At 41.4% G+C, this 121,896-nt stretch overlaps 1 protein-coding gene across 1 annotated transcript; it reads left to right on the top strand.

Annotated features, from left to right (window-relative positions):
• The first annotated feature begins 5,527 nt into the window (after positions 1–5,527).
• On the top strand, positions 5,528–65,630 carry IRS1 (insulin receptor substrate 1). The gene is made up of 2 exons (XM_019736639.3): positions 5,528–10,622; positions 59,317–65,630. Exon 1 carries the CDS (start codon positions 6,852–6,854, stop codon positions 10,599–10,601), a length of 3,750 nt encoding a protein of 1,249 aa, XP_019592198.2. The 5' UTR covers positions 5,528–6,851; the 3' UTR covers positions 10,602–10,622; positions 59,317–65,630.
• Positions 65,631–121,896: the final 56,266 nt, after the last annotated feature.

Here is a 121,896-nt window from a genome sequence, read left to right as displayed (position 1 = left end):
CTGCCCACCGGTAGAGCCACACCAGACACCACCATAGGGAGTGATGTAATTATGAATGTCTTGAGTTCAAATTAACTCCTATCTTCCTAATCCACACACAGCAAATATTCCTAAGCTTCAAACAGTGGTATTATTATTTTTTTTTTTTTTCCCAAATGAAGGACCTTGAAGTCATGAGTGCCAGTTTGAGGAATTATTTTAAAAAAGAAATGTGGTTAAGGAAGGGGTGAGAGAAAAGAGGGGCTGTGGGCGACACAGTGATTCTTCATTGGTGAAACCAACTAGTTTTACCTCCAGACCCTGACCACTGAATAGAGGACATTGAAATTTCATCATTACTGAGATTATTATTTAAAAACAAACAAGTAAAGAATTATTTAGAAGACATTTTTTGGTTATCAAATTTCAGACTGAGTGCACTACACCAAAAAGATAATTTTAAGATGCGAAATCAACAAGAGGTGTGGTAATGTCTACAAATCCTTCTGGCATGTGCTTTTCTAGATAAAACACACATCTCTTTAAATATAGGAAACTGCTGGAGGTTCTTTCTTTAGATTAAATGCCCCAAAGAGTTGGTGGCATTATCTAAGATGACTAATTAACTGACAAACCCCCGATCCTCAACAAAGAATATAGAAGAAAATAAAAAATACAATAATAAGGATACCAAGAACATTTTAGAAAAGAAAAAGCAAATCTTTTAGACCAGTATCGGTTGTTAGAAACTAACCTAAAAAGATCACCAATCAGTAAAATTTCTGAAATGGAAAAACTAAATAGTGGCATAGAGTTTTCACCTACTCCCTCTCCCCAGCCTCATCCATCAATTTATTTCATGCTTTATTTATACCAAAAACAGCAAATGTTTGAAATCGTCTGTTGAGGGTATTAGTCTTTGTGAAATCCTGTTAGATCTCACTGCCTTTATCTTCCCTGAGTTCTCCAAGATTGATGGAGGATGAAATCAAGACAAGAATGGCACTGCATTCTTACTGTATGATTGCTGGTAATTGATTTTTCTCAAAGGCTCTGAGACTCACCAGGCCTGGGTCATTGCCTGCTCCACCCAGGTGTAGCCCACACGTAGCAACTTTTGTTTACTAGTTCAGGCTGTGCATTCACCTGTTCCCAAGGTATTTAATTAAATATTTTCCTTTGTGCCTAAGCCAATGATGCTTACATTTTAGTGTAAATAAGGATCACTTGGAATGCTGCTTAAAATGCAGATGGTGGGGGTTTCAGCGGTCTCTAAAAGATTGTGGTTCAGGAGGACGTGGATCTAGCCAGAACTCTACACTTCAAATCACACCCTGGAAAACACTAACATAAATGTTTAAGAAAAAAATAACTCTTCACACTCGTCAGAAAGATTTGATACCTGTGATTGAAAAGAGAGAAGCCCCAAGTCAACAATGCCTCTGTTAAGTAGTTTTATTGCTGCTTTTCTCTTGGTATGTATATAATACTAAAATGTACATGCCCTGCTTGCAATTCATAGCAGCATGGCATGGTGCCTTCCAACGAATCATCAGTCATTTAGAACTGCACTACTGAAAAGGGGGTGCTCACACCCGCCCAGCAGAATCAGAATGGAGTGTGTTAAAAATGCAGACTCGCAGCCTGCCCTAGACCTTCGGAATCAGAACCTGACTATTAACAAGATCTTCAGGTTGAAGCAGCATTGATCTAGCTGGTTCGCAAGCCAAATGTGACTCTCCAGCTCACTTTTTTCATTTCACTGGTATTTCACGTATTTTAATCTGAAAAGAAGAAACATTTTAATTACAGGAGAAAACAAGGTTGTTAAGGGGAAAGACATATCTAGGCTCCCAAATTGTACTGTGTGTGGTTGATGACTTTTAAATCAGAATGCCATTGGTTGGTATGGGATCTCATTTGCTCTGTGCCTACTTTTTCACAAGTCTTCTATCTTCATTGTAAGCTTTCTGTGGGTAGGATCATGTCTTAGATATCTAAATCTTCAGTGCCTAACACTGAAGGTGGCTTCCAAACACCAGAATGGCAACACATACATACATACACACATACATTGTAAATTAAAAATAAATAAATAAATAAATAAATAAATAAATAAATAAATATTGCCAATTATCTGATTTATATTCACCCTTCAAGTTCAAGACTCCTCTCCTTCATAAAGATTTCTTCAGTCATTTCAACCACCATGATTTCTACCTGTTCTAAGTAAATACCACTCGTTTGACACATAACATACACATACACAACTTTAATGACCGTTTATCTTTATTTTGTATCTCTTATTACCCCATCAGAGCTGTAAGAAGCTGTCTCTCTTTATATATTTCATACTGCCTTGCACAGTAGGCATTCAAATATTTGTTACTATTGAGCTAAAATAAAAATAGACATCAACATGAGAAAATCTGCAAGTTTTGATTTTCCTTCCAGCATCATTCTAAATTGCCAAAATTAATTCTAGAGATGACAATGGTTAAACAGCTCCTCCAGCTGTAACCTATTTATCTTAAGTAAAACATCTGTTTTGATGTTGGAAATACTTTCTTATTTTCAAATGGTTATTTGCACCTTTAGCCAACTCAATTCTAATTTCTATTATTTATGACAGTAACATATACTTTGCTATGTTGACTATATATAAAATGTTTAATTTATAACAGATTAATTCATAGACAAAATAAGTTTACAGCTAAAGACCACTTTAGGGGTATATGTAATAGTTTACGGTTTGTATGAAGTCCTTGATAGCATCACACATAGACCAATATTTCCATTTTGAAAGCTAATTGTAGGCATATTGCCCAATAGTGCACTCATGGTATGTAAAATTTTAACTTCTGGAATTATACCTGCATTTGTGAATATCAACATAGCTGTTCCAGTGTTTGGATGAATCCTTATTTAGGTCTCATAATTTAAAAATACACTTTAGTCTATTACACAAATCATCTGTAACTGTCCTATAGATGGCAGCATTGAGCAACATATTTGGTAATAGGTGGTTTTTTGGTTTCTGTGACTTTTCAGCTAGGCGTAGGTTTGCAGTGTGTTATCATTTCAGTACACCACAAGACTAATTTAGCGTAAGGTGACAGGATAATACTTGTACCTGCTCAAAATCACTTCACTTAGATTCCATAAAAGCATCTCTTTCTATTCTGTATGTTATATGAACCAAATACACATTTCCAGAGTTATGGCAACCCATTAATAAAAAATATGTAGAGAGCAAACGAGCTTACTACGGTATAGTTATAATAAATATTAACCACCTTTGAGGTTGGAATAAAACGTCAACAAGTATGAAGAAATGACAATATCTAATGTTCTATGATCAGCGATTATCTTCCACATGAAACCAACTGTTTTGAACAGAATTTATCACAGAAATCTGGCTTATTTCATGATTTCTAGCCAATACATTAGCCACTGAAGTTGAGTTTTTAAAGCAGAAATCCTTTCCCACTGAGACATATTTTTAAAAAAGCTTTTATAATAATTGGTTTTATATGATCAAAATCCTAACCTTTCTGTGAATGTTACTGTAGAATTTTTGCAAATTAAATTGATCTTCCTGCCCTCTCCTCCTTTTAGGGAAGAGTTCAATATTTTGTTTTCCGCAGAGGTATGTTTCCTTTATTCAGCTTTTCTTTTTTTTGGTGGGGGAGGGGAGAGGGTATCATTAGAAAAGTAAATGTCTATGGATTTGTATTGTTTTCCTACAAACTGTGAAATAACCTCCACCCCGCGCTCAACATCAAATCTGTAAAAAGCTCTTTGGTCTTAGATTACATTGTTACTAGTTAATAACCTTTTATCTTTTTTTTTTTTTTTCTTGCCAAGGTAATACCCCACACAGTTACACTTGACTACTAACTTCAGGCTTCCTACTCCGCACGCCCGCCTCCCCTGCTCTGCATAAAGCACACTGGCTATACCGTCAGAATCTCGGTTACTGTTATTGACGCCTCGTTACCAGTTTCAAATACACTCGTATGCTATTTATAGCTTTGCTGTAGTGGGCACGTGTGCACACATCACCAAGCTGTCAGAAGGAGAGAGGGCGGGCTTTCAATTCAACAGTGTGTACACAAATTATAGATTAACCAGGTTTAGATGAGACTGCATGACGGCAGGGAACAAAAAGGTGAGAGGAGAAATGAGAAGCTTCCAGGCTTCGGTTGGGTAGCAGCCCCTTTGCAGATGCCGAGGCCCCCAAATTCTCTTATCACACGGTGCTGAATGGCGCCTGCGGATCTTTTTAATTTTTTTCCCCCTACGCTTTGCAACCTACCTTGGTACCCCTACCATCACTCCTCACCTCCCCTCCTACAATGCAAGGTTTTTGAGAGACAGGGAGCCCCACCAATCAGCAGGCTTCCCCAAGAAACTCCCCCTGTCCCTCATCCTCGCTTTAGGCCCAGGCGAGCTCCTCCATGGTTCAGCCCGGCCGGCCATTGAGCATGCCCAGCGCCTCGACTGCAGCGCTGCGTTCCCCTGCCAGCATCGCGCAGTGCCTGAGAGCTGGCAGCAGACGAGGGACTCCCGGGTACAGACGGGGAGGAAACTCCATACAGGCCAGGAAAGGGGTGGAAAAATAAAATAGCATTAAGCCAAGTGACAAACGTCATCTCTGTAGGGCCCTTAATGCCAGCTGGGCAAGTAGGGGACAAACTGCTTGTTTATAGGTCAGCTTTAAAAAAAACCCAACCCAACAAACAAACAAAAACTTTGGGGAGCGTTTGCTTGTGGGGGCTGATACGACCTAGCCTGCTGACCTGTTCTCGTGAAGTACCGATTTTCTTGTACAGTTGAGCTGGCACCATCCTTGTTTTCTCCCATTATCCTTGTAGTCAAGGGTAAACACTTTATGGGGTGGTTCAATGGGTGTGGAAGCTGTGTGTGAAACAAACACTTCAGCCACTGTTTACACAGTAGGGTTTTGGCTTTAGGAACCCACTGTAGGTCCCTAACATCTGTTTAAAATAAAAAACAGATTTCGAAATACGATAAGGGACATCTCATTTTCTCTCTGTGCCTTTATTCCTAGGTGTGAATCCCCGCCCCTCGTTATGATGGGGGAGAAGAAGCTGTAATTTTTACATTTGGTCCCTAAATGATCAGCAGCTAACGGCACAGCACCGGACGTAGGACGCTTCCCAGGGATCCCTCTTCTCGTTATGGAGTGACCAGAACCCCTAACAGCTGCCCTTGGGCGTACCTCTGTTCCTTCGAGGTACCTCCCTGCAGCAAATGCGGGGCTTCCAAGGTCCAGGCTGGTCCCGAAGTCCCTCAGGAAACCTTATAAAACTCCAGATCGCCTCACTCTGGCCTATCACCCCGAAACTGAAATGCAGCTTTTATTATTTCCTGGGAGAAAAAGCCTTGACTAGAAACCTCCCTCCCGAGGGGTCGATCTTACCTGTGAGGTAAGATGCAGCCCAGCTCCCGCGCCCTCTCCTACCCGGGCCCTCCCACTCCGCCCTGTAGCCGCAGTGGCCCCCCCTCGCCGCCCCCCACCCTCACTCCTGCGTCTTCCCGAGCTTGCCCCCACCTCCCGCGGTTTTCCCAGACTCCCTTCGTGCTTTCGGGTAGCCACCCAAACACCCCCGCCCGTGCCCGCGGCGGGGATTCCTGCGGGCCGGGGGCGCCCTGGGTGGCGCACCGGGAGAAAAGCTCTGCGCCGGGGCGGGCGGCCGCGCAGGGGCGCTGGCCGAGCGCTGCGCCGAGGTCGGGCGCGGGCGCCGCTGCGGCACGGCCGGAGGGGCGGAGAGGGGCGGGCGCGGGGCGGGCTCCGCCGGGAATGTAGAGACCCGGGCGGGAGCCTCCCGGCGGCGGCGGCAGCCGGGCTGCGGAGCGCGGAGGCTCCGTCACGTGTTTTTCTCCGAGTGAGACGGCGGCGCGGTCGGAGGGGGCCGGCGCGTGGAGCCAGACGCCGCCGCTTGTTTTGGTTGGGGCTCTCGGCAACTCTCCGAGGAGGAGGGAGGAGCGGAGAAGTAACTGCAGCGGCAGCGCCTCCCGGGGAAGAGGCGTCTTCCCCGAATCCTTCCCAAATCTAGCCCCTCGCCTCCCGCCCTCGTCCTCTCCCCTCCTCCCCAGCCGACTGGAACGAGGGACAGGGATGAGCCTGTCCCTCCAGCCCGTCCCGAGCTCCTCCGGTTGCCTAGTAGCGTTTCGCGTGGAAAAACCACTTTCTCCGCCCGCCGAAATGGGCCCGAATGGGGGCTGCAGAGGACGCTTCTGCGGGCGGCGGCAGCACCAGCAACATCCGCAGCGCCGCGGTCTCCGCGATTGAGCTGGTATTTGGGCGGCTGGTGGCGGCGGGGACGTTTGGGGGTGGGAGGAGGCGGAGGAGGAGGAGGGAGAACCCCGTGCAACGCTGGGACTTGGCAGCTCGCCTCCCCCTGCCCAAGGATATTTAATTTGCTTCGGGAATCGCTACTTCCAGAGGGGAACTCAGGAGGGAAGGCGCGCGCGCCTGGAGGGGCAACGCAGGGACCTCCGGCCGCCGCCGCCAACGTGCGCGGGACTCCAGCCCGGGCGGCGAGAGATGCATCTACGCCCCTTCCCTGCCGTGGTGGATGAGAGGAGACTTGGCTTTCGGATCTGTGCTGCACTCCCGCCGGACGCACTGCCTCCCCCCACGGGCATGAAACGCCTGTAAACTCCGGTCCCGGGCTATCTCCTTGGCGCAGCCGCTGCGTCCTGCTGCGGCCGCCCCTCCCCCGCGCGGGGGGGCGGCGTGGATTTCGTAGTCGGGGTTTCTGCTGCCTCCAGCCCTGTTTGCATGCGCGGGGCCGCGGCGAGGAGCCTCCGCCCCCCACCCGGTGATTTTTCTGCGCTTCCCTATGCTCGCCGGCGGTGGCGGCGGCAGCATGGCGAGTCCTCCGGAAACCGACGGCTTCTCGGACGTGCGCAAGGTGGGCTACCTGCGCAAACCCAAGAGCATGCACAAGCGCTTCTTCGTGCTGCGGGCGGCCAGCGAGGCGGGGGGCCCGGCGCGCCTCGAGTATTACGAGAACGAGAAGAAGTGGCGGCACAAGTCGAGCGCCCCCAAACGTTCGATCCCCCTGGAGAGCTGCTTCAACATCAACAAGCGGGCGGACTCCAAGAACAAGCACCTGGTGGCCCTCTACACTCGGGACGAGCACTTTGCCATCGCGGCAGACAGCGAAGCAGAGCAGGACAGCTGGTACCAGGCCCTCCTGCAGCTGCACAACCGTGCCAAGGGCCACCACGACGGGGCCTCGGCCCTCGGCGTGGGAGGCGGCGGGGGCAGCTGCAGCGGCAGTTCTGGCCTTGGCGAGGCTGGGGAGGACTTGAGCTACGGAGATGTGCCCCCCGGACCCGCGTTCAAGGAGGTCTGGCAGGTGATCCTGAAACCCAAGGGCCTGGGTCAGACAAAGAATCTGATTGGCATCTACCGCCTCTGCCTGACCAGCAAGACCATCAGCTTTGTGAAGCTGAACTCAGACGCAGCGGCTGTGGTACTGCAGCTGATGAACATCCGGCGCTGTGGCCACTCAGAGAACTTCTTCTTCATCGAAGTGGGCCGTTCCGCAGTGACGGGACCTGGAGAGTTCTGGATGCAGGTGGATGACTCAGTGGTGGCCCAGAACATGCACGAGACAATCCTGGAGGCCATGCGGGCCATGAGCGATGAGTTCCGCCCTCGTAGCAAGAGCCAGTCGTCCTCCAACTGTTCCAACCCCATCAGTGTCCCCCTGCGCAGGCACCATCTTAACAACCCCCCACCCAGCCAGGTGGGGCTGACCCGCCGCTCACGCACCGAGAGCATCACTGCCACTTCTCCAGCTAGCATGGTGGGCGGGAAGCAGGGCTCCTTCCGTGTCCGTGCCTCCAGCGACGGTGAAGGCACCATGTCCCGCCCGGCTTCGGTGGACGGCAGTCCTGTGAGTCCTAGTACCAACAGGACCCACGCCCATCGCCATCGGGGCAGCTCCCGGCTGCACCCCCCACTCAACCACAGCCGCTCCATTCCTATGCCTTCTTCGCGCTGCTCACCTTCGGCCACTAGCCCTGTCAGTCTGTCATCTAGCAGCACCAGTGGCCACGGCTCCACCTCTGACTGTCTTTTCCCTCGGAGATCTAGTGCTTCTGTGTCTGGTTCCCCCAGCGATGGCGGTTTCATCTCTTCCGATGAGTATGGCTCCAGTCCCTGCGATTTCCGAAGTTCCTTCCGCAGTGTCACCCCGGATTCCCTGGGCCACACCCCACCGGCCCGCGGAGAGGAGGAGCTGAGCAACTACATCTGCATGGGAGGCAAGGGGACCTCCACCCTCACCGCTCCCAATGGTCACTACATTTTGCCTCGGGGTGGCAATGGTCACCGCTACATCACAGGAGCTGGCTTGGGTACCAGCCCAGCCCTGGCTGGGGATGAAACAGCCAGTGCTGCAGATCTGGATAATCGGTTCCGAAAGCGGACTCACTCTGCTGGCACATCCCCCACCATTTCCCACCAGAAGACCCCATCCCAGTCCTCCGTGGCTTCCATTGAGGAATATACAGAGATGATGCCTGCCTACCCACCAGGAGGTGGCAGTGGAGGCCGACTGCCCGGCTACCGGCACTCTGCCTTCGTGCCCACCCAGTCCTACCCTGAGGAGGGTCTGGAAATGCACCCCTTGGAGCGTCGTGGAGGCCACAATCGCCCAGATACCTCCACCCTCCACACCGATGATGGGTACATGCCCATGTCCCCAGGGGTGGCTCCAGTGCCCGGCAGCCGAAAAGGCAGTGGGGACTACATGCCCATGAGCCCCAAGAGTGTGTCTGCCCCACAGCAGATCATCAACCCCATCAGACGCCATCCCCAGAGAGTGGACCCCAATGGCTACATGATGATGTCCCCAAGCGGCAGCTGCTCCCCTGACATTGGAGGTGGGCCCAGCAGCAGCAGCAGCAGCAGTGCTGCCCCTTCTGGGAGTACTTATGGGAAGCTGTGGACAAATGGGGTCGGGGGCCACCACTCTCACATCCTGCCGCACCCCAAACTACCCGTGGAGAGTGGTGGTAGCAAGCTCTTGTCTTGTACAGGTGACTACATGAACATGTCGCCAGTGGGGGACTCCAATACCAGCAGCCCCTCCGACTGCTACTACGGCCCTGAGGACCCCCAGCACAAGCCAGTTCTCTCCTACTACTCATTGCCAAGGTCCTTTAAGCACACCCAGCGCCCCGGGGAGCTGGAGGAGACTGCCCGGCACCAGCACCTCCGCCTTTCCTCCAGCTCTGGTCGCCTTCTCTATGCTGCAGCAGCAGAAGATTCCTCTTCTTCCACCAGCAGCGACAGCCTGGGCGGGGGATACTGTGGGGCGAGGCCCGAGCCCAGCCTCCCGCATCATCTCCACCATCAGGTCCTGCAGCCCCATCTGCCTCGAAAGGTGGACACAGCTGCACAGACCAACAGCCGCCTGGCTCGGCCCACAAGGTTGTCCCTGGGGGACCCTAAGGCCAGCACCTTACCTCGGGCCCGAGAGCAGCAACAGCAGCCAGCCCTGCTGCACCCTCCGGAGCCCAAGAGCCCAGGGGAATATGTGAATATCGAATTTGGGAGTGATCAGCCAGGCTACTTGTCTGGCCCAATGGCATCCCACAGCTCACCTTCTGTCAGGTGTCCATCCCAGCTCCAGCCAGCTCCCAGAGAGGAAGAGACTGGCACGGAAGAGTATATGAACATGGACCTGGGGCCAGGCCGGAGGGCCACCTGGCAAGAGAGCCCTGGGGTCCAGGCTGGCAGGGGGGGCCCTGCACCTCCGGGGACTGCTGGCGTGTGCAGGCCTACCCGGGCAGTGCCTAGCAGCCGTGGTGACTACATGACCATGCAGATGGGTTGTCCCCGTCAGAGCTATGTGGACACCTCTCCAGTTGCCCCTGTCAGCTATGCTGACATTCGGACGGGCGTTGTGGAGGAGGCGAGCCTTCCTGGGGCCACAGCGGCTGCTCCGTCCTCATCCTCAGCAGCCTCTGCTTCCCCCACCACACCTCAAGGAGCAGGGGAGCTGGTGGCCCGCTCTTCCCTGCTGGGGGGCGCACAGGGACCCGGGGGCATGAGCGCCTTCACCAGGGTGAACCTCAGCCCCAGCTGCAACCAGAGTGCCAAAGTGATCCGTGCAGACCCGCAAGGGTGCCGGAGGAGGCATAGCTCCGAGACTTTCTCCTCCACACCGAGTGCCACCCGGGCGGGCAACACAGTGCCCTTCGGAGTGGGGGCTGCAATGGGGGGCAGCAGTGGTGGCAGCAGCAGCACTGAGGATGTGAAACGCCACAGCTCTGCTTCCTTTGAGAACGTGTGGCTGAGACCTGGGGAACTCGGGGGAGCCCCCAAGGAGCCGGGGCAAGTGTGTGGCGCTGCTGGGGGCTTGGAGAATGGTCTCAACTACATAGATCTGGATTTGGTCAAGGACTTCAAACAGCGCCCTCAGGAGCGCCCCCCTCAACTGCAGCCGCCCCCACCCCCACCCCCTCATCAGCCTCTGGGCAGCAGTGAGAGCAGCTCCACCAGCCATTCCAATGAGGATTTAAGCGCCTATGCCAGCATCAGTTTCCAGAAGCAGCCAGAGGACCTCCAGTAGCTCAACTGGACATCACAGCAGGTGCGTTTCATGGTGACAAAGTCAGAGGACAAACTGCTTTTAACCTTGGGCTTGAATCCTCTTCCTCTTTGCCTCTGCCCCGTCCCTCTCTTTCCTACTGCTGCTTTAGGGAGTGCCTTCAGAGGATGTGGGGAGGTCAGGGCACACAGATGCTCACCCCAGTGACACCTGGCTGATAGTCAAATCAACCTGTAGCAGCAGCCACACTGAGGACTGCTGCAGGTTTCCAAGTGAAGTACACACTGTAGTCCTTTCAAAACATCTATAATCCCAGTCCCGATGTTTGTGAAGTTCTTACATAAGAACCTTGACCTCTTTATTGAAGTTTACTTTTGACTATATACTTAGGTCACTCCCTGGAAGGGACAATTCTTCTACAAAAAATATTTGCTAAAACAGCAGCTACAATCTTCATTTAAGATAATTTCTCGGAGCTCTTAGGTTGCTCTCGGTAAATCGTTTCTGTGATTTCACAGTACCAAGGCTACATAAATAGCAGTAGGAAACATCAATTTTTATTCACATTCCCCTAAAATGATTCAAGAGTAAGCTTTTCTAGGCTTACATATTTAGAGAGAAACACCTGTCTAACCTATGACTCTCTCAAAAGTAATTATGGGGGATGGTTTCTTTTTGTTCCTGAACCAGGACTTAGGAAATACTCAGGCACCGACCTACCACCTCACAGGCATGGCCGCTTTTGTACGGGATATGCAGTGAAGTCTGCATGCATCTGGGACCCATTATTAGTTAGGAGTCATGGAAATTCACCCCCGTGTGTCTGCCTCCCAGTTGTCTATTCTTGCAAGGGCCAGCACGGAGACATCTCTGCAGATCATTTAGGGGCTACTGTGCATCCTCTGTAAAATTACTTAACATTTTTATGTTGAAAGAAGCACTGTTAAGTTAGGGAAATGAAGGGGTTTTGTTTTGTTTTGCATTGAACGTGAAGGGCTAAACCTTGTACTCTTTATTTTTAGGATATTTATTGTTTGCCGTTAAGTTCAAGAGTAGACGTCTCAGTAAATGTTGAAAATTGGCGTTAGGTCTTCTGTGGTTAAGGCTGTATTGAAAATGAAAAATATTTGTAACAGGAAATTAGCCCGCCCATCATTCTGTTGAGCCTATTTTCTGGTGGTCGTAATTGTGGGAAGAAAAGAAGAGTATAGTTTGCAAATAATGTGATGAGTTGGCAATGCAGAACTTTCTAGCGTTTGGAAACACTTTATTTTGACAAACTGTCTTGTGATAGTCTCTTTATATATGCTTCACAGAATGAGCTTTTAAAAGCATTCTTCTTAATATATATCCATTCATCAGAAATTAATTTGTGCATTGGGCTCCTATTGATAGGTATTTGTTTATTATGTGGTCACAGCCTCCTTGATTTTAACAGTTTCCAATATTTGATCCATATCATTCTCTATTTTGTAGAACAGAATATAGGTGTATGAACAAACTAGGATTTTAGGTGATAGGATGTATTCTAAGAAGCATTTATTTGATTGGTATTCAGCATTTATTTTCGTGTTTACCTAGAAGAGATTTAATTGTGTTTATCAACATGAACAGTAAAAATTTTGGTTATTTCAATGATGTTTGGGGAATGTGAAGCCCTTGAACACTTTAGTCATTTGTAATTCGTCTTTCATGTGTAAAGTAATGAGAATTTGAAGGAAAAACTCCAGCAGAACTTAAATTTTGGTTTTAAAGGAGATGAAGGAAGAAACAATAAGTTTTCCTCACCTGTTTTCTTAATTTGAACACATTTCTTTTTATAGAGTAGAATAAATAATATTTGCTCTGAAGGAAATAGATGACCAAATTGAGTTTTTGTTTTTAAAAAGGGCTTAAAATCCTCCTTATGTGGAGGATACATTAAAAACAAACCAACCAAAACAAAACAATCTTCTATTCTTAGCTTTCTTAGAGAAAATATAATATTCTGGAATAATTATATCCCTAATAATCATGGAGTAGCAGACTATGCTTTAACAGCACCATGCCAGAAAATTCTACAATGTTTATTTATAAGATGTAAATAGAGAGAGAGGAGGGGGGCTGTGTGTGTTTTAAATGAGGCACTAAATACTACTCAACTCACATTTACACCCTGCATTCTGCTTGCTTTCCTTTGCCCGGTTTAGCTTAAAGATGTGATTTCATAGTTATCATCTGAAACAAAAAGAAATCAAACCTGTCCGGGGCACAAAACTATCCTAGCAATGAGTATGTTGGTTTGTGAAAACATTGTTTTCCTAACTTCCTTAGCAGTTGCTTTCTTTGCCTTGCGAAATTTCCCATGTCTCAGGTGAAACCTGAAACATGAAAGGCAGTGAGGGACTATATGAGCGATGGGGTGTGGGCTTTCTCCTAGTCCCTCATTGTAAACATCTCCGTTTGCCTAATATTTTTCTGCTGTGTCTCAAAGGAGAACATTTGTGAGGCATTTAGGTCAGCTGCCCTTTGCTTCACCTCCTGTCCATCCACGTTTTCTGTTTCTGGGGTCACTGTGTGTCTCTTCTAACTTGGTTCTGACCTGCTACACTGCTTCTCCAGTATTCCCCCTCTCTCATTCCCTTTGTTTCCCATCTCTTATTCTGTTCCTGGCATTGCCCATTTTTTTGCTCCATTTCAGAATTTCGCAGTACTTGTGGCCTACCTACTCTCTGCAGAGTAAATTGAGAGCCCAAGGAGAGCGAAAAGGACACAGCAACCCAGCTACCTTTAATCAGCCTTTACCTCGTATTTTTTTGTTCAGAAACTGCAGCTGGGGAGATAGAGCCGACTTTGGCAAAGACACAGACCCAAGTCATCCTTTTTAGGTGTTTTTTTTTTTTTTTTTTTCCTTTGCTCGTCATTTTGTTAAGTCCCCTAAAAAGGGTGGTGGTAGTGGTGGTGTGCATTTCTTTTCCTTTCCCTCTATTTCCTTGTTGTTCAAGGATTCCATACCTCCAGGACTACCTCCCATCGCTCCCTCCCTCTCCCTCCTTTTCCCCTCACTGTGTGGCCTTTTTGTCTGGCGCAAACCCTCTCGGCTCTGGCACTTCCCCGTTTCCCGGGTCACCTCCGCTTCCTGCATTCCTCCCTATTTATTTGGCACTTGGTTTCCCCCTCCCTCCCAGCCCCCTTTTGCTGGGGGTTGGGGATTCTGCATCAAGTCTGAGGCTGCCCTCTGAAGTCTCCCACCCCGCCCTTCCCAGGTGGCCTGAGGACATGGAGGTGGCCGGGCCCCATCCCCTGCACCGGTGGTGGGTGAGCCCCAGCCCCTGGGTCAGCACCGTGCGGAGACTGGCTCTGGGCAGGCGGGGCGGACGGGCGCTGATTGGCCCCCGCCAGGACCAATCAGCGCGAGTATCAGCCTAGCTGGGGGGGCGGGAGGGGGTGGCGGGGCCTGGGGTGGGGGTGGTTGGGATGGGGGCATTGGCATACTCTGGCTCTGGTCTGGGGTCCGGCAGTGGCCGTGGGCCTGGCGTTCCGGGCCGCCTTCTCCCACCCCTCTCCCTCCACCCTTTCCCTCTGGGGCGGTCAGGACTGAGCCAAACTCGAGCCCCTCCCACCCCCTCCCAGAGGATGTTCCGCACTCAGCCTTATTCGTGCATGGACCAGAATCTTAAGAATGAGAAAGTCCAACCAGCCCGCTGACAGAGGCCGGAAACCCACACTTCCTCTTATTTTTAATTGAGAAAAATCCAGGCCGAGACCATGTGACGTGCCCCATTTTGTTTCCCTCCTCTCCTTACTACGGTTTACTACGTGCTCTGTTTCTTCATCTTCCTGTCTTAAAAATCCCAGAGCATGAGGAAGCTACAGCACGTGGTTGTAGGATTGATTGGGTTAACTTAAGATGCTCACATTTACACCCCTTGCTAATGGGAGGCAGGAAGGGGGGAAAAAATCCCGACATGGAAATACATGTGCTGTGGCTGGCACTGTTTGGGGATCATCGGAAAAAACCTCATTTGGCTTTGAAATTGCATTAGGGTCAACGCTATATTGAGTGCCTACAGTTTGTAAAGCAGGGATCTAGATAAGTTCAACAAAAACTGACCCTTCTAGGCCCAAGGGAGCTCACTGAAATGAAAACGTGGCATAATGCTTGCAAATCGTGAGAATAGAGAGATTCATTGCAAGGGCTTGGGTAGGGTTCCTTTCTGAGGTTGGAGGAAAGGCCTTTTTTAAGCTCTCAAAAATAGATTTGTTTTTTGACCAGTGACAGCTCAAGTGAAAGCCCATCAGGGAGGGCTGGGCAAACTGATTTTGAAAGACTGCTAGATTTGTGTCCTGCTTGCTCATATAACCAAAATTATGTGAGATGCATTATTGTATGTGATGGAAATTTTGTTCAGATTTGTCCTTTCTAAAATAAATATGGAAAATAAGAAAGAGAAATACTTTTCTCCACCCCCCCATCCCTCTCAAATAAGCATTTCTCGCTGGCCAGTATCCTTGACTCATAAGCCCCAAAGGCAGCATTTTTCCTTAGGTGTGGATAGAAACATCATTAGTAAAAACGTAAGGAAGAAGGAATGCCCTGGTGTAAATGCTAGCCCTAATACTGCTTCTGAGATGTGGAAGAGTTTCTGTTGTTCCCAGAAAATGTTGAGCATATAACAGTCTTATTTCTGCCATTGTTTAGGTGGCTTTTTATATTAAAAAATAAAGCCATAAAAACTTCTATATTTGTAGTCATTTATCTGATTGCCCTAAATAAATACTGCCTCCAGTATTGCTGTACTGTTGGGACTTGGAATTCAAAAGTTCATGCCCCCCCCCCTTTTTTTTGGTTTATCAAAATTACTGGAAAATAGCTTTATGCTATCTTGACTGATGCAATGGAAAAAGCAGGTTCTGGGAGCCAGAGATCTTGCATTGTAACAGTGCCCTTCACTCGCGGAGTGACCTTGGGCAAGTCACTTAAGTTCTCTGGACCTGTTTCCTCATCAGTAACTTGAGAGTTTTGTTCTAAATTACAATGACCTCCTTTGCAGCTCTAAACATAGGAATATTTTGGAGAAAATGACTGGTTTTCTTTAATGGGTCAGTTGTACTGAGGATTCTTTCTGAGGAAGCTGCTGATGGGTTCATAGTGTGAAGTACATTAGAAAATTCTGTTTTGTCCTCTTCTAGCTTTTGGATCAGACACTCTTTATGGGTTGATTAAATACTGCATTTAACCTTTCTTGTTTGGAGGGGACATTTTTCAGGTTTTAACAGACCTTAAGACAAACCCTCCTGACTGCACCAGTCTAAATTTTTGGAACCTTCTCTAGACTGGATTAGGCTCTCCTCTCCTTTTATTAAAATTAAGTGTGTGTGGTCATGGGTCATGCAAGTCACCTGCTAGTTCTGCGTCCTAAGGGCAACTGTTGGAAGCATCGCACCCACCCTACAATACAGGTCAAGCTTTAACCAGTTCGTTTCTCTGACATTATTCTGTTCATTCTGTTGGAAATCACCCCTTCTTGAACTGGTAGTCTGCTTATGGATAATGTTTCTCATTTGTATCATCACAAAATCCTTCAGTGAGGTAGCCATTTGAGTGAATGGAAAGGAAATCTGAGAGGCCAATTGGACTGTAGGAAGTCTTCCACAATTTTTTGTTTAGTTTTCATTTTCTCTGTTAGCTCAGTGTTTCTCTTGCTGGCAAAATGAGGGTTGTCCAGCTTTTTTGTGCTTTAGGATTTTTGATTAGGCAGTTGAGCTTACACTGATTTGTTGACCCAGTGTTCTAGTGGCTGTCGAGTTGCTGATGTATTCAGAAGTTCCAACCCTTTGGATATCTTCATGTGGATTTCATAAATCACTAGAATAGTCTATTGACTCTTTCATTCAGAAGTTCATTGACTTATCTTTTCCAGTCCTCCTGCTATAATCAGATATATTTCTTAGTTGTGTAGGATATGAATGCTTCTTTTTAGTTTGGTGGGTTGGTAATTTTAGGATAATGGAACACTTCACAATGTTAAGGTTTTGTTTTGCTTTGTTTTAAAGAAAGCCATTTCCGCAATTATTTTCTCATGTTACAGAGTTACTAAAAATTGTATTCAAGGCAAACTGCTTCTTGGGAATTTAGTTTGAAGTCAGTTTCATACTAAAGATTCTATCACTTTTTTCCTACTAATACTTTTTTGTGTTTAATATACTATATCTTTTCTACCACATTTATTAGGTAATTGATTTATTTCATTACCTTATGAGTCCATAGCTGTGTGGCAGACTTTAAAAGCTCTTTTTAAAATGTTACTGAAACATGTTCAGAAGTTGTCATCACACTGAATTTTAACCAAATTACATTTTAATATTAGTATAGTATAATAGTATACTAATTTCATATTAATTTCAAACTAATATGAAATAGTTGCAAAAAAGTTAATGTAAATCTTTTTTTAAATGATAGACTAGTAAATATCATCTATTTACTTCTAATCTTGTCTTACATTATGGACATGAATCTCTCCCATTCTTAATTCACAGAAAAAGGGGGAAGATAAATTAGATAAGTATAATGTACGGTCATCTATGGACAAAGGAATACGTTCCATTTTAATAATATTCTTACTGCAGGCTCTGCTATAACCTACTTGTTAAACTAAATTTGGTTTGAATAAATGTTATTTGTGCTTCTTCAGTGAGTCACTGATCTTTGAATAATAGAGCTTTTAAAAATGATGTGTTTATGTTGAAAAGGCTGCTTTTCTTTTTCAATTCCTTTTTGCATTTTCATTAATGATGGCAGTAGAATTGAATATGTGGGTCAGATTATAATTTTAATCATACCTATATTCAGGTGGAAAAGAGATTTTTGTGGTGGGATTATCCCTACCCTGAATGTTTTATCAAGTAAGCTGAGTTACTTGCATTGTTTTTCTCTTGTTGTTTCATGTCCCCTCCCCTAACCCCCCCCCACCCCACCCCCACCCCCAACTCTGGGTCACACTTTCCACCATCCCCTCTACTTCTGATCTGGCCCAGTTAGAGCCAAACCCATATACACTGGGTGCTAATTGGTTGGCTTGAAGAAGATACCAGAGAAACCCCAGTCATAGTAAGGGAAAAAGACTGATGACTTTCCCCTCCTTTTATAACGTTGATGAAAATATACTTTGCTGTGAGTTCCCTGGTCCTCCTTCACATATGTAAGTCATGTTGCTGAACAGAATCATTTAATCTTGAGAAGTTGATAGTTGTGTTAGGTTTGTTGAAAGGATCTAGGAGGCATCCTTTTTTTTCCTTCAAATATGGGTCTATATTTGAAGAGAAAACTCCACTTGACACTATATTTGAAAACTATGTTTTGTAGAGAAAGTCATGATTCTTACTTTTAAGAAGGTTATGATCAAAGTGAGACAGGCAAAATAAAAAAATAAAAAGACGTTTACAAAAGTATAGCCATTAGTGGAAGGTCTCTGAAATATTCCATAATTACTGTGTCTTCAAACTATTATTCACTTGCTATTTTCCAATGCTCATTTCCCTGTTCATTTAAAATTATTTGAAGGGCTCTATAGGAGCCCCTGAATTTTAGGGACTGTGGGAATAATCAGAGTTAGCACCTCCAATGCAATATTAGAGGCCACCTACTTCCTGGCTCCTACATAGATGACCCGACCTTGGCCAAACCGGTCCTAAACCACTATTTCTTGTTGTTCCCCTCTCCCCCCTTTTCTCAATAAACACCATCGAACACCTACTGTGTTTCCCCGAAAATAAGACCTAGGCAGACAATCAGCTCTAATATGTCTTTTGAAGCAAAAATTAATATAAGACCCGGTATTATATTATATTAATTATTGTAGTATAGAAGACCCGGTCTTATAGTAAAAGAAGACCGGGACTTATATTAATTTTTGCTCCAAAAAGACGCATTAGAGCTGATTGTCTGGCTAGGTCTTATTTTCGGGGAAACACAGAATTGTGTTCCAAATAGCATATATTTTTTTGAGAGACGATGGGGGTGGATACTTGTAGAAAAAAAACAGGAGTGAGGGGAGTTCATCCAAGTACTTACCAAATTTCTTATGGCATAATTGATCTGGATTCAGCTAAATCAAGATTCAGAACATGGAATCCATGGGAGTCAACATTTGTCATGTCCGTACAGGGTGAATGTGCCATCTACTTAAACGTTTTGTGCTTTGCTCCATCATTCCAACTGGGGTTTCCTGCCTCACAATCAAACTGGCAAACTAAAGCAGTTTGTAAGGCTGTTGAGACTCATTTGGGAGAGTGGTCCATTTCCAGATATTCAGCTAGCAAACATAGTATTGGCAAAAAGCAAGAAAAAGATATCTTTGGATCTTCCGTTCAAGTGAAGCAGCCAGGAGAGGGGTCCAGGTGTTCGATGAACAGGAGTTTAGCAATTACTTGTTATGGGTCGGTCAGAGTTGGGAAACATGGGGTGAAGGTGGGGGCTGCAAAAGAAATTGTAAAGTCTTTTCTTTTGGTCTTAGAAGCTCTATTATTCAAGGACTTTTGTATCCCCCCTTTCGGTGGGTGGTTTTTATTTTCAGTAGTGAAAGGCTCTAACCCTCTGACCTCTGGTTCCTGTGCTTGCTTCTGGCTGGAAGTATAATCTCCTTTGAGATTTTGTCACTGCTCTCTCTTAAGTGTACACGCACATTTGCTCTCTCTCTCTGGTTTTGATGATGTGTAGTCATATCTATTTTTAAGCTTGTAGTAGTTTCTTATAGAAACATGAAAAAGCATTTAAGACCACCAAGTTTTGTAATAGCTTGCTGAGTCTATTCACACAATTTTGGTTGTTTGTTTGTTGTTTAGTTTTTTTGGTATGGGCCAGACATGGACATGCTATAAGTTTCAAGTAGTTAAACATTTTTTTTTTTTAAAGTACAGAGTGAAAAATAAGGCTGTCTCCCACTGTTGTTGCCTACCTTCTCTTCTCCTAGGCCACCTGTTTTTTTTTTGTTTGTTTGTCTTTCCAGAAATGAACTTCTCGTAAATTCTGAAGCTTAATAATAAAAAGTTGGTTAAATGCCCGCTGCTCAAAGTCTTCCTTGGCGGAGCATGCGCAGATCCCACGTTTCTTCACTGACAGAACACAGCACACAACATACCTCTTACAACAGACTCACTGCTTTTTTGTTAAAAGGAAAAGTACTCTTTCCTTTCCATGCCCCTTTTGAGTATTGTGTTTGTACAAACTGATCATGAAAAAAAAGGTGTCTACATTTTAAATACTACCATTTAAACTCTTTAATCCTTTATTTTCTTCCCCTGCTTACTTTATGGTAGTAGGCAGACTCCCCCCTCCCCGCCTCGCTCTCCCCCACCCCCAATGAAAAACTAGTTCTTAATATAGTGTAGTAGGATTAAGTATAAAGGTTAAGGATCCTTTTGAAGTCTTTCTGGACACTGATGTTTCATAGTTTTGAGAGTTCAAAAGAATTAGTGCTTTTCATTGGAATAGTTTTTCACCATTTCCAATTCTGGAAGCAGTTTGTTTTAGACCTAATATTGCATATAATAATAAAGTAAATTACTTTACCCTAGTGATTTCCTCTCATTCATTTTCTTCAAAGTTATTAATACTTTGGAGAAAATGAGTGGAACATAAAGAATCTATCACGTCTTCTAAGGTAAATATGTGTATTACTGAGATCACTTCTACTTTGAACCAAAGAGGAACTTTCTACTGTATAAAAACATTTATGACTGATGCCCTGTTGTGTTTGTTAATTGTGGTCCAGGTAGAGTACGAATAAAGGGGCAGCTCTTGTGACAAAACAGAAGCTTTCAAGAATATGATAACAGGTAACATTTAAATTAGAATTCTCAATATTTTATTGTTTTTGGTGACCTATCAATAAGAATGTGCTAAAAGCAATAATATTAATTTTCTTCCAAATCATCTAGAGTAAGGAGGGATGAAATTCATTAATATGAAGGACCTTTTCAAAAAGCTGTCAAAGAATTTAGTATATGAAACTATTTAGCTTTTTAGATGTATGTATCATTTAGCTTTGATGTGTAACAAATCATCCCCAAACGGATCACTTGTTAGGTCACAGTTGTGGGGGTTGTTGATTTGGGCTGGGTTCAGCTGGGCAGTTAGTTCTCCTCTCTCACCTGGGTGGGTAAGCTTCTGTGGGCGCAGTCACTGGAGGGAGGGTTGGCTGAGGGCTGGTCTAAGATGGCTTCACTCACTTGTCTGGTGAATTCTGCTGGTTGTCTGTTGGTGCTTGCTGTTGACTGAGCCACACGTCCCCGATAGGCCAACCTGAACTTCACGTGGTATTGGACGAGCTCCCAGCAGCAAGAGAAGGCAAACATGCAAAAGTACTTTTCAAGTCTCTGCTTATAGCACATTTGCTACTATCCCATTGCCCAGAGCAAGTCACAAAGCCATGCCCAATTTCATGGGGTAGAAAAATCGATACTACTTGATGGGAGAAGCCATTTTTTCCCTGACTTATACAATATATATGTGTATTTATAAACGTTCATTAACAGTCACTTATCAGTTGCATACTGAACATTTAGAATAAAATTATTCTTAGATGTTTATAATGAATATTCTAAGCTTGGAGTGAAATATCAGTGATTTCACTCCTATTAGGGTGGTATCACTTTTTTCCTCTTAGTTTTTCTTTGGAAAACATGAACACCTATGTTCCCCCCAATAAATCTTCATTGAGTTCATTCTTGGAGCCAAGCACTGGAGACGGAAATGGGCGTGTCTCTGTTCTCCAGGTGCTTATAGGAGGCAGAGAAGGCGAAATAAACAAAGAGTTGTGCTACTGTGAAATGTGGTATGAAGAACAGGCTGTTAAGAAGTAGAATAACGAGGAGCCACTGAAAATGTGGGGGCAGGACATGATTTGAGAAAATAGTAAATAATGAGTTCTGTCATTCAGGTTTGTGAAGGGGAAACAAATATTTTAATATTGCACATGCCTTGGGTCAGGTGAGATTTGGGCCTTGGGATGGCATCTTTTTGAAGAGTTAGATGTCTCTCTTGAGAATGCCTCTTGGATGAGGGAGGGCTGGTAGGCCACCTCTAAGAAAAACAAAACAATGAGAGTGAGGTTTCTACCGAGGCTGTTGTTTGTATTTGTAATGGTGACAGCATTTATGCTATTTGTCCTAGACTAGAGGGTGACACTTTCTAACATCCTCAGGTGGCTCACACAGGCTTGGAGATAAGTGTAGCACCAGAGGGAACCCAGACCAAGAGGCATGGTGTGCTGTCCTCTTCCCCTTCACAAAGACTGCCCTTTTCCCACTTATACAACAAGCTGGACTGGCGGAGAACTTGACCTTTTGTAGGGTGAGATTGGGAGCAGTGGCCAAAATGGAGTCAAAGACTTTTCAGTGGTTTGAAAGTGGTTTTCCCCGCCTGAGCACAAATCCAGATCTTGGTAATACAGAGTTGCTAATTATTGGAAAGCAAATGGAAATGGTTGGAAACATCCCAATCAAAGCCAAGGCAGTACTTTGGTTAACTCTTTGCCCCAGATCTCCTACCAGGCAGTATTTACATTTTCTTTTACCAGAATCTTGAATGCCTTAAATGTTCCTGAGGTTACAGAACAAAACAACATGGGCACCGTATAAAAATGTCATAGTGGGTGGGGAGGGAGGGAGATCCCTACTGTGTTTAGAGGGGCTGGCCGAGTGGTGTATTTTTATTCTGATCTTGGCAATCCCATCCACCCCCAACTCCTCCCTCGCTTTCTCCGACTGCCCCCTCTTCCCAATTCCAGGGCACTCTTTGAACCACAGCTAAACAATAACTTCCTTTCAAAAGCTGATCCCATCCCCTCTGGTTAGATTAAGGAATATAAATATTGCATTTGTTTAAAGAATGGGTAATGACTTAATTTCTGAAAATATTTTACTTCCACTAGTAAGCCTGGAAGTCGTTGGGATTATAATTAAAACTTTCTCTTTTGCCTAAACTTTACTCGTGTGTGTGTGTGTGTGTGTGTGTGTGTGTGTGTGTGTGTGTGTGTGTGTAGCTGGAACAGAGGATTCGGGGATAGAAACTACAGCCCAATAAAAAGGGTTATATTCCTAAAACTAGGTCTTTTAAGAATATTTTGCAGCCCAAGCGTTTGGTCCCTCACAAGTCCCTACAAGGGGCGGACTTCAGAAAGTGTGAGGCGTGTTGTTTCTCAGGCCTTTGAACTGGGTGAGGAATGTGGCTCAAGACGGAACAGTGAATGGCTGGTGCTTTTTGCCTCCCTCCTGAAACTCACTGGAGGAAAGTTATTGTGTCTTCAAAGCCTGCGTCCCACCAGGCTGTGTTAGATGGGCTCTTGAAAAGCGTCTTTGCATTATCAAGTACACAACAAAACCCATGCCACCCAGTTCGATCTAATTCACTGACTACTTTTAGGTGGATTTTAAATGAACATCTCTTCTCTAAGAATAAAGCCCAATTCCACAATTCCACCGCTCCCTCCCTGCTCCTACTGAGATGATTTATTGTTTTTTACTAGATAAGGAAAGTTCAGGCTTTTATGGGGGGCAGGGGGACCTTGGGGAATATTGTTTTTAAAAATAGTGGCAGGAGGTATTTAGGAAGATAGCTAAAGAGTTCTTAGCTTTGAAGTGTTCAGAATGGATTTCCACTGTAAGTTAGTAAAATTGCATTTGCAGTGTAAAATCAATACGTTTAGATTATTCTGTTTGCAGGGCTCACGTGTACTGGAGCACCCTGCCTCATTCCTTTCTTTCAGAAAGCTTACCCCTTTCTGAAAGATGATGGAAACCCCAGTCCTTGCTCTGGTTACTGGTTTCATGGCACTCTTTCCTACTAAAAATTGTGAGCTATTTGAGAGTAGGCTCACTATTCATTTCATGATTCCAAGTATCTGAGGGGGTGCTCATAAAACGCTTGCTGGATTGAAAACTTGTTTATTAATAGTTCAGGAGAGGGTTGTTGGACCGGGGAGAGGATGGCTTTAGAAAAATCTCAAGCAACAACAATACTGTGGATATATTTTTCAGTACCTCAAATCTTTTCATTCGCCAGCTCTTTCAAAAATCAAATTCAGATTTAACAACATATTAAAAATAATCAAACAAAATTACAGGAGTCCTAGCAATCTGATACGACTGGATGTGAAAACTTGGGTAAAATTAATTACAATCACATCATCCCTGTGTCTGAAATTCTTGTATACTTCCTCTGTTCCCCCAAAGTGTTCTTTTAAAGATTGACAGAAACTTTGCTTTGTTTTGACAAGATTTATTTCTCTGCTTTCAGCAGTAGTTCATCAACTTTTATTCCACTGATAGAGTTCTTCTGATGTTAATTGTAGTTTACTGATCTAGGTCATAGCGTAGTATTTGTACTGAGGTTTAAAGATATCAAAAGCAATGAGAAAATCATTTGAAAAATAATTATTGTATCATAGTTACCTCTATTTTCAAAAAGAGGCCAGTTATTAGGTATGTGATTCGTAGAAGCCCCTTTTAATTTATCCCTATGCTCTTTCCTTTTCTTTCTCTTGGGTTTATTATTGTTAATTAGCCCCTCTGCTAAACTGTAGGTAAGGTCTGGGAAAAGGAATTAAATTTAAACGAGCCCATTTTTCCAGTGTGGCACTTGTTAGCTACTCTACTAAAAAGGTACGTTGGTCTGGGAAATTGAACCTAATTGCTAAGATATGAGACTTTCCCCCAGCATTCTGTTTCCATACTTGATTGAGGCTGGGCTAGTCTGATGACCACAGTAATAGAATGTGTATTCTACTTTATCAGCGAATATAGCAGTTCTTTTTAAACATTGCTTGCAATTGCGAGTAGCAAGCTAAAACTTTAGGATCCAAGCAATTTTATGTAGAGCAAAACATTTGTCATACTTTAACATAAAACCCTACTGCTCTCCCCGATCTGTAATATAAATGTGTTCTGCTTTATTTTAAATAGGACTTCAGTTTTCTTGGCCTTGCATAGTCATTTGACATTTGTGATACTTTCTAAAACGGGACATTTGTGCTGCTTTCCAATAGATATGTGTCCGGTATTGAGCTAGGAGGCTGTTTCTCTCTGCAAGTATGGTTGACTAGGTTCAAATGCTTACTGCAGTGAGTCTGGCATTTGGTAGATACTATTTGTTGTAGATACTGAGGGAATGAATGTGGGACCATATGTTTTTAAACCAAAGTATGGGAAATGTGCCAGCACCTCCTTTATCTGTAGACCAGAATCCTATTTTGTTTAGGAGGACAGAATTTTTTCTTAACTACATTACCACGGCCTGACAGTTGGTGGGTACTTATTGTCTTAAATTTTCCCATTCATTCCCTAATTAAGCTGTTGTAATTACTGAACCTGGAAATTTGAAGAAATTATAACTGGTCATGAAGATAATGGTGGAGAATTGCTGAAGACACAAATGTTTGTAGACCAGACATTGAGAGAATGTTCTGGTTAGTTCATACAACAAGGAGTTAGTGCATTTCTACTGAATTCCAGGCATATTCATTACTCTTTTTTATTATTATTATTAAGATTTTTATTGGGGAAGGGGAACAGGGCTTTATTGAGGAACAGTGTGTACTTCCAGGACTTTTTTTCCAAGTCAAGTTGTTGTCCTTTCAGTCTTAGTTGTTGAGGGCGTAGCTCAGCTCCAGGTCCAGTTGCCGTTGCTAGTTGTAGGGGGCACAGCCCACCATCCCTTGTGGGAGTCAAACCAGCAACCTTGTGGTTGAGAGGACGCATTCCAACCAACTGAGCCATCGGCAGCTCAGCAGCAGCTCAGCAGCAGCTCAGCTCAAGGTGCCGTGTTCAATCTTAGTTGCAGGGGGCAGAGCCTACCATCCCTTGCGGGAGTCGAGGAGTTGAACTGGCAACCTTGTGGTTGAGAGCCCACTGGCCCATGTGAGAATCGAACCGGCCGCCTTCGGAGTTAGGAGCGCGGAACTCTAACTGCCTGAGCCACTGGGCCATCCCCTCATTACATTCTTGAGTTGCAATTGTAAAGAAAACAAATCCAGGCCGTCGCAGAGCTTCCTTTCTTGAGGACAGGTTGAGTGAGACGACTGTGAAGGACCAGCTTCCCCAGGGGACAAATGAGACCCACTGAGAGAAGCATCAAAGACTTCTGGCCTCTTTTATGGACTTGAGGAGTTGACAACATAGATTTGTACATGTAGTTGCACCTTACAACTCATGCCATTCTTTTGCCTGATGTAAGTATATCGTTAACCCTCCTCATACCGAAGCTTATCAGTCATGATTGAGGTTACCTTGTCACTAACAAATGAGGCAAAGTCAGATTTTTCTGATGTAATAGGGCAGGATGTGAAAGAGAAGGAAGTAAGAGTTGAAGTGGATGTGCATCTACTTGGGAGAGATTGTCTTACACGAAAGGAAAGATCTGGAACAGGGGAAGGCTAGGGGAAAGGTGTGACGAGTACAGGATATCTCTGGGACGCCCTGGAAAAGATTAAGACTGGCCACAAGTGTCCTGGGCCACGTGTGTGTGTTGGTGTCATAAACATAGCTTATGTTGGAGTGTTGGATATTAGTAGTTTTCACTGGGTGTTAAGTTTTCTTTCTGATACTATTATACAAAACTGGTAATGTGTATATACTAAGGCTTCTTTTCTGAAATTTTGTTTGAAATTTTTGTTAGAAAAGTATTTAATATGTTTACTTTTTTCTACAGTTATTTTTTATACAAAACTTTGGGAGGAAAGAGCAATCTCTTGAAACTATTCATTGAAAAACCTATAATTTTGATATTGTTATGTATTTTACTAGTAAAGATCTTCAGGCGTATTCCCGTTAAATCCATACATCACAAGAGGCTATCTCACAATTTTGAGGTAACTTTTTCTAGTGCTTAACAGCTTTTATGGTAAGGAAATTCCTTCATAGCTAACTTGAATCTGTTATTCTCAAGTGAGAGCATTTCCCTTATTCTGATTTTAGTAGTAGTGACATTTTTTTTTAAATGAGGATATATATTATATTTTTATCAGAAGATTTACATTTCTCTAATCAAAAATCTACTGGAAGGCACAGTAAGATTCTAAGAACAAATTAAAGCTAGAACACAATGGATGTATTTAAAAGTGCAGAAGACAGGAAATCACAACAACCTTGGTGCTGTTTCTAATTGGTTTGCTAAAGAGGAAGTCAGACTGGAAATGAATTTAAACAGAAATTCTTAGAAGAAAATAGCCATAAACGTGAAATATTTCATAAGTGATTTGACAATGCTAATTAAACGGAGTATGACCTTCTGGGTTTCAAATATAATATATATTCATTTGCTGAAATTTAATTACAGAGTCAATTTCCTCTGAAAGAAATTTTGCATCATCCAACTTTTTAATAAAAAACAGTAATTCATCAAATACAGTTTATAGTTGGGGTTCTCTAAAGTGGCCAGGAGATTTAAAGGTGTTTAAAAACCATTTAGAGAGCAGAATACGTGAATATATAATTACCTAAACTTCTTTTATCACTCATTTTTAACTCAGTAGGCTTTTTTTTTTTTTTTTTTTTTTTTTAAGAATTTCCTTACTTTCTGAAGCTGCAAGATGCTCCAGGATCATCTTATTTCCTGCCCCAGTCCTAGAATCAGTCATCGGGTTCTCCAAGGAGCCCTGGTTCCTTTCACAGGGGAGTCGCGTTAGAAACCAGAATGTTGGCACTAGCTGTGTTTGTTGCTACTGGGGTATCATTTTTTGCCCTCTCAGCTTCCAGAGCAAGGAAATATGTGTTTTTTCTCACCCATATATATAGACATATGTATAAATATTTCTGTGTGACTATCTGTACACTAAGCTAAGCATGTCCCTTAACTCTAATCAATTTCCATATGGATCATTGTAACCTCCTCCCCTTGCTTTTCTGTCACTTCCCACAACAACAGTGAGAAACTTGCCTGACACCATCCTTCATCCATATATGATATAAATGTACACACACACACACACACACACACACACTCACACACTCACACACGCATATTTATATACATTCACACAGAGGTTGCCAAAAAGTGTATATACATTTTAAGAAAGGAAAAAACTGTATTAAAATTGTTATACTCAATATGTGCCAATAACAAAAGATGAATACAAGTCACGTTTGACTTCTGCAAATATAAGAGGTGCTCAAGGGGGTTACCATCAGCGTCCAGACACTTCTGATTATGGCGAATTACTGTTTGAGCATAGATAACATCTCTTAAAATGTGTATACATTTTTTTGGCATCCCTGGTACACACACACACACACACACACACACAGAGAACATTGTCAGAATAGTTACCTCATGTCCCTATAGGAAACAACTTTATCAACTAGAATACAGTGCTTGTGTATGGTTTCCTTTGTCTTTAGTCTTACAGATTCTCCTCATTTCCAAAGTTACTTAAGTCAGCACCTTATTCCTCCATCCCTTGCAGTGAGGTTTTTTCCATGTATTTTTAATACATGTGGATTCTTCTGTCACATTTTGCATTCCACCTGGAGTAAATGACCTCTTAAGTGATGTTTAAAAATTTTTATATATATTAAGGTTTACTTTTTATGCTGTAAAGTTCTGTGGATCTTGACAAATGCTTAATGTTGTATATTTACCAATGCTCTATCATGTAAAATAGTTTCACTGCCCTAAAAATCCCCTGTGCTTGCATGGGCAACCCTCCCTCCCTCTCCCCAATCTCTGTCAACCACTCATCTGTTTATCTCAGTAGTTTTGCCTCTTTCAGAGTGTCATATAATTAGAATCATATAATATGTGCAATTACTATCTGAGTGGCCTCTTTTACTTATCAGTGTGCACTTAAGATTCTTCTACGTCTTTTTTTTTTTTTTTGGCTTGATAGCTCTTTTCTCTTTATTGCTGAGTAATATTCCCTTGTATGGATGCACCACAGTTTGGTTATATAGCCCATTGGCCTTTTATGGGATATTTCCCTATGTATGTTTGAAGACCATTGTGAAGTCAGGTCTCAATTTTCCCTTAATATTAACCATTTTCCAGTTTTACTCATTGTTCTGCTTTCTGTTACCTTCAATCAATTTTGTGGTTCTTTCTAGAACCTATAAAGGGTTCTACATCTTCTTCCTGCCCAGAATTGGCCAACATTCTGTAGTAGAGTGTTTCAGACCGACGCAGGGTACTGCTGGAGATTTGTTTCTGGATTTCTCCCCGTTTTCGTTATTTCAATCTCCATATTAGTGTTTATTTGTTCAATGACAGCAGGACATTATAGATTTTTGTATCACCTTGGAGCCACGGTGATCATAAGAGCCTTCGTAAGTTCCCTTCCTTGAAGGACCTAGGTATTTGGATATTTTGAACAGAGTTATTTGAAACCGTCTACTGGTAGTCTGTTTTTTTTAATTGCTTCATAATTTGGCCTCATTATAGATATTTATAAAATCTTCATTTTTTTTTTTTTTTTTTTTTTTTTTATCATAATTGATTCCCAGGTCTCAGGGAATCAAGTTAATCAAGTTAACTTGAGCTTAGTTCTCATCAATTTGGACGTCCAGTGGGAATCTGGAACTGGCCAGATAGGTCTGCCTGGTCTGGGCATAGTGTGATTCACACAAAACCACCACAACGTCCGTCCCTGTCTGGATTTGTAGTCTGGAGACAGGCTTTCCTTACTGGGCTGGAGGGTCTTATTCCTGAGCTTATACAGGGACCACTCTGTGATGAATCCATGCTTATCACCTTTGTGTGAAAAAAGGCCGCTTACTTAGCAATTGGCTAAGAGGGGCTTGAGGATCATATTTAGACAGTCTTTCAATGCTCAACACATTTTTTTGAGCATTTGCTACATACAGAGTGTAATCAACCTTAAGTCTACTCTTCTGGGCCGATTGCCGTTGACTGAGGCAAAAGCTCTTCCTACCCCCGCTGGGGTGGATGTGCTACGGGGCAGGTAATCAGAAGGAGTGATAAGAGGGCCAAAAAGGCACAGATGTTTTGTTCGAATATCAGGACTCGAAATAAAAAGAACAAAATCCCAAGCCACTTATGCTTCATCGTCCCGTTCTATGTAGTCCTGTTTTGTTTTTTTTCTTTAAAAACACAGACATTGATTTTTTTTTTTCCCCCTCTGTCTCTCTGAAGTTGTCTCAGCTTGTTGTATAATTCTGGCAATAGAATTCCTGACATACTAGATCATAGAGATTACAGCTAGGCGTCTTTTATACCTCTGTATGTGTGTTTTCTCCTTATATTTAACCTTGGGTTACATGTATAATTTTTCAGACACATTCCCTTATAATCAGTTTTGTTTGTACTTGCTGACTATGAAGGCCTCTGGAAAAGTTGTTTAAAATACAGGACCCATGGGTTTCTTTATACAAATCTTTTTCACCAAAATGAATCTCTGGATTAGAGTTGTTTTTAAAACTGTTTAAAAATTAATTGACCTAAAACAAATTGTACATTCTTTTGTGGACCGTATATTAAAAATAGAAATATATATCTGCTAATGGCCTTTATTTCAAAATTTCCAGAAGTATCCAAACTGAATTCCTTGAGGTCATGGGCCAGAGATATTTACAGTATCCTCCATAGAATTTCTGGGGCTGCTTGATTTTGCACATTCCAGGTTGTCCCCTAAGTCTAAAAGGAATGGGTATGACTGGACTATATTTGCATTTAGAGTGTTAGTAACCCTCCAGAGTACATATGCTGAGCTATTTATGAAACAACTTCAGCTGACAGCTGAAGATCAGAAGATTCTATTTTGGGAAGTGTCCTAAATGTGAGGTTCTGCGGTTAAAAAAAAACAAATGATGTCCTACGGATAAGAATAGCTAAAACAGGAAGCAGTAGTAATTTATTGCTTCCTGTAGAAGTATTCTTATCAGTATGATAAGCTTTAGGTTTTGGTTCTGCTTTCCTGATCCCAAGAATTTCATTTCTTGTATTCAGCTTCTATAAGAGGATTAAAAATTAAAAAAAAAAAAAAAATCAATGTGGGGGGTGGGAAAAGAGAATTTACTAGCATCATTTTTTTCTGTTTTGATAAGATTCTCTCATTTCCTACCACTCAGTAGTATTTGCTCAACTAAGAGAAATACTGTGTACTATCACTCGTTCCACTGGTATATCTATTGTGTGTGTACGTATAGTATTTATTTTCTATATATTGTAATGCAAGGCAAGGCTGACTATTAATACATGAAAGGTCAAATGATAGATTAGAACCAGCATGGAAAGAAAAGAGAAGATGTGAATTTTATTTCTGATTTTGCCACTTTCTGGGATCCATCATTCTTGGACCTATTTTTCTGGCCCATTAAATTGGAGGTGGTAACATTTCCCCCGTTTCTATTACAGTGTTGTTCTGAGGATCAGATGAAAGAATATATATGGAAGTGCAGTTGTTACTATGAATTGCCTTTCCACCCTAAGTTTTGTGGTGGGTTAAGTCTCACCACTCTCCTTGCACCCTTACAAGCCAAGGGTGCTTTTGGTTTATGTCCCTTCCTTATTAAAAATAGTTTTCAAATTTAGTCAGCTTCCTAGATTTCTTGGCTGGAAGAGTGTATCGTGATTGAGCGCCTGAAAAGACGCATCGACGTTTAACCTCTAGTTCAGATACTTGTTTCATGAAGTATGAGTGTTGTACGGTTACATTCTAGGAAACTGGGTTACTTTATTAGCTTGGCATAGAAAAAACAAAGTTCTGCATATGAGCTAAATTATTTTATAAGCTGTAAGTATAAATCAGGATTAAAGACTGAAATGTATTTATTAAATTTTAAAAGGAGGTATGTACATGCATTTTATAGTTCCTGTGGCTTTAATTATATGCTAAATATGGAAAATGAAAGTATTACTGGGTAGCACTGAATATTTTCTTTGACAAAATTCTTGTTGCTCTATATCTCTACTCTTGAATGTCAGCAGTCTTCGCCAGAGGGATCTGATGTTGTGTGCTGTGCCAGGCAGAATCGATGGATAAAGGAAAGACAGCAGCAGAACTCCCCTACTTAGTAAGGGAACTAGATCTACTCTTTGAGGTTGGTCATGGAATCTAATAGATGCAGTTTACTTGTCCCAAAGAAAGGAAGCTTTGGAGAGTGAAAACTAGCTAAATCTTCTCCTGCCTTTCTAGAATGACTTTGGTGGTGTTGGTTGTGTTGTGATTTTAAAGTTTACCCTGTTTTTATGGGGGAGAGTGGGTCTTTAGATGTGAGCTCATTCTTGGTTTATGTTTGTCAAGGTCACAGTTTTGTGGGATAATGACAATAGGGTACGTGCAGCTGTAGAGGAGTTTATAGCTGAGTCCGCTTTCCTCAGTTCTACTGTATGGTGTTAGCCAGCTCTCCAGAGCAATAACTTCAATGGCTCACTAGGTTCATTTATGTTCCAGAATTATTTCAAAGCATGTGGCTCCATCAATCAAGAAAATGAAAAATGAGAAGAACAAAAGGGTAGGTTGGAGGAGGGGTAAATTCATATGGCAGTTTTATAGATAGCCGTTGACCATAGTTAGGGATTTATTATTACCCCAGGGTCAGGAGTTAGAATTTCAGTTATATTGCTATTTTGTTTTTTATGTAGTGTGAATTATATAAACCATTATATAAATCTCTTAAATTCATTAAAAAAAATATTAGGGCTGAAAGTATCCTTAAAGATCATAAAACTTAAGATGCTTATTCTATAGATAAACTCAGGCCCAGAGACATTAATTAACTTGCTCAAGGTGATATAGCTGTTTCACAGTAGCATCAACAAAAAACCCTAATGTATTATCTCCAGCTTGATGTTCCCCCCCATGTGCTACTACATAAAGATGTGCATGTGTATAATGCTTTGTCTATCTTATATTTATATAATACTGTGTTTCCCCAAAATAAGACCTAGCCAGACCATCAGCTCTAATGCGTCTTTTGGAGTGAAACTTAATAGAAGACCCGGTCTTAATATAAGACCAGTAGTACAATATAATATTGGGTATAATATAATATTAATTAATATAATACCAGGTATTATATAAGACTGGGTATAATATAATGTAATATAATATAATATAATATAATATAATATAATATAATATAATATAATATAATATAATATATATAATATAATATATATAATATAATACTGGGTCTAATATAATATAATATAAGACCTGGTTTTATATTAATTTTTGCTCCAAAAGACGCATTAGAGCTGATGGCCCAGCTAGGTCTTATTCGGGGAAACACGGTATGTTACACACATGTGTTACATAGTCACATATACATGTTTGCAGGGTGTTGCAGATTTCATTGTTCTTAGTTGTCTTTAGTTTCCTTGTCTTTTCTGCCTCTGCTCAGTGGATTCCATACAGCCTTTGGCTTGCCTTCTGTGCTTTAGAAGCATACTTGTGGTCACAGAGAGAGTTGGTGATGGTGGTAGTGTTGGATTAGGAGAATTCTAGTGCTTACTGGAAACTCATTGTCTCTGCAGTTGCATAAACTACTGAAATATGTGGACTGTAATTACATGAAATATATAGAATGCAAGTGGTCCTGTTGTGCAAACAAGTGTGATGATGATGATGATATCCCTTGCCTCAGTCAGCTCTGATGGCTTTCAAGAATCAATATCTTAGTGAATTTCTGAGGTCATCCACATTGGTTGACTAACAAGCAGAACTTAGTTTCAAATGGATTTTAAGGTCAGGAAATACAGACGAGGGCTCAAGGTAGTTTTACCAAGCAAATCGTGGCATATAATACAGTACACAAACATCTACATTCTTTGATCAGCCCTCGACTTTGGTTTGGGTTATTTTCATCTTATCAAAGGTTTTTTGATTATGTTCATTATTAATTCATTATTTCATAAAATATGTTTGTACCAATGCAACTAATATATGTCCATTCATTCATTCCACACACATTTACTTATTGAGTACCTACTCTGAGCCCAGATTACCTTTTGGAAAACGGAGACTGTAGAATCAGGCAGAGTAATAGGTTTCTGTTCTCATGGAGTATACATTATTCTCATGGAAGAGACAAGTGATAGCCGAGTGAACAAAAATAGTATAGTTTCAGAGAGTAAGAGCAACAATGGAAATTAAGTAGTGTAAGTGATAAACAGGAGGGGTAGGGTTGGCTGTTTCTGATAAGGGGAATCAGAAAAGGAGGCGGTGCTCGAGCGAACACCTAGATGAGGTGAGGGACAGGTGGATGGCTGGCTGCTGGTAGAAGCTTCTCACTAGACGCAGCAGATGCCGTCCTACAATGGGAACACTGCTGACTTGTGCCAGTGTATCTGGAGCAGCAGAGAGAGGGGTCGTATTAGGACCAGGTCTTGGAGGGCTTGATGGACCTTGGTAAATGGTTTAGATTTCATTCAAAGTGTGATGGAAACCCATTAAGAAGTTGGCATGTGTGTCAGGCCCACCCAGCATCCTCCCAAGTTTTATATTGGAGAGACATGGAGTTCCGTAGAATCTCTTACTCCTCGTGTCTTCACTTTTGATGGAGCACGTCAGCTGGGACCTCTCAGATACAAACTAAAGCCACCTCTGACCTAGGTTTTCATAAATTCATTCCCAGCATCACCTAGGCTTATTTCAGGGGTGCCCAAAGGAGATTTCTTCTTTAGTCTTGCCGCAGAAGCGTATTGCCCAAGCCCCTGAGATGCCCATCGGGCAAACTGGGTCCCTTGGATGTTGGGACTACGTTGTAATCCTAGTTTTGGGCCTGTCTTGGCACTTGGCCGACTGTCTGATGATCCCTGACACATTCCTTGCAAGACATACTTAATCTGGTTTCTTTAAAGCCAAATCGCATCTCTTCTATAGGGAATGGCAAAGGCCCTTCCTTCTGGGGTAGGATCCTTAATTTAAGCCTCTAACAAGCATTCTAGCTGTAAATAATTTAACCCAGCACATCCATGTCTTGATTTGGTCGTTTTTGTTTTGGAATCCGTGTCACCTGACATGACCCGTTCTATATTGGCTCTATTAGGACTTGTACTTATTTCAGCACTCTTTTTTATCTTAAGTGGTTTTTAGGTTATGAGATCCAAATTTAGACCTGCTGATAACACTTGGCTGGCACTGAGTGGAAGTCTGTATGTGTTAGGAAGTACAGTATTAGGTCATTTTAATCCTTTAATCTTCCTGCATGCGAGATACTAGTCAGCTCTAACACCTACATTCCAGAGCATTTTTTAATTTTTCTGTGACATTTAAAATCTATCATGGAAACATATGGCACCAATCAGGTAGAGTGTGTTAGCTTTGACTTTCAGTGCTTTATTTTAAAACTGGCTTTTACCTACTTCCTGGAAAATGCTGGCCAAGGTAACTTATAGCTATGTTTTTGATATGCCATTTGCTTTTAGGTGTTAATTCTATGACCATTCTTGGTTTGAGTTGCTCTGGACAGCTGGCTCGCAGGGTCTGATGAAAACCTAATTAGGTGGGTATTGGGGGAGGGGTAGTAGAGAAAGTGATCTTCATTATCTGAGTTCCTGCAATTACAAGGATTTAGTAGGGAAGTAGAAGCTATAAAAATATTCACTAATGAACTAACCACTTCCAAACTCTTTCCTAGCTTATTATCTCTCTATACTTAATACGAGGACCTGCTCCTCCATCAGTTTAATTCAGTGTTGAAAAGGTGTACAGTAGTACCTCGGTTTTCAGACATCTCTGTTGACCAACATTCTGGTTTATGAATGCCGTAAACCGGAAGTAAATGCTTTGGTTTTTGAGCACGACTCAGAAGTCGAATATTTCACGGGGCTTCCGCCGAGTGCAAGGTCCTGAGGCCTAGCTGTCGGCTGTTTTCGAATGTTTCAGAGCTGGTGGATTACGTTCGAAAACCGAGGTACCCACTGTATTTTGCAAAAGATACAGGATTTCATGAAGTCAGTGAAAGTGATGTTGAGGACTCCTGGGTCCACACGTTGTCAGTGACAAGTAAGGATCTGGCAGAATTAGGTGAAGCGACTGTTGAAACAACCAAGTACAATGTCTTCTTCAGTGTTTCTAAGGTTCATAATAAAAACATATGATTAAGAGAGGCCCTTGGGGAAATTGATAAAGCCCTGGACTGTTTCTACAGAAATGTAGAAACATTTTTATGATTGTTCTATGAAAACCAAACAGAAGTCAAGGATGAAACATGAAAGAAAAATAATCTAAAAAATGAACAGTTACTCACACTTTGCTCATCCTTAGACTTTGCCGGTAGAAGCATCTAAGACATATTTGGTTAAACTTAAGGTAAAATAGCTTTTTTCCCCATATATTTTACTCTCAATAGTTCCAATATTTTTATTTTCCAATATGAAATTCCATTTAAACCCTTTTTTACTATGAAAATCAGGTCCCTGTTTTAAGTGGATTGTACTTTCTCTTTTTTTAAAGTGGTCTGTTTCTGGTACCAGTTGCGTTCAGCTGATACAGACATCCTGCATTTTGTAGTAAAACCAATTCGACATTTGGTCAGTTTCTGATCTACTCATATGTGGATGAGAATAAACACTTTGGCAACTGCAACACAACAGATAAATGGGAGTATCATTCATTTACAGAGATGATGCTGGGATCACCACCACTGATGTGTTTTAACTCCCTTTTCTAGGATTTCCATCTTCATTTATTTCCTCTTTTTCCCGGTCTTCATGTACTTTCCATAGCAACTTTAAAAACCTGTGTTGTAAAATCTGATTCTTTGTCACATTCCTTTGGTGATCCTTTGTTATTGCCAAAGGAACACACTTTTATTAGTGCAGTAAAAGCAAAAGCAAAATAACGATTTAGAAAATCTGGTGTGGGGGAAATCATAAACCTTTTCAGATGGAATAGACTTGGTGGTGGATTGTGTGCTGTTAAAGTTTATCCGTGCTCTCCATTTTTCATCATTTGGCATGAACTAGAGTTCTTGATAGGGATTTTCATTTTATTAGTATTTGGAGTTCATTTACTGTACAACATTGGTACAAATGAGGTTTGAAACCCTGATTAGTAGGTGATTGGCCCAAAGATTACCATATTAAGTAGGATATATTACTATCCTGAGATGCATTACTGGTTTTGACAGTGAAGAAAGGAGAAGCTTCAGCTTTGCTAAAGAGAAATTTGATTCAAAAGTCAAAGCTTTTGTGAATGGAGGATTTATAGAGGGTCTTTTTGGATGGCATTTGACGTTGATTTGGAATTATTGTGAGGATAATGAATAATTCCGGATGGAATAAAACTTGTATCATGGAAACAGAGAGAAAGCCCACAAAAAGGTTGATACGTTGGCCATTGCAAATCAAATGCGCTATGATCTAATATTTTGGATTGCCGCTGCTAGAGAAGGAGAAAACTTATCTGCTGCTGTTTTGCTTTTGGAAAGCAGATGGCATCTTTTTTAAAAATACCCTTGAAATTTAAGCTCTCTGGGTTGCTCATTTCATTTTCATGTTGGCAGTCAAAGGGAGTAACCACCAGGATGTGAGATGTGGCATCTGTGGCACTTTCTGTGGATTTTGTTTGTAATATTTTTGTCATAAATGTAGACAGTAGCCTTCCCAGATAGCCTTAATGCAGGACTCTCCGAATCTAGCATAATTTCAGGACTGAAGAAACCACAACATGGTATAAAAAGAAAAACCCCAAAAATGTAGTAATTTGAATAAAAAGGAACCCAAAATAGGATGGTATGGGAAACGTTTACGGAATGGTGAATTAAAAGTAACAAGAACCTCCATAATAAGGCCCTCAGCCATGCATTCTTCTGTTCCTTGCATTAACCGTCCTCCCTTCTTGACTTTGAAGGTGAGTTTGAGCAGATTTTTTTCCTCCTCTTATCTTTCCGTTCAGAAAATTACTGTACATTTCTTGCTGTAGAGGCATTTAAAGGAAGAGAATGACACAGAATGTTCTGAAGTTAGCCTTGTTCTCTTCTGATTGATCAAAATGGCATACTGTTTTATAAGAATAACAAATACATATTTATACTTTGGAAAACGACTTGTTTGCTGTTTTCTTTACTTGATTCCTTGCATTAGAAAGGTGTTTTCTATTTGGAGGGTTGTTACTCTGAGCTGATTTCATTTTAATATTCAGTCCCTTTTGTATTCATATTCCTGATTTCCAATGAAATAAGTAGAGTTTGTTGCTCACTTTACCATAGATCAGGAGTCGACAAACTAGAGCCCATGAGCCCAAATCTGGCTGTCACTTGTTTCTGTAGCTTTACAGGGACACAGCCATGCCCCTTTCTTTATGTAATGTCTGTAGCCACTTTCCAGCAGAGTTGAGTTGATGCCATAGAGATGGTACCTATATTGTGGTTTTTTGCTCTTTATCTTTATTTTACATTTCTGTGGTCTCGTGGCATCTTAGAGGGTTATATCACAAGAGGCATTAGTTGTGTGTCTTTAATTGTCAGTACAATATGACATATATAATGGCTTCTCAAAGACATCTACGCAGTGATTCTAAATCAGGATGCCACATTCAAATGGTGATACTGCATTTATATTCCCTAACAGCAAAGTTTTTGAAACATAACTAAATTAATAAATCAAATCAAATTCGAATCTGTGTTTTCCTGGAAAATGATGAATGCCAGTTGTTGGAAGACGGTGAACTTGAGGGAGTCTTCTCATTTGTGTTTAGACTGCTTCTGTAATGAGCAAGGACGGTGTTTGATGGAGGGCCCCTGATCAGCATGGTGCACTGATGAGCCTTCTTAGCCTGGTCTTACCAGCTTTTCTGGGAATCGGAATGAAGTGCCTGTGCAATCTAGTAACCAGGGGGCTTTGCTGAAAACAATGAGGAACATTAATTTTCTTATAGTTTAAGGTGGAACCTTAAAACCTCTGTTTTTCATGACCATGCTTTTATGGCTCTGTCATGATTTCCAGATTGCATTCATGAAACAGTCATTCAAGTTTTAAGATTAATGAGATCAGACAAGTCTTTAAATTTCTTGGATTTGGAGAATTTCAGGTTTATTGAAGTACCTATAAAGTTAGAAATTCTGTTCAAATTTTAGAACCTGTGTCATTTACATACCGTCTAGGATTCTTTGTGAGAAGAAGGAAGCTCTTTGACCCCTCAGCTAGCCTTTATTCAGTATAAGGTCTGCAAAGACGCAAGACCTTGTCACTGAGAACGACAGATGATGAGGGTGGAGAAGGTTGCTGAGAAGAATGACACAGGAAAGTATCAGGGATAAATTGGATAGTTTTCCAGCTTTTCCTGAGGTATAGCTCTTGGTAACTGGCTTAGAATGACTTAGTAAAATCCACAACCATGGGACTCTGTTCACACACACAGTGGGGTAAATAGCGCCCCCTGTGGTTGTGCTGTCCAACCTCAGTTAACAACGAAAGCCAAATTCAATACCAAAACGCATTATATTGTTGGTGTAGTCACATTATCTGGACAGTTGGATTTGATTGCCTGCTTTGCTCATTAAAACCAAGAATTCAGAATTGGAATTGTCTGTTCACATTCCTGCCCGTAGCGAGTGAGGTGGGATAGCTTGATATAGAACCCAGCTTGATTTCTAAGTTTAGCTTCCCATCGTGAGCCAGCAGTGAAACCTAGAAGTATTGGTTTTCATGGAAGCGGCGTGGAAAACCTCAGCAGTTCCCCGAGTCTGCTGAAATGCACATGTGTGAGTCTGCTGCTCTGAGCTCGGAGTGGCAGGGTCAGCTTTCACAATGCTACTTTCACAAGATTGGCTTGAGCGTCTGTGCTTCCAAGGCTTCTAGTGACGGTCAAAGGCGGCATCTTGGACTTCAGACAGCTTTGATGGCCGGTGTTCAAGCTTTGTTCTTGCAATATCTTTTCAACAAGGTCTCGTTTGGTGTCTGATAATAGTACAGAATTCAACTTGACAAAGCAACTCACTTCCTGGCTAGCTTCATCTGAAAGTGGGAAGAAGAGGGTGCTGGAGGGATTAGCCATTTCGCCAGGTGTATGCACGAACACAAGTAGGTTCCTTCATACGTGCTCAGATCGCTACCAGCTGTGTACTTGTTCGTCTTTCACGGGGGGTGAGGGTTTTCCTCTGACGTAGAGACATTCCAGATGGACAAGAGTGTAAATGCCAGGTTGCATTTTTAGGGGCTTACTAATGGAGCCACAGCAGATTAAGAGGGGGGAAAAAGTATGACTGCATATATTTGTAGGGAAGTGTGGGCCAGACACCATTAGATTTGCCATTCAGGAGGTCTCTTCTATGGATATTTTTATGAACTAATTGGATATTTTCAACTCTTTCCAAGGAACAGAGAGGAGATTCTTAATGTCACCTTTTGTTGAAATGATATTTCAGGCAACCTTTTCGGAAAGCCACTAAGTGAATCTTGGTTTTAAAATTAATTTTTAATTTTGTTTTAAGGCAAAAGATGACCAAACAAACAATTCAGAAAAACTCACCCAAATTCAATTTATATACGTAAAAAAGGACTTTTGTTTGGAGGATGGGCTTATTTTATGCGAGGCTTTTCTTTCTCATCTAAGCCTGTGTACACTAACTCTGTGTACATGTTTAACAGAGTTCAAGGACACAAAGCATTTCAGTGTATTTTCATGACTTTGTTATTCATGGCACTGGTGGCGTATTTGTGTTTTACTGTGACTTTATTCTCTTGTGTTTTCTCTAGTGTGAAGAAAGCGCCATGTGTTAAGTTATCTCCAAAACGTAGTTTTTATTTGTCTTTGCATGAATTGCGAAAAAAAAAATAGGTTTCTACGATGTTTTTCATTCAGTTTTTAAATACATTTGAAAATACAGAGGGTGCCAAACAAATGTATACACACTTTAAGAAAGGAAAAAACTGTATTGAAATTATGCTGATGGGAACAGCTTTGAGCACCTCTTGTAATTGCAGCAGTTCAGCGTGACTTGTATTCGTCTTTTGTTATCGGTATACATTGAGCATTAAAATTTTAATAGTTTTTTTCTTTCTTAAAATGTGTGTACATTTTTTGGCACCTCTGTGTATATCTGCTTTGATCACAAGAGCTCTTCTCTGCTCGAATAATCTTCATTCAGCCCCAGTGAAGAAAAATTCATTTCACTGCATATCGACATTTTACTATATTATAGGAAGTGCCCCAGAGTTCTGGAATGCCACTTGCTTCAGCTGCCGTTTGGTGGTTAATGGCTCAGGACACGTGCCAGCTGCCATGGTTTGCTGGCTATGTCATACTTTGTAACTTCAGACTCAAGAACCTGGTACTTATTTACCCTTTATTAAAGGCAGGTACCATGTTTACAAGTTCATTGGCTCCAGACCCCTGTTAAGAGTTTTCTCTAAGACAAAATGTTTTGCTTTGTAAAGAACTTTTTCATTTACCAACATGGCATTGTAAAAATACAGCAACTGTATCTCCCGTTTATAAATAAGCATTTGGATTTGGCTTTCAAAACCACATGGGTGCCTAATAAATATTACTTGGTAGTTGTGACATTTATTTGTGCTTTGAGCCTTGTGTAATATTCTTTAAACCCCCGAAACAGGCAGATCTGGACATTAGGGTTTATTTCTTCATTATTTCCCATTGGGCCTCTGTGAGTCATATTGTGGCATAAACAGAAGTAAATGTATAATTGCACAGCCTCTCTTCATTCACAGTTGCTGGATAAAATAATTTGTAATGTGCACTGAACATCTTTGCTAAAGGAATTTGCAAAAATTCTTCCAAGACAATCCCTGTGTCTATCAGTAGAGGCTCAAAAATTCCACTTCCTTGGATATTTTAGGAATATAGGATTGGATTGTGTCCTAGCTGGCTAATTATGAGGTTGTTACCATTTGCATCTGATAATTTAACTTCATCCCTTCCCTGGCACTTTGTTTTTTACACCCTATAAATATACTCTTTATGTTTCATTTCTGTATTTCTGGCAGTATATAATTTATGTACAAAAAGATATCTTAGAAAATATTGTATATCATCACTGCCTTTTGGAAACCAGGAAAGGAATCAGAGTAATACCATATTTCCCTGAAAATAAGATCTAACCAGAAAATAAGCCCTAGCAGGATTTTTCAGGAGGACATCCCCTGAACATAAGCCTTTATGTGTCTTTTGGAGCAAACAATATAAGACCTAGTCTTATTTTCGGGGAAACACGGTAGTCTGATTCATTGTAATTATTTCTATATTGCATCAAAGTTTAACCACATTATGATGTTGGGAGAAGGAGATCCATGCTCTTAAGGTTAGTTTTTTTGTTGGATTCGTGTTTTAACGTTTGAAGGCAACAGTCAAAATAAATGGTTATTGGTGTGGGGCCACCTAGTTTTCTAAGCCTGAGTATCAATAATCATACTGGAAAGTATTGATGGGTGGCACTAATTGGTAGGGAGAAGGTATTCAGGAAAAGGAAAGAGAGTTGGGAGAAGGGAAGGAAGTAGCGGATGAAGGGAGAGAGTGGGACCCCCCCCCCAACCCCCCCGTAATTGCATCCAGTTATCTTCCAGGCCTAGGCCACCCAAATTCAACTGGAAAAAAGCCTTTTTGGATTATTTTGATTTGTTAAACCAGTTGTATCCTGTACCTTGCAATAGGGAACATAACACTCAAGCTAGATACCTGCTAAAGGTTAGGTCTGTATCGCTGAGTTTTCTGTGGAGCGAGATAATGAACACAATTACATCTGAGCCATTCAGATCAGTTGCCTCCAACTAGAATAATGTGCATAACTCAGCTCTGTTTATATGTAAACTGTATAATATCTTAAAGCTAACGTCATTGTTTTTCCCTTCTCCAAGTACAGCCTGTTTTGATCTACAGAGGGAATATTTTTAAAAAGTGGATGTCTAAGAATGTAAACACTTGGGAGGGGAGATGCCGCTGTGTATGGCTGGCTTTTAATCTTCTGTTCTTTCAGGGCTTTTAAGGTCAAAGGGCTTTTCTTTACCTCTTATAGTGCATGGCTTATGACTCTACAAGTGTACTTTTTCAAGGTTTATTTTGGCTTTCTAAATAAAGGACGGAAGGACTGAAGGAAAAGTTGCCGGGTAAAAATATCCTGAAGTGTACTAGAACTTGCACTGGAAGCCATGGGCCAGGGCAGCTACAGTCATAGAGGGAAAGGGTTTCTGTTTTATGAGGCCCATAAATGTCAGGCCTCCCTCTAGCTTTACCTTTCGGTTCTGTTGGTGTGTTTGTCAGAATCTGTCAGTTACACCCAGGTGCTTGTGTCTACTACAGTCTAGATTCTTCAAGGAATGAGAGATTTTATATTTAGTGTTTTTATAGGAGGGCACATAGTAAGGGACAAAGGTATGCTTTTCTGATAGCAATCTCGTTTGCAGACCTGTTTTCCAGCAGTGGGGGTATTTCTGATAGCCAGGTGCCTATTATATGAAATGTTGTAGCTGAGTTAGTTTAGATTTATCACAATGACGTTTCACTGTATAATTTCTCATTACTCTTTGTAAACATGAAGATTACCCCCTGTTTCCTTTTGTAAAAATAACTTTGTACATTCCAGTGGACTATTTAGATGAGAGGCTTGACAACACTTCTACCCAGGCTTTTTATAGCATTGTCTATAAAATTGTGGTCAACAGCATGGATTTTGAATCCCAGTTGCCACATTCATTAGCTTTGAAATCTTGCAGAATTTACCCATCCTTTCCTCACCTCAGTTTCTTCATCTTTAAAACAGGAATACTAATAAAATCTCAGGATGGTTGTGAGAATTAAATGAAATAATGCGCATTAATGGCTGAATAGTGCCCTTGACATGTAACGAATGTTGGCTTTGTTGTTGATGGAGAGTCTAAGAGTGTGTGTGTGTGTGTGTGTGTGTGTGTGTGTGTGTGTGTTTGTGTGTTGTGTTTACCCCAGGGGTGGTTTTCTTGAATATTCAGGGAGGGTGGAGAACACAAGTGTAATTCGAAAACAATTATAATCAATATTAAAATTGCTTTGTTAATGGTGATATTTAATTTGTAGCATTAAAATTTATATTTATCAAAAGGAGGGGACAGCACTTTTAAAAGGTTAGCAAACCCCTGCCAAATGCTAGAGAAACGTCACAAAAACTTAAGAGCCCATTTTTTCTTTGGCTGAAATTATCCTTAAGTCATATGGACCTTAGAGTATGTATGTGAGTATATATGATTTTCATATAGACACTTTTTTAGACAGTCTAAACAGTTATTTATTGAATGCCAAGTATGTATAAAACACTTCTATATCAAGTAGAGAATTAGAGATGAGAAACTTCAGGAACAATTTAGTAAGGGATATTAATCAAAGGGAAGTTTATTCACAGTCTCAGAAATTTCATGGCATATTTGGACTATGGTATGATTCTACGATGCCTAGATACAATTTTACCTTTCAGGTAATGAAGTTTAAAAATTCAGGTTACAGAACTGTAGGGTGCTTTATAATTGCTTAGGGCAATCCAATTTAAATAATAGATCAACTATTAAAAATTGTAAGTTCAAAGCCAAATAGGAAGCACCTTCATGTCCAGTGATAAGATAGTTATAGCTTGGACAGAATTCCTTATTTCAAACCTGTGGTATCACACGATAAGTGTAATTACTGAGGTTTCAATGACACGATTTTTTTGAGGTGCTCCTTTCTGCAAACATGTCTTGCAAAGTGGAGAGTTTTAGTATCAAGTACCTTCCTTTCCCTTTCAGTTCTTTTTTTCAGCCTGTCCCCTCCTATTATGGTTTCTGGTGGCTTCTTGCTACTGGATGCCATGAATTAATTGTTGTGTAATTGCAATTGTTGGGGGTCTTGCCACATGGGTCACCATCTCATTTAATCCCCCACAACAACCCAATGAGTTAGACACTTGTAGCACCATTTTACCAGGAAACCACAGCTCCCTAAGGTTCATCAAACTGCCTGAGTGCCAGTAAGTGGTGCTGGAGGAACTGGGTTCTCAACATGGTCGGCCATATGGGTCCCACAGTAAGTCTTTGCAGTGACTTCCATTGCTGCTGTATCCCATAGCCCTTGGTGAAATGTGTTCTCACTCTGTCCCAACTGGTTAGGAAATCAGCTATTGTGAATTGCGTGTGAATTGCACTGCCCAATGGCGGTTATGGAATTAGCTCTTGGGGACTATCTCTGGCCACCTCATCGTTTTCCTTCCATTTCCTAAAGCTGTTAGCAATCTATGCTTGCCTTGCCTGGGCTTCTCTTCCAGACCCTTAAAGCTGCAGCTCCTGGTCAGAGCATAGGGCCAGGCCTCGTGAATGAAATCGCTGTCAAATGAAGACCCGTGCAGTGCCCTAAAACTTCATTGATGGGAAAGACGCACTTTTGTAATTGACTTTCTAATAAATGGGACTGGAGAACATACTCTTGACTTTGGCTATTTACCTTCCTGTAGAAATGGGGTCCACTTTACTATTGTCTGTTGACAGGAGTGGAAGTTATTAGCACACACATAGTATCCTTCTCTGCTTATCTTTCAGTCTCTTCCAAATTTTGATATCTTTGAGTCACTGTAGCTTTCCTGCTTCCCCTGGTGTTACAAAATGTGCTACTTCTGGGTCTTCCTGTGCACACAGCTGTGTTTCTGGGGATGAGATATCTGCACGTGGGATCATCTTGTTCTTCAGAAAGATTGTGGAGGATGAATTAATGCTCAATGGGAAAATGGGAGCATATTTCAATATCATGCTTTTTATATTTTTAAAGTTGAAGGTGTCGTAGATTAATTATAATCATTTGATTATGTTGATTCCACTCATTTACTTGAGATGAGCTATGCATGACTTGGCAGTTTGGTGGCTTTTACTATCTACTGGTCCCCTCCAATAACAAAGATGTGGAGTTGGGAACTAACCTCCGGTTTTCACCTTGTAGTTTATTTGGTAAAAGATGGCCAGAGGGCAGGGTGCAAGCATTCCATTGAATTTTGGGGAGTGCCTGTTTATTTGGGTTCAGTCATCTGTGAGGTGACTCACATGGCCCTACTCAGTTCCTCTTGACCGAAACCGTCAGACATCAGAATAATCTGCATCCATTTTTTAAAGATAAAAACGTTTTGGGTCATAGATTCCATCCCCCTTTTCTCAATTCAGTAGTCAAAGTCTCCCTTAGCCTGAACACTAAGTAGAGTAAAAACCCATCAGTGTGGAGTCTTTTAAGGAATTCTGTTGTTGTCCCCAGTACCCTCTTTGCAATCATCCAGATCATTTTGTTACCCCGAGGCAGAGGTTTCTCATTCTTCTGCCATTAACTCTTTTAGAACCTTTTCCACCTGGAAATTTTTTTCATGTTTCAATTCAAAGCTGTTTCTGCAATTTAAGCACATTTTCCCTGTGGAAATGGAGAACAGATGGCTTATAGGGTAGCCCTCCTTATAAGTCCCCAGTTAAGGCCTCTTATTATTCTTTTATATAAATTAAATGGTACATTTCCTTTCTTTTTAGGATTTTTAGTCCTTTGCTACTAAACGTATGGTCTTCAGACCAGTAGCGCTGGGGTCCTTTGGAAGCTGGTTAGAAATGCAGAATCTTGGGCCCCACCCCAAACCTAGTGAGTCAGAATCTGCAAGGAAATCTCTAAGAGATCCTAAGCACATGAAAGTTTGAGAAGCACGGCTTTATTTTATCCTTTCATAATTTGGTTATTAGTTTCTCTGTACTTTTCTCTAGTGTGTCGTAACAGTGAACACCAAAGCTAGACATGTTACTGTTATGATGATGGCTTGGATATTACCAAGCATAGTGGAAATATCTATCTATCTCAAATTCCTGTTAATTTAATACCCATGAGGTTAAAATATTTCAAACTACTGTTGACCCTTGAACAACATGGGTGTGAACTGAACAGATCCACTTATGCAATGATTTTTTTCAATAAATACTGTCAATGTATTTTCTCTTCCTTAGGATTTTCTTAATAACATTTTCTTTTCTTTAGCTTACTTTATTGTAAGAATACAGTATATAACACGTATAACATACAGAATATGTGTTAATCAACTGTTTGTGTTCTTGGTAAGGCTTCGGGTCAACAGTAGGCTATTAATAGTTAAGTTTTTGGAGAGTCAAAAGTTATATGTGGATTTTCGACTGCACGGGGGGGTCTGTGCCCCTAACTCCCAGGTTGTTCAAGGCTCAACTGTAAATTGATGTCTGTTCTTCATTTACAATAACCTTGTAGGCTACAGAGACTTTTTTGGTCTTTTTCTGCTATATGGTTACCCCTGTCACCTAGAGAAGTCCCCATTTTGTGGTTAAGTTGGCTGCTAGGAATCTTGCTTTGCATTTATACTGAATACCACCCTGTTTTTCTTCTACTAGGATCATTTTGCTTTTCTAAATAGTTGGGCTATTAAGATTTTAATGAGTCATGGTTAGAAAGTATACTGCTTTGGGGTGAGAAGACCCCAAGTCTCACCTCAATGCTACTACCAACCAGTTTCATGAGATTGGACAACTCATTTAATGATGATTCTAACTCTATATGTTCAAGGAAGTTCTTAATCATACCAGGCCTGGAACTGCTTTGATTGTTCTGTTCATATTTACTCATGCACATGGTGACTTGGTCATGTAGTAGAAGTTACCTATAGAAATAGGAGTGGAGCATCTAAAATAAAAATTAGAATAATTATCCTCCAGATGCATATTTTGATTAGTCATTGTACCACCCTCTGTACCACTTTTATAGGACTCTCAGGTGGGAACAACTTGCTGTGTTGAATTTTGGTTGCAGGCTCCTTTTATTTCTTGAATCTATCCCTGGAAGAAATGCTAGTAATCCACTAAATGACCAAAGGCAGGGGCGGAGGCCACAGCAGTGAAGACTCCTAGCTTGCTTACTTACGTCAAATGGTTCTCAAGTCAAATGGTCCTCAAGCCACTGACTTTCTCTAGCGCTGCATTCGAATGGGAAACGAGCCAGGATCTGGTTGCTGTCCGTCCTCACACCTCTGTTTGAAAGACTCTAGGAAGCCCTTTGTTTCTACTGGAAGTTCTCTAGGGAGGATCCAAGAAGTGATGATTTGTGGCAAGTCAGTGGCCATGTTTATGGGCCTTGTTGGGTACTGCTGATGGTTTGGGAGTGATCACAGTTGGGGGACAGGAAGGAGCATCTCTGAAGAAGTTAGGCTTGACATGGACATTTCCATAGTCCCGCTCTTCCTTATAGTGTTACTGCAGGAGAGAATGGAGAAACCGAATGAACAGGTAAGCCATTGCCCATTTGTGACATGGTTTTACAGGAAAAATTTAAAGCAATTTTTGAGCCCAATTAAGCCAAGCTCATCATAGGACTGTTAATTAAGTGCTAATTATAGCCTGTTGCTGTTTGATAGTAATGGCAAAATTGCATGGTTGGGTTTTATTTTGAAAGCATTTTGTCAGCGTCTCAGGCCGTGGTCTAGAAGGAATAGAAGCTATTGTTTTCTTTGTGTAGTTTGGGTCCACAACAGCTCCTGTGGCTATATTTAAATAGTATCTGTTCTTATTGCTGTTACCTTAGGATTCAATCTGAAAAAGTTTGTGTTGAACCACCCAGAAATCAACTTGTTCTTTCGTTCATTGTGTCCGATTTTCAAAAATTTCAACCCTATGCACTCTCATTGGTGATGGTATATGTGCGTGCTCTTCCCTCCACTCTGCTATTTGTTTTCAAGTTTAAGTTTAGGGTGAACAGACCTAAAAGTGCCCTCCTGGGAAGACGTCTTAGAAACAGCAACTGGAATTTCTATCTCTGTCTTTGACTTTTTTTTTTTTTTTATATTAAGTCATCTTCCAAAGTGAGTATTTATTTCCTAAAGTAAAAACAAAACAAAACAAAAATACCTCTAGGAAACAGTATTCTGATTTAGGAGTAACCTCTTAGAAAGCAAAGTTAGTGGATTAATTTTTAAAATTCAACTAATTCTGGAACAGAAAGGACCTCATCCTTAATTTTCTTTTCTTTTTTTTAACTCCCACATATTTGAGGGCCGCGAGCATGACTAGTAGTCACAGATAGCATCAGGAGAGTGTGTCTTCTTGTGCATAATGCCCTTCTCTTGTTAGCTCACTGAGTATTGCAAATAATCTTGAGGACTAGGCATTTTCTCCATTTTATTAAATTGTGCAGGCAAGTGAGGTCAGATGACTTGTCCAAGACCATATACCGTGTTTCCTCCAAAATAAGACCTAGCCGGACAATCAGCTCTAATGCGTCTTTTGGAGTAAAAATTAATATAAGACCCAGTATTATATTATATTATATTATATTATATTATATTATATTATATTATATTATATCATATCATATCATATCATACCCGGTCTTATAGTAAAATAACACTGGGTCTTATATTAATTTTTGCTCCAAAAGACACATTAGAGTTGATTGTCCAGCTAGGTCTTATTTTCGGGGAAACACGATATTATAGAAAGTACTGGCTAAGTTGGGCAGAGATACAAGCCTGGGAGCGATAACATGTATTTCCCCGCGGGGTTGCTCTCTTTTTCACGGTCAGAATAGGTGGAGCTGCTCGCACGCTGCTACCCTTCCTCCAGCTGTGTTGCTTTGGCCTCTGTGATGCCCGATATTCTCCCCTCTCTAGCCATTGCTTTTGCATTCTGTCCAGAAGGTTCCTGTTTTCCTAGAGAGAAGGAGCATGTGAAAACATGGGCCCAGACTGGTGAGTCTGGTTCACTGGCTGTCTTCTATATAGTAGAAGGTGGTGAGAGAACAGGACACAGCAGGGTAAGCTTCCATCATCTGTGGTGAGTTGGGAAAGGCTGTGAGCATGGGGATTCACCCACGGGGACCCTGAAACCACGGGTGGCAGTCAGAAATCAATGAAGGCCTCAGAACAGGAATGCCCCTTCCCTCTCACTCTTCCCTGGAACTGACGTGGACCCCAGAAGCAGTTGACAAGCATGTTCGGTGGCTTCTTACATTTCCTCAGCTAAAGGGAGTAGCTCTGGGACAGGGTTTCTCAGCCTCAGCACTGTTGACATGTGGGGCCAGATCATTCCTGGCTGCGGGTGGCTTCCTGGTGCACTGTAGGTGTAGCAGTGTTTCGGGCCTCTCCCCACTGGATGCCAATAGCCAGTCGCCCACCTCACCCCAGCCCCAATTGTGACAACTGAAATGTTTCCAGGCACTTCCTTGAGGGGAGACATTGTTTCTACCCACGCAAATTGAGAACTACTTCTCTGGAGATTTAGTGAAACACTTGGAGGCTAGGTGAGCATGTTTCAGCCAAAGTCCAGGTGGCTGCAGTGGGCCTGAGGGTCACCTTCACAGACCCCATTTCCCTCCATGGGGACTGTGATCCCCTCAGGGTCAGTGATAAATATTCTTCATAAGGATCCCTTCGTTGAGAGCTGTCACCACTTCTTAATGAAAAATTTGGCGCAACTGTCCTCAGGATGCTTCTGGTTCAGCCTTGCAGGCAACCCACTCAGCACCCCACTAACGTGATGCAGGTGAAGTCAGCATGCTGTCGGGGAACTTTGCAGCAAAGGCCACTTTCCAAATCAAAAAGAAAAGGGCTGAGATGTCAGATAATGGAGAAGAGAGGGAACGAGAGCAAAGTGAAAGTGTGACTTGAGAGATGAAAACAGAGGACCAGGGGTTTGGGTCAGTGGGTCAAAGGCCAGCCCCTCTTTGTCAACTGGAAGAATTTTGCTTCCTTAAATAAGGAGATAAAGAAGTATTTGCAGTTACTTAGAAATCCACACCATTGTCTGTTTCAAAGACCTTAGAGATGCAAGCCGCGTGTATATTATCAATTATTTCAGATTATCTTTCCGATTTTTTTCCCTTCCCCTTCCAGCTGCCAATGATTAGATGTGTGCATCTGGCAGCAATTTCAGTTTTTCGTCAAGTTACTCGCTCAGGCAGCATTGACTGGCTGTGTCGTGCTCCTGTTCAGTTTCTTCAGATGAGAGATTGGGGAAAAGAATTCGGAAACAAAAGCCACCCAATTCCTCCCCCAACAATTAGAAACATGCTTTTGAACCTGGAAATAGTACACAAGAACCTCACTGAACACCCATTTAAGCCTGTTCATCGGGAGTTTTTGTAAATTCTTTCATGTGTAAGTCTTTTTGTTAACTACTGAGAAAAGGTGGGGGGCTTCAAGCTTCTAATTTCTTCTGGGAAAGCAATAGAAGTGGCCTTTCGGTGGTGATTCTATAGATAGAATTAATTTAAGATCTGCTCAGAGATATGCTAATGCTATGTGTCCTAATATTTAACTCATGCTGTTCTGTTGGTAGGTAGGTAGGTAGGTCTTTGTCTAAAATCCTATCAGTCATATTTTAGCTTTACTCCCACTACTTTTTCTTTTTTTCTGGCATTTTCCCCATACCTACCTCCTGTCTGAAATAACTTTGTCTCTCTTCCCAAGATACATTCTAATCTTGGCTTCAGCTTCAGACCTTGGCTGTTATCTGCTCTGTGGATTTTCTTGCTTGCTAGTTCCACCAGGGCATTTTTGGTTGGTATGTATTCAGGTATCCAGAGAAGATGTCAGTTCCAAGGATTTCTTGTTCTTAAATAAGAGTAGTTTCAGTCAGAGCTGAGGTTGGAGGACTTACTATGTACCAAGCAGGATGATAAGAATTTTTCATGTGTTATCTCACTTAACCTCTGATAACCCTATGAAATGGGTACCGTGACCCCCAAGTTACAGATGAAAACATGGAGATTTAGGAGGGTTAGGAACATGCCCCAAATCATAGAGAAAACAGTGAGAGAAGAGAGAATCTAAGTTGTTTTAGTCTCCTTTTAAATTTTTGCTTGGAAATAAGTTTTGAGTTAAAATTGATCGATCTTTAAAAAGCAAAACAGCGCCATCTTTATTCTCAAAATAACTTTTTTTTTGGATTCAGTTCCCTAAATTACATTTTAGAATTCAAAGTTGCATACAGGTTACTCATATATCACTCAGATAGAGGCAACTCAAGGGAAGCACACATTTATTGCATTACTTTATTGCAAGCAACATTACAGCTTTCTTTAACATGACCCAGTTAAACGGAGGTTCCACCTGTGGCCCTCTGTAATCTAAGATGGATGGTACAGTTTTCCATCCTTCTTTACACTGACTTGTTTAAGAATTGCTCTCATAGCCCAGAAATCTTTATGACTTGCGTTTCTTTAACAAGAATTCTTAAGATAAAACGAATGAGAATTGTGGATTGAATAGATTTGAACTATCCTGCCATCTACTTATATATTTATGACCAGTTTCAATTGGTTTCAGAGAGTGTTCTTTCATTATTTAGACCATTTCAAAAAAAAAAAAGAAATAACAGCTCACTTAACTTCAAAGAATCCCGGATTAAATTCTACCCAACTTTTCCCCCTTGGTATTCTCAACGCAAGAAGGCAGTTAGGCTAAAATCTGTTTGTTTGTGATTTATGGTCATGGTTCCCAGGAGATGTTAATTAGGTGTGTGTCCTGGGGAAAGTCTTCTACTGAGCTTGAACTTCCTAGGCAGAGTTGGGGATGGTTCTGTCCTCCGTTAGGCCAGGTTAAGGCCAAAAACACCTACAGGAAGGCCATCAGGACCACACAGCTGAAGTACCTTGTGGTTCCCGGTAAAGATGCTTGTTCAGTTCAGTACATTTTTCTTGCATTACCAACTTCTTCCATAAAGCCAACCACAACCCATATTATCGGGGACTCCGACTAAGACTTGTGGTGAGTAGGAAATAGGTTAAACATAGGTTTTCCCTTTTCTCCAGCTGCCAAAAGTGATGTCAGTGGTCTTAATGATCCTTACCTCAGCCTGCTGCAGACCCAGGGCCGTCTGCAAACCTGTTCTAGCCTCTGGGTCCTGTGCTGATGACGGGTGATAAGAAACAATTGGGTAGCCAGACAATTAATTACTCAAATGTAAAGTCAGGTACTTGTTTTCTTGAAGCAGTTTGTGACACGACTCCAGGGAGTAGGCAAAGAATGCAAAATCTATTTAGTGTTTCACAGAAAAAAAGAAAAAAAAGTAAAGGAGAGGGGACTAGGCCTGCTTGATTTCCTTTTGCCTAATTACAGAAACGGTATTTATTGCAAACGCTTTTTACCTCCTCTACACCCCATTGTAAACGAAGTTGTGATTTTAATTTAAGTGAACTGGTTTATGTCGAAGACAAACTAATAAAACCTATATCCTATATTTCTGAACATCATTTACACAAAAAAACCTGTTGTGAAATTTCAATGTAAACCTTAGTGGAATGTAATTCCTATGAGGAAGACTATACTGTAGAAATAGCTGCCATGAAAGCAGAAAATAGACTGACTCTCAAGACTTTCTTACTCAGGTAAGGAAGAGGATATCATATTACCTTTGTGTCTTTGAATAACAGGTTTATTTTGGTTGAGCCCTGTTAAAACTAAAGCTTCCTGTGCCGTAGCACATGTGGTCTGACTTGAAATGTGGGGAATTGTTTTTCTGAGTGCCTCTACCTTGACTGCCATATATATGGGGACATATACTTTTGGTAGAAGAGAGATTAGAGACATTTTGGTTTACCTTTGAAGGGGAGGGGGGTGTTGTGGTGTTGATCCCCATTTGGATTTTATCTTTGAATTATCTTTTGCTTTCTCCCTGTTCATTAAAAGAATGGGAAATCACTAAAGTGAATAGTCTTTGGCTTAAAGTATTTCTGGATGTTTATTCAGAGTTCCTTAATACATCAATGACAGAGTACATTTAATTGTTGAGAACCATATGTTCTTATTGTTGCTCTTTTAATCTATCTTCTCCATCAGTCCCTAACTCTCTTGAAAAGTTTCCAGACCCTCCTCCTGCGCTTGGTTGCTGGGGAGGGAGAAAGTCGCAGTGCTGACAGAATTCACCCCAGCGGACCACAGCGGGAGCACACAGGCTTGATGGTCTGTCCTCGGTCACTCCCTCTCTTCTTTCCTTTTCATACTACGTGTGCCTTTCTTCACTGGTGGTCTCCTGAAGTCACCCGCTTTGCCAGAAGGTCTTTCACTGGGACAGAAGGGGAACTGGAGCGAGATGGCCTCTCCCATGTTGGCAGCTCGCCCTGAGTTTTCTTCCTTGGCAACCCTGCACACGAGAAGGGCTGGCCAGCAACCTTGTTATTTCCACCAGCCCTGTCCCATGTGACTTGCACCCGGCAAAAGTGCTATTTAAGCAGCAAAGCTGGCTTGGCTGGTCCGTTGCCCTTTGCCATTTAAGACCATGAAACCAAGTCTTTCCAGCTCAATTCTGGGCCTGTTTTAAAAGATGTTGGTTTCCTTTCTTTCGCGAAAATGGCTTTCTCCTTGCAACATGCAGTAGCAAACATCTTCGTCTTACCTCTAACTTTCAATCCTAACTTGAGATTTTATTTGTACATTATGTTTGGTGGTTATGGTCTGAAGGCTTTTAAAACAGAGTGCTTTTCCGCCACACTTCCCAGCTGTGCATTGTGAAAAGCACAGACGCTCCCCCAGTCCCAGACTTGAAGCTCTGTGGATTCAGCTTTCCTTTTTCCTGGGATGATTTCCATAGCTAATAGAGCTGGGCTGATAATGCTGCTTCCTCCCCAGATGCTGCCTTCGAACCTGCATGGTGGGACCCCAGCTCTAAGCCAGGAAATTCCTTTAATAAGGGGTTTCACAGTCCCTCCCGAGAATCAGTGGTCTCCTTTATCCATCTGAGATTGCATGGCGTGAATGTGAAAATGAGGCGTGCTATACATTACCAGAACTATACGTATATTTGAGACTGATGATTAAAAAAACTTACTAGGCCCATTTACCAGATTTCAGGTATGCTTAAAACCAATGCTTTTGCCGTGTTTTGTAAGGTGTTTTGTTTCATTAATACAGAAGCATTCCAGAAGGCTTGATTGGCTCTACATTAGTGGTACCATGAATTAATTGCACCAGCCTCAATGAGGTACCTGAAGAAGTGGATTTTGGTTGTGAGAGTGGCATGCAGTTGAATATAATTGTGTGAAAAAGAAAATAAGCAGACCTGGGAAGATAAGATATAGAGAGATGTCACAGGTGCCATGCTCAGCATCCTTCAAGGGCCATGGCCACCCAGCCACCTCTCCTTATGCATTCGTCTCACCCTGCCTCCCTCTAGGATTCCCCGAGGATTGAGAGTCTCTTTCTGCTCTGAGAGGAATGATTCTCCTCTCCTGGTTCCTCCAAATACTTTGCCTTAAGGGAATGCCCTTGAGGAGTTAGTCTTTTGGAAACCAAAGGCAGTAAGCCAGAGGCTTTTTCTGTTGTGAAACTGCCATACTTCTCCCCTACAGAGTGAATTGAGAAGAGAGGGAAGGGAGAGCGTACCTAGAAGGTTTAACAAGTTGGTTAACGTGTCGCATGTTTTCTCACCAGAGATTTTGTTTTCAAGAATGGGGAAGATTTAAATACGATCAAAACATCATTTTTCCTCTCCCATTTAAATATTTTCATATATTGTACTCAAGAATTTTCCTATATTACTAATGAAGGGTTTTTAAGTCATCACTGTTTATGTTAAGAGAAAGAGAAATACGCTGTTTTGACCCATTTCTTTAACTGGAGGAATTCATACAAAGTTTTCTAGTCAAATCAACAGTATAAGATTTCAAACAATGCTCTCCATTGAAGAACAGTCATTATGTCGTGATGTTTTTCCAGCACAGTTCGATGATAATATTTTATTCCTATTTTCTTAGTAAAAGCAATGCTCTACCCAGATACTTACAACGGTTGCACTTGATTCAACAAATGGGCAAGAAATGTCAAGGCATTTCAATACAAGAGGAAACACTTTTAATCAATGGGTTTGATTGAAAACTCGTTGCTGAGAGGGTACAGATCCCTCTGTTGATCTTCTGTCATAGCCTCGTGCTACTTTCAGCTGCTTTGCTTGGTGCAGACTCCTCAGTAGGCTGGCCTGTGAAAGGCAGTAGGACCTTTATTTGCTTTTCAGCTCTGCTAGGCATGGTTTAAGTGGGTTGAGTCCAGAAGATGTAAATTCTTACTGGATGCAATAATGCAATAATCCATAGGTCTCAAGTAGCATCGCTCAGTGTTGACTTATTTGATAATTCTTTAAAAATTACATTTTTCATTACTGGGAGCAGGATCAGGTGGGTTTTATCTTATGAGAAGACACACGAAAGGCTACAGTAGATGCTGATGTGATGATGAAATTTGGTCAAAATGTAATTTCCTGTTACTGAACCCAGTGGCAGGTGCATCGTGTTTCTGGGTTCAGAAGTTATTCCCCAAAGCTGTAACATGAGGACGCGTATCACAGGAGCATCCCCGTTTGATATTGGCACAGCTCTTCCCCAAGGAAACATTTTGCTGTTTTGTGTCTAGTTTATGTGTGCTGCAAATGAGTTTTTGTGTTTATAAAACATCGGAGCAGTATTTGCCTTTCATGGTGGGTGTGAGTCAGTTGGGGTTGTGTACATAAAGTGCATTACATAAATACCCATGTCTTCCTTTTAAGAGCTTATGGTAGGCTTTATCATTGCATTTTTGTCACTCAGGAGATGTTTGTTGATTTGAATGACTGAGTGCCTGGTCATTCAATTGCTCTAAAAAAAAAAAAACAACCCAATTTCCTAAATTACAAAAATGTATGATCTACATGTTTGTCTCTCTTGAAGTTAGTTGCTTTATGCAAGCTCAGCCCTTCTTGATGACAAGCACGTAGAGGCAAGGATACATATAGGCAGATGAACTTAAGTCCACGAAGCATACACTGTGGTCTGTCTGTCTGTAAGGTTATGAGAGTTCCTTCCAAGGAAACTCACCAGAGGAGTTGGGAACAGCTCTGTTTCCGGAACTTCAGTTTTGGAATTCTTTGGCTTTAGATAATACCACTCTGGGAACCATTACCTAGCTTAATCAGCCCCTTTATTCACCGTAAATGTCTCTCAGAGCTTTCTGGCTGTCTCCAAGATCAAATGGGCCGTCCAAGGGCCAAGACTGCCTGCTCTAGAGACCATTCAAAAGAATAAACCCAAAGCTGAGAAAGCAGTCGCAAAAAAGAAACGGGAACTTGAGAAGGCATTCCAAAAATGTTCAAACAATGGCCCCTTGATTAGAATAAGTATGCAGACCCCAAGGTGGCTGCAGTGAAGGACAGTTCTCACTGAGGGATGTCTGTTAAAAATCCATGTCATCACTCCGTAGCTAAAGTTTCTCTCTCTCTCTCTCTCTCTCTCTCTCTCTCTCTCTCTCTCTCTCTTTCTCTCTCTCTCTCTCTCTCTCTCTCTCTCTCTCTCTCTCTCTCTCTCTCTCTCTCTCTCTCTCTCTCAAAGATAAGCAGATGGGAACTTCAGACATGCCCTTTAAAATCTTTCCAGCCGCTATTGCCTGTTTATAGCCTTCCATTCCCATCCCCTCCATCAGCATTACCTCCCATTTGCTTGCACTCTTTGATAGACTCCTGAGTTGATAGCATCAATAGGTACCATTAGTGACTGAGACATTGCTAAGGCTTTGGAGGAAGGTATAGGATGGAATTGATGTATCTTTTTATTTCCTGCTCTTTGAGTCTACATGCTTGTGGAAAATTACAGGGATGGTTTCAGAGTGTCCCAAAGCAATAGATTTCAACATTGGGTGAAGCTATATATGTTTCTCAACTCATAGGGCTCCCAGTCTCACCTTTCTGCATCCATGCAGGTTGGCACATGCAATGACAACAGTGGATGCAGTTTGTCCCTGTGCCAAGCTGTTTGTGGAGCCATTCTGGAGGAGAGCCAGATATAAAATGAAAAACATATGTGACCTTCACTGTTTCCCCGTTTTACATTCAGCAGTTTGTTTGTCTCAGCCCTTTATAAAGTGTGGCTTTCCTACCTAATTTTACGCCCAGGGCTGTGAAGCTGTGTTATGCTGTATCTAGATACTCTGATAGATCACAACATGAGTTCGGGAGAAACTTGAAACTAAATAAGAGATCCGTAGACCTGTTCTCTAAGGTTTTGAAAGGATGGGTTTGCTTTTCACTTGTAGAAACCATGCAAAATAAATCTCGTATCTCTGGCAATTAAAGGGATATGCCTGGTGTGCTTCTTGTTTTAACATGGGTGTCTTCACATCAAGTCTTTATGAATAAGTAGAAAAATAGGCTGTTCACCTGTTGTTTAGGGGCAGAGTTAATATTTTAAAATAAACAGAAATCTCCTCCTATCACTGGAGTCCTCGTTTGCTAAATTTCAACTTACCTGAAGCCATTATGTAACTAGTGAATGCTGGTGATCACAGCCATATTCTGTTTCAAGAGGAGAGAGAGAAAAAAATAAAAACCCGTTCTGTTGCTCAACATTTTCATTGTGTGGATTTGAGAATCCTTCGCTGTCCTTGTAGCTGACATGGATTATTACTGCTGCACTTGGTAACGTCACAAAGCACGCCCTTGTTGTCCCTATACTTAGGTAAAGGCGTCTTGGCCTGACACTGAAGGGTCTTCAGCATCTAGCCCAACCTGTGTTTGTGGACTTCACTCCTTCTGCCCCTTTTCCAGATGCCTGAGGCACTTGGCCTGCCCATGGCTGAGCTCTCATCCCCCTGGGCCTTGTTTTATCCTGTGCCCTCCGTGGGAAGTGTACTTTGTCCCGATCATTCATGCAGGACACATCCAGTGAGTACCTACTATGGGCCAGCCCTTGTGCTAAGCTCTGGAGATGGATGCAAAGGTGAAGCAACATAGACACATTCCCAGTTTGCACGGCCCCAATCTGTTTCCTCCTTCCAAACCAAGCCTGTGTGTCAGCTCTTTGTATTCCTGGCCAGAAGGATTCTTTCCCTCTTCCATGCATCTAAAGCTTTCTTCCTGTGCACCTCTCATGGAGTTCACTCCTGTCTACTCTGCATTCTGTCTATTTATGACTGGAGCTTAACCTTCCTTTCCAGAATTTCTAGAGAGCAGAGCCTGTAGCTGAATTCAACTTGGTGTCCTCCACTTAATGCAATCATTTTACTCATGCAACAAGTAGTTACTGATCAACTACTCTGTTCAGTACATTCTGTAAATACTGATATTTATAGAAAACTTTTGAATGCATGAAAAATAGGGACCTTAGAAGGACTCTCTAATGTTGATACGTGAGAGCAAAAGAGGCTTGATGAGATTTCAAAAGGTGTCTCCTGTTTGGAGGTGAACGGATAATGCCCCTTGACGTCTGCCTTCTTGAATTGCATGGAAGAAATGTTGTGCTTCTATCAGAATAATGTAATTTTGTTAGACCTCAATCAGAAACCTTTTTTTTTTTTTTTTTTAATTTAATGATTAACTAGGTCTGTCTTGCTTCGGTCTCCTTTTGTATCTAAAATTTACATGTCAAACAATGTCACGTTAAAAACTGATTTTAGATTTTGTAATGTTAAGCCTTGCAACATCAAATTCTGAAATTTGCAGTTGACTTTTAACCAAAAGAACATTCAGCATAGCCTGACTATAACCTGCTTACCATATTTTGTAGTGATTTTGCACAATAACCATAATGTACATTTTTGTTTTGATCGTAAGAACATCAAAGCACTGTGTATTTTTGTGTTGCTAAGCCTCTAAAACCTCCAAATCACATTGATTTGTTTACTGACTTAATATTGACTATTTTGAGTTTGTGATTGCTTTAGACTCTTGCGTTTTGAAAGAAAAAAAAGAAGTTAAATATAGTTTGTTGATTTTATTTAAGCACACAGCGCTGTTTGTGCCTGTAACTTCGGTGTATCAGATATGCCTCCTTTTTAAAAGCACAATCCTAACAAAGTGATTGAACGTGCCTTTTGAGATGCCTGTGGTGACCGATTCCTTCATTTTCCTTTGCAGAATGAAGACCTAAATGACCTCAGCAAATCCTCTTTTAACTCATGGGTACCCAGACTCTGAATATTTCATGATTCACAACCAGGACCTCACATCTTCCTCCTCGGTAGATGGTACGATGCATCCATTTCAGTTTGTTTACTTTATACAATCCTCAGGAGTTCGTTGACTGAACTGCACGTTCTATATTGTGCCAAGCAAAAAAACAAAACAAAACAAAAAAAAACAAAAGCACTGTGACACCAGAACAATGAGTCTGCATAAACTTCATCTTCAGCCGTAAGGACTTGGCCGGCCACGTGAGCTGATGTGCCCACCATGCCACGAGAGAATGGGTTTACTCTCATTGCATCTACATGACACATTTCATCTGCTGCTGAAACTGTGCGACAAAGCGTCTTTGTAAATTATTTCACGCAAAATGGTTCGCGTTGGGTGGAGAGAGTATTAAATATTTAACATAGGTTTTGATTTCTATGTGTAATTTTTTAATTAAAATGTAACTTTTCTTACAGTACACATCTTTTTTTTGGATGTGGACCTGAGGTATACAATGTTCTGTTGTAAAGAGTGGAGCAAATGCTTAAAACAAGGCTAACAAGAGTAGAATGGGGTACGACCCTTGTTTTAAGATTGTAATTCAGAAAAATAATATAAGAATCATAGTGCCATAGATGGTTTTCAATTGTATAGTTACATTTGCTGATACTATCTCTTGTAATATAGACCTGATGTTGAGCTGAGATCCTTACAAGAAATGATCTTAATTTTGTATTTTTCCTGCAAGGCAATAGGCCATGTTAATTAAACTGAAGGATATATTCTACTGGTTATTTTCAAGGGTCAGCTTAAAATTGGCAATTGAATGGAAGCAAAATTACAAGAAAAGGAAATCAAAGTCTTCCATTGTACATACTGTAAAGAGAAGGAGACATGGGCGATCCCTTCAAGTCAAAAGGTCTTTGGAATGAACAATGTGGGTGTTTGTAAATTCTGGAAATTTCTTTCTATTCATAATAAACTAGACTGTTGATCTTTTCTTCTCCCCCTCCCCCCACTTCTGTAAGCTTCCTGCCCCATTGCCACCATTTTCTTCAGTGCACACATTAGGATATTTCATTTCCTGCATGGTTCTCGAGAAAGATGGTAAGACAAGTAAGCATTTGTCTTTAATTTCTAACCAGAAATTAAAATTCCAGAAAATGCTTTTTATCATGACCAGGGATACATGTCACTTTCTTGAAGACCTTATCTCATGTTTTCTGAAATCTTCCAGTGTTACATTATTGAACTGAATGTAATTTGGCCCGTTTGCCCTGGTGGGTACTAGCCTCTTAGTGATTAGTTAATAAAACCCAGTGTACAGAGAACCCATCAAAGCTCAATGACCTGCTCTTGGAAACATCTAGCCAGCAGTGAGTATGTTAATCCTTTTCTTCTTTGGAAAGTACACACATCTTGTATTTTTTCCTAGTGAAAAAGAAATGGCGATGGACATACTTATAGATATTGCCTACAGAATTTTAAACCTTTTACAGGAAACTTTCTAAAGGTTAAGTGAATTAACGCCAATATCAGGCTTCCTTGGAGTTATCAGAAATTCCCAGCCCTACTGTTGAGAGGAACATTTTATTTCTCTGAAGGGTAGTGCTCCCTGTGTGGGGATAGGGCTACAAGGAGGGGGCCAGGGTTGGGGGGCATTGCAGGGGCTGCTGCCCCTTGTCACCTGGCCAGGGTCCCCTGCTGTGTTCAAAAGGGCGTGGAGATAAATGGAGCCCCTCACCCTCTTGAGGCCTGTGGTGCTGTTAATTCACCCAGGTGGCATGGACCTCACAGACTGTTGTACAATGTTCATTGTTGCAGAGTCTAACCATTTGCATGCTCATCGATTTCTAAGATGAATAGGTCTGTAGTCATAAGAATCCATTGTTTTCAAGGAACTTGCTGAATTACATCATTTCCTACCAGGAGAGATCACTACCATTTTTAAAAATCTGATATGAAAGTTATTTTTTTGGTTTTTTTTGGTTTTTTTTTTTTTTTTACTCTTTTATGAAAAAGACTTTATTGGTCAAAGTAATTCTCATTTTTCAAGTATTCTGACTCATACTCTTACTAGTAGTGCAGGAGGAAAGCAAGCTGTTCTGCTCTCTTCCCCTGAGGACAGTACTTCAAGAGAAATCAGTGAACAAAGTCAGCCCCAACCATTTTCCTGTAAAGCTGGTTATTTCTCAAAGAACCTAAACTTTGAGTTATTATTACCAAGATACCTCTGCCTGTGGAATTATCAGTGTATTTGGGGTGAGAACAGGAACGAACAGACTAGAAAAATCCATCTCTTGGTCTCTATTTCTCTGACGTTTTTGTTCAGGCAAATAGCATAAGGGTAGAAATGCTTCCTGAAGCTGCTGCCACTGGTCCCTGAGCTGGGTTTCATGGTGGTATCAAACTTCACCAACCGAAAACTGGAAGTTGCTGGTATTTAAGGCAAAAAACTCACACTCTTGGCTGCGTGAGGGGTTTATCTGGAGCAACATCAGTGGCTAAGCCCTTGTGTTCATTTTCTATTGAGGAGAGTTGGCTTTTATCCATTTCAAAGTGTTTGTAGGCCAGCCAAGGGCTTACGTTAATGGAGCTTCTAGTGGCCTCCAGTTAACCTGTAAGTTAGTGGTTTTTTCTTCATGAGATCTACCTTTCACAGTGTTCTTTCTTAGAGACTTAGGCAGAGGTTTAAAATTCTCCTTTGTGGAAAGAACCAATATGTTTCATGACTTCCAGGATATCTTCATTCTGGGCAAAAAAGAAAAAAAAGTCCTAGAACCAGCTAGAAGTAAAGAGAATCCATTAATGATCAACTGCCTGAGTCAGTAATGACAAATCAGTACTGATGTTACATTTGTGGCTATTTCTTGCTAACTTTCAAAGGTCAGGGACTCTCTTGACTAATCTAGGTTGACTGCAAAAAATGGATTTACTAAAATTCATCTAGCCAGAAGTAGAGATTTTTAACCTTTCTTTCCCTGACTCTTGTCTCCTAGCTGTCTTTTAAATCTGAGAGAAAGTATTAAGAAACAACTTGACTATACCATAAGAAACAGTATTTTACAATCCTAAAGCCCTGTTTTGTTCGATCTTGCATCCTGAATGCAATATGCCATGTAGTTGGAAACTTTAATTTTATTTACAAAAGGTGGTTTAAAAATGGGGGAAGGGAACTCATTGTCCACTGACAAATAGAGCCATGAAAAATGGGATAGATGTGACGTGCTCCGACTGCTTTGGCAGAGCTGTGTAGGTCAGTTCATCACACAAGGAGGCGTTGAAACCCCAGACACTGGGAATTAAGACCTTGATTCGGGAGAGACAGAACTCTTTGGACGGCATGTGAAGGAGAATGGATGGAAGCCAAATATGCAATCTCTTCTTTGCAACGACTTGACAGGGGAGTTAGTGTTCCTAGGACACCGTGAGTGTTAGTTGGCGGTAATGCTGCATTCATATACACTGCTGAGAAACTGGAAAGGAAGAAGTATGCACTTCTAGGGATAGAAAAAATATGACTTTGTCAATATTAAGAGAAAGACCTCTAGTCTGTGAGCTTAGTGGTGGAGAGCAAAAACAACCTTCTCAGAGTCAGTAGAGCATCAAGGGTTAAACACTGGTCATTTCCAAAGCCAAGCCAGAGAAAACCTTGGAGGTCCTTCCATTGCCCCGTAAGTGCAGGGAGAGAGCGTGTGGGTCAGATGGCATGTTGGGGTAGCCCTCACGCCTTGTAACTAGAGCATCAAGGTAGGTGCTGGGAAGAGGTAGAGGGATATTGCAGTTATAATACTTCACCCAACTCTTAAGGAATTTATCAGTAATGAAGAGCTTACAGTCAACTAATAAGATTAGAAAACGTGTGACTTAGCTGGAGAGTTGTCTTTCTTTCCTGGTTTGTTGATGACGTGGCATTTGTGATGTCTACACCAAGAGATCCGGTATTTTAGACTTTTGCCATTCACCTGGCGTTCCCATTTCTCTGCTTCTGTGGTGAATTTCCCCAGTATTAACCAATAAATATGCCACATGACAGGACAAATTCAGTAAACAGGAACGCTTGTCTGTATTTGTATAGACATTTTCAGTGCCGTTTTTTATATATATATATATTTTTTCTTTTTAGAAATTTGCTATTGGCTTAAGAATGTAGTTCCCAGAACAATTTTTCTTACAAAGCTCTTTCCTTACACCTCTTGGCTACAGGGTGGGCCAAATTAAATACATATATATTTTTTCATTTAATGTATGTGCAGTTTGGTTTCTCATCTTAAGACAGTGGTGCTGCTCACGGTGCTACTACATCTGTGTACAAAAGGACCAATGCATGGTCTGTATTGCTACCAAAACATTTACTGTATATATGTGTATAACATATGTATTATGTATATATGTAACAGGTACCAGGCCAGGTATATATTTTTATTTAGAAGTGTTTCACTTTTCCAAGTTTTCTTTATAGTGTTATGCTTATTTTCAGTTTTCTCGCCCCTCCCTGATTCTGTCTGGTACTTAGTACTGTAGTGTCTTCATCGTTAATTAAAGAAAACTGTCTAAATGAATGTACAGATGTGAATGCTATTATCCTTAATGTCTTTGGTTATGGGACATGGAAAACAGAAACCGCCAATTAAAATTTGCTGGGGCATTTGATTGGGTAAGAGCAGTATATATGGCTTAACATACGTTAATAAGTGATTTTGGGACATAGGTTGGTTTCACCCTACCCCTCTTCAGCTGGTTTTCAATGGCCAAGAGTATAAAGAGAAAGATGTCTGAAAATATTTTAAGCTACTTTGTTGCTGGTGGTACAGTGGCCGGAGGGAGAGGGGTAGAAAGACATGTATTCTGTTATTGGGCATTGGAACAGCCTTGCCAACCTTCAGTGTACACAGAGATCCTGGGAGAGCTGTTCAAATGCAGATTGACCCTGAGGGATCTGGGGCAGGGCCTGAGATTCTTTGTTTCTAACCAACTCCCAGGGGCCCAGGGCCACTTGCCCTGGTCTGCTGATGGCACTGAGTAGCAAGGGAAAAGCATGGCATTTCTCAGCCCTGGCTACACGGTGGCATCACCTGGGTAGCTTTTAGGAAACTCAGTGGGCAGGCCAACTCCAGAGATTCTGACGCTCTTTGTCTGGGGTGGGGCCTGGGCTTCAGTGGTTGTTGCTGCTGCATTTTGCACCCTCTAGAAGATTCCAGTACATGGTCAGGGCTGAGAACCACTGCTGGGAAGGGTTGCCCACAACCCATTACAACAGGGACTTACTAGAAATTCTGATTCCCTGGAGCTGTCCGGAGACGTGTGTTTCAATCGGTGACTTGTGGTTGACAAGTTAGGGAAATGCTAATTTCTGTACAAGGGGAGCCTTTTGAATCGTCTCACCACTAGAAGGGATAGACTATCTACAAGTTTTGAAAATACTAAGCCATGTTAGCAGTATAGAGGCAGCCAACTCCCCTCCCCCTCCCAAATTGAGCTTTATTTGCTTAAACAATTTAAAGTAGGTGATAGATGTGTCCTAAGTCGTTCAGGTAAACTCAAATGATTGAACACTTGGAAACAGATCCAAGATTTTTATTTTTAACTTGACTTTTTGATGAGCATGATACTCTACTCTCTTTTCTGTCCTAGTTTGGTGCTTCAGGCTGGAGGGATTTTTCCTTCTGCCTGGCATTATACATGGTATTTTCAGGAGCACACAACGTGATTGAATAATGCTTGCAGTCATTATTTCATCTTCATTGTATATTAGCTTCCTTCATTTATTCAAAAACAAAAACAAAAAAACCCAAGTGATTTTCCCCTCCCGGTCGTATTGCAAATCAAACATCACTCTAACCTCTATGGAAACAACACATAAACATCACTAATTAGTAGTCACTTGAGGGCAGTCTAGTTGAAATGAATTAATGGTGTGATTTATAACATAATTGTTTTATTACCTTTACCCATATAAACAAACTATAGCAAGTAAAATGCCAATAAAAGGTCTGTGAGAATGTAATAGTCATCGAGAATGGTAATTACCTCACTGACTCTATAATAAACAATAGCAACATTCCTTCTGCATTCATTCTAGGTTAGCCACCAGGATTTATATCAATTATTTCATTTTATCCTTCCAGCCACCCATCATCCCAACTTCCCAAATGTGCAAAAAGGGGGTATGTATGTTTGTGGCCAAGTTTGTATTCTCACAGGCACCACTACAAGTCTCTGGTTTCTAAGTACTTAAAAAAAATTATGTTCCATGCATTAAAAACAGTATAACTCCAGCTGCCTTGTGTTACTCATTTGCTGAGCAAATATGGTCTGACATGAGCCTGAGAATAAATCTCTGTCCAACTTACAACATCCTACAAAGTAACAAGGCCTTACTACATTTATTTCCATTCTTTAATTTTGTGTCTACCTTAGTCCATTCACGTCAAAAATCCTGTTCTGGGTCCCTATTGTTTTTCTCAATAAGTGCAACTCTTGTGAGCAACGGAATTGAAAGATTCAGTTTTATTTTAGGAACACACAGGGCAGTAGGTGAAATATGAAAGCCACACAAAAACCAAATGACTCTGTTTTTAGGCATCAGGTTTTACATATCTCCTGTAAACTTTTGGAAATCAGAACTTACATTCTTTGGGATACCAATGATTAGATAAATAATCACGATGGGTAACAGCAAAAATGTGGGAGAGGCGGATGCCTGAGTATTTTCTGGATTGGAGAATGAGTCCTCACCCGAAATGAAAGGATGGTTGAAGCTCCCCCAATATAGGAACCCTTTCTCTGATATACTACCCTGTAGGGGAGGAAAAAGTTTACTGTTACTCTTAAGATCCCTGTCTGGGTCTGAAATTTCAATTGACAAACAGATTAACAGGAGGAAAGCATATAAATGTATTGAACATAAATTTTGCATGACACAGAAGCCCTCACAATGAAATGAAGACCAGAAGACTTAGTTAGACTGAGTTTCTGTGCCAGGTTTGATGAAGGGTGGAGACTTGGGGAGGAATATGGTAGGTTAAGGGGTGTGAGGTTAGTGTGGTCAGCTGGGGGGAAGCTTAGCGAGTCCTGCTTGTTTGTTCAGATTCTTCTCGGTCTTTCTTGTCCTTGGAGATAAGGATGGAGATAAGGATGCTCGTTTCCTCTGGGTGTAGGGAGGGCGGCTCTCACATAAGGGTTTTATGACCTGTTTCTGGGAGAAGGACGGGGAGAAGGTCAGAGTGACCTTCCTGCTTCTGCTGTTTTCTCAAATTCCTTCAGCTGAAAATATTCAAAAGCCAAGGTGCCATATTTTGGTGTAGCATTTCCTGAACCCCATTAAACCCACATGCTTCTCAAAGCTTGGGCTGTTTACTACTTATACCCAATTACCTGATGGTGTTTAACATGGGCATCAGAAACAATATTAGTAATGAGTTGCACACACACACACACACACACACACACACACACACACACACACACACCCCTTTTCTCCAGGGTTATTCTACACCCTGACCTTGGAGAAACATGTTAGTGAAGTTCACTAGGCAGTATTCTCTCTGCTCCCTCTCTGTGTAAGTTGCTCCTGACCTCAAGTACCATAACTGGAAATGTGAGAAAAGAAACGATATTGCTGAAGTTCCTCCCTGCTCCTGAAAAAACAAATAATCTCTATGCTAAAAATTAGTAAAATTAAGTCTAAACTTACGTAGGAAATAACATAAAAATCAGGGAATTAGGTAAATTTTTATATAATATACAGCATTATCCTGATCCTATAAAACAACAACAACAAAATCCCAACCAAAACAAAACAAAATATCTCTAAATATTAAGTAGTATGTCTGATGGCATTATGAATGATTTTCATCTGTTCTATTTTTCTGTAAGTTTTTACAATGATTATGTCATTCCCACAATGAGAAAGAAAACAAAATACTATATATATAAAAAAAAATCACACATAACAAGGGGGTTGGATGAGAATCTTAGTGAAGCCCCACATCTTGGTATTACCCTATATCACACAACTCAATGATCAAAAATTCAGGGTTTTGGCAACTATGGCTTGTGAGCCAAATCCAGCCCTGTTGCCTGTTTTTGTAAATAAAGTTTTATTGAGACACAACCATGCTAATACATTTAGCTGTTGCCTATGGCACTACAACAGCAGGGCTGAGTAGTTGTTGCAAAGGCCAAATGGCCCCAAGTGTAAAATGCTTATTACCCGTTCCTTTATAGGAAATGTTTGCTGACCCAAATGATAGATGTCTCTCTAAGAAAGAATTGGAAAGGAGGCAAAGTTCCACGCGCTGGGCTTCTGACATCCTCCTGGACCTGCCAAAGGAACATCTTTGAGCTTGTTGCCACCATTATCGTGTTGTTAGATTTCAACATCATCTCTTAATCCCTATGCAGTTGATTGCTGAAGTGCTAAAAGGACTTCAGTTTTGTCAATAAACACTAAAATACTTTTACAGTTAGGCACTTAGAGCTGAATTAGAGCACTAGGTCTAGGATGATACTTTCTTCTTAGTGCCTCAGTTTTTCTAGATTAAAAGCCAAAAAAAAAAAAAAAAAAAAGTAGTAGAAATCAGTTAAAAGTTGTCTTTTTCCTGTGGAGGTTGGGTTTCCTCAAGAAATTGCAGAGGAAGTTCAAAGTAGATTGAGGTATCCAGAACAGTGGGACCTCAACCAGTAGCAGAAACAATTAGCAGGCATCCTTCTCTAGTCTTCTTTTTTAACTTGTCATCTGAGAATGACAGATGTGAATAACTTGCAGTTCTGAGAATGGAAATCAGTGCCAAGAGCATGAATTTGGTCAGGAAGATAATACCTGGTACCCTATGAGACGAAGATAAAATATTTGAGGATTATTGGATTTAAAAACACACACACACATACACACACAAAACATTGTTATAAATTGAATCATTAGATAGAGTTCCTTGTTTTCTAAACTCATATCCCAACATGTATTTATCCATCATACCCTCGATATCATTGAGGAGACCTAACATGCTACATGTGGGGATGTGGCACAATGACAGCACCTGCCCCTTGCAACTCTCATATCAGTTCTGGAAGTCATCTCAGATCTCGACTTGTCTGGACGGCTTGTATATAAAGAAATTGGATTTCAGTTCCACCCCCATTTAATGAGACTATTTGAAAATCCTATTTAGACCAGTTGGATTAAAATGGGTTCCGGAAGTGCTTTAGTGCTCCCCTCCCAGTGAGTGTTGGTGTGCTATCATGGGCCCATATTTAGTGTGTGAAGCTGCTGCACAAATTTGGGAAGTCATGTCCCAGAGGATTGCTGAGGTCAACCTGGATAGCCAGCTAGGTGGAGAGTGGGGGACAGGAAGAGTGCTGAAAAGGGACAACAAGAAGGGCCAGAAGGTTGGAATGAGGAGAATCGGGGCAGGCAGCGGGGAGAAGGCTCCCCCAGCAGACTTCCAACGAGGCCAGAAAAGATTGTAGAATCGCAAAGGATTACTGCTGGGTGGAAACCTTTATTTATCATCTGATACATCTCATTTCCTGGTAAAGTCAAGAAACCAAGGTCCCCAGTTTCCTGCCGATAAGTTCAGAACTCCTGCTGGACCAGGTATGGTGAAGACCCAAGTAATGTCCACAGCTCACGTTTATCAAGCATTTTGCCAGGTGCCCCCTCACTGGCCACGGATCAGCTCTTGTGTCCATATAACCCTTCATCCCAAAGGTTTGTATATACTACCTATGACACCATTTGACAGTAAATAAACTAAGGCTTAGAAGGGAACTTGTCTAAAGTCACTCGGTGGGTCCATGTACCTCTGGGATTTCAACTCAGTTCCATCTAACTCCAGAGCTTTACTTTGGCAGTTTCAATAATGGAAAGACATGCAAACTGGAAAAAAAATCCCTGTTCTTTGAAATGCTGATATGCATTTATGGCTCTGGGTTGTCAGGAAATGCCAGTGAAAGTTCTTGGTTTGCAGTTTCAATACTCCAGACACAACCTGTACCCCCTCCCCTGTGGGCACCTCCCAGTCCAACTTCCTTCTCTGGTGCTTCTGAGAGCTTCTTGGGAAGCTGGTGAAAAGACTGCTGGGCTGTCTCATTAAAGCTCAACTGCTAATTAAGGGCTTTTCCTCAAGGGCTTTTCCTCACTTGGGTAAATGCGACTTCCCATTTGCTTTTCACAGAAGATGGTAGCCAAATACACACACATACACAAACGTACATGCACACCACACTGCCCAGACACACAGACACACACACACACACACCACACCACCCATACACACAGAGGCATATGCACACGCATGCTACACCCTTCACACACACCCATACATACTGGCAACCACACCACACACCCTGTACACACAGAATTCAGGGAGGAAATGCTAATGATGCGTCTAAAACAGCCAACTTATTTTTCACATCAGCAGCACGTTTCTGGTTTAAATTCAAACTGTTCATCTAATTTGCATCCTGCTCTCGTCCCCAGCACACACTAACTGTTCCAGTTAGTAGCGTCCCATGCCCCATATGTGAAAAATATGTAGAGTTTTGAGTCTGGTTTACTTCAACTGTTGAAAAATAAAATAAGTTTGGCTGAGCTAAACAAACTTCTTCCTGAATAGAGTAACCCTACTATTTGTGTTTGCTGAAATGTTTGACAGATGGGAATCTGATGGGGGGTATTTCTTTGAATGATCCTGTGAATACTTCAGTTCTCATCTGCCTTGTCACTGACTGTGTGACTTTGAGCAAAGCACTCCTCTCTGACCCTCTGCTTCTTTGTTTATAAAATATGAGGGTCATCTGATCTGAACCTGGAGTTTAGAAATTTGACAACACTAAAATCTAATGCAGTGTTTTTCGCGGGTATGGTTATGTGCATTCCCCCCCCTTCCTTCACCCCCCCCCCCAAAGAGAAGGGACTGTGACTTCCAGTGGATCGACCAAGGGTTCAAAGCAGAGATGACTTCTTACAGAATTAGAATTTCACAATTTTTATGATTTCTGAGCACATTTTATAGAATTAGAGAATGGTCTAGGGCCAAAACATTAGGTCAGCAAGCTTTGTCCCAACTTTTCTACACATTGGTTGAGGTTAGGTATTGGCCTTTGCCAGACGCTTTCATGGGACACAGGATTTTTCTGGAGCAGAGAAAACACATCTGATAAACTCTTTTTCCCCAGAGCTACATGAAATTAGTGTGTTAGCTCTCAGGGCATTTGCCTCAAAAAAGAAAACCTACCCAGAAGGAAGAGAACACTTTTGCAAACCGGAACTTACTGGTAAAAATGGGGTTTGAGGTATCCATGTGGGGAGATGTTTAGTTTGGTTGGGGCAGATTTAACACTTTGTAGGCACTGAGTCTTAAAAAGGAGTATGATGTGGTGGTCTCTTTCCCTTACATGTAATTAAAAACAAAACTTTAACAGTGGCATAAAACTTGTATGTTTGCTAAATTAAAATGCTTTTTTCTAGATTTTCTGAATACTTTCAATTGTGTATATATTCAGCAAAGCTAAACTTATTTTTGCCTTTGTTTTGGGGGGGTGGGGTCCCTGCTTGGCTGGTGCTCTCAATCCTGACTGGGTTCCGCCCCGCTTCTCCTCACCTCTCTAAAATTATCTTTTGTAGGTGACCTCCTCCTCCACTCATACGTGAAGTGGGCTCTTTCCCACTCCACAGCGAACCTGGCTTAATTGTTGGCAGACAAAGAACTAAGGCAGGAAAAGAATGAAGGAATTTCCTTCTGGCTGACAAACAACTCCTACTTGTTGCTACTGATGGGAAATCTATTTTTACTCTTCCGTGCCCCAGCAATGGAGTTGATCTCCATGACACAAAGAAACCTCCAGCCAAAAATCTAAAAAGAGCATTTCTCTTTGGAGATTCTAAACTCAAAATTTCTTCTCTCAGAAACTGCACTACAGTCTTTCAGGTGAGAAGACTATATGCCCACTGCTCTGGTTCCATAAAAATGTTGGGCCCCTACCCCAGTGAAAAGAATTAACGAGCAAAGATTTTCACCCAAGATGGCCAGGCAGTTGAAACCTGCCATTTAATTTTTCCTATTGTGGTCATGAGTTTTTATTCTAGTATTGGAATTAGACAGTCCTGGGCCAACCTGGACATCCCATTTACTAGCTAGGAGACCGTGGGAAAACTGCTTCACTTTTCAGAGCCATAATTTTACCATGTGTAACGAGGGGATGGTGATATTTGCTTGGCAGAGGTTTGGTTGGCACTAAAGGCACTCTGTCATATGCACAGCATTTGCAGTGGTGCTTTGCCCAAAGCTGGTACCCCATGCATGGTAGACATAGTATGGTAATTTAAACCCTAAACATCTTTACAACTTTGGGGCAAAATCTGTTCCTTCGCGCCCAAACTGGTTGTTGGTTTACCTTTTTATAAATGAGAAGTTTAAAAGGCCTTAGACACAAGGAGTCCTTCCTCACTTGAAGTTTCCCACCGATCTCTCTGGTGAAATAGATAGGCCTGTGTCCCTAGAAATGTTTATGATGAAGCCACAGATGGGATTCTGCCATCATGGCACCACTTCTCAGAAAGACACTCGTGCAGCTTTCTGAGCATACAACTGGCACCCATGAAGGAACTGGCCGTTAAGAATCATGAATATATTAGCGCGTTCTACCTTGAATTCCAACTACTGCATTACTTTCCTCAAGATATGAGCCGAGACTAGCAACTCTCCTCCAATCCAGGCTTGGTAACCTTCACGTTGGATTCAGATATGGTCCCCGAATCTCACACTCTCACACTTCTTACTTTTCCAAATGCTGCTGTTTTGTTTGAGCCACAGCCTTCTTTTGCAGATGTGTGTCTGTTAGCAAATCACCCCAGCACCATTTGGCCAGTGGGGTTGGCCAAACTTGAGTTCAATTCTTTTTATATGAAAGACCAAAATTAATTGAAAAAAATATTTAAGAGGAGGCTGTGGTTTCTCCTTCATGAGTAGGCTAGCTTCTCGCCACCATAATGCTCTTAGAGAGGAGGGTGTCCAGGGGACCGGACCTGGCCAAGGCAGGTCAGACACACTGAGGCTGTTTGGGAGTCATCTCTGGAAAACAGGAGGTAGGCTGTGCTCAGCAGCTCCGTTCCCCGCTCCCTCTTCTTATCTTGTTTCTTGCTTTCTCCTACTGCCTTTCATTTTCCTTTCCCTCCATTTTTGGGTTGGGCCAACCTTCCCGGCATTATTTTTAGTTCTCATAGGGCAGCCCTGACTTGTTGCTTGCACGGTTTCTTTTTCTCTTTACCAAGGATGTGCGATTATTTTTCTGCCTGTGCATTCAAGGGCGTTGGGAACATTGTGTGCTTGTGTTTAACCCCTTGCATCTCCCCGTGGTGCTTTGTTCAAGTTGCTCATGAACTTTTAATTTTTTCCAGGTTTGTGTGTTTTGTCCAGGCTGCAGCTTTTCTGGAGCAGGGCCGGCCTCTTTGTTTTGGGGAAGCTCATTGCTTCACAGTAAGACCATCTGACAGTTGTTATCTGCGACCTGAGAGACAGAACTGCCAGAGATGAGAGCCAGAGGCAGCGATGAGCTGTTCTTCTCGCAGACCTCCCAGCTCCCCAGCCCCAAACACCATCTGGGACCACCCGAGCAAAGACACCAGTGTGACACCAAATGTTCATGGGAGGATGGAAAATTTCTCCACCCACCAAGGCTGGCCTCAGTCTGTCCTTGAATCCCTGACAATGGTGAGAATGATCAGATTCGTCTGTATGGACGTCTACTGTGGTCTTCTTTTCCCCCTCCTTTCTCTCCCCTCCTGTCTTCCTTCCTTCCTTTCATATTTACCTTTTGCAAACATCTGTGGACTGGTCGCTGGGGAACAGCTCTCCAGGAGACAAACAGCTCTCCAGTGGCATATGTAACACTGAGTTCAAGCCAGTGAACCATGTCTTCAGGGAGGTTCCAAGCCCACTGGGAATAAAATCCATGTTCTTTAATCAGAGCCAACAGGTCCCACCGGACTGGCGTCTCCTGTCTCTTCCTGTCCACTCTCTACCATGCTTTCCTTTGCTCACTCTGCTACCAGGTCGGTCCCCACTCAGAGGCTTCACATTCACGGTCCCCTCCTGAAAAGCTCTGGCTTTGGGACTTCTTGTAGGTACTTTCGTCTCATCCTGCTCTTAGTCCAGGAGCTCCCTTCCCAGCGTGGCCTTTGCTTATTTCCCCCTGCTCCTGTCACTCTCTGTTGTATATGTTGTTTTGTTTTCTTCACAGCACTCTGTTCATCGGCAATGAGCTCTGCATTTATTTGTCTGCTTGTTTATTCACTGACGTTACCCATCCCCAGCCCCAAACCTTCTGTCCTTTTCTCCGTGTATCTCCCAGTGCCTGACACATAGTTTGCCCTCCATAAATATCTGTTGAATGTGTGGATAAATAAATACTTCAAAGGGGATGTAAGAAATCACAAAAATAATATCATAAATGAGGATAATAATAATAATGATGATGGGCTTTTTTTGATATTTTACTGAGCTCTGTGTTTTACGTATATTATCTCCAACCTTTGAAACAATTAGGAATGACAATATCATTTATGTATACTTGCCAAAAAAAAAAGAGACTCCCAAGACTTTGGAATTTTCCCAAGGCCACCCACCTAGTGAGGGATGGACCTGGGCTCCATCTGCAGACGGATTGACTCGAGAGCCGACAGTCGTTCTTTCCACTGGACTGTGATGTCTAATACACGTAAACAATGGTAACACAAGCCAGAAAGCCGTAAACCCCATGAGAGGTACGGATAAAACAGCATGGGGATGCGAAGGAGGAAGAAGTGGCCTCTGGATGAGAGGGAACAGGAAAGGAGAGTGACATGGTGATTTGCTTTTTCTGGACCTGTGCCCCTGAAGACTCTAGAGAGGGAAGTGGGGTGATGTGGACACTTGGAGGTGGAATGTGAACTCCCAGGTGTGTTGAAGGAGCGTATCAGAGGCTACCATGGGTGTGTGTGTGTGTGTGTGTGTGTGTGTGTGTGTGTGTGTGCCCATTATAGCAGGGTGTAGAAAAGGCGAGAATGACAAGATGAGTTTAAGTTTTATTCAGAGAAAGGTAGTAGCTATAGTAAGGAGTATTTTTTTAAAATCCACTTCTAACTTTGCTTCTTACTTAAAGACAAAAGTACACATCTGTATCTATTACAGTCAAAGCTTCATATAAACATCTATAATCCCACATTTCTGTTTAATCAGACCTCACTATTTATCTACCAAAAAAAATGTATTTTCTTATTGAGTCACATTTTAATTTCAGATGTAGTTTAAATGTTCCCAGGCCTGTCTAGCCTGGGGAGGTCACATGTGACCACTTTACCGTTTAAACAAGTTTCCATGATTCAGCGCCCCCCCCCCCCCCATCTACTCAGCTGGGACTTATGCCCCCTGCAAAGTCTCTCCCCAGATTGTCCTTGAGTCTTCAGGGGTACATCAGTGTGTTCACAGAAAAACTCTTCTTGCTTGCAGGGCTCTGTACTTTCTCTGCTACTGGACCCTGCAGTCTCCACGGGCTCTCAGACTCTGTGCTTTGGGCCAAGTTCCCAGCCTGCAGCTCCAAACTTGAAGAGTCCCAAGGTTCCAAATCAGCTGCACTCTCCTTAGTTCTCCCGGCACTGGAACTGTACACACTGTCTCCTTACAGTGGGGGAGTCCTCTGAACCAGAATGGAAAGCATAGCGAAAGGACTGGCAGTCACAATGGATTCCATTTAGGCTGATACCAATATATGGTTAGGAACCGAATGTAAACGTTATAAACCCCGATGATACGCATGCGATTGTAATCGTAGAATGTAATGGAGGTCATGCAAGTACACTGATTTCCTGAACTTTCAGGTGAAAAGACAAAATATATAATTTAAAGCTGATAAAGCAGATAGTAGAAAGAAAAGTACATTTAAAGTATCAAGGTATTATAAATTAAAATTGAATAGTGGAAGAAATGCAGTGGGGAAGAAACAGAACTATAATAATTCTGACCTACTGGTTGTTTTCATAACTATAACTGTATCAGAGTTTAACATGAGAACGAGTGTGATTCAGATTGAGAATCTAACTGTTTTGAGTGTACATGAGCCTAAGAACATAGTATCAACATGCACAAAGAAAAATTCCAATACAATATAACCTAGCACAGTGGAGGACTGGATCCCTGAAATTCAGGGTCAAAGACTGGAACACCCACTAAATTCACCGATATGCCGAAACATTTTGCTCCGGGTCTTATTCGGACATTATGTATCATATTGTAACTCCAAAGAATAGGAATTTAATTCTGGAAGCCAAGAATTGTCAGTAATTTGGCCCTATGCACCTTTTCTGTTTGTTGAAATAATAACAATAATAAATAATAAAGCTAACAGTTATTGGGTTCTCTCTCTAAGCAAGGAGCTGAACTCAGCGCTTACCTGAGTGAACTTAATCTTTATAACAATACTGTGAGACAGATGCTGTCATGAAACCCATTATAGAGAGGAAGAACCCGAGGTTTACGGATGTTAACTGACTCAAGTTCACAAAACGGGTCAGTAGTGGAACTGAGGTGCAGATATAGGGCGTCCAACTCCAAAATCACATACTTCATTGTTTCTCAGGTGCCTCTGTCATAAGGAGTTTTTGTTCGTTTGTTTGGTTGGTTGGTTTTTTACATTTCTGATTCTAGTTTCCTTCCCCACTTTTCTCTCATACCTGCTCAGTTAAAAATTTCTTCTTTTGGTGATTTTATGAATTTCTGAATGCAATGTGTTCTGAGGGCAGTCTACCAACAGTTCTACTGACACTTAATCATACCCAAGACTTAATTTAAGTAGACATTGGAATGCTGTGAGGTTATTTCTCTTTGTCAGGCACATACATTTTAGCAAGAGCAATTTTGAGGAGTAATAGTTTGTTGACATGTACCTAATGTAAGAGTAATATGTTAATTTGTAAAGATTTTTTTCCTTAGAGAAATTAGTTATTGAGTATTACAATAAGTCAAATGCATTGAAAGTTAGGCATCATGACTTTTAAAAATATTTTTATTAAAAATAGAGCTAACATACAATATTATATTAGTTTCAGGGGTACACCATAATTATTCAACATTTATAGACCTAAAGAAGTGTTCACCATGATAAGTCCAGCAATCACCTGACACTGTACCATGTTATCACAATATTATTGACTATATTCCTTATGCTGTACATTACATCCCCCTGACTTATTTATTTTATACCTGGACATTTGGACCTTATATTCCCCTTCACCTTTTCTCCCCTTTTAAAATTTTTCTATTACAGCTGACATTCAATATTATTTTATATTAATTTCAGGTGTACAGCATAGTAGTTAGACATTTACATAATTTAAGAAGTGATGCCCCTGACTAATGAATGTGATTTTAGTCACATTTGTGACCTGGCACTATACAGTTCTTACCACATTATTGACTATGTTCCCTGGGTTTTACTTTATATCCCCATGTCTATTTTGTAACTACCAATTGTATTTCTTAATCCCTTCACCTTTTTCACCCTGGCCCCCACCCATCTATCATCTATCATCCCAACAAATCTAGTACCCATCTGACACCATACATAGTTATTACAATATTATTGACTATATTCCTTATGCTATACCCTACATCCTTTTTAACAACCAATTTGTACTGCTTAATTCCTTCCCTTTTTCATCTAACCCCCTCCCATTTGGCAAACATCAAAATGTTTTCTGTGTCTATGAATTTGTTTCTGTTTTGTTTGTTTATTTTGTTCTTTAGATTCCACATATACGTGAGATCACATTACATCGGTCTTTCTCTGTCTGACATACTTCACTCAGCACAGTACCCTCCAGTTGCATCCAGGACGATGTGGATGGTGAGAACCCATTCCTCTCCATGGCTGAGCAAATATTCCATTGTATATATGTACCACCTCCTCTTTATCCATCCATTCATCCATCAATGGACACCCAGGCTGCTTCCACATCTTGACCATTGTAAACAATGCTGCAATGAACATATAGATGCACATGTAATCTTGAAATAGCATTTTGGGCTTCTTCAGATAAATACCAAGTAGTGGGATTTCTGGGCCATTCTTTGTCTCTTGTTATAGTCTTTGTTTTAAAGTCTATTTTGTCTGGTATAAGTATTGCTAACCCAGGTTTTCTGTTTTATTTGTTTCCACTTTCATAAAATAACTTTTGCCATCCCTTTACTTTTCATCTGTGTGTGTCTTTTAATCTGAAGTGAGTCTCTTGTAGGCAGCATATGTAAATATCTTGTTTTCTTATCCATTCAGCTCTCCTATGTCTTTAGATTAGAGCATTTAATCTATTTGCATTGAAAATAATTGTTGATGGATATGTAGTTATTGCCATTTTATTATTCATAGTTTTGATTTTTTTTCCATCTTAAAGAAGCCCCTCTAACATTCCTTATAATACTGGTTTGGTGGTAATGAACTCCTTTAACTTCTACTTGTCTGGGAAGCTCTTTATCTTTTCTTCAATTTTAAATGATAGCCTTGCTGGGTAGAGTACTCTTGGTTATAGGTCCTTGCTTTTCATGATGTTGAATATTTTGTGCCAATCCCTTCTGAACTACAAAGTTTCTGCTGAGAAATCAGCTGACAGTCTTATGGGAGCTCCCTTATAAGTTACTAGTTGCCTTTCTCTTGTTGTTTTTAGGATTCTTTCTTTCTCTTTAACCTTTGCCATTTTAATTATAATGTGTCTTCGTATGGGCCTGTTTGGATTCATCTTGTTTGGGACTCTGTGCATTTCTTGGACTTCTATGTCTATTTCTTTTGTCAGGTTAAGAAAGTTTTCAGTTATTATTTATTCAAATATAATCTCAATCCCTTACTTTCTCTCTTTTCTTTCTGGTACTCCAAGGATGCAAATGTTTTTAACTTGATGTTGTCCCAGAGGTCGCTTAAACTATCTTCATTTTTTTTGGATTATTTTTCTGTTCCAATTGGGTGTTCTCTGCTACCTTGTCTTCCAAATCACTGATTCAATCCTCTGCTTTATCTATTCTGATGGTGATTCTTTCTAGTGCACTCTTCACTTCAATTATTGTATTCTTCCCTGCTAACTGATTTCTTTTTATGGTTTCTATGTCCTTTTCATGCATGTTATCTCTCTGTTGAAATTCTCACTAAGTTCCTTGAGCATTCTTATAACTATTGTTTTGAACTCTGTCTCTGGTTAGTTGCTTGCTTTTATTTCACTTAGTACGTTTTCTGAAGTTTTCTCCTGTTCTTTCATTTGGGATGTATGACTTTGTTTCCTCATTTTGGCTGCCTCTCTGTGTTTGTTTCTATGGATTAGGTAGATCTTCTATGTCTCCCTGTCTTCGCCAGGTGGCCTTATGTAGTAGGTGCCCTGTGGGGCCCTGGCACATTCTCCCTGGTCACCTGCTCTGGGTGCTCCAGGAGTGTCCCTTGTGTGGATTGTGTGTGCCCTCTTCTTATAGTTGAACCTTGATTGCTTTTGGGACATCAGTGGGTGGGATTGACCTTCAGACTGACTCGCTGTGGGTTTGGCCACATCCACAGTTACAGGCTGCTGTGGGAGATCGGCTTACCCTACTGAGTAGGATTTTCCCCAGAAGGCTCTGGTGCCTGTCAAGACTGCCCTTTATGTGTGCCACTTGTGGGGCTAATTGGGTGGTGCCTGTTGTGATCTGAAGCCTACCTCCAAGTATGTTGGTCCTGGGACATCTTAGGAGCAGCTTTGGTGCAGGCCCAGGTCACCCATTGCCTGTGACTAGGCAGGGACTACATGGTAGGAGCTACAAAGTGGTTCACAGTTGTTTGCTGCCTGTGCTAAAGTGGGAGGCATGTGGGAGAGGCCACACTGGGAACTGAGGACATCTGCCACCAGTACTGGGCCTGGGGTAGCTCTGCAAAAAGCCAGGTCACTTTGAGACCTGCTGCCACCTGCCGGCTCCCTTAAGTTTCAGTCACTGATAAAGCCTTGTGCAGTATGTGAGTTGGGTGAGGCAGAGTCTCAGAGAGTCACGAGAGTGGGAAGAATTGTGGTCACCAGGTTAATGTAAATTCTGGTTTGCTGCCAGTGCTGAGCCTGTAGCAACTTAGCCAAAGTCTCAGAGCACACTAAGGCCAATTGCCGCCCACCTGGGGTCTCTGGACTCTGATAGATTTCTAAGAAAGCATGCAATGTGGGCGGGGCTGGCTGCTCATGGAGAAAGTGCCACCGGCTATGTGCAACTTGGGTGGGGCGGGGTCCTACTAAGTCAGGAGAACAGAGCAGCAGTGCTCACCAGGCCAATCAGATTCAGTTGGCCAGAGGGTGTGGGCTAAACACAGGAAATATGATGCCCGCCTTCTGGCTCCATGGAAAGTGGACCCCTCACGGGGAAAATGTTGACTGTCCTCTAGTTCTTCCCCCAAAGCCACACACCTCAGTCTGCCCCTTGTATCTCTTCAAGGCCCCCTGACTCACCATCCCTCCACTGGAGCCCAAGGTGAGTGCCTGCAAGTGAGTGAGTCTGTGCATGGGCTGTTTAAGAGGATGTCCGGGTTTCCCACAGCCTTCTGTCCCACCTGGAAGGCTGGAATATCCATTGTTTTTCAGTGGAGATTTTTTTCAGCCAGATGTTATGGGGACTCCTTTTCTGGCACCAGTACTCTGAACTGGGGAGCCTGGTGTGAGGCTGGGGTCCCTTGCTCCACTGTAAGGTACCTCTGTGGCTGAGATATCCCTCCCAGTTTTCATCTGTCACCTGGAGGTTTGGGGCCAGCCCTTTTGTGTCTCCACCCCTGCCACCAGTCTTGACGTGGCTTCTTCTTTATTTCCTTACTTATAAAACTTCTGTTCAGCCAGAGTTCAGATGGTTCTCCAGGGTGATTGTTCTATAATTTAGTTGTCATTTTAATGTGTTCATGGAAGGAAGCATGCATGGTGTAATCTACTCTGCCGTTTTGGATCTCCCATTATTACTTTTTAAAGAAATGCTAATTGCATTGCTTTCAAGTAAAAATAGTTAGTCAAATAAAGACAATAATTTGTTTTTTACTAAAGACCTTAGGGGGAATCTCTTTTAATTTCTTTATAAGGATGATTTATAATGTACATACCAATAAATATTTTAATTTTTGAACAACTATATATTTTTAAATGATTAAAATATTATACTTTCATATCAGAGATATTTTTACCATCTCTTATTTACCAAAATATGATATTGATTTACTTACATTACAAGATGCTGAGTTGTGGGTTTTAATGTAGTGTTAAGATACATCATATACAAATACATCATATACAAAAATTAATTCAAAAAGATCATACTGTAACAGATAAAATGATAAAGCTCTTATAAGGAAACATAGTATAAATCTTCATGATCTTGAATTAGGCAATGGATTCTTAGATATGACATCTAAAGCACAAGGCCATAAAAAAAAGATAAATTGAACTTCATCAAAATTTAAAGCATTTATGTTTGAAAAAATACTACCATGAAAATGAAAAGACAACCCACAAAATGGGGAACATATTTGCAAATCATATATCTGATAATAATCTAGTGTTAAGAATAAAGAACACTTACAAGTCAACAATAAAAAAACAAATTACCCAATTAAAAATGGGCAAAGGTTTTGAGTAGACATTTCTCCAAAGAAGATATAAAAATGGCCAATAAGCATATGCAAAGATGGCCAACATTATTAGTCATTAGAGAAATGTGAACTAAAATCACAGTAAGATACCATTTCACACCCACTAGGGTAGCTATATTAAAAAAGACAGACAATAACAAGTGTTGGTGAAGATGTAGAGAAATAAGAACCCTCATATATTTGGGATTGTATAATGGTGTAACCATTTGAAAACTAGTCTGGCAGTTCCTGAAAAGTTTCAACATAGAAATATTGTGTCACCCAGCAATTTCACTTTTAGGTGTGTACCGAAGAGAACTGAAAGCATACATCTACACAAAAACTTGTACATATTATTCATAATAGCCCAAAAGGGAAAGCAACCTAAATCTCCACCAACTGATGAATGGATAAACAAAATGTGGTATATTTATCTACACAATGGTATTATTCAATCACAAAAAAGGATGAAATACTGATGTGTGGTACAATATGGATGAACTTTGAAAACATTATGCTAAGTGAAAGAAGCCACATGCTGTGTGAGTTTATGTATATAAAATGTCAAGAACAGGCAAATCTATAGAGCCAGGAACTGTGGGGAGGGAAGAATGGACAATGACTGCTAATGAGTATTGGGTTTCTTTTTGAGGTGATGGTAATGTTCTGAATTAGATAGTGATGATGGTTGTATAAGCTTGTGAAATATTAAAATCCACTGAATCATACACTTTAAACAAGTAAATTTTATGGATTATTAATTATACCTCAATATTTTAAAAAAGATGTGATAAATGTCAGATACCACATTTACCTATGAGAAGATTATACATACACACATTTCAAAAGATGTATTCTAGAACCAGTTATAACTCTTAGATCCTTTCCCCAAGTGAGTCTCACCTGGTTGAAGCATATAAAAGGGTCAAGAATGAAAATTAAGAGATGATTTGTCCTGAGGAATTTGGTGGACAGAGTGTCGCAGGAAGCCCCAACCCTCTCACAGGGCTGGAGTGTAGAGTACCCTATGAGCTAGGTCTTATCTTACTTGGAGACCTGCGTCCCAGTAGTTATAGGGCAGAGTGGTTAGGTGCCTGATACAAACCTAAGCAAACAAAAGTGGCTATGACGGCAGGTCAGGGGCTACATCTGGGAACTACTGGTCCTGTCTTCTGACGGGAGGTCGAGGAGCATGACACCAGGGTCCAGTTGTGGAACTCTTGCTGGAATATTGTCCTGGACGTTCCAGCTGTGGAGGGTCCTTCTGGAAACAGAAGCTGACAGGGATCGAGTGAGGCCTGATGAAAGAGGCACTGCTCTTGACAAACTTATATTTGCAGTATCGGAGCAGGTCTCCAGAGAACCCATGAGAGTGCTCACCAGAGAAAGTCATCTTGAAACACTTCTTAATCCTGGAGGGCATGGGATCATTTTACGACATTACTGAGCAAGTCAAAACTTTTCACCTGGTCACCTCTCCTCCCTCCCTGCTTGGATCTTGGTGATGCCAGAAACTGTAGTTGGTAAGTCAGGGAGGAAGAAAGAGTGAAGGTGACCCACTTCCCCCATCTAAGTGGTCCCAACCCAGACTTAGGGAGGTCAAGTAGTTTGTTCGATGTCACACAACTGTCACTGGGGAGCAGGGTTCCTTTTATGAATCCCGCAGCCATGTTGCTGTACTGAGAGAGATAAACATCTGTACAGGAGACATTGACATTTTTGACTCCTAGCAGTTAATTTAGAGCAGTCAAAAGGCAGGGCAGACGTAATACAGAAGGAAGAACAACTGTGTTAAGGGTGGAGGAAGTGCAGCCTGGTGCAGACCGACAGAATCACTCTAATCTCCACATTTTCCGGAAAAATGCTCATTTGTGCGTAAGGTCTTGCCAACCTTCCAGCAGTGCCTTCCCGCACGATAAATGCTTTCCTCTGCAAAGGTGAAAGAAAAAGAGGAAGCCCTTGCAAAGTAAATGACACAGACTTAACAGCCTGACGAGCTGCGAAATCATTTTTTTTTTAGCAGGTTTATGACTGGAAAATATTCATCGATAAGCACTTTCTCACCTATGGCACCTATGGTACTACATAAATTAATTTCTTTAGCAAGTAATGATCAGCACTTTCTACAGGGTGTCTTGATTTCAGAGACTTCGTAAGTTTATTTCAGGAGGTACTTAGGGTGTGAAGCTTCTACAAGTTTATTGTCATTCATTGACGTTCAGAAAAGGAGCTAACAGTGCAGACACATGTTTATACCCAGGGGCAAATGAAGGGCTTTGAAATATGATATTTGGTTAAAATTTGGACTTCCATAGGGCTTGACCTTCACAAACGTGGTAGTTTCAGTACCAGCTGGCCTTGTTATGATTGCTGCCTCGCGATACTCCCTTCAAAGAGCAGTCATCTCTATTTAGAATTTTAAAAAGATGTTGCTTGTTCTATACATTTTTATCTGTAGGAGGAAAAAAACAAACTTTTATTGCATTTATATTCTAAAGAAGCAGCACTATTTCTAAGCTACACATAGAACAATGATGTTTAAACCATTTTGACAAAGCAGACCAATGAAATCAGTAAATAAGAGATTCTGTTGGGCAAACGTCAATCTAAATCAATTCCTGCTTTTTATAGACGAGGACATTGAGGCCCAGATGTGAAATATCCAAAGGTGATGTCATCTCATTCTAAGACTGGCCTACTTTCTACCACCTAATGCTGACAGAAGATCGGAAGTGCCTGGACAGTAGACAAACACCATTTATCAAAGGTCTTGAACAATTTCTTCAAAGCTTTTCCTGAAAGTCAGGTTGACTCAAACAACAGGAATTGAGGCTAAGTCCACTTTGTCCTCTAGTTTCGTTGTCCCCCTATTAGAATGAGGGAGGAACTTCATACCTTGATCTGTGGCCACCATCACAGCATTAATTTCAGTTTCTCCTCACCTGCATGGATGAGGTTGCAAGGAAGCTGCGGTCGGGGGCTGTGGTATCAGGATGACAGGTGTGAATTTGCAATGTTTTACCTGTTGTTGAGGAAAAGCAGATGATCTCAATTGGCTTTGAGACACAGGAACCCTATTGAAACCTGCCATGTTCTTACACCTTCCTTCAAGACAATACAGCAAAGGTCAGAGATGTGAGGACCAGTCTTCTTGCAGTCAGCAGTAGCATTTGGTTGACCAGCTGTTTCCGTTCTTTGTTCACAAACCACCTGCTGATCAAGTCTGCTACTTATTTAATAATAAGGAAAATGGAGCTACATAAGTACAGGTTAAGCTGGTTATTCATTAAGAGGCATGAGACTGTGTATTGGTTTCCTATGGCTCCTGCAACAAATGACCACAAATGTGGTGGTTTAAAGACACACACATGTATTCTCTTATAGTTCTGGAGGTCAGAAGCCCAGAATCAGTTTCCCTGGGCCAAAATCAAGGTGTCAGCTGGGCTCTGTTCCTTTGGAGCCCCTAGTGAGTGGTTATATTTAGAGCCTTTTTGGGTAATACAGGATAATCTCCTCATCTCAAGAGCCTTAATTTAATCACACCTGCAAAGTATTTTGCCATATAAGGTAACATTCACAGCTTCCAAGGATTATGCCATGAATATCTTTTCTTGGGGGGGGGATGGGGCATTATTATTCAGTTAAATATAGTCTGCAAGGTCCATAAACTTCCTCATGGGTACACATGAGCTTGCCTTTTAAGCATAATTATCTCTACGGGTCCATTTGGGACAATCACTGTGCCAATATGCTATGGGATTCTAGAGGACCAAAGTTCATCTACTTTTCAAAAGGCCTAATATATACCCAAGGAGGGGGCCTGAGAACCACATTAGATTTTTATCCATAACAGCTACTACCATTACTTTATATTCAGTCTGCTCTACTGTCTGGAATGGGCTATGTTGGTGTAGGGACAGAGCCCCAGAGAGCAGTTTCCAGGCTCTCGGCCTCACGTGGAAAAGTGCTGGCTCGGGTAGTAGATGGTTATCAGCTGTAACCAGTTAGCCATTAGCCACTGATATAACTGCCATGGCTACGCTGGCAAGGCGGTTGGCAGAAAAGCAGATGGCAGGTTGCGGATCGTGTGGCTCCTGCTTTCTGTATCTCCAGCCCAGCCACCAGCGAGAATATAGTGGTATGAACCCCCATCCATGGTTCCGTTCGTGTTCCTTTTTGTCCTCACCGTATTCTGTGTCCATCCTCCGAGAGCAGGACCAGAGACCCTGCATTTCAGTTGGCTTGAGTTTGTACAGATATGGAGGTAAGGAGAGGATGGATTGTTTACTTCTCCTCTTGAGCTCTTAACTTTTCCCAGTGAAAGTGTGATCCCCACACAGGAGCACTGACTGGAGCCTGTGGGCTGGGATCCTTCAGGATCCTGTGTGAGGCTCTGGGCTTGGTTGCTTTCCACTCCACAGCTGGGAGACCTACCTGTGACCTGGCCAGTGAATTCCCTCTCCATCTTCTTGGTGTAAGCCTTTGGATTTAACCTATGAGTGCCTGTCACCTCTGGTGCTAGGAGTGCTGTAAATAGAGGCGAGGTGAGTGAATCTTAGTACTGGGTACCACGAATGCTCTTGGTGAGGTCAGGGGAAGAATCTGCTTTAAGATTTAAGGGCCCAGGCTCTGGAGCTAGACTTCCTGGGCCTGAATCTAGTTTGTGTGACCCTGGGTAAGCTGGGAAAACTTTGGGAGCCTGTTCCCTTACCTGTAAAATGGGGTAGAGTTGTAGTTCTTAGCTTCTAGGATTGTTGCGAAGGTTAAATGATACAATCTTATCAAGCTCTTAGCACGGGGCCCGGCATCTAGAAGCACACAATCCATCGAAGCCCTTAGGAATAATATGGTCAGCCATGGGAACTCCTGGGACATGGCTTGCTGGTTGATTCACCAAGGGTATGCTGAATGCAGGTGTATGGGGGGAAAATGTACTGTACCCTGAATCTTATCTTTAGTCGTATTTATGGAGACTCTTGACAGGAGTCAGTGCTCTGGGAAAGACAGAGATGTGTAATATGTAGAACTCAGCATCTGAAAGAGAGAGGAAAATAGATGTAAACGTTCTCATAGATGCCACAGGACAAAGGCAGCTTGGTCAGACTGTCGGAATCCGGGGCGAGAGAGGGATTTGAGGCTGTGGGAAGGAGGGACAGTTTCCTCGAGAATGCAGTGCTCCAATGACTTGCAAATCTCTGCACACCACCCTCTTGATTCTCTGGATTTATTTCCATTTACAATTACTTGGCGTCCATTTATAGTTAAGAGTGCTGCACGGAAATATGACCGTAAGCTGTGTCTGCATGGGCAACGCTTGTTGACTTGTGGGCTTCACAGAAGGGGGCTCAGGAGGGGCACTGCCACGGCAGTTGGCTTCTCCTGAGAAATGGCTTCCATCCTCCTGCCAGGAAGGTCTGGGTGTATAAACCTGGACACTGAATTCTGGAGCTAAGCAGGAAAGGCAGGCTGATGAAGGTGTCTGACTATTCAGAGTGCGCATTTCACTTTCCCTTCCTGTAGCCAGGAGTCCCTGACTCCCTCAACTCCTTGGGTTGACCTCTGCAGATCAGGGTGATGATACTAGTTTTCCAGGGCTGTCATATAGCAAAGTACTACAAACTGGGTGTATTTTCTCACAGTTCTGGAGGCTCAAAGTCCTAAATCAAGAAGTGGGCAGGGGTGGTTCCTTCTGGAGGTGCTGAGGGAGAATCCATCCCATCATGCCTCCCTCCTACCTTCTCATGATGGCTGCAATCCTTGGTGTTCCCTGGCTGGTGGCAGCATCGTCTTCCTTCTCAGCCTCAGTTGTCACACGGCCTTCTCCCTTTTGTCTCTGTCTTCTCCGTTCTGTCTCTTATAAGGACTCTCTCTATTGGATTTTGGACCCACCCTAATTCAGGATGGTTTCATTTCAAGGTCCTTATCTTCATTACACCTGCAAAGATTATTCCAAGTGAGGTCAACTTCTGAGGTTCCAGGTGGCTATCTTTTGGGGGACATATTGCAATCTAATAGAGTGACCATATAATTTTATGTTCGAACCAAGGCACGTGGGGATTGACAAATGCTAAACTTGACAGAATGCCAGTCAGGTGTCCTCCTTGCTTGGGCACAGAGAGCTGGCTGTGTGACCACCCTCTAGTCACTAACGTGACAGTAAAATGGTTAGTAAAAAGAAGACAGGGGAGGTAGCAGAAGAAGATAATCGAAAAGCTTTCCCTGGGAGGAGCAGCTGTCAGGCTGTGCAGTTGGAAGAGGAAATGATGTGAAGATTGAAATACTCTTAATACCAACTTCTGAGCTTTTTCAGTGTTCTCTGCCAAACAGTCACTTGCTGCTTATTGACACCTCTCCTTCAGGGACACCGAAGTTGAAACCAAAGTCACTTCCCACTTGTCCATCCATTTTCCCTCTTCCAAACTTTTTGATATCTTCTTCTGCTACCTCCCCTCTCTACTTTTTACTAACCATTTTACTGTCACATTAGTGGGAAAAATGACAGTTAGGAAAAAAGGACCCCAGGAGTTGGGAAGGAGTAGTGTGTATGCTCCGTCTGCTTTTGTATAAGAAGCAAATTGCATTTTGGTTTTATTTTTATGTTAAAGCACAAGAAGTGAATAAGTGTAAGGGACACCTCACCGATAATTTTAAAAATTGTAATTAAAAGGACAATTAATACTTATATTTAAATATCAACCCAACAGATTCTTTTTACATTGATCTTGTGATATTTAATGTTAGTGAGGATGTGGCGGGAATAGGCAGTTTCATACACCGCTGGTGAAATATGAATCAGGAGACTTTTCTGGAAGACTAGTTGACATCAAATATCAAATTCTTGAACAATATTGATAGCCATTTGCGCAGTTTCACCTCTAGGAAGTTATTGGGAAGAAAAACCAAAAAAAAGAGATTTGTTCCAGATCTGTTATGAGGGTATGCGTCACAAACTTTGTGTAGGTCGGAATCAGTTAAAATGTGAGTATGGGAATAATTAGTTAAATTAGAGGGCGTCCGTATGACAGCATTACGTGCAGCCATTAAAAATCACATTTTAAAAGAATATTTATACATTGCCTAATGACCAGGATATTATTTAAAATTTAAGAGGCAGGTTACAAAGCAGTGTGTTCATAATGAACACAAAGTCAAACAACTTTATACATTGTAAAAAAAAAAAAAAAGAAAGCTGGATGGATCCATATCAGAATGTTAAAGCTGAGTATCTCTGAGTGATGAGATTACAAGTGGTATTTATTTCTACTTTTGTGTTATTCTGCACATATAGATTTTCCATAATAAATATGTATCAATATGTATTGACATTATATTAAGAAACCAGCCCAAAAAAGCAAAGACAAATAGGAAACATGAACACAACAGGAAAAACTGCACTGTCTCTTCCCTTTCTCAAAGTGGTCTTTGCAAGGTACAGGGTCAAGCTATTTAGGGATTGGAATCTATACATGCTCCCCAGGGACCACTTCTCCCTTCCCACCGCCTGTGTCCTCGGAATCAAGCCCTTGGTGGCACTGGTTCACAGACTCTCTGACTCCCACAATGTTTCTAGAAGCCTGGCTTGTTCACATGTGATAGTTGGAAAACCCTCTGGACCTCAGGGATGAGATTGGTTTTCTTTTAGCTATCAATTTAGAGCAAAATTCAGACAGTCTCGCTTTCCTATCCTTCCAGAGTGACCCCTTTCTGCAAATCACCTGGTTCGGAGGGCAGCATGAAGTTGTCACTACTAATTGTACAACAGCTGCTGTGCTTGTACACCCTGCCGTCAGTTGAGTCTGCCAGTCTTTCCTTTCATGGAGTCATGAGCTTTACCCTGAAAGCTAATCTTTTGGTTAGACAGATAATCTTGAACTTGTTCTGTTTTAGATATTGATAAAGTATTTGAGGCTTTTTTTTCTTCAAAGGTGTTGACGGATCATTTCCATATGCTTCAGAAAAATCCAACACCCAACTCTCTCTTTATCTCATACCCTACCTACCATGTTTCCCCAAAAATAAGACCTAGCCAGACAATCAGCTCTAATGCATCTTTTGGAGCAAAAATTAATATAAGACCCGGTCTTATCTAACATAATATAATGTAAGACCGGGTCTTATATTAACTTTTGCTTCAACAGACCTATTAGAGCTGATGTCCGGCTAGGTCTTATTTTTGGGGAAATGGTAATTCACTCACTGGAGCTGAGAGGCTATAATTTCTAATTCTTATATCATTGTTCCTATTTCTCACTTTCACCTCATTTATTATGCCTTCAAGTCACCCTACTCCTGCTCAGCTTAGTTTATTTCTCCACTTCATTGTGTGTGTGTGTGTGTGTGTGTGTGTGTGTGTGTGTGTGATGCTCATAGACGCTCCATCTATTTTGTATACAAGCAGCATTCTATAAATAATTCCATGAGTATTAGAATATGTAATATCTCAAAACACAGTTTACACTGACCCATCAACTCATTAACTTATCAGTCTCAAACACATTTAGCACTGAGCAGCAATTGTTCATGGCAGGTTTTTGCTTGCTCTTCTCAGCTGCCAGATGAAGGAATGCTAAAAAGGGCTTTGTAGATTGGGAAACTTATATTTTCAAAAAGTATATTACTTATAAGGAACAGAGCGTAGGAGTTTTTAGAACAAGATTCCAGATTCCTGTGGTGGAGGCGGGTGTGCTACTCACTAGCCTACCTACGCCAGTGTTTATCTAACTATAAAAGTTGTTTATTGAAAATAATCTTTTAAATATTGAAATACAGAAAATCTTAGAGAAAAATAACAATAACTCCCAATGTCAACACTCAGAGGCATCTGTTAAGATTTTGACTGAAAATAGTTTTCTGTGTACGTATGAATATATAAAGATCATGTTGAATATACCATTTTGTATCCTGATTTTTTTAAAACTTCATAGCATATGCTAAGCATTTCTCTATGGTAACTAAAAATTCTTAAAAACATAATTTTTTAATTCTGCAAACTCCACTATGGCAAAGATCTTTGTTTTGCTAACCAATGTCCATCAGGTACCTGGGATAGGGCTGGACATAGTAGGTACTTAATAGATAGTTATTGAATGGTTCAATATGTTACACATGTTCTCTGATCTACTTGTTCACGCTCTAGTCATGGGAAGATTTTCTTCTTTTAGAAATTACATTTCCATGAACACTTTTGGGCACGCTTATAAATCACCTACCTTGGAAGTTATGTCCTAAAATTTGGTTTTCTAAATATATAGCTATTAAGTCAAACAATACAAACATTTTTATGGCCTTGATGCTAATGATTTTTCAGTATGGTGCCCAACTTCAAGAACACTAGTAGAGATTATAATTGAAAATAATTTCTATGGACATAGAACATACACAACCCGTTAATAGCATAATCAAACCATGACCTTTCTGAAATAATTTAACCAAGATAGCTTACTAGTCAGAGGTGATAGGGAACAGTTAAGTCAATATGTCTAATTGTTGGACCACACCCCCCCATTTAACACTAGGAGGATTTATTATTTTTTCAATAATTGTATATTGAGTGCTAGAAAATGAATTGTGTGCTAAACCCTGGGAAAACCATGATGGTTACAATCTCTGCCATTGTGGAGCTGATTGGGGAGACAGAGGGTGAAGATATAGTACCACCTGGGAGTGTTGAGTCAGTGGGAGAGCGCAGAGTTAATTTCTTTGAGTATATTGGGGCAAACTATATGTAATTTACTTGTTTCTTAACACATGGTGTTTCTTCTCTCAGGGAAGGGATATTCAACGTCATTAGACAGAGTTGGGAGAGTGATGAGACTTGAAGGGACCCAGCCATGAACTCAACGTGTTGGGGTCACAGTTCTGAATAGATTCAGTAGAAAAGCTCCAGCCGATCTTGGGTTCACCATTTAGTTTCCTGAGGCCTTGATGATGTTTCCCCTGTAAAATAGTTATAATTTCATACCCAGCACCAGACTTTTTTGAAATCTAAGGTACAGGGGTCTCAACCTACCAGGTTAGAGGTGATCTCTAGGCTAACACACAATATTTGTTGGACCCTAAAGGCAGAACTTTGTGTTTACAGACAAACAAAAGATTTAGGAAGCTTCCTGAGGTAGTCCCTGATTAGCTTTTTGAAAACAATTTTTAAAAAATAAAAATTGGCAAAACAAAGTCCCCATCCACCTTGTGCCTGCTCATCTGAATATCACATCTTTTCCTTGTTGATGTGTTAGCCATACCCAGTGCATCTCTGAGCACAGTGTTGGTTCCCTTTATACCGTGTTTCCCCGAAAATAAGACCTAGCTGGACAATCAGCTCTAATGCGTCTTTTGGAGCAAAAATTAATATAAGACCCGGTCTTATTTCACTATAAGACCGGGTCTTATATAACATAATATAATATAATATAAGACCCAGTCTTATATAACATAGTATAAGACGGGGTCTCATATTAAGTTTTGCTCCAAAAGACACATTAGAGCTGAATGTCCTGCTAGGTCTTATTTTTTGGGGAAACACAGTACTATTTCTTGGCTTACAGTGGCCTTAGGATGATAGCATGACATATTTATATTGTTGCACAGATATTGAATACATTTTTTATTTCACTTTTTTGGTAATTACAGTACAATTTATTTGATTGGAATACGCTTCCTTATGATGCTTTGCTGCCCCCATCAACAGGAGGGTTGATGTCAGCCTTCAGATAGACTTTTTATCAGACAAAAAGCCATTATGGGCAGGTGACTAGATGACAGAGTGCTAGATTTCTCTTCCTTGAGGGCTCTAACTGTCAATAAGAGGGAGAACAGAGGATGATTTAAAAGAGAAAGAGAACTCTTCTATAAGGTGTACATCCTGGTTAAGAAGATGATAGCATTCCTCAGATTCCCTTTCCCAACTTCAAAGCCTGCAAGAAAGTTGTCTCTATACAACCATGATTACGCCAAGGAGACTGTGTGGTCACCGCGTTTGGCCTCAAGCGTTTGGATGACTTGAATTTTACTCTTTCCTCATGTTAATAACTCTAGAGCTGAGTTAGTGCTGTGTGTACTCATTTAAAGTTTTCATTTGGAAACCTGCACCGTCTCTTCTTGTACTAACTGTTCCTCCTTTATTGAAAGGTAGCAAATGTGCTCCCCAGGTTTAATTCCATATTTGGCAAGTTTTTCCATCCAGACAGAAGTGTCAAGAGCGGTGATAGGGCCACCTTTACTTGCTGTTTTATAAGAAGTTTAATTTTTTATTGCAAAAGAAGTTTGCCACGTGTTTACATTAAGTCTAAATATATCTACGCAAACATCATCTGGCTCAAATTAGGATAAGCTATGCTTTAAATTTAGATGAGATGAATTGTTGACCTGAATGAAGATTGACTCAATATTCAACAAATATTTATTGATTTCTCACTGTTGGCCAGGAATTGTGTTAAATACTATGAGGTTTGTATTGATAAATGAGATAATCCCTGACTTCAAATTAGTCTCTTGAGGGAGACCTGAAATAAAAGATTCATGGCACATTGTGATTAATATTTAGGTATAAGTAAGCACAGGAGGCTATGAAGCCATTTTGGGGGGTTCCAGACTCAGAAGATCACCCATTGAAATGCCAAAAACTTTGACATCTACCTATATAATCCTTGGTTCTTTGAGCATTCAAATGCTTTCTACATGTTACAAAGGTTTGATACCCCATTCTCATCAGGTGTTTCCTTAAAAATCACCTCCCAGGGAGATCTTCCCTGATCATCCTCTTTAAAATTGTACCTTTGCCCCTCTCCCACCATTTCCTACTCTTTTCCTGTACTTTATTTCTTTCTTTCTAGCAACTGTCATCAACAGATATAATGCAAATGATAACAAATATTTATATTACTTTATATATTTGTTATTATTATTTGTTATTGAATCCCCTCTGCCTTCACTGGAAATATGAGCTCCATGCTTATTTAGCTGTATTCTCAGCTCCTAGAATGGTGGCTTTCATACAGGAGGTGCTCAGTAAATATTTGTTGACCTAAAGCAAGGATGAGGAGTTTCACCATTTGCACAAAGTCAAGGATATAGCTAGTGACCTATGGATTTTACTTTTATTTACATAGCCAAACAATTTTAAGGAGAAACTATTAAATAAAAGTTAGATGGAAATAGAGTCATCTTGCAACTAATTAATTATTTATTGAGTGCCTATTACATATTAGTCATAGTGTTGGATGATACGGTAAATATAATGAGGCTCAAGAGAGATCTTTGCCTTCAAATATATTATCATTTAACGGGTGAAGGACATATGAAACAATATATAAAAAGATAACTACACATAGGAAAATAATATGAGATATCTCAAGCAGAAAAAGAGAAAGAGCTAAAGAAATGTCTAGGTAACCTTGCCTGAGTTGTCTGAGAATAGGCTGGTTGGTCAGGAAAAATTTCCTGGAAAATATAGTATTTGACCTTGGGTGCAGAGGAGAAAGAAATGGAACCTATGAGGCAGGGGTGATGGTGGTAGAGAAATGTATGCTGCAGGGCACATCACTTATGGGGATGACCAGGCAAAGCATGGCGCTGGGAGGTACACCACAGCATAAAGCAGCCCATAGGCATTTACCTGAGGGCCCTTTAGAGAAGTTATCTTGGGGAGCAGTAAATGTATTCCAATAATACTACCCTTGCTCCAGCGATTGTGAAATGCCCCATTGAAAATGATCTTCAGATACTGACTTGTGCTTTTGAACTTACTCACTGGGGGCATCCTTCATTACTGGAGGACAAATTTAATATTTTGAGAAAAGCCAATAGTAGTTCAGAGTTAAGCTGGAGGCTATGGACTGAACGTTTGTGCATCTCCCTCACCCCAATTCATATATGCTCAAGGTGATGGACTTAGAAGGTGGGGCCTTTGGAAGGTGATTAGGTCATGAGGATTCTCATGGGATTAATAATGGGATTAGTGTCCTTATGAAAGAGACCTCAGAAAGTTTTCTCACTCATTCCACCATGTGAGAACACAGTGAGAAGACAGCTGTCTATGAATTAGGAAGTAGAGTCTTACCAGACACCCAGTCTACTGGCACCTTGATCTTGGACTTCCCAGCCTCCAGAACTGTGAGAAGTAAATGTTTGCTGTTAATAAACCACCAGTCTAGGGTATTTTGTGATAGCAACCTGAATGAACTGAGACATTGGGTTAATAAAGTGACTGATCAAACCAAGAAATATTGTTTGGGCCTCAACCGAAGTGTGATTTTAAAGGAATGGGCTAGATGTTCAGATGTGCTTCATCCATTAGAGCTGAAGGCAACTTCAACGCTGGGGTTTAAAAATGTGTTGAGGAGAATTGTGACTTTGGCGTCAGTCACCTTTTAAGAAACAAAACATTTTCAATTACAGTTAACATACAGTATTATATTAGTTTCAGGTATATACCATAGTGATTAGCATTTATACAACTTACAAAGTGATCACCCCAATAAGTCTAGTACCCATCTGGCACCATACATAGTTATTACAATATTATTGCTTTTATTCTCTAAGCTGCATTTCACATCCCTGTGATAAGTCACCTTCTAAGGTGGTTGTTTTGAAAGCCATTGCTCATTTGGATGAGTAATTGTTTTAAAAAGCAGTGTTGCTCCTTAGTAAGTCACTCTTCACAATTGTGAATATGAATTTCTTTCTAATTTCTCTGAATTCTTTCTAAAAACCCTTTGCATGTGGAAATGTTTTCTCTGCTGCTGGATTTATTGGAATTGAACCAATTAGCTGTGATGCTGAGAAATGACCTTTCTTGACTCAAGAACAACATAGGGAAAAAAGCAAAAATTCAGCTCTCATTTAATTACTAGATGAGTGTTACTGGTATGGCCAAAGGAGGTAATTAACTTTGATTTTGTCCTTAATAAACGAGAAAAGTCAGTCAGTGGCTACATCATGTGAAAAAGAGATTTGGGGACACACAATAACCCATTCCATCATTCCTGCTCCTTTATGCTCTGCCATACCCTGCTGTCCTCCCCAAACAGACTTTGGCCTCAGGCCTGAGTCCTGACATAGTCAGATGACAGGCTAGCTATATACACCACAATCCCTCAGCTTCCCTGGGTAGATGTCACTTCCATGGTCTTCAGCATTGGATTTTTTGGTGGTAGAGGGATTTGACTCACAAAACTATTTCTGTTTTACATATAAGTGGGAAGACCAATGGTCAGATTTAACATGTGGAAGCCATAGAATGTATTCGTTTATAGGAGCTTGCAGAAGATTTTGACAGAACCAAGTGCTAATGAATTATATTAAAAAGATAGATCTGGTTACTGTGGTTTTGGAAGTCATTCACCTCGGTGTGTCTATTCCAGCGTGGTTCATCAGAGAGGGGAGAGGTAAGGGCAGCTAGCTATCAACAAGGCTAGAGCTTCACTAGCTGCTGACAAATAGATCCCGAGTGCCAGGTATCACTCGGTAAGAATCAGCCTTATTGAAAGTGACAGTCAAGTTTCAGGAATGGCAGTTCAATGGTCACATTGGTCTTAACACCCACAAGACTTATGGCCTGGACGGCATAATGGAACCCCACTTGTTATACTATCCTAGAATTCATATGGCATTAAAGTAGGAAGAGACCAGGAAGGAGAAGTCATTTGCCCAAATACACATGTAATGGATCTACAATTTGTCTTTGTTGTTTATCGTGGGTCAGACTTACCTCCAAGACTAGTGTGTGTTCTTGCACAGAGTACAGACTATGGGCACTTCTACTGTTTCCAGCTGGGTTAGAAAATGCTGGACTAATTGGAAACACACAGTTGATTATCTGTTGAGTTACTGTAGGAACTAATGATTTGTAATTATTATCAGGTCTCACAATATCTGTAGAAATATAGAGAGCACAGAAATAAACGGAGTGGGGGATAAAGTTCATGCTGCTACGGGCATAGTGACAAGAGCTGAATTGTTTTATGGCAAAGTTTTCTACTATCCCTGCTGTCATAGCTGTGTAAGACATTTAGGTATGTGGTTTTAGCTCTTTTATTTGTGATTGCTGTCAGATCTGTCATTTTAAAGGCAGCGTACTAACTGGTGTTTAAGTAGGTACAGAGAGGCTGTGGTATTTGCAGCGAAGTGCGGGACGAGCAGGAAGATGTGAGCAAGCTGGCACTTTGTAGATCATTAGTGCCCTTGCTTAATAAAGCAATAGATGCTTCCAAATTGCTTTGAAGTCCCTGCCAGCTTGCGCACCGCACTGTGAAACCTGATACCTCTGCCTTTAAACAGTGTGTGAAAGTGCAAACGGTGGTGCTTATGAATTCATTCAGTGACTTCCAAACTGTTGTCTAAGCAGGAAATGGGAACATGGAGACTGAGAAAGGAGGGGGGAAAACCCACCCCCCAACACTAGGTGGTTGGCTGTCAGATTTGGCTGATTTTTAGTTATGCAGACTTGAACATTACAGAGACAAACATTGGTTTCCGCCAAAGGATCCAAAGGAATTAAAAGAAGGAACTTTGAACTTCTTAATTAATATACATATATTTAATGTAATGAGCTCAGGGCAGAGTAAGTGAAAGCCAGCTCGACCCACATGTAATAAAATACTGGGCTACCAAGTTTAATAAATACGTTTTAGAAGGTGGAATCAGTGTCCAAATAATAAAGGGGAATAGGTCAGAAGAATATTTTCTGTGCTTGAACTGAGATGATTAGTGACAGAGACTGGCTCAGTCCTAAGATTCAAGTTGCTTTGTGTTCTCTGCCTTCCCTTCCTGAGCCAGTGGTCCACGTGCTGAGGATCTTGAAAACATCAAGAGGCATTTTTATAAGTGTCCTGAGTGCCACACAGGGAAATAAGGAAGCCTTATCTCCAGAATTGTATTAGACCCTTGGCTATGTACTCACGATCTCGGCTGCGTTTGGGGAGAACACGATAACTGGATTGTCGTCTTTCCCTGGTTTGCTTGCTAACAACATGGTTGAAAACAAAGGTTGACTGTTTGCCTGCTCATTGCTGGCTGCTTTGTGTCAGAGAGTCAGGGATTTGACTGTCGGGATCTGTGACTTTAGCTACTTCTGAAGCAACAAGCCACTGAGTTAGAAGAGCAGGGTGGTGAATTTCTTGTGCCACTTACTAGGAAGTGCAGGAAAGTCGAATGCTGAAACAGAGAAGTCTTTCTCTGAACCCAGGTTCAACAGCAGCAAAAGTTCTCTCCAAAAATTCATCCACTGTGTACAGTGCAGCTCTCCGGCTCTGTTTCACCATGAAAAATCCATATTCTGCTGCAGCATTGTTCAATAAAGCTTTCTACAGTGTAGGAAATATCCTGTGTCTACACTGTGCAATGTGGTAGCATCACCACAAGCAACATGTGGCCACTGCAACTGAGGAACTAAAGTTCAATTTTACTTACGTTTAATTCATTTTAAGTAGCCACCTATGTCTTGTGGATTTTATATTGGACAGCACAGTTCTAGAAGGACTGCTGCAGGGATGTGTGCACCTGTTTCACGCACAATTTAAAACTGATGGAGACACTGTCAGGTGGATGGTTTTCAGGTTTGGGAGTTTCCATTTATTCTTCTCATGAAGCTGCAATGCTGATCGTAGACATAAGACATGTCCCTGCAATATGATAAGGCCTTGATTTAAAACAAGAAAGAAAAGCAATGACAAGGGGAAAAAAAATAAAGCTGTGGTTACAGGTGTTCCTAGAGAACGACTGATGATTATTTCTTGGCCAAACATTCGCCGTGATGAAAAGTGGTAATGTCTCAGCAAGCCCACCGTTCTCCCACTGTCATTCATTTTTGGAAGCTGGGTTCCTGCACTTTTATCTGTGTCGGAGAGCTGTCTAACTCCTTTCCAAGCCACATCTTAGAAAAACACAGCGAGACAATAAAACAGAGACAGGAAGATGTGCTAGGTGTGGGAAAATGCTTAAGGGCGCAGGTTTCAGCTTGTTACCAGGTCGTTCCATACGTGACTGTGACTCACTCATTTGGAATTTGGAACATGCTCTCTAAGGAAGCACTTTTATAACTTGCTACTTTCTAAGGCTAATCCCTGATTGTCTATTTTACTTACCACAGAGCTGATGTACAGTACATTTGTGATAAAAATATTAGAAAGTATGTCTGTGGAATCCTAGTTGTTAATGGAAACCCACATAAAAAAATCAGCAATATTAATTATTTAATAACTGCGCTCCAGAAATATGTATGAGGTTTGAAAAACTGACTAAGAGTTAATTTTTTATTTTGTTTTGTTTTGAAGTGTTGAATGCACAAAGAAAAGCAGATTAAACTTGGAAGTAGAGAGAGAATGAAGAAGATATTTTGGGTGTTCTGGACTTATTTCTAAGTGTGTTTGTACTTATTAACCCTTGTCGTGCGGGAGACCCTGCTCGCTGCGCCATTTGTCATGCGGGAGACCCTGCTCGCTGCACCATTTGTCGTGCGGGAGACCCTGCTTGCTGCACCATTTGTCATGCTGGGAGGCCTGCGGGGTCTCTGCTCCCACTCCCCACATAACGCAGGATATGGTGAGGCCAAAAAGGAACACCCACGGAGCCATAGGTAGGGGAGTCATACCACTATATTCTCTCTGGTGGCACTATACTCTCACTGGAGGCTGGATCCACACTGTCCGCAAACCGCCATCCACACTTGCCAGCCCAGCCACCATCTTCTTGCTAGCCCCCATTCTTCCTCTCTCTTTGCTAGCACAGCCACAGCAGTTATATTAGTGGCCAATGGCTCACTGGTTACAGCTGACGGCCAACTAGCCACAGCTGATGGCCGTCCCATCACAGTTGATGGCCATTTACTACCTGAGCCAGCACCTGTCTATGTGAGGCCGAGAGCCTGGAAAATTCTTTCTGGGGCTCTGCCCCCACAACCCTAGTCCTATATTTCACTTCAAATATTTTAATTCAAAGTTGATGGCGTCCCTTTTTTTGTTGGTGTGTATATCAGTAGGGCTGCTCTCAGAATCACTCAGTCGCCTTGTTTTGATTTGTGAGTGGAATAACGAGCAGGAGAGGAAGAAAAATTGAGAGTGAAAAGGAGACTGATGTGTAATGAACAGAAGTTAAAAGAAAGAAAACAGGAACTAGTGAAGGTTTAGGATGATTGCTGGAGGTGAAATTCACAGACTGGTGAATAGTAATTGTCCCCACTTATAGAGCATTTCCATTCAGTACCTGGAATTAGATTATTAACATTAATTGTTTCATGTAATTCTCATAACAACCCTATGAAATAGATCATTTCTCCTCTGCCTCGAATGGGGAAACCAAAGTTTAGAGGTGAAAGAACTCACTCAAAGTACCTTTACACTCCAGTTAGATAAAAGTAGATGACTGGACCTAAATGCAAGCCTGTTGAGCGCGAAAGCCCCTGCCCCTTCCATTACAATGTACCCTAGACTACACTGGTGAAAAATGGAAGATATGGGTGGTCATGATGTGTATAAGTCCTTTGAGAAGGATGAAAAGAGGTGCTGAGGAGGGTGTTGGATGGGTTCCTGCTACTGGTCCCCAGGTCCCCAAGAGAACTTAAGAAATGAATTACAGGCTGGTGAGGAATGAGATGGAAATGATCATTGGGCAACTGGCTGGTAGTGGGTATTGGAATTCTAACAAGCACGCAGTTCCTAAAGTTCCTAACACAGGAATGCCTCTTGTGTCTGTGTTAATGAAAGTTCATTACCACAGAGGAAGACGTTGAAAGACCTCTTTGAGTGTTGCAAACTTTGAGTGTTGGGCCCATTGGTGGGAATGTATGGGGTAGTTTGTGGGTTTGCAATGCTCACGTTTCCCAGGGAATTTGCTTCAGACAATGTTCTCTCTGATCTCAAAGGGTAAACTATGCAAAATGATATATTCATTCAAGCCATCACCCCTTTCTGAATACCTGCTACACATTGTCAATCCCTCCACATCCCCCCTTTATTGAATGAACTCCTACTACGTCTCAGGCGCTCTTTGATACCGTGCAATGTGAATACCAACTCCACGTATTGGAAAACTCCTTCAAAAAGTCAAATTTTAATTTACTTAGCCTCTTATTTTAATACAAGCTCCTTTCTACCCTCTGTCCCACAAAACTGTGTGGCGGGGAAAAGGCTGCCTAAAGAAAATGAGAGTATTTTACCTGTAGGATATTTATAACTTCCTTTTGATTTTAGGGCTGACATGGCTCAATAGAAAACTAAATATAACTGGCGACTGTATTTTCCCTCAACCTGTTGGGCATTGAAAAAAAAGGCGAGGACACAAGCTTTGTGAAAAAAGATTTCCAGTGTTAATGAGCAGCTGTATGTATCTCAGGGAAACAGTTTGTAACTAAAAATAGAGTCTATCTAACTATAGCAACTCAGAGCATTTAATACCCAGATTCTGCAGGGGCAGAAGTAAATTCCAAAAGGGTATATGAGTAAGGAGGGTGGAGTGGTAGAGCTGAAGGGGTCAGAAGACCTGTGGCCCCAAATCCAGGGTTGCATTAATCTGCAGGTGAGCTTCAACCAAATATGCTCACTGCATTCACATGAGATTTTCTGTCTCAAAGACAATTAGAATCAGTGGGTAACAATAAAGCTAAAGGAAAAACAGTGCACAGAGGCTATTTTTAGCACACTAAGCTAAATTGTTGGGGGGAAAAAGGCTGGGAAGAGTAAGTACAAAGAAAGAAAATATAAATACCCAAAGGAAAAAGGTAATATACAGTTCTTGGTGTGTAGCTGTTGTTTACTGAGGATATGAGATATGCCACAGCCACTGAGGACATTAGTTTTAAAAGGGTCATCTCTGTATTTTAATAATATGTGTTGAATTCCGATATCTAGAAAGCTGCTTTCTAAGATGCATTATAGACTACTTTTTTGTTGTTGTTAATTAGTGCTATGGACTGTGTCCCCCCTGCCCCCCCCCCCCAATTCACATGGTGAAGCTGTAACATTTAATATGGTGGCATTTGGAAGTGGGGTCTTTGGGAGGTCATTAGATTGAGATGAGGATTTAGATGAGATCATGAGGGTAGGGGCCTCTTGATGGAATTAGTGTCCTTATAAGAATAGATAGAAACACCAAAGCACCTCTCTCTCTCTCTCTCTCTCTCTCTCTCTCTCTCTCTCTCCACCATGTGAGGACATATCAAGAAGGGGGCTGTCTCTAAGCTGGGAAGAGGTCCCTCATCAAGACCTGAATCTGCAAGAACCTTGATCTTAGACTTGCCAGCCTCCATAACTAGGAGAAATAAATGTTCGTTGAAGCCACCCAGCCTGTGGTATTCTGTTCTAGCAGCCCAGGCAGACTAACGTAACCATCATTGCCACTGTTGAGTTGAGACCATAAATTGTACAGTTCAGTAATAAATGAATGACCAACGAAGCATTTTTGTTCCCCTCCATATTCTTTTTCACTTCCCCCTTGAAGACCGAAATCCTTTGGAAAGACACATGTTCCGATCCTCATTGGCCTTCATTTGTTAAAGTGTTTGAGGCATTTCCACCATGTGTAGATTTTTCATTAAAAAGCGAGACCTGAGCACTTGTGCATGGATGGCAGTTGAATGCTAAGAAGAGGAAGAGCAAGGCTGCCAATGTTTAAGCTACTTAGGACCACACCTTCGTTTTGAAATCGTAATTGTTATGATCTTGGCCGTGGAGGATGACCTGATTCCATATATACAGGTAAACTTGTTAAGGAAACAAAACTTGCTGTATTGAAAGATTTTGAGCACGGTATGCTTCTTTTATAATGTATTTGGTGAATGCCCTCTTTGCAACAACAACAATCAGATTAATTTGAGAAATTAAAACGTAATTATTTTTTTAGAAGAATGGAGTCATTCTTCTAAATTCTTCACATTTTATTTGTCTTTTAGAGCCAAATTATAGCAGCATGTGTAATAGTACCCTGTTACTGATGGAGAAACTCAGTCAGAGAAGTTCAAGTCAAAGGATAATTTAGTCCTTTCTGTTAGATGTTTCCTCAGGAACTTAAAAGTAATTTTTTATTTCTAGAGGACTCAGATCAACCATTCTTAAATTCTGTTGATGTGCTCACCCTCCCCCCCCCATTAAGGGTCTAGAACTGAGGAAAACATTCCATTGCTAGTCTCAGATGTTTATACCCAAACACAGGTAAAAACAAGGAAGCATGTATATCACTGTGTATTGTTGAAGTCTTCTTGGTTAAAAATGGAATGAAACAAACAAACAAAAAACCACTGTGGGCAGCTTCCTTCCCCCTGCTGCAGACTCCTCGGGTAGGACTGGGTGATTTTTGTCCGTCTGTTTCCCAGGCTATTTTAATGCAATGTAAATAATATTAAGTTGAACCAAATAAAACTGCCACCTTTGTGGGTCAGAAGCGGTCAAATATTGGCAATTTCTTATGGTTATACTGAGAATGGCGATTTCCGGGTTTATATAACACAGCTTGATTGTAACACTGATCAATAGTAACTCAGGAATTTTCAACTTTCTCCTCTCCCAGCTTCTGACTCTACTGCTATGGTTATTTGACATTTCCATGTGTTACACACTCTCTTGGTGTACTCAGATTTTATCAAAACACCAAAATGGGAGGGGGGGGGGAGAAGGGCAGGGCTGCTGACAATAACAGATTTATCATCACAAGAAGTAAGATCCTGTGGTATACATAAATTAGGCCTTAGGTTATGTTTTATTCTCAGTGCAGCCGTCCACAAAAGGAAGGGTGAGTGGAATTGTCACTGTTACAGGAATAATCAGGAATCGGCTGTGACTTACTAAAGAAGTCAATCATTTTCCAATTTGAGTAATGAATTATTTCCAATATACCTCATACCTAATAACCATCGTGTCCCGATCCTGTGGTTAAACTCTTGAGTATGGGCCTCAGGGCGCATGTGTAATGGGGGTTTTCAGGGACTGTCAAGAGGTCCGTGAATGCCACATGTCTGGGAAACCCCTTTCAGTTGGGGTCCAATCTGTAAGCTAAAGTCAGTTGCTTTATAAACCCTCCCACATGCTGTATCCTGAGAGGAGTTTGAATGGGACCTTAGTGGCTGAGAGCACTCCAGGTGCGGCTATAAGGGGCGGAGCTAGAGTGCCTTGCAAGCACAACCGCCAGGTCCATGTAAACAGGTACCACAAGTCACAGGGCATCGAATGAAAGCAATTATAGTAGGGGTATGGGTGATAAATAAAGACTCTGCGTCTAAAATTACCACTTAAAGCAACTGCAGACTGAGAACCATTTGCAGCTGATCTTAAATGCCTCATTACAAAGAAATAACCCTAGATCTCCTAGAAATGGGTCCTCAGGTGACAGAATCGGGACTGTGGCAGCAGGAGAGGCCACAGACAGGCAAACACAGGGACAAGACCCTTAGCCCTATGTGGCTAAGAATTTCCACCAATTCCTTGATAAGAAAGGCTTGGAAGTGAATGCCAGAACTTTCCAGAAGAGTATTGGTAGTTTGTTTTCTGGGTGTGGTGGTGGTGCTGTTTCTCCTGGTATGTGTGTGCATATGCTTATTTTAATTAGTAATCTCTAGTTTTTTATTTCATCACTGTCAGTGGATTCTATAAAGTCTCAAGTCTTTATAAAGTTAACAAGTCTGTTCAGACTTTTTTTTTATTAGTTTCAGGTATACAAAACTAAACAATAGACATTTACACCCCTCACAAAGTGATAACAGCCATCCCCCTCTGATACCGTATATAGATATTACAATTCCATGACACTATTCCCTATACTAGACTCCACATCCTGTGACTATATCTATATTAAATTATAATTGACATTCAATATTAATCAGCTTCAGCTTCAGGTGTACAGGGCAGTGATCAGGCATCTACACCATCCATGAAGTGGTCTCCCTAATAAGACAAGTGTCCATTGGATACATTACAAAATCTTTACAACGTTATTGATTATATTCCCCAAACTGTCTTTTGTATCCCTATGGCAATCTTGTGGTTACCAATTTGTGCTTTCTAATCCCCTCACCTTCTCCCTCATCCCCATCTCCCTCCCAACTAGCAACCATCAGTTTTCCCTCTATATCTCTGAGACTATTTCTGTTTAATTCGCTCATGTATTCAGTTCTTTAGATTCCACATATAAGTGAGATCATATGGTATTTGTCTTTTTCCATCTGACTTGTTTCACTTAGCATAATGTTCTCTAGGTCCATCCATATCATTGCAAATAGTAAGATTTCATTCTTCTTTATGGGCAAGTAACACTCCATTGTGTAAATGTACCTCAGTTTTTTAATCCAGTCATCTACCTATGGGCATTTCAGTTGTTTCCATGTCTGGACTATTGTGAATAGCACTGCAATAAACACAGGAGTGTGTTCAGATTTTTTACATCCATATCTGGACCAGTAGAATCAACTGGTAAGTCCTTATAAGATTCACATCCTGGGAGGCAGCCTAGCATGCAGACTTCTCCTTAGAGAGTGTCTGGACACGGCTCCTGGCAGCTTGGGCATGTCCCATGACACACTAGGAGAACAGCACACCTACTTGGGCTCACGCAATCAGTGCTTATATTTGGCAGAGATGGTAGGGAAGTCTATTTACATATTCTTTTTTTCTCAAAGCAGAGCTTTGGGAGGGAGAGAATCAAATTCTAAAGGCTTTCAAAATAGCTATAAAAATGAGTGGAGCCATTTGGATATCATTATCTGATTGACAGACAGACAAAGACTTGAATCTTAGGAGCAAATATTTGGCCTATTACTTAATAATAATAATAAAGAGGGTAATAGAAGACCAAAAGATAGAGTTAAAGACTTTAAGATGAGCTCAACATTAAATTATCTGTTTTTTTTTTTTTTTTCTCTCAATTTCAACTTCTTGTTTGGGCAATGAGAAAGTATGGTGACGGGAGGAGAGTATGAATTCTATTGGTTGTGGACACTCAGGATACAGTCGGGTCAGATTCCAATAAGACTTCTACAACCATTGCAGGTGGGACACACACTCCGAGCCATTCAAATATAAAAGTGGTACCTGGAGCAAGAATTTCTAGTCTATTTTTTATCCATTAGAGATGAAGCATCCGTCACTGTTGGTGTCTGCAGGTTCTTAGCTGTTTCTCTGGAAAGAACTTGGATGTGTGCCTTTGTGGGAAGTGGAGACCGAATGGGAAGTCTAGGGCAGGACTTGGGCAGCGGTGGCCCACAGAACTGCTGGTCACTGTAATTATGAATATTGTTGTGTGAGGATCCTAAAAGGCAGGCATTTTAATAATCCCTAAAATATTTTTGGAACAAAGCAGAGTATAAGTGTATAAAACAAAAATAAAAACATATGTTTAACACTTTTGCACAGTTTAAGCTATTTGTTGTGATCAGCAGAAGACAATAGAAGAAAAGAAATCCCCAATCTACCAGTCTGGAATGAGATTTCCACTCTGCAGCCTTGATTTTGGGGGCTCTGATGCAAAGATGTGACTGGATTTATGAAAAGGAGGCAGGAGACATTAAACCTAGAGAGCCAAGATTATTTATTTATTGCTTAATGACCTCTTAGGGGAGGACAGAAGTGGGCGGAGCTCCATTTCTATGGCCTCCTGTTACTACCTGGAGGGACTTTGATTATTCTCATATTTTGGGGGGTCTTTTGGAAGTCTGGCAAAGTTCATGAACCTCTTCTCAGAATAATGTATTTAAATGTATACACTACTATATATCCTATTATAGAAGAAATTAATTATATCAAAAAGCCATTATCAAAACAGTAAAAAAAATTAAATTTGTGATATGTGTTTCTTAATGCACTAAATAACACAATATAGCAGCAAGTCTGAATTTCCATAATTCTGTAAGTCTTGATGTACACAGTGAGTTTCTGGATCTCTCCACAGTTGTCACGTGCGGTGGAAACATCTGAGACAACTATTGCTGACAGAGTCACGTGCGCTGCTCATATTAGTCTGGCTTATTGCCTCCTTTCATAACTGAAGGAAATGCTAAATTTCAGCTCAAGGTTAGTAGGTCAGGTACAGGTCAATGATATTAAAGAAGTAATATTTTCCCTCTCCAATTTCATAGCCCCCCTGGATTCTCTCCAGGGACCTCTGGTTAAGAACCCCTGGCAAGGCTTTCCTTGCTGGTTTCCACAGGAAGAGGGGTGGGTTATCTCCCCAAGGACTTTGAGGAAAGAAACACAACCTGCTCAGCTCCGCTCTGCTCAGCTCAGCCTCTTGCAGCCTCTTTTCTTTCAAGCCTGTCTGCACCGTACATACCTTCCTGCTACTCTCTGTCCTGCAGAGTGGCCGGCCCCTGGAAGGACGACCTGTAGTTTTGAACTGTGCCAGACACCAAGTGGGCAAATCTGTCCCTTTCAGGGGTCACCGTTCACAACGCTTTGTAGTGGTACGAAGTGCTCCAGTACAGTTTTTATCAGTAATAAAGCTGCTGGCTGGTCTCCCAATGTCTGCTGAGGTCTGCCTCCTCTGTGGACCACCCATTGGGTCCCCAGATCGCTCGAGTGTGGGCAAAGTGCATGGACGCTGGAGACAGACAGCCTGGGTATAAAGCCGGCCTCTGCTACTACCTTTCTGGAACTTGGGAAAAGTGATTTATTTCTTGATTTCAGTTTCTTCATTTGTAAAATGGGGATAATAATAGAACCTCCCCATCTCATCCCCCACACACAATAGGGTTGTATGAGAATTTAAGGAGTTAATTCACATAAAGGTCTTAGAAAGATATTGGAAATGGGGTGCATGCTCAATAAATACTAACTGTTATGATTCTGCATGGGGCGTGGGTAAAGATAGGCTATTGATTGAGTCCCCAATCCCAACAACTTCTACCTGGGACCTAAAATATATGGTTACCTGCATGGATTAAGTTAACCAGGTACCTGCCAGCTCATATCTACTTGTGCTGCATAAATACAACCAAAGCGTCACACTTGCTCTATTTTGGGGGACACACAATCCTTGTATTTGCACTAAAATGGCTGCCCTGGTTATTAAAATAGTGAGACATAAGGCTGAATTCTTGGAAATTGACAGTTGTGTAGACTGAGAAATGGTTAAATATCAGTAATTTTATGTAATTTAACCTGATACTTCTGGACTGGTTGTTAAATAGCTGCTGCTTCCCAGTTCCCAAAAGACCCCCAGGATTCCCCCAACAGGTTCCCCAGGATCTTGCTGTGGTGCTGAGGCTGACATCCATTCTGGCTGTTTGGAGCCTTTATAGTGACTCAGGGAAATGTTTTTAAGAGTCTATTATTTATTGAGTATCTGACGATATATGTTGGATGTTGAGACTCTGTAAGGCCCTCAGCTTACGGTTTGGAATTCCATTTTCTGAAGGAGTCACTTAAAAAAATAAAGGATTCAAGGCCTCTGTTTCTTTACTTTGAAACATCAAGGCATCTGTGGTATTTCTTGAACCTCTACGCTGTGTCCCTCTTAGTTTAATTATCTCAGATCTCAGACGCATTAAGATCTAATATCTAGTTCTCTTAGGAGAAGCATAGTGAGGACTGACTGAGCAGAGGCCTCTGAAAGGATTATCAGCAAGCACGTTGCCCCACGCCCACTGGCGGCGCAAAGCCTCCTGGGGTGTGGAGTACCTTTGCCCAACAGGAAGAAACAGACTGAACCTAGGGATTGGGTTATAGTGTTACTTCCTGGAACTGTGTAAGTCATCTCATACACACAGCCAATCTGACATCTGAGCTAACTTGGGGGAGCAGACCACAAAAGAATTATTATTTGGCTTTTCAGAACCTCTAGGATTCGGCTCTATTCCCTAGCCTCTTCTCCAGCAGGTCATTCCATGCAGGTTTGCACCTCTGTGTTTCTAGTACACTTGCCCCTCCTGAAATATCTTTCTCTTCCACCATTCACTGCTTTGATGTACAACCCGGCCTGAATGTCACCTCCTTCTCAAGGCCTCACAAGGCAGATTCTACAACCTGATGACTCCTGAATCACATCCAGGCTGCACACAGCTTCTTTCCCTATGAGATGTGGCGATCAGAACTTCCCTCTTGAAAAGACTGAAACTGTAGGCGGAACGGGGTTAATGGAGATAAACAGTAGTTGAGCTCCTGTTATGAGTCAAATACTTCTGAGAACTATTGTTTGATCATTCATAGGACAAATATTTATGTGCCAGGCATGTTCTAGACACTGGACATAGAATGATAAGCAGGACACAGTCCCTACCCTCAAAGAGACACAGCCCCTCAACTACCCTTAACTTCTAGATCTTCCTATCTATGAAACAAAACTTTTAGTAAGATTGTTTGCTACTCTCTCTTTCTACTGTGAGATCATGTACACAAACACAAATCCATATGGAATGAGAACTAGATATATTTGTTCCACTGTAAACTTCCTTCTCCAAATAAGGAATTGTAATCACTATTCATCCACGTCAACCCCTATATGCACTAGTATGAAACAGAAGGGTCATCAAAACAAACAGAAATAAAAGGATCCAGTGTATATGTGTTTATTTTCCCTTGTGACTTAAAACCAATTGACTCGCAGGCCTCTTTGACTCCTGTGTCTCAATGGACTTCGGTGTGTAAGCCCCACGATAACACTAAGCATTTGTCACTGGGCTGCAAAGCCTGCGCATATGCAAGCCAGGCCACCCGAGTGGAGAGGCCTACGTAATTTACCAGCCAGCGTGTGTAGATATGGAGAGGTCCAGACTGAACTCAGCAGTGAGCTCACGCTCAGATAAGCAAGGTCAGGCATCCCCGGGGGTGCAGGCAATTACAGAAAAGGCAGCTCATTGCAGCCTCACAAATAGGTTGCCATTTGCTTCTTGCTTTCTTTTGGGCTTGGGGCCAATGTTATTCAGGGAGAATTGTATTGTAATATTCATTTACAGAAAAAAGTCTGTGCTTATTTTATTGTAAGTATAATAAATAATCTTATTAGTGTAAGCCATTTTGAATTTTATAGTTCTTGGGGCCTCATTTTTCACTCTTAAAGTAAGTAGTTTTTAAAAATTGTTTGATGTTTGTTTATCTTGCAACCATTTTGTGTATATTTTAATATGTGTGATCCACTGTTGCATATAAGGAAGCAGTTCTTTTTTAATGAGAGTAATGCAACTGTTATATATTGCCTGGTGAATTTATTATAAATGAAGTATTCTTTAGATCTTGGTGTCCACAGATATTTTTGGTTGGGGACATTTCTCAGAGATGCTAGTGTGAAGTTAGTATTTGGATGAGGATATTTACAGAGAGCTATGGCTATTAATGTAGTAATTTCTAATTAGCAGAATGACTTTCAAATAAACAATCTAGCTGTGTGTCTAAGGAGCAATGTCTCTAATTGCCCTATGATAAACTACTAACGAAACCCACAGCTGGATAACAGATAGCCGTACAATCTGTCAATAAAACCAATATTTTTATGCTTCACCAGCTCTGTTCACTTTTTCGAGTGCCGAAAGCAGAATTTTAATGGAGAATTATTTGAAAGACAGGCGTGCTGGAACACATCTTGGCTTGTATGGTATGATCTGGTGAAATTTCTTATCCTTCAAAGCTCATCATAAAGGAGCAAAACACATACAAAAATATTTAGGTGAAGTGTTTTCTCCTTTGAAGACTTACGTGACTAAAAGGAGGACGAGCCAGGATTATGGGTCCTCAGAGCAAACATTTACTGTGTACCAGCCCAATGTCATTACCATCTAATTAGGCAAAACTTCATTTGAGGTTGGTAAACAGTTTCATCACCATAGTATTCTTGGTCTATTTTATGATGTTTATTACTCAACATTTTTTATATGAAATTTGCTTAACTCCTAAATCATTGATTAGATGGTTCTTAAATGTTACTCTGATTTGTATAGATGAGAATTGCCATTTTATATTCAAGGTGCGTAATTGAACATATTTAAATTACCTTTCAGGAAGTCACGGAGTAAAGATTAAGACCCAGACAGTAGGTGAGATTGTGGTAACGTGCCCTCTCACTGCCCTGCATGCTTTTCTAGTGTCCTTCTGATAACAGCCCTTTGTTTCCCTTTTGCTGCTGACCCTGCCCATTCCACGTGAACTTGGTATGGCTGGCGGTTACAGTGGCCTGCCCTCTCCTGACCAAGGGAGCCAGGCACATGACTCAGAGTACACCTTGTCACGGCTACAGTGCTTGGTTCAGGGATTGACATAAGGCCCAATTTAAGCCAATCACTGACGGCATCCGCTAAAATGTTTCCATTAGAGTTAACTCTGCCGGAGCTGCTAAACTGAGAGGATGCGGTTGGCAGCCAACTAGAGGACTTCTTGGAGAGACGCAGGTTGGAGAATAAAGCCAAGCTAGGTCAAGACAGATGAGTAATGGAGAACTGAAGTCCTGAAGACATGCGTTAGGTCCTGATACCAGGAGTGCCTAAAATCAGTGATCCTTTTTGACCTGCCAGAAATGTGGGATTGCCTTATTTGCAAGAGCTAGTATGAATTGAGTTTCCATCATTTAAAACTCAGAGTCGTAATTAAGTCTGAGGATTACCTGTTGGTTTAGGCGACATCCAAAGCAGACTTATCTTGATTAGAAAACCTAAGTATAATTACTGCTTATAAATCCGACCAAAACAGGGATCTCTTCTACTAAGGCAGAATATAGTTCTACTAATTCAAGGAAATATATTGATAAGTGTTATTAAAGATTTCCAAAAACCATTTTACACTATTTCCACATGATTTCTGTTTCAGTTAAATGTTCTATGTTTATGGAGGGTATCCTCTTTGTGAGATAATTCATTTAGTTTGTTGAGTTATACACCAAAGTGATATGGAAAACAATAAAAGCACACTGCACAATAAAAGCAAAATTGGCCAAGTCTGATCTCGGCAGTTCTTCTAAGACTATACGAATAACTACCCCTGGGCTTGCCCCAAGACCACATGTGTAGTTCTTTCTGATTTAATTCTCACATTTTCTGACCTGATTGTCTGACCCCCAACCTCTGGGCTTAATTAACACTCACACCTTTATTTTGTCTTTGTTTTGCCATTTCTTAGCCTTGGTCTGACTTCTAACTCCCCCTGTCCTCACCCGAAACTCTCATTGGTTCTTCTGGGCTGTGAGTGTTTAAAAACAGTTCTTAGGTAAAAAACTCCTACTGTACTGACATATATATATATATATATATATATATATATATATATATATATATATATATACATACTCCAGGACTCTTCCTTCCGTCACATTGACTTTGAGAAGTTTCCATGCCTCCCTAATCTGATCTGTTATTCCTAGGATGTGACATTAGAGTCGTTGATGGAAACTTTCCCAATCAGGTCTCCGAAATCTATTTCAGAGATTCATTCCTTTGCCTGCTTTCCTCCTTTTACAAAATGCGGCAATTTCTACAAGAAGTGATACAAGAAGTCTCATCAATAATGTTTTCCTTTGGGGTGTGCTGGATGTTATGGATGACTGTGCACTATCCATTCCACTGCCCACGCCCACCCCCTTGTGTGGCAGCGATGGGGATTGAGGGATTGATCCAGGGAGGGAGAAACCCTGATTAGTCTCAGCCAATTATGGAAATCCTTTTCCCCTATCAGCAATTGGTTCAGGAACTCAGAGCACAGCTTTCCATGTGTGGCAGCTCAGGGATAAATGACATATGTCAGTCCAGTCAGATAGACGAGAAGTATTTGATTCAATGTCTGGGGACAGCATCTTTCTCTTCCTCCCTCCTCTGTCCCCATTCACATACCCTTTCATGGATATGAATGAAGAAGCATAGGGCCTGGTGATTGGTACATGTAGCCATTCTGTAACCACAGAAAAAACAGCCTTAGGATGAAGCTGGCATTGTGTTTAGCAGAGCAGAGAGATAGAAAGAACCTGAGTGTTACATGACATCGTCCAGTCGCTCCATCACCCAACCCTTATCAAGACTTCCAGATAAGTGAACCCTACATTCTGCATTCAAACTCTTAGATTTAAAAAAGCCGATGTAACTATGACACTGGGTTTTTTCGTGTTCTCTTCTGGGATCAGGTTTTGAGTCCAATATAATAAATAGAGCCAGGAAGGAGGTAAGAGGAAACTATGTCACAGAGGTGGACTGACGAGGGTAGAATATAGAGAAAGGGAGTGAGAAACACCAGAAAATAAACTTTTCAGACAGTGAAAGGTGCCAGAGGGTCAGCATGCCATCCAAGTAGCCTGGACATACGATTATTTTTTCTCATTAATTAGGGAGAAAGGCTCTTCTTCTGTAATTATCCTTCAAACCCTCTAAATTGTGAAGCGGATGGAAAGACTTATCCAGTGTTTGCAGGCAAAGGTCATGAGGTTGAGCCACAACTCCAGCAAATAATAATAATAGGAGCTAACATTAATATTTATAAACCCGTTTCCCCAGCCCGCCACTACCCGATTTCATCTGAGCCTGAGAACAATTCTCGGGAGTAAATTTGTATCATCACCTTTGTAGTGATGAGGCAGCTAAGACGTGGGGAAGACAAAGTGAATGGCACCGAATCAATGGCACTATGACAGCCTTCACTGCTCCGGCCGCCCCACCTGCCCCTCCACGTGGCCTCGCTGTTTCCTGGCAGGTGGCTGCTTCCTGTAGTTCAGAATCAGGTTTCCTCACTGGCCTCTTTTTGGGAAGGTAGCCCTAGGGCCTTCCTTATCATTTGCGGTTGCTAGACTTCTCTTACCATGAAAAGGGCTTTCTTCCTTGGCATTTATTCCCCTTCCTTATCCACTCCCTCTGCTCTATTACTGCACTGGGCTTCCTGTTGGTTTTGCGTGATGAACACCTGAGGCTGACAACTGGAATCTATTTCTGCGTTTGATTCAAAGGAAACTCAGTTGAATGAATTCTACACAATGGTGAACTTAGTGGATCATTACATCTTAAGTAACTCCCAGGAAATGTGGTGAAACTAGAGAAAAAGTATCCTTAATATTAAATAATATGAGCTAAGAGTGAATCATCTCTTTGGTTTTTTAATAATACCTGTGAGACGACTGATGTCTCACCATAAACAAGGAAGAAAGAAAAAAAAAGAAAGGGGTGAAAAAGTAGGAGAGAGGGCGGACAATAAATGTGCGTGCAAACATTTGGAGTCAAAGGGCAGGTACACACAACAATTTTCTGACCTATCATTTTTGAGGTACATTAGGTATTGCTTAGTAAGCACAGTTAGCCATTCCATACAGCCTCTTTAGTACCACTGAAAGCACTAAAGCAGTAATTTGTGTGATGGGCTGACACAGGTAGCAGCTGACAAAATGGCAGATATAGTTAATAATGACCTGACTTATAAACCAGTTGATTTGGTGCCCAGACACCTATTTGTTAATCTCAGGTACAGAATACAGATAAATTACAAGCTAGGCTTGATCATGTCCATAGTTGTTTACTTTTGCTTCTCCAAATAAGCCCTTACAGATTAAAATGGGAAGTAGAGGTTAGGGATTCAGAAGGCAAGTCTTGTTTTAATTATTTTTCCCAATGCACATTTGCATTTTAGATGCCCCAAATCCCCTTCTTCCTGCTTTTGTGAGGCATGCAATTGTTCTATTATGCCTTATACATATTGTGATTCAGCTAAAATGATACTTGGATGAGGGTCAGAGGTCAGAATGTGTCAACCAGGGACTACTAGGTCAAGAGAGCTTTCAATCACATTTGCCCTAGACCTCTGGCCCTTCTCTGTGGCTTATGATATCTTTGAATATCCTGGTGTAGAGATTTGGGTGCTGGGGTGTCTACACTCAAGAAAATAATAGGATGAGTTACATGCATACCTGCATTTTGTCTCTTATAACCAGGTGGCAGCCAATTTATTTAAAGCACTGATGAATAAGAGGAACCCTGAAAGGGAACATTTGACTCATCCTTATCTTTAGGATGATTATAATTCTTGGGAATCGAAGAACATTGAAATAAACCATGTAATAGTGGATCCGTCTGACTAGCTTCATTAGTAGAACTGAGATTTAATGACACTTTAAGAGTTGGATTTGGCACAAATCTTAATTGTTAATATGCAGAATATAATATAAGGAAAGATTTTAAATGTAGGAAATGAGAGTGTTATAGTGTAGATAAGTGTGGGAAAACATGGGCAAAATTTATCCTTATAACGTTCTTTAAGTTGTCACGCAGTATATGAGTATTTGTGTAGTAAAAAGGGTTCAAGAGAATGGGCACCACGGTATGTACATCCTAAGTGGGGTTTCTCCATATTTATAGAGGTGATCTTGGTAACTAGAGCAAAGTCGTAAATTGTGCAATCGTTCTGAATTTGCATTCACTTAAGGAAAGACTTTAAACGTTCTAGTTGGCTTTTCCTCTTCCTGGACTTCACGATTCTTACTTCATTGCTTTGGTGTGCATTTACGTAGCGTTGCTCAGCTATGCAGGGTTTTTTTTCTTTCTTTTTTCTGTTTTCTCCACTTGTTAATTTTCTACCTGATCCAAAGTGAAGCTCAGATGAGGGATGAGGGACAGGTAGTATTAGCTAGTCATGATCAGGTCAAGGGATATGAGCAAGCTGGCCTGCCTGCCGCTCCGTGCTATTTATAGCTTTTCCCTCTTAAGGTTTCTGATCTGTGTTGTGTTTGGCAATGCCGAGGGACAGAGGGATGTCATCTTTCCAGTTCCTCTTTCAGAGAGAATAACAAGCACCACAGCCATAGCAAATAGTCACTGTTATTTAGCATGGAATAGAAATGCTTTCATATCCATTATCTCATTTAATTCTTTCAGTAACCTGGGAGGAAGGCAATATTATTGTGTTTGACAGGTGAGGAAAAGGAGAAGCAGAAAAGTTCAGTAATGAGCTCAAATTTGCACAGCTGGTGAATAAAAGCATTACAGTTTAAACCCAGATTTGTCTCCCATTAAGCCTGTGCTTTTGTTACTATACTCTGCTGCTTTTTTAAAAGCAAGGTTTTGAGAAGGTAAGGATGAGATGGAGGCCATTGGTTGGAGGAGTCTTTTCACATTTGTTGCATTGTCTCTTGACTGCGTTTTCTCCTTGCTTCTCCACCCACCACATCCAAGCAAAAACAAAAAACAATGGGGTGAACCAAAAGAGACAGGAGCTGTCACTGGCTTAGAAATAAAAGTAGTTAGTCTTCTGCCGTAGGCTTCAGAACGCTCTTCTGCCAAACTCTCAAATTCTAAACTCAGAGGCTCAGCTTCTTCCATCGAGCAAATTATCAAGATAATCATTTAGATGGGATTTCCTCTGAAATGTAGATAAGACTTGTTTCAGAATTTTGGGTACAAAAGATCTATTGTCATTTCATTTGCCTCTCAATCTTACTCTGTTCATGTGATCCAGTGGTCCTCAAACCTTGGTATGAATAAAACTAATCCAGGGGTAAATCAATTAACATTGTTTGGTTATAAGTAACAGAACTCTTCTCTGGTTACTATAAACAGCAAGGATTGGGGCTACTTTCAGAATTAGAGGGAACAGGGGCAGAAAAAGGAGGGCTGGCACCCCCAGGGGTATAGATAGGAGGAACTAATTTTGTTTTCTCTCTTCACGCAAATAACTACACCTTAAATAACTACCTAAAGTAGTCAGAATTCTAAGATGGGCCTCAAGATTCCTACCTTCTGTGTATCAATCAGCATTCTCCAGAGAAACAGAACTAATAGGAGATATAGATGATAGCTAGATAGGTAGGTAGATAGATAGATAGATAGATAGATAGATAGATAAATAGATGATAGAAATTTTTATGAGGGATTGGTTCACATGATTATGGAGGCTGAGAAGTCCCACAATCTGCTGCTTGCAAGCCAGAGGTCCAAGAAAACTGGATAACCAGGAGCTCTGATGTCCAAGGGCAGGAGAAGATGGGTGACCCAGCTCAACAGAGAACACATTCACCCTTCTTCAGCCATTTTGTTCTATTCAGGCCCTCAATGGATTGGATGATGCCCACTCATATTAATGAGGATGACCTTTGGTGATTTCTTTACTCAGTGTACCCTTCAAAGGTAATCTCTCTGGAAACACCCTTGCAGATACACCCAGAAATAATGTTTTGCCAGCTATCTGGGCAACCCTTAGCCAATCACATTGACAAAATAAACCATCACACCCTGGTATTTACATCCTGTATATTCTCCTCGCCTTGAGTGTGTGTGTGTGACTATGACTATTGTGGGGTGTTACTTCTGTGATCAGGTTACTAATCAGTTGACTGAGTTCGTGGAAAGGGAGGATTACCCCAGGTTTGTGATCTAATCAGCTGAGCTCTTAAAAGAGGGCTGGGCTTTTCCTGGGAAATGTTATGAAAGATTATCTTGTTGACCTTAAACCTGAAAACTGCCATAGACAAGCCCATGTGGCAGGGAGCTGTGGGTACCTCCAGGAGCTGAGAATGACTCTGACCAATAGCCAGAAAGTGGGACCTCGGGCTTACAGTTGCACAGAGCTGAATTCTGCCGTTAAGCAGCCAGCTTGGAAGAGGACCAACGCCTCATGGTAGCCCCAGCCAACACCTTGATTTCAGCCTGTGAGTGCCTGAGCAGAGAACCCAGCCACACTGTGTCTGGACTGCTGACCTGCAGAACCGTTGAGATAATCAATAGATACTGTTTTAAACTGCTCAGTTTGTGGTAATTTGTTACAGGGCAATAGAAAATGAGTATATATCTTCAATACATTGATGATCCTAAAATTTGTATTTCCAGTCCAGACCTCTCTCTTGAACTTAGTGTACCATTCAAGTGCCTATAGTATACCATATGAAATCTGATATCCAACTTACCTGATATCTCTACGTTGATGTCTAATAAACATCGCAAACTTTACCTGTTCCCCATCTTCCCTTTTCCCCAACCCACTCTTCCTGCAGCCCTTTTATGTAAAAAAAAAAAAAAAAAAAAAAAAAAAAAGAGAGACAACTCTATACTTACAGTTGCTTAACTCAAAACTTTGAATCATGTTTCACATTCAATCCATCAGTTTTCAACTTTGACCCTAGCTTCAAAATATTTCCAGAATTAACTAGTTCTCACTAACGCCTCTGCTGTCACAGTGATGTATGCCTCCAATGTGTTTCACATGGAATCATGCAATAGCTTCTAATTGGCCTCTCAGATTTTACTGCAGCTGTCTAACAGCCTATTTTCAACACACCAACCAAATGAAAGATCGGGTCACTCATCTGTTTAGAACCTCCAATGGCTCTCTGGTACACTGAGTTATTAGTCCTTATTCTCCATTTCTCCCTTTGCCACGTGACTTTGCAGTCCCTCTCACTAGAGGTGAAGTATGCTGCCCCATTCCCTGTCTTTGGCTTGGCTGTGTCCTTGCTTTGAACAAGCAGACACAAGTGGGGAGAGGTGTGCAGAAGTGACAGCATCTCAGTTCTGAGTTGAGGCCTTAACAGTTATTATGTGCTTCCACTTGCTCTCTGCATCCTGCTATCACTGACAACGCACACTGTCTAGTCCAGTTGCTCAAGGAGGATGAGAGACACTTGGCACAGACATGGACCAAAGCTACCACTTAATACTGTCCAGTTGAGTCCAGCATAGATTTGGCTGGTTCTAAGCTGACCTGTAGGTATGTGAGCAAAAAAAAGGCTTATAATATACCACAGAGAGTCTACGGTTGTTTCTTTCCAAGCAATTGCTGATGGATATAGTCTCAGAAGAGAGTGCCAGAGTGCTTCCAATGGCCCACTCGGCATGTCCTGTCTGCCCAGTAGCCCTCACCCCTTCCCTGCCACTGTCCCTTTCACTTGCTGTACTCCAGCTGTACTGGCCGCTTTGCTTATCTTTGATCGCTCTAAGCTCACATCCACTCAGGCCTTTGCATCTGTTTCCTTTGCCTGGAATCTTCCTCTGGGAGTTTTCTGGTTGCTCCCCCACTGCCTTCAGGTTTTCACTCAAATGTCGTCTTCTCAGTGAGAGCTGTTTGCAGTTACAACCTCATCCATTTTCCTTCCCTGTCCCCTTCCTTGGTCTATTTTTATCTACACTACTACACATTTTACTTTTACTTTGTATTGTTACTCCCCACCCTCAAATGTTAAGTTCACAAGTGTAGGGACTTTTGTCTGACTCGTTCACTCCTGAATCCCTAGTTCCTGGAATGGTGCTCATTAAGAGTAATTAAATAAATGCAGGCAGAAATTATTTCTGGTAGTTTTTATAGGGAGCCAGTTTGTGTTTATTTATTTATTTATTTATTTTCCTCTCTCGTTCTCTTTTTCCCCCTCATTCTGCCCAAGAACCAATGTCTCAGGAGAGCTTAGGTCTGGCCCTGACTCGGATCTCAGTCCCAATTTTTGGCCAGGGCAGAGCAGGTCACCTTTATCCCCATCTCCGATGGGGAGGGGGAATTCCCACAAAGGAACTGGGCATGTTGTAACCTAGATAAGGGGGAATGGATGACAGAAACCCAGGGGACAGAGATGGTGGCCCCTGACATGGGGCTTGAGTTAACTAACTGCACCCGTCCTCAGACCATATTCAAAAGCTTCCATCTCAGAGAGTCTGCAGCCCACATACTGAGAAACGTCAGATGCAGTAAAACACCTTAGAAAGGTCTTTCGAGAATGTCAAAGAGCGATGGGGAAATTTGAGTCTCTTTTTGTGCATGGGGAAGAGGAAATCCCATGTGAAGCCCTTGGAAGAAGTAAGCCCTGGACCTGGATAGGAAACAAACACAAAAGAGGAAGTGTCCTCAGGGATTTCCAAGAGTCTCCAGACTCCCCTTGCTCTGGAATCCCTGATTGAGCTCTTCACCATCCCTCTGGTTTTTGCCAAAGTCATAGTCCCAGGTCTCAGATGCCCACTGGGCCTCAGCTCCTGCTTCCTGATTAGCAGGTCAGAGGTGAAAGGTGCTTCTTGCTGCCAGGGCTGCAGCATGAGAGACATCTTCTTGGCATGCTGGGTTGTAATCCCAGCAGCACTTTGTCACTAGCATCCATGGTGTGAGGTCGCTGTGACTACAGTGCACTTTAGCCATATTGGGCATGTGAGAGGCTTCTGTGTGTTGGCCTTAGGACCTGACTGCGCCATGCAAATGAGGAAAAGAGCATTCTGAGTGACAGACACCAAATGGTTTGACCCATTTTTTGGAAAGCAGATTGTTTGTAAGTTGGAAATTGCCTGTACTTCTAGAAAAGGAAAATTGCTCTCTTTCTAGGTAAAGTGACTCAGCATTTAATAACTTGCTGTGATTGACTTTCTCCCTTAAAAATGTCCAGGCCATTTTGATGGAAACATCAACTTGGGATTGCCCATCAAGAAGCTGGAATATAGTCTGTGATTTGCACAATAAGAAACACTTATCTCTTGTATTCTAGAACCTAGTTACCAGCATACTTTTGCCATAACTTAGTCACTCAATTATCCATCTTCAGCATTTTCTGCTCAATGTAAATAAATATACTTCTCATCTACATAGGCCATGGAAAACATTGATTACGGAGATGAAATTATGTGAGTAACTGTGAGCCCTTTAGAGGTAGTTGTTATTTAAATTCATTCACTTATTCTGTGTTTTGATAATGTGTTTATTGACTTGTTACCATCTTCCCTACTGTTATTAGTATAAGGCATTTAAAGTATTACAATTTTAACACCACAGGTATTTCTAAGTCCTGGAAATTAGGTTTGAAGAGTCAGAGTCTTTGAATAGTGATAACAACAGTCATAGTAGAAGTGATAGTAATAATAACAATTATAATAACCCTAGAAACAATCATTTTTGAGAATTTATTATGTGCTATGGGCAGTGCTAGGCACATATGTTATTTAAGCTTTCAAATCTCTGATTCTTCTCATGTCAGTCAAATGGAGGTTCACTTAAGGAGTGCGGGTTTTAAAGTCAGATGAATGTGGGTCTAAATCCCACTTCTGCCACTTAACCGGCTGTGTGATGTTGGGTCAGTTACTTAACCTCTCTGTAAAGTGAGGATAGCAATCTCTATCTCACAGGATCTTTGTGACACTAAAATTAAATGCAATGATATATATATATCATATATATGTATATATACATATATATACATACACATATATATATGAGACTAGGTATGGAGTCAAATAATCATCTCTTAATAGACAATGGTTCTTGATAATAAATTTATCACATGCTATACATAGCAAAGCCTCTTATCTCTGTGAATAAGCAAAGAGGGGTTGAACGAATAGGGAAAAACTTCTATACTGCAGGGCCCAAGGAGACAACACACATATTTTGGTTTTGATTGATGACCACAATTTGTTAACCATTAATAAACATAAAGATTAGGGGACCTTACAAGGATGCTGCCCTTAATTACGTCCCCAAATCTAAGATGGGCAGACCACCAATTATTTTTTTTTAAACACTTTATTGCATTCTCACTGAGGTTTTAGTCAAACACCATCAATAAAAAGAGTTCATGGGAGATGGGCTTTGGGAAGCAGGAAAGACACCCTTTAAAAAATACTTTGTCCAAGATAATTATAAACACTGGAGAATGATGCTGGCAAATTAGCCTCATAATCTGTGGGAGCAGAAGGCATGGTGATGATTTTCCCATAAGAAATATATCTATTTTGGGTATCTCAGTGCTTCACTACTTTCTCTGCCGTGAGAGTCAATACAGTTTTGATTTACTGACTCACTGTCCCTTGAGTCTTTTTTTTTAAAACAACAACAACCACAACAAATAGGAGATAAAAAATGGTAGAATAACTGTAAGGCAAGGAGGAAAAACAATGAGAAATAAAGAAAACAGAGAAAAAAAAGGAATGGGAGGGGAGGGAAAAAAGAGCAGGAGAGAATAAATCAATGTGTTATTTACAGAAATTTAGAGTTAAAACATAATATTTCACCTTATCCCAATTAAGTAAAATAAAAGTTGAAATGTTCTGATTATTGAAACAAGGAAAATATTGCTTCAAAATTTGAGTGTTTATTCAATCTGTGAGCATCCTGTTAACCTAATTGCAAGTGTTGGTTGAATATTCATTGTGTGTCTTTCTTGGTCAGATGCTGGGATGACAGGTTACGCTTATCAATAGACCAGTGTCTGCTCCCTCAGTGCTTATGATCTAGTTGGGGATATAAAACAATGAGGAAGCTGGATCCCCTATTATCAAGAAGCAAAATTGCTAGAAAGGCAGTTCATTTGAGCTCCACAGACTTCTAGAAGTAAAGAAAAGAGGGGCCCAGTTAAATCCTTTGCGAAGTTCTGTAACCTGCCTCTTCTTCTGGAGAATCACCATGTGTATGAGCGAATCAGTTTCCCTTTTTCATTACAGGAACTGTCTTTGCCCGGGTTCCCTTAAGGGCAGAGGCTGCCAAAGCTGTGTGCAGAGGGCTTATTGGGGAGTATGAACCCATACAGCAGGGGCACGGAGTAAAGGACAAAGGTGTGTGAGGAAGGGAAGAAAGGAGAGAAAGCCAGCACCAGTGTGTGTTACTCTGTTTCCCCGAAAATAAGACCCGGTCTTATATTAATTTTTTCTCCAAAAGATGCATTCGGACTTATGTTCAGGGGATGTCATCCTGAAAAATCATGCTAGGGCTTATTTTCTGGTTAGGTCTTATTTTCGGGGCAACACGGTACTGACACTGCCGTCACACAGGGCTCAACCTTGTGGGGCTCAACCTACTGGAAAATGAAACCCAAACGTGGAGAAGCAGGACAAAAAGTTGAGAAGGAGAGAGAGGACTCTTGGAAGTATCACTGTGGTTTATGACTAGAACTCTATCAAATGTGTCCCAGAGTTGTCCACCTAGGAGAAAGAGAGGGAGCGTTTATCCATTGGCTCATGGATCACCTTGGTCAAGGGCAACCCCCATGTGGGTCGACTCCCTGCGCCTCTGGGTTGCGTGTTACCAATGGGCGGGCGGTTCCTGTGGGAGAATAATATGCCACAAACAGTGATTGGAAGAAGTGGTAGGCTCA

The sequence above is a fragment of the Rhinolophus sinicus genome, chromosome 17 (assembly GCF_057876585.1).
Source record: "Rhinolophus sinicus isolate RSI-liver-muscle chromosome 17, RSI-T2T, whole genome shotgun sequence".
Taxonomy (NCBI): domain Eukaryota; kingdom Metazoa; phylum Chordata; class Mammalia; order Chiroptera; family Rhinolophidae; genus Rhinolophus; species Rhinolophus sinicus.
Note: the sequence above shows the minus strand (reverse complement) of the source record. Positions and strands in the feature narration are given on the sequence as shown.

Excerpts from the sequence above, each read along its gene's own strand:
- IRS1 (XM_019736639.3), top strand. The coding sequence starts at position 6,852 with ATGCTCGCCGGCGGTGGCGGCGGCAGCATGGCGAGTCCTCCGGAAACC.